General features: G+C 39.4%; 1 protein-coding gene across 4 annotated transcripts; it reads left to right on the top strand.

Annotated features, from left to right (window-relative positions):
• Positions 1-26,815: 26,815 nt before the first annotated feature.
• Positions 26,816-102,342, top strand: PPP2R5E (protein phosphatase 2 regulatory subunit B'epsilon). Of its 4 annotated transcripts, none has more exons than XM_082485443.1 (14): positions 26,816-26,940; positions 29,837-30,000; positions 71,174-71,370; positions 83,292-83,393; positions 85,526-85,618; positions 90,666-90,796; positions 90,881-90,940; positions 91,575-91,683; positions 92,558-92,611; positions 92,712-92,762; positions 93,594-93,713; positions 94,842-94,969; positions 97,402-97,488; positions 100,159-102,342. In XM_082485443.1, exons 2-14 carry the CDS (start codon positions 29,844-29,846, stop codon positions 100,256-100,258), a joined length of 1,389 nt encoding a protein of 462 aa, XP_082341569.1. In that variant the 5' UTR covers positions 26,816-26,940; positions 29,837-29,843; the 3' UTR covers positions 100,259-102,342. The 4 variants fall into 4 exon arrangements, with proteins under 4 accessions (XP_082341569.1, XP_082341570.1, XP_082341568.1 ...); XM_082485444.1 differs by having other exon boundaries at positions 97,402-97,496; XM_082485442.1 differs by having other exon boundaries at positions 97,402-97,503.
• Positions 102,343-124,338: the final 21,996 nt, after the last annotated feature.

Genomic DNA, 124,338 nt, shown 5'->3' with positions numbered 1-124,338 from the left:
CAAGAAGTATCAGATTTCCACGATATGTTTACAAACTGTCAATGTCCTTCAGCCACAACTGTTGTGCATCCCTAGTTGTTTTGGGTCTTCCTGTTGCTGATAATTAAGATGATTCACTTGCTTTTGTTGCTGCTGGTTATTTAAAAGTTCAATTTAAATTTCAGCTTCAATTTAAAAATGACATTTTTCTATTTTTTTTTTTATTACTCGTGTTAAATTCAAGTTACGCCCAAGACCCTCATCTGTTGCTTTTCAAATTACTTTGTGCTATTTTGAGACGACTTGGGCAGCGAGTGTCAGGGCTATGACGCACCTGGATCATGTGCCCTTTCCAAATTTATTCTCCCAGGTCACTAGTTATTGCCTGTTTCTGTGGAATTCACAGTTTTGTAATTGAGTTGACCAAAAGCTTCAGACCCCTCTGAATTCATTGTAATACCCTCATGGGCCTGACTTGGTTCAGCATCCATAGTTGGGGTTGGGGAACTAGAGGATTATTTTGAGACCTATTTCATTGCGAGTACAATATATAACTTGCTTTTTAAGTGTTTATCCACTCTTTTCCTGGTATCTTGACACACTCAATGGAGTAAGGTCAGCGGGCCTGTATGGTGCTTGATTTCTTGAAGACGGTTTTGTGTCCTACATACAGAAATGCTGTGAGGGAGCTTTTGGTTGCCTCTGGTTGCTTTCAAGTGTCTGTTGAGTGAGATTCTGATACGTTCTGCCAACTTTCTCTGAATTAAAGCAGCAGAGATGGGAGTTCAGGAGCTGAAGTGTTTGAAGTATGCAACCTGTATCTGTTATCTGGTTTCTGAATTAGATTGATACATAACAAATCAATATCTATCACAATTCAAGCCATGCTTTTCCCTGAGAAGTTGATTTCTCCCTTATACATACATAATTTAAATAGCAATGGAAGGGGAAAAATGTATATATGTATCTTAAAATTCTGCAAAAGCACAGCAGCTGTCAGGAGACAGGCTTGTGTTGCCTCTGAAAATACTTGATTATTTTCTTTTTCTTTTGTGTTTACTTTATTTCAGATTAATATCCATAAAATAAACATAGATGGAAACCACATGTTAACAAGTAATTAGCATTGCTTTCTTTTGTAAACTGCAAACACTATTTCATAGACCACAGAGCACAGGCAGAATACATATGTAATCATATAAATAATAGCAGACTTGAAATTAAGCAAGTTAACTTGTCTGACTGTATTTAATCTCTTAAGTTAGTTTTGATGTCTGTAAGTTGGCTTCAGCATTGTTAAGAAACATATTTGACCTTTATAAAACTTAAGTAATTGAAACTATGTGCAAGTCGCAGGCATTCAGAAATCGTCACTGTGTGAATTGTTTAACCCCAGGGGAAGCTTTAATTCTGGGTATGGTATCAGATTTTTTCCAGTAAATGTAAAGCAAAATCCAGACAGACTACCTAAGTGCAGAAAACAGTGTCTATCTTTATTCAGAGGTGATACTAAACCTGATGTAGAATATTTCTGAGCAGCAGGAAATTATCCTTCTGTGAACACATGAAAATATACTTACTTGCATTTGGCACGTTCCTAAATTTTGTCTTTGTTTCTTTTTCTTTTCTCTTTAAGTAAAATCCAACACTTGTACGCTTGCCATCATTGTGTTTAAGGTGTGCTCTCATTGAATACGAGCTTGCTGCCTCTTCTTGGAGTACTGCTTTACTATTTCATTTTGTTCAATTAAGAGATGTATCAGGATTACATCCTGTAGTCAGTGGGCAATTTCAGCAATTGTTGCAGTAGAGTGTAGGATTTTACCCGCACTTTGGGATTGTAGTGGAAATTATTTGGCAAATCTAAATAAAGGTGAGAATTAATTTCTAGATGGAATTTATGTAGTCAGTTGTCAGTCATAAGCTATTCTAGGGCTAAATTGTATATGGCATATGTCCTATGGATTCAAATGGACATAACTGCATATTTCTATGTTAAAATCTTAATTAGCAAAGATGCTGATACAGTAAAACATTGTAAAGACATAAAGTGCAGGCTTTATATGTTGTGTTTGAATGACGGCTTTCTCTTGGCCAGCGATCTTATGTAGCCCTGTAGGTCATACTATTATAGGAAGCAATATATTTTGTCATGTGAAGTGCTGACTGGGAAATAGGCTTTTAAAGGCATTAGAAGACGGGCACCTACACGCTTATGTAGCTGCCTCTTGTGTTTTGTGGTAAGGCACCCTGCCTGTTGGGATGGAGCCCAGCCCGAGTGTTACGGGAGTTCGGTATGGACAGAGTTAATTGCAGTGTCAGTTTTTCAGTAAAGCTTTTGTACTCCTGAAAGAATTGATGCTTTTAGCCCACCTCATAAAGTTTGTCTGTGTTTGCCATTGTTATTTTGGCATTTCTTCCCTCCATCCCTTCAAAATGGTCTTCTGTTATTTGATTTCTTAGTCTTTTTTGGGGATAGTCATGAGTTGTGTCTTTATATCTGCTTTTCTGGAGGGGAATGAGTCCTGTCCCTTTCTCCTATGAGCTTTCCTGCCCTGTGTGTGGGCTGCTGGACTCTGCCCTTCTTATTAAGCCAAACCGGTGTTTTTAAAGTACTTTTAAGTATCAACGCTTATAAATACTTAAAGGGAGGGCGCCAGGGGGATGGGAACAGTCTTTTTTCAGTGGAGCCCAGTGATAGGACAAGAGGTAACGGGCACAAACTTGAGCATAGGAAGTTCCATCTAAACATGAGGAGGAACTTCTTTACTTTGAAGGTGGCAGAGCACTGGCTGCCCAGAGAGGTTCTGGAGTCTCCCACTCTGGAGACATTCAAAACCCGCCTGGATGCCGTCCTGTGCAACCTGCTGTAGGTGACCCTGCTCTGGCGGGGAGGTTGGACTAGATGATCTCCAGAGGTCCCTTCCAACCCTGACCATTCTGTGATTCTGTGGGTGGTGGGAAGCAGAGAGAGGGAGGAAAAAAGGGAGGTTGGCCCCTGCCAACCTTCTGACAGCAGGGTCTGTTCAGGGAAGCTCCCTGACTAAGGAGCTGGACCCTCTGCCTTTGGTATAAGTGTGACGGCTTATTCTTGAGCTTGATGGCAACAGGATAGGACCTTAACTAAATTATGCAAGACATAAACACCCTTCAATCATAAAAGCCAGTTCCTGTTTGTCTGTGAGATGAACAATTTGGCAGCGAAGCGTGCAAGAGAGGCAGAAGGTGTTTGCTCACAGGGGCTGCATTTTCTTAACTTTTGCTGGTAGTGAGGAGAGCCACTGGTCAAGCCAGTACCGCTACCTCTACCCTGCAGAAACCAGTGGATTTGGAGGTTTCATTTGCCGTGGAAAAAAAAGGAAGGGAAAAGTGAGAGTGGGGATGACAGCTAAAGGTAGCAATTGAGTCTGTGAACTTACAGCTACCTGTTAGTCCTCCGTTCCTTGGTTCCGTATCAGAATTATTTGCAGATAACTGAACAGCCAATTGTGAGGATCTTTGGTAACTTCTTGGGTTTTGTTTCCTTTTTCTATACTGGTTTGTAAACTGGCACGGGGTACGTTGGCTGATGGGAGCGGAGTGGGGTTTACTTCAGTTACTGCTGCTGACCACTTGGCCTCAGCTTGCTGTCATGGTGTTCTGTCCTACTGGGATTTCAACACATGGATTTCTTCAAGTCTTGTGTCCTCATGCCTTTAGATACTTTGAAATCTGTATTCTGTAAGTGTACCTACTTTTCTGGAAAGTGAATGACAAAATACTACTCTATATACTCTTGCTGCAATCTTGGCACCAATATTTTTATGGGAACATATTACATTTTCCATTCAATATCAATTTTGGTCTTATTCTCTCATGTTCCGAATAAAGATTCGATGCTGCTAAAATCCCATAAAGGTGGTACTTGAGCAGCCTGTTGCCACAGGAACTCAGAGCTGGCAATGAGAAATGCTGGGAGGAGTTCAACAGAGTTCTCTGTGCTGATTTAAAATGATCGTTTGGGGAACTCTAATAAAAAAAAAGAAGATCTGGGGAACTCACAACACACAGTAGATCACCAAAGGACTGTGCACCCCAGGTAGCACACTTGATATTATTAATACTGGGAAGTATATTAGACTAAAGCTGAAGCATAAATGCAGACCCACAGTTCACTTTTCTGGATATTTTTAATACAGGAATTTTTAATTACTAATGGAGTTGAATACCTGTGAGTACAATGTATGCCAACACACACTACTGCAGATCCAGATTAAAAAATACTGAATGCCCACCTAGCAGGTAAAATCGCTGGAAGTGCGTAACTTAACTCTTACTGGGACTGCTGGAGGGTGCTGGAGAGCTATGCCTATAAATCAAGTACAGTGGTTCTGATTTCTTTCTTTGATTTCAGTATTGCAGATATACGAAGAATGAAGGCAGAAAGGTAAACCAATAATGTGTTTGTAACACTGCCTTAAACTGAAATTACTCCTGCCAAAAAATTATTCCATGCTCGTGGATGTAAAGTTTGCATTCACAGTTTCCTGTCTCTTGTCATATCAGAAGCGAGGGAGGAAGAAGTACGGACCCTGGACTGGAAATTCTGGTTCTGTTGATGCTCTGCCGGCGACTGCCCAGCTGCACCTGCCTCTGAAATATGTTCCTGTGTGTGAAATATGTTCCTGGTAACAATTTAAGATGTTTCTTGGGTATCTCTCAGCACTTCACTGTAACAACAACTTTGCTGAATTGTCTCAATTTAGGACTGATAAATACGGGATCAGGAGAAATCGGGAGTTGTTCCTTGCTGAGGTACAGTATTTTTTCAAAAGTTTGTGTAGCTGTAGATTTGCAGTAGGAACACATTATAGAAATAGACTTGCATTTGCTGTGCTACGCTTCAAAAAAATGTATACTCTGTATACTTGAGCATGTAAATTTATGCTACCAAATGAGCACTTAGCTGCCCAGCAGTTGTACGTTTCAATGCTAGGTCTTTTTGACAAAACTAAGTGGGGAACAATCCTACTTGTCATTATGCCAGCAGGGCAGAGACAATACCCACAAAGACAACAGTATCCTGGGTCAACTAGGATGGTGTTTGTGCCATCAACATCTAGCTGAGGCCAGTACTAGACAACCTCATCATTATTAGAAATAAATGAGCTTTTTATAAAACAATCTTGTTGTGCTAAACGAAGACATATAATGATGCATGGGTCAGAGGGAATACTCTAGATACTGAACCATTAACAAGGTACTCGTAAAGGTCTTGGGTAGTCATCTATGTGTTTATGGTATTAGAGTGACAAGAAGATTAAATGATTGTTGGAATTAATTCTTATAGTTGGGTTGAGTTTATTGAGCCCTGACTGTTGCAAACAGTAGAAAGTATGAAGGCAATTAAGGAACGTAATCAGAGCACACAGGCATCCCAGCACAGGCCAAGGAATGAATGGTGGCATTTTGTTAAAACATCTTGGCTAAAATAAGCCCAAATCCTTATTTATTTTTATTGCTGTTATTATTTAAACATTTCTGTTGTGGTTTATTGCCAGGATGCCTAGACAGTGAGTGAACCGTAACTCTCGGTTGTTTCAAACTAGCTCGGTGGCATGTGCAGCTTCTCTTCCCTTTATGCATTCACCTGTGCCATCCAGGACACTCGTGTTTCCCAGGTTTCACCTTACGTTTGTTCCAGATGTTCTAAGCCTACGTGTTTATTGTATTTCATTTAAGAATTTGCTCCAATTTGTTTTCTAAACTGTTAGAATGCCCCAAGACTGCGTTAAAATGAGACATAACTGAAGTATTTGTGGTTTCTTACAGGGATGTGTCATGTATTAGACACATTTGCTGATTGCTAGATTTATTAACGTGGTAAAGTTAGCACATGGAGAATTACCTATTCATGCATTAATATAGGAGTTTTAACTGTCCTGTCAATACTCCTTAAAGACACCCAAAAAAAGTCCAGAGACTTGATTAGTTGACGAAGCGTGGGTGTTTTTAAAGAGTTCGGTTTATGAAACAATTCCGAAAAGCTCCATAGTATCTTGTAAATGAAAAGACACTGTTTTCCAGATGGCTCTATAAATAAATTTGGTAGATACAGAAATAAGTAAAGGTATTTCAAGAGCTCCAGGCGTGTTTTTGCACATAATGCTATGGTGAGCTAACAGAGGAAATGAACTTCCTTTTGTTTGCAAAATATAAAAACCCTCAAGTTCTTAACGTTTTTTCCACACTGCTGGGCGAGTTAAGCTACTATGCAGGTTTTTCTTGTCGACTGCAGGTTTCCATGCGTACCGCATTCATGAACCCTCCTACAAAACCTCAAAGAAAAAAGGCCACAGTTAGCTCAAGACAGCTCATGCAGATGCAAACCCGAGCATTCTGCTGGGTCAAAATAGAAAGTATAGGAGAATAAAGTGTTACTCGTGTAGCTGGCCCATAGCAGAAAACAGGAGGAACAGTTACTGCTGTGTTGGTGTCATCGTTCCATTCTTTTTCCTATTTTTTTTTTTTAAAGTTGTTTTAACTTACTATGCAATCCAGGGTCATCTTACTACAAAAGAGAAAGAGTTACTGAAGTTCTAAGAACCCCCTGTATTTGTTCCCTGCCCTGCTCTTCTTGATCTCAGACTATTTCTGTTCTTTAGGCAAAGGTGAACGTGACAGCTACCCGGATGGTTTCCAACCGTCCGGCTCACCAGCGTAAGCTCAGGGACAGCACCAAAGAAACAGGAAACATAGCTATTTAAAAATAAGTGCTTTTAATCCCCAAACTGCAGGAATGTTTCTGAGGGAGTGCTCCAAAATCACTGTTTTCCTTGCTGGTCTTCATGTGGCATATTGGAAAAAAAGAGCAGAAAGTGCCAAATGTTGCACCCGCCTGTCTTGTTACCGGTCTGAATGTGCAACGGGATCTCGTGTGTACACACACCTGCTGAAACGGTGGTCTGAGAGGTACTTTGGGTGACAGAACATGTGGAGGAGCTTGGAATCGCTTACAAATGTGATCGGCTATCGGATAGATTTTAATATGGTTGATATTAAAGCAGCTGTGTAAGTGGAATAGGCTAAATATATACTTGGAATAATAAACTATTGCTAATCTTGTGGAAGAAAATGGTGCTCTGTCATTCAAAGATTATTTTTCCCAGGTTTTAGACAGGATTTGAGGTGGGTTTTTTTTTCTATTATCTCCAGCGTAACTAAAATAAACCAGCTCATTTTTAAAGGTATATTAGATACTTATTCTCCAGGAGCAAAGTTAAAACTCCTGAAGTTTAGAACCCAAGCAGAATTTAGGTTTCTAAAAGTGCAGCTTTTTTAGCTATGCATTCTGTTCCATCAAGATGGTTTCGTTATTATACATTCCACGAGCAGAATGCTCTTGAAAACCATTAGGTGTTATATATCAGCTTTTAGAGAATGATACAAAATAGCATATATCTTTAGCTTCCTTAAGAAACTCTTCTCTGAGTGCCGGTAACTTCACTTCTAACCTGTGTTCCTACCTGCTCATTTTGTTAGTCGTGGCTGGAGGCACCTCTACAGAGAGAGAGAGCTGTGTACATGCTGTACGTGGTGCTGTATGGATAAACTGTGGATTGTCCTGCTGGAGATCTTATCGTTTAAGCATGTCAAACAGTGGATGTTGTATTTTTCATTTTACAGACAGGGAAAATGAGGCAAAAAGCGCCCCAGTTGCACATAAGGAATCTGCGCCAGAACTGGATTGGAGCCAAGAGCTCCTGCTTCTCTCCTGTCCCTCTGCACCACAAGGCTGCTGCTGCCATGGCCTCTTCTGGAGTTTGTAGTGTTACCAGCAGAGGTAATTTATTTTGGTAATTTAAAGCTTTGAAGCCTCTGTTGAGGTCTAGAACCCCAGAGGACAGAGAGACAAGGAGCACGTAGCCAACGTAGCAGAGGGAATAAACCACATGGGTAAAGAGATGAGAACAGCAGCTAGCCAAGTCACAGTCGTAAAACCAGAAAACCCTAACCTTTCCCTGGCCCCTTACCAATTTTTGTCAAGCTTTTGCGGACGTCGGTCGGTGGCAGGGAGGGGAATGTGCACAAGATTTTAAAGAATTCTTGAAAGAGAACAGAATCACAGTTTTGTGGTTGCTTCCCAAGAGCCCCTGGGGAGAGCGAGGGGAGGCAGCAGGGGAGAAAGCAGGAAAATGTTCATTTGGAAGTCAGACAAAGAGGTGACTCCCAGTAGATGTGTATCGGTGAGGCAGGAGTAAGACGGGTGTAACCCGTGTGGCCAGTCATGTGCTCCATCAAGGCTAAATTGGAAACTCGAGGGCTTCTGTAGGGATGACAAGGGGACAGTAAAGTCCCAGAGTCCTGTTTTCCTAAAGCAGAAAGCCTCATGGCTCCAAAACGTGCTGGAGATGTCGTGATGCCTCTGGTGGCTGTGAGACTGCACTACCATGCTGCAAGCGAGTGATGGATAACCACGAGCCTTCAAAGGACCCATTGGGGAATGCTCTGGAGGGTGAAGAAAAGTCAAGATAATCGTGAACAAGACGTGCAAGAGGAGCAGCAGCATGGTGGCAGGCGGTGTCGAAGGCAGCAGGACCGAGGAGGAGGAAGCGGTGTTGTTTGGGAATCGGCTAAGATGTCACCCGCGGTATTTTACGATGATGCCCTGCAATGTGATCTCTGTTTACATTTTAATAGATCCATTTAGCGAAGGCAGCGGTGGGATCCCTGCCAGCTCTGTTCGACCAACTTTGTTTTCCTTGCTAATGAGCGCGAGGGGAAGGCAAGCACAGACAGGCAACTGCCGGTGCCAGTCGGACAGGCAGCCGTGCCCGGGTAATGGGGGAAGTGGGGCTCAAGTTTGTGCTTAGCTCAACTTCTCTCCCTGGGTACGGCTTCTTGCCAAGCTCTGCCCTCAGACCTCTTCACGCTTTGCACTTGCATGCACGTGTCATGTTACTGGAGTTACAAGCTGTCCCAGGGGAACGCCGCAGAGCTCGGTCCCGCTTTCCCTCCCGCTGCCCGGCCGCACACCGCCGAGCCCGCGTCGCAAACGGCACGAGTCGCCCATTTTGCACAGTTCAGCCACTTACAGGTGGGGAACCCCAACGTGGAATCTGCTGGATTTAAACTCAAGGCAGCTTGGCAGACACAGTGGTGCCTGTGTGACTGCTACACAGCTTCATTAGCTGGCAAAAAAAATTCCTAATTGCAGAGCGTGGCCCAACGGCAAGTGGTTCAGGTTGAGCGCAAGAGGCAGAAACCTGTTCAGAAAGAGTCTTGAGCGTCGGTAGAGAGAAGAATCCAGGCTGTGATCCTACGTAGCCCTGACATAAAGTTGCATGGAGGTTCTTTACCGTGGGTGAAGCTAAGGCAGTCCTGTTGGGGTTTTATTTGTGTGCTTTTGTCCTTAAAGAGCCGCGGGGGACTGCATTAACAGCAAGTCTGAGGCTTGGATATGAAGGAGATGGCATGAACTGAGACCACGGGGCACGGAGAGGATGTCGTCCTCTGACCTCTGTTTGCTTTCTGTGTTCCCGTGTGGATTTTAGAAGCAGCGGTAGCTCTTATTGCCACAGACACTCGGGATAACAGCATGAGGTGTGTGCAGGAGCCAGGGCTGTGCTTCATTGCCATTGTACGTTATGGAAGAAGAGATGGTAAAACAAGTTCGTGTCATTTCACTAGAGAAACCCACGGAGCTCTCCTGTGGGTCTGTTTGGTTACTAACGGTTAAGCATTGTATTTAATGCACTAAAGGCAATGACAATCCCTTTAAAATCATTCTTCTTAGAAAACAGGGCATGTCTCAAATGGCTGTGATCATTCATGGCCTCCATCACAGGGAGGCTGAAGATGTTTTTTTAGTATACGTTTAGGCTTTTGGAAGCAAAATTGCATATTGCATCTGTCTCCCTGTATACTTAAATAACATATGGGAGAAAACCTCCTCCCACAGCTGCAGATGTCACCTCTTGAGATGCTCTCAGGTGGAGCGAGGGCAGCTGTTGCCCTTTCAGAAAATTGTACAAATCCCCTGGTGTAACGCTGCCTCTGAATGCTTTGTAATATTTATACTATATTTATATATTATAATGCTTTGTAATAAAATTATACTCTGGGGTGTTTGGGGTATACTGGTGGACAAAAGGCTGCCAGTGCAATTCCAAGGGCTTCGGTCACCATCACTAGTGCCAGTATTGCACGGGGTCCCTTGCCGAGGTGACTGGCAGGAGACTCACCTGTAAAAGGTGGTGATGGTGTTACTGTACCACTTGCATCATGAACCTGCTTCAGACTGTACTTACTGAAATGGATTCCCTCAGTCCTGGGATGTTGGAAATGAAAAAATGAGTTTTTCCAGAAATAAAATGGGGTCGGTCAAGCCGGCAGCTCTCACAGTGAGACATAAATGTGTTTGACTCAAAAAAAAAAAAAAAAAAAAAAAAAAAAAAAAAAGCCCCAAACCCAACACTAGCTTATTGTGAAAATTATACTCTCCTTTCAAGGGCATACTACTATGCTTTTGGTGTTTTGTAAGTGGGGTAGTGGTACCAGTGGGTGGATTTTACACTTAAAGACTAACTATGTAAAAGAAACTTACCTAATGTGTTTTTCATCTGTGACTAAGAATTTCCCAATTTCTTCCTGTCCTTAGTTAACTTAGCCTGACCTGGATCTAGACTTAGCTCCTTGAGACAACTTTTTCATGAATTTCAACATTGTCTAAATGTTGGGAGTAAAAATTTGTATTTCACCGTCTTCCCTGATGTTTGTTTTACCCTTGTTTCATTCTTACTGAAGTTTCTGCATTTGTTGCTTTCTCCGTAAGGAAACAAAGAGTAAGTGCCAATATTGTTACATACCTGCAAGCTGTAAATCCTTAGTTGGCTTGAAACGCGCTCATAGCAACACAGCCTGCATCAGTAACACAGCAACATACACAACAGCCTGGACTCTACAACTGACTTATGGTGCTGGAACTCAAGTACGGTATATAATACAGCTTGTGGACCACTGAAATCTACTTGCAGATGAAAAACTTCCAGCGTTAGATGTATAAAACTCGGACTTTGGGGATGTTTAAAATTTCTTTTGGAAGAGGCTTCTGTCAATACGTTAGAATTAGTGGTAAACTTAACAGCCAAGAATATAAGTATCTAATCTTACAACATATCTATGAGAACTGCAGAATCCAGGTTTGGTGGGATGACTGCACTGAGTAGGAGTCTTAAACTCATCAATATTTCCCTTGCAGAGGTCATAATGTAGAGAAAAAAAACAAGCGATGCGCCCCTTCCTCTGCAGCGGGTTGCGGTTTGCATGTGTCTATTATAGAATTGAACCCTTATGGTGGTGTTTTCCATGTAACATTGAAACGACAGGAAGCTCACAGTCTCTCTGCAGCGCGTGTGAGTGTGGGCCCTCTAAAGATAGGGTGTCTGCACGGCACTGAGGGGTATGTGCCGCTTTGGGACCTGAGGTTTAAATATGATCCCTTAGCGAGTACAAGGCGGGCTCCACAGCCCTTCCTCCACAAGGCCCTGTAGTCCTTCGCCTCTCCCGTGTGCTGGAGAAGACCACAGGAAAGAAGACAGAAGGTTGTAAAGAGGGTGCTTATCCCTACTTGAACAGCCTGCCAGCGCTCCAGACTCTGCTCTTCAGTGAATGACCGCATATGGGAATAAAATTTGGTAATAACAGGTTTTTATTACAATAATCAGTGTATGACAGGATGAATGCCTGCGAGCTGAAACTGGACATCGTTCAAATTAGAAATAAGGTACGTTATAATGGTGTAGGCCAAAATTAACCATTCCAGCAACTTGCCTACACCCATGCAAGACCATGGCACTGGAAATACTACAATTAAGTTTGGATTTTCTGTATAAAAAATGACAACTACTCATTTACTACATCATGATGTTTAAACACTGATAAATATTTTCTTTTTTTTTCCTCAAATTCGTTTCACTCAAAGAGTGCGGAACAGATATTTTAACTCTTTAGCAAGGAGTGCTGACTTCCATTGGATTCTACTCCCTTCTCTTCCCTCCAGGTAAGAAGCTGTCACTCTTGTTAATTCAGTTTAATAATTCTCTTAAAGGCATCATGCCTTCTACACTCCCATAAATTCTCAGCTTTCCTTAATTTGAAACATTAAATGTTAGAACTTCAAATTCAAACACTTAAAAAGATGAAACCATCTCCCTTAAAGCGCCTGTGCTCGCCTGACCTTTCTAAATGTGGCTCTGTAGTGACACTTGAGCCCTCGGCAACACTGGATTGTTTCAGGACTGCGTGGATATGGTCCATGCTGCAGGTGCAGCTCTGTGAGTGAAGAGAGTTGCGCTCGTTTAGTGTCTTTGTTTTAATTCTTGAGTACTTTTCATAATGAAACTAGAGACAAGAGCTCCTCTGCACAAAGGAAGGAGCCAAAGGAGCAAGTAGGTTTTGCAACCGCTTCCCCGTTCGCTTGGTTGCCTTGATAGCAGCATGTCATGAAAGCATTAAAAGCTCTGAATGGATGTTGGAGGGATTTGATGAGTACTAAACGAGCAGCTTGTGTAAAGAGGTAGTGCTGAGGAAGATGCCGTAACTGTTAGTAAAGAATCTCCACGTGTATGACAGTGTGACCCTAAGCAAGAAACCTCCCGGTTTCACCTTCCACAGCAGAACCAGCTGCTCCACCTGGAGAAAGAGGAAGATACGTCGTCACTTAAGCAACTACTCCAGAGACAACATTACTGCCTCCTGACGTTACATTGCCATGCTAGGGAAGTGTCAGCACTCACTGTGTTTGATAAGGAACTGAAGGAGAGGCAACAGCTCAAATTCAGCTTTATGAAGATGTCCATCTCTGCTCTTGGTGTATTTTCCATTTGTTTAGCTCAGGTGTATCATTTTATCAATTTTCAGGAAAAACCTGCAAAGCTGCAGTGACTTTGTGCATCCTGGGACATGGGAATGACCAGAAGCTAGTAAAGGATGGTGTAGGGGACTGTGCTTTCCTCCTTAGAATGATGCATGAATTCACTGAAGGCTTTTAACTTGCATTGGTAACACAGATGAGAGCAGCAGGAACAAAGATATATTTAAATACATACTTATGTATTTCCTAACTATATTTAAAAGGTGCTAAAGAACAACAAAGTTATGGGGAAAAATGAGTCTGAGAAAGAAAGAGAAAAGAAATAAGCAATTCACAGGAAGAGGAGAATGATGAGATGAGAGAAACTTGCCTGCTAAATTAGGTATCGCACAGTGAGGCACTGAGCGGTGTGTTTTTACAGTCTAATATATGTATGTTTGACCATGGTATTTTTGCCTCCGTTTCCTCATAAGTTAAGAGCCGCAAAGAAAATAGTTCTGGTCAAGCTAAAAAGAACGGAGAAACGGGTGGTATTTCTAGAGGAGAGGTATTTTGCACTTACTGGGAAGGTTTGACGAGTCTGCTCGCAACACTGTTGGCCCTTCTTCCTCTCTCTTGTTTATATTTTGAATTTTCAAGTCACATACTGAATTATGCCAAGTGACAGAAGGGAAAATGTCTGCGTGGAGCAGAGTCATGCTCCCACAGGGAATTGGCTTCCTTGGCATATCAGTGTTTTCAGGCACTAGTGACCCTCTGAGTGAGAAATGGAAAGAAGAATGATGAGCCAGATTTTCAGACAGGCACGCACAATTAAGCATATTTGAATGTGCCTTATTTACGCTCGTAAGGAGTTATTTGTACTTCTCTTCCGAACAGTTCGAGCCTACTGTAACCTTTTTTAATCGCCACACAGGTTGCTGCCCTCTTCGAGGGCTTGATTAGCTTGACTTTGCTTTCATCCTTTCTAGCAGCCATGCAGCCCCTGACTGGGTAGAATAGATTTTTGCCAGCTCTGAGGCATGCACAGTAGTTACAAGTTAATGGGGAAAAACATGAGTTATATGTAGGATACACACATAATGCAGGCTCTACGTATGCGTATGGAGCAAGAAGGCGAAAAGCTGAGTGTGTTTACTAAAGGCTTCTGGTAGCATGCGCTTTAGGCTGTGATTAGCATTTTCAGATTAAACTTCTCTCCCACTTAAAATTTGCAAGGCTGTACACATGGCCCAATGCTGCTTAATGTAGCAAACATCAGTAGAAATCATACGTAATCTCATAACTTGGCTTACACTTGAATCCAGTACTCTGGGTGAGGAACAACTGATTTTGATGCTTCATGTGACCACTGATATCATCCATGGCATTTTTACTCAAGCACGCTTGAGCCACAACCATTATTTTTTCTACAGGTAGAAAAGTTAGTCTGCTTTTGTAGTACATAGATTTATAGTATCGTCCAGCTTCCCAGACGAGAAGGGAAGTCTACAGGCATAAACATGTATCTTACTAGAGTAGGGTAAATGTTTCAAGGATGCTCTTGTTGAGTTCAAAAAATTCAGTGGAAAAGCTGGAGAGGCACAGCTGTGGTACAAAAATGCAAAAGAAAAGGCAAGAAGTAGATACAATTCTGTGGTTCATAGTTTATTTGAAAACACCTGCAAGGGGGGCAGTACAAGCAGCCCTAAAATCTTTCTTCTGGATTAAAGAACCAAACCAAGAACTGGACTATTGCAATTAGCAAAATATATTAAATTATTGTCACAGTTCAACGAATGCAGGTAGCCCACCTGATTTCGATGCCCATCTTTCTGCGGCCAGGACACATGGTAAGATAAAGCAAATGGAAACTCCTCTCTGTATAATGGAAAATGTTGATAGGTTGTTTTTTTTCTGTCATATTGATTTTTCTGAGCACAACCTTTTGTAAAAACCCCATCATCTCAAGAAAGTCTTTGGCTGCGTACAGCAGTCAATGACACTTAGTCCCATTAGTGGGAAAATGGACATAACCATCGAGGGAGTCTTTCTTCAAGGAAACAAGAAGCTGTTGGGAGACAGGCTGAACGCAGTCTCATCTCTTACTCAAACTAGTTAGGGAATTTGAACAACAGTGTATTCTGTTTAACCACAGAAAAACTACTCCAAGGGAATGTTCCTATTATGGGTAGTTATGAAAGAAAAAAATGAATTATCATTGTGACCAGAATGCTGATGAGAGACCTGTAAAATCTCTGGTTTCACAGTTCTTGCCTCCTGGGTCACTCTGAAATGACCAAATAGTGAATTTAAGGCAAGAGGGCTAATGATAAAGTGATAGAGTGCAATGGGCAGAGTACAAAGTATCTTAAAATACAATAAAATTGAGCTTAACAATAGTTTGTTTAAAAATCAATTAATTGTAAAGCAAATTGGAAATGTAAGTAACTTTGATTTAGGAAATAATGAAGACTTTGGAGCATGACCAGTCTACCGGATCCTTAATGGAAACATGCGTTCTAGAGTCACTGGGAGCTTTCTACATTGGTACGGTGGAGGAAAATATCCCATGACGCATGCTTGTTGTGTATTAGGTTTTCATGGATCAGAGAGGTTCTGGCTGACAAAGGTACACAAGGATAGCGAATGCTAGAGTAGCTTGAACTCAGCTATTTTGGTAAATAGTGTATTTGGAGGAGAAACGTCAGAAATTTCTGAATTCCTCAGAATTACTTCCCAAACAAATAGCATAATTTGTAGAGCCTCTGAACACAACAGATGTGTAGCCCACTGAGGATCATCCACGCAAAAGAAGTCAGTATACAAGTTCTAGAAGAATGCAAGGTGGTCTTTCAAAAGCTTTTTCCTTTGATGCTTAATACTATAACACGCAATGGGAAGTGGGCACAAGTAGCTGAGAGGAAAGCCTGTTACGCAGTGGAGAAAAGTTTTAAACAAGAAAAGCTGAAGCCCACCCCAAATTGTCTTTCCCTCAGGACAAAAGAGCCTCAACATTGGTTTTAAGACTTAACGGAGACTACTTGTCAGGACTTGCGGCCAAAGAAGCGTCCTTGTTGCTTCTTTTTAGGAAATGGGTCCCTGAACACACACACACACACACACACACACACACACACACAAGGTAGAGAAAATGTTCACCATCTCCTGCACATTCTGACAGCATCCTGGGCAGGGGCATCCTCTGAGCATTAAGGCGAAATCCAGTCATTCTAGGAAATACCATCTATCTCCAGAAAAATACTTATTCTCAGGAAAAAAAAACAAAAACCAAAAACGCACAAAGACTCTGTCAAACAGAAGTATCGCACAAAGGACCTTTAGGCTTGCTGATCAAGGAGCCGCACATGGAAGCTGTTACCAGTCCTCCTGCAACTTCAGATGGATCAGCGATATAAGGTACGTCCCACTATCCATCCAGTCCAAAAAGCAATAGGATCTGAGCTACAAAGAGTCGCCATATAGGACTGATTTGGGCTAAACTGCTTTGTGGCTGGATCCATGTTCCCACCTGCAAGAAGTATACTGGGTTTGGATTCCAGAAATAAGTCTGTTGCATGGGAAATGTGAGCCGTCTTATTCAGCACAGTTTGTAAAAGTAGCAGCCATCTGTTGGGGTTTATAGAAGGCTGAGAAACACAGGATGTTTACTTTTGATCAGATGTGCAGTGGATGTGCCTTGTATGAGCAGACTTGTTACAATACTAATAAAACAACTGGGACATTAGGCTCAAGAGAAAAGCTTGTTTTATGTAGTACAATTGAACTTAAGCAAGACAAAGCATTACAAATATACATGCACACGCACATATACATAATCATTTAAGTAAAGGTCAGCAGAAAACAGGCCAGACAGAAATTTGGAACAAATACGGCGCTAACGTTGAGACTAAATTGACTGCTTTCCGCAGTGCTTTATGGAAACTACTCCCAAAAGAAATAAACTACAAAAGGTAAGATAAGGAAGGGTCCAGTTTCAAAATAAACCTACACGGCAAAATTAGGAGCTGAAATTAATTTAGATAAACTCTCCAAAAGGGGATTTGGCACTACTGACAAAACTGAAATGTGGGTGGGTACAGCGTCAAACCCAGACCTCTAAAGATGAGACGGAGGCATTCCCTTACCATTGACAGTGATCACCAAGACCACGTTAGACACTTGAGAGGGAACTGGGCTCAGGTGTCTTCAACTACAGGAAAACGTCATCCACAGCGTGAATAACTTCATGCTGCTGCGCATGTTAACCACCAAAGGGGAAAAATTCCCATGAGAGTGGAGAGGATGCAAGCAGAATTCTGCAAATGCTAAGAGAATGAATCCAAGAAGTAACCAAAGATGCAGATGGATACGCTGGCAAACAGCATTAGCAGCAGCTAAGGTTGTTTTTGCCAACAAAGGAAAGTTAAGTATAGTAAATCAAATAAAATTAAACATGTAGCAGCAATAGATGCCCTACTTTTTTCTGCAAATGTCTTTTACTGTTTTTTTTTTTTTTTTCCCAAGAGGTAATGAGTACTTTTGTAAATCTCAGTTGAAAGCAGACTACTTTATCTGTATTTCTGTTTAACGGCTTAAATAAGCAGATAACATTTCAGATGGCAAATATTTTTGCAACAAAAATAAAATAGGTAAAAGAATTCTGCACACAAGGCATTCTGGTTGCAAAATCCTGTAGATGATCACCAGCAGCATCAACGCTAGATGGTCATTTTCTTGAAGAAACTATTTGAATGGGCTGATAGGCAACGGTATTGTATGAAAGCTTTGGCATATGTATTTGTTATAATTCTGTCAATTTGTTAAAAGCAAAGTAGTGAGCTGTAGTGGGGAACAGGAGGCAAGTTAAATTGCTTACATATATGTATCAAAACAGTTTACTAAGTGCAACCATACCAGGAATTATCTCTAAAGCATATTCACTGTTGCGTATTAGAATGGTAGTGTGCAACTTCCTGTAACATCCCAAAGAAAAATAGCTGGATCACAATGGGAAAAAGCTGGAGGTGGGCTTCAGTGGAATTACATTTTATTGGATCAGAACAGTTTGAATGTCAAGGAATGAAACTCTGGATCAAAATTAGTGTACTTTGGAAGAAGTTCAGTAACTCAGAAAGGATGGTTTATGTAGAAGATGGAGAGAATTTATTTTTTATTTTCCAGGACGTGGCTTAAGTAATATCTTAAGGTCCTAAATGAAGCTGCAGTGAGTTTTCAAGAAAGGAACCTAAGATCATAATATGAATTTGACCTAGGTATAAATCAGTGAAAAGAAAAAAATCACATTTTAAAATTGTACTCAGGCAGGCATTGACCAGCATTGCCCAGGAGTATCTCACACTCAAGCTACAAGACAGTGATAAAATTTCAATAACTAAGCTCTACAAAGACTACAGGACTAAAAAAAAGGTCTCAACATTATTAATTTTATTATTAATAATTATTATTAGTATTCATTTTAATGATTGTCCCCATCATTAAAAGCCAGTAACTGCAAGACGTAAGAATTACTGTAAAACAAAACTTGCAGGGAAGAGCTTGTTTGAAGGGCTCTTGTCAGCCATTTGTGTACTAAAAGCACTCAATATTAGAATTTCATTATCATCTAGTATATTTTTGATGGACTTTAACACATGAAGTACAAATGCACACCTACAGAATTGCAGTTAGAGATGAATCTGCTTCGAGGTAAGAGCTCACCTAGAAAGACACATACCAGAACTAAACATGACTCAGAAGTGCACAATTCTGTTAAATATTTATTTATTCAGGACGAGTGAACAGTCTATGTGATCTGATTATTTTTTATCTCTATTTGAGCTAAAATGGCTCAAGTGGGAGCCACAATTTCTTTGAATGTACTAAATATAGCTTAAGATGAATTTTCCAGAGGTGTCTGCTGGTGCTGCTTGGTGCCTTAGCAAATCATGTTTTTAACTCCTGCATCCTCTTGAAAAGGAAAATCTCAACTCTATTTCTGATCTTGTCTCATTCAAGTCTTGGCTATTGATTCTTGCTATAAATTCTTCCAGGACCCACCTGACACAGGATAATTTTGAAAATTCTCTAAGTGTGGGGACTGGATAGCATGTCAAAGAAGCCACTCAATAACGATAATATGCCAAATCTTATCATAAGACACCACAGATTTGATATTGGCTCAAATTCTTTTATATTTACTGAGTTATCTTACCCTAAATCTGGTGTCTAGACTTCTCTATAGAACAGATTTTTAAAGTTGATAGTGGTGCATTTTTATTTACTGGCAAATAAGCTTCTAAACTCATTAATGTGTTGCAAATGTAATGTACGTTGCAATTATGGTAAGCTGTTAAAGTGCAAGTACAATTCAATCTCCTTGGTGTCCTTGGGCATCTGTTTTTTAAAATTTTGTTTTATTTGAACCTGTTCATACCTTTGGCCTCTATAATATTCTTTTAATATTCCATCTTGGCAGATAACACAAGAACAAATAATACAAAGCCGTTTTGAAAGGTAAGTCACTCATTCACCCATCTCCATTCCATTGAAGATCTTGACAGACCTCTTCTCAAATTCAGCCTGAAGTTTTTTCTTCCAAGTGCAAGATTCCCGGTGTATTAATCCTCTCCTTGTGTAGGAATGGTACCAAACCATCCTATGTCTTGCCTTTCTCTATATTCTCTTTTCTAAACACAGTCTATACCAAATGACAGAGTTAAAGACAAGGAAGGATGCATGATGGATTTGTACAATGGTATAATGGCGTTTCCTGGTTTATTGGCCATTCCTTTCCTAACCTCAGCATTCTAGTCCTTGTCATCATGTACTAGGGAGGCATTAATGCCATTCCTTCTCAGTGTTTCCTAAAAATTAGTTCTATCGATGTGCTCCTTTAAAGCAGGACATTTTCATCTCTTCAAATAAGTTTTTAAACTTCCAGCACTTGCACAGAAGAACCATTTTTCTTCTTGTTCCAGCTATCTATTTTTGTGTGGTCTGTTTATTCAGGAAGCTGTTTAGGCAGTTCTTTGCTATTTTCTGTCTAAATCTAATAAATTTCTGTCTTTTTCTAAAATTCATAGCTCGTGGATTTCAACTCCAGTTCCCCTCATGCAAAGTCTTTTCTTACTAGTCATTTATAGGTTACCGTAATTCCCGGAGAGAGTTATGAAAGAACTACAAACCTCCTTAGTCACATAATTTTCTCAGTGGCAAAATTATCCTATTTGTTTAACCCTGACAGTGGATCCGGGAAGATTTTAGACAATGCTCTTATTACCTTTCTTTTCCTGTCCTTCCTATTTCAGCAGTATTCATAGATTCCTCTCCAGTGCTTCCCTACAGTAACATCTCTACTGGTGTACCCGCCAGCCAGGGAACAGACAGCAGCGCTGCCTGGCTTGCACCCACTCTGCTTATGGCTAACCCCAGCTTAGGGTGGACTACAGGGAGGGCACTCCTGCTCATGCAGCAGACTCATGTGAGGATTTGCGTTTAGACCTGTGACTAACACTCAGCCACTTCTTTCCAAGCAGCTTTGCTCCCCACATCTCTTAACAAGTTGTTCAAAAGCTCTGTGGAAGTGCCCTTGGCACCTGTACAGCCCTTCCTCTACCCAGCCTCCTACTGCAAGCTTTGGAACCCATTAGGACTTATATTTTAAACCTATTTAAGTGCTGTAAGACCCCCTCTGAAGTTAAGCATTCCCTACAATGCTGAGCTGAGCTACGGACTACAGAACACCACTTTCATTTGCCATAATTTGAAAACTTTAAAATTAAAAGTATCTAATAGGTTAAAGCTGTACCATGACGTAACAAAGGTAAAGCAAGTTAAAAAAAAAATACAACATGAATATTTGCTTGTTCTCTTTTATAACAAAGAGAACAAGATATCTGTAGCTCAGCCTACTCCGTCCTCAGGGTCTCTGTACTTGGGGAAAATCTCAAGCGTTTTATAAACTATAACCGTGAGAGATGCACCAAGCTTGGCAGGGAGCGGGTAAGTACTTCACTGGAGATGTGGGAAGTGCTATGAGAGCAGCAGTTCATACACTTAAAGCACTGCTGGACACCTGAGCCACCCACTGGTATTTCACCCATTTCATTTGATCGCTTTGGGGTGTGATGGTGTAGGAAGCTGGACCACAGCAGAGGGTGCTCATCTGAAGAGGATGGCTTCATACTGGGAGATTGTAACAGCGCATACACTGGCTTATAACACATTAAATGCAGAGATAACTGAAACGAGGAGACACGATCACAAAGCAAAGAAACGGAAACAGACCTCATTTCACTTGGGATTCAGACATACCCCAGTGGCACTGGGGACAACACACGGGCAGGAGCTCTGTTTCCAGGCGTAGTTTCAGGTGGGAGACAGGGGTGGGGAGCACTGGAATGTTCAGAGGCAGTTGGGGAGTGACAGTTGGGAGAGGAGGTTGGCTGCGGAAGACACCAGAAGAAGGCAGAGGCAAACAGGCAGCACAGGAAAGTTAACAAAATATTCAGCAAACTACGCTTAAAGGAGTGCCCGGGGCCTGAAGGCAAGTTAAGACGCTGGGGGAGGGGAACAAAAACAAAAACGTGAATTGGGGAGTAAGTGAAAGCAGTGTTGTGCTAGGAGGCAGCTAGCCAGCTGCAGAGGCGAGCAAGCTCCTACTTATCTTCTTGCCATGTTGACTACAGAAAAAACTTCAAATGACACAGTGCCTATAAACAGAGAGGAAGAATTAGTTCCCATTTGGGTAGTTGTGTTTATGACCCTAAAATCCTTACCCCACACGTGCATCAGGAATTCAGCTCCTGAGGGCACTGACAGTGTTATCGGATAGCTGATACAAGGAGGAGCTGTAAGTGAAAAGTCCATGTAATAAGCGCTTTCTTACTGTTACAGAAACTCAGGATGGCAATTACAAATGTTGCTCAAAAGTTGGATGTACCATTCCCCTCCTAAAATGTAAAACATATGAATCAGAAGTCAACGGCAGGGTAAACAGACTAAATAGACTGTTTTTCATTACACATGAATCTGATTCAAAAGTAAACAAAAAATCTCAGATTGTGTGATTTCAATCAAATTGATGGACCAGGACAGTTACTTTGATGCAGTATTCCACTGTGTTAATTTTTGTTTAAAGATGTATCAGAAAAGCCTTGTTCGCATGCTGATTTGCCTCTTCAAACAGCACTGCTGCTTCCTCCATAACACTTTCTCTTTCTGGTCTTTTTCCTGCTGGTCTGAATAATTAGTTCTCTGGGGAGATCAAGTCTTTTCTTGCTTACTAGTATTGGAACAGGGAATATCTGAACTAATCCCATGGTACCCCTGATAATGCTCCTTTTGACATACAGAAGATCCTTTATGGAGCATTATGTGACCCTTACTGTAGACAAATACATGTCAGATGTGCTAGGTGAAACATTTACAAGCTCCAGCTAGATCCATTTACGTTTATCACTCAATGGAGCAGGACTTCCACAGTGGTATCTATGTAGCAATCCTGTTTGATAAGCTGCTATGTAAAGAGCAGAATGCCAATGTGGATGCGAGCTCTGTACTCCTGCCTGGGTGGCCATAACAGATGGTCTATAGTGGAACTTCAGTCACACACAAAAAAAAAATGCGAAGCGGCACACATCTGAGTCACTGGTACAAAATCTCTGTTTGGATGACTCTTGACCGCTGTTCTGACTGCTCAGGTGCTAAAAAGGACAGTGCCTAAGTGGTGAGGAGCTGGCCCTGAAAATTCTTTTCTAAGCTATTTTTTAAAAATCCCTTTTGTAGGACAGTAAGGCAGTGTAACTTTTAAAAAGGATAGGCTTGTCTTGTGCCTTAGATAGCAGTGGAGAAACACTGATCAAAACAACTTATTATTGTTTGTAGATCTTCAGGAAGGGCTGCAGGTGTTGAATTCGTGCATATTTTTATATATTTGACTACACACTTGTATGCAAGATGTTGGTCATGTGAACTTTATCTGATGACAGTTAATTTTTATTCTTGCAAATTGATATTATGTATATTTATACAAACATATATAAATACATACAGATACACATCTATGTAAAATACCTGTAGCACTTATTTCTTGTCCATCTCTGCCTGGGATTCATGTAATCATTTTTAAAGTAGCAATTTTTACAAAATACAGACTAAACAGAGAACAGGATAAGGACAAGTAACAGTACCCCTTTGAAATAGTGGCAGTTTTACATTCATATCTTGTCTTGTGGTCTTAATTCTCCTCACAGATTGAGACTTTACACACCAAAATGGAAAACAGAAAGCAACCTGGAAATAAAAGGGAAGCCAACCCTGTAAACTCTGCTGGCCAAGTGATAAAGAAAAGGTAAGGTTTCTGTTTATTCATTGATAAGGCCTGTATTTTTCTTGAATTGTTACCATAAAAGCATCACCTGATATAAAACATGTCATAAAAACGCTTAACACAATCAAAATGGACAAAATATACCACATGATGCATTTTTCATGCAAGAAATAAACTAGCTGAATGCATTATTTACCAGCTTGTTCAGCTATACAGAAGAAATAATTCTATAGATATTATACAAAGACAGAACGAAAAGTAAAAAACTCTGCGTGCAGGATAGTGGACTTGGACAGCAGTCTTGATTTTTATCCCTTCTGTGACATTTATTTTAATAAATACCCGCATCACATGCTTCAGTTTTAGATTTTTTTAGTGTTTTGCAAAGATGGATTTCATTTCATTCTGGGAAGATTAAAGTACAACCATGTAAAATGACATGCTTGACTTCACCTAAAGAGCCAGTCTAGCCATCAGACTGTGCTAGAACTTCCCTTTTGCAGAGTATGCTATCAGTAACTTTAGGAGCTGCTTGATGCACTGTTCAGCCCAGACCAAAAGCAGCACACTGAATGAATCTAAAAGTTATATTACACCACTGACAAACACAACTAACAGAATTAAGTACATATAACACAGCAAAACGTGCATCTGCAGGTTCTGTCCCTCATTGATGGGGGCAACAGGAAGTTACGCTGTTTTTGCGAAATTTTACCTTATATTGGTATAAAAACTCCCAACCTACATTCTTTGTTATCAACTCGTGCTTGCATTCAGATTATTTTAGCTGGTTTGGTTTAAGTGAATTTAAAGTTTTAAATATTTACAAATATGTACAAATCTCTCCTAAATTTAGAGTTACACAACCATTCTGTAACTGTGGCACAGTTCAATTTCAGTTGTTTTGGTTTTAAATACAGTTCTTCTGAGAAATGCAATCAATTTACAAAGGATGACAAATTCTACAGTTTTCTGACTTAAAATCATGTGGAATTTTACTTTAAAAGATATCTTGACTGCTTGATTGTCCATCTGTCCAGCAATAAAAATGAAGGGACAGCATTAGGGCTGTTGCAGTAAAACATTTCTCAAGTGGCATTACTGTCTACTTGAGGGAGAAATAACTCGCTTGGTAGGTCAGCAGAAATGGATGCGGGGGTAAAACAGGTCAGCAAAATTGTGAGTAGATCATACTGACTCAAAAGTATTTGTATTGGCACACAAACAGGAATGTAGTCTGTGACAGGCATGACAGCAGATGCTGGTATTGTTGAGGCCTTAATTGTAGTACTGTGTCCAGTCTTGGCTGCTGCATTTCAAGAAAAGACATGAATGGTTTTGAGACAACACAGGGAGAAGAAATAAGCATCTTGAGAGGTTTAAAACTGTGACACGCAAGGAAGGACTGAAATGAAATGGAGTTGCTTAGTCTATAGGTAGAAAAATTTAGGGGAGACATATTTCTTAAGATATGCAAGAGGCATATAGAGAGACAAGAGCTACAACTGTTCACGCCCATTACAGCTACACTTCAGTAGCAGTGAGCTTTTATTTTAACTAGTGTTCCAGGTTCCTCAGTGTGAACTGGACCAGGGAACTCACCTGGCTGAAAATTAGCAATTTTGAAAGTAGTTTCACAACAGCTTAAATCACTCTAAATCGAGTCTGCCACAGTCCCACATCCTCCGTTATGCCAACATTGGTACTCACATACCTGGAGGGCAGCTGAGTAGGACAAAAACTAGGTATCTTTTGTAGGATAAGTAATGTCCAGAGGACTCAGGCACTCACTACCTGCACAGACAGGGAGGACGTGACTGACCCATCAAAACAACCAGCTCTCAAATTGCCCTTGAGCTCGTTTCCTAAAAAAAAAACCCATAAATGACTGTACCTCAGAGGGTTTTGGTCATATCAACACAGGAGGACTGCTGCTCATGAGAGCCTTTTTTTTTTTTTCTGCCAGAAATATAGGGGAAACAGTGGATGGTATTTTCAAGCATAATAGCCATATTAACACCATTAGTTGTATTTTGGGAAAAAAGAACCAAAAATAAACCCCCAACCACCAAACCATCAGGTAAATAAATTCAAACAAAATTTATGATATATGGCAATATCATATGATATATGGCAATATCATATGATATATGGCAATATCATATGATATATGGCAATATCATATGATATATGGCAATATCATATGATATATGGCAATATCATATGATATATGGCAATATCATATGATATATGGCAATATCATATGATATATGGCAATATCATATGATATATGGCAATATCATATGATATATGGCAATATCATATGATATATGGCAATATCATATGATATATGGCAATATCATATGATATATGGCAATATCATATGATATATGGCAATATCATATGATATATGGCAATATCATATGATATATGGCAATATCTACAAGCACTCGTTGTGCTGGCCGCTATGCATATAAATACACTTAAAATAAAAAAAAAAAAAAAAAGAGAAGGTTCAAAGTGATTCAGACAGCAGTCGTACACTGGCTAAAGAAACCCACGGGTGCAGGGCTGCAGAAACCCTGCCGCACAGAAGTAAGCCACTGCTTCCCGGCTCTCATTACGGGGCAAAATTAGGGAACTGCGGCCCTGCCTGAAGCGGCTCGGTCCCTCCGGCGGCCCCGCGGCCCCTCGCACAGCCATGCCGGCCCCGGGGCACCACGGCGGGCTGGAGAGAGGCCCCTCCCGCCCGCAGTCCTCCCCGGGAAAGGAGCTCTGGGCCCCGCTAAGAGCGCCCGGTGCGGCGGGACGGGACCTTTACCTCAGCGTTAGCAGGGTTTTACCTCAGCACTGCCGGGTTTTTTACCTCAGTCGACGGGCCTCGCTCTGGCGGCGGCCAGCGCTCGTCCGCCTCCCGCCCCCCTCCCGGCCCGCAGAGGGACGAGAAGAGCGATGGCGACGGCGCTGACGAGCCGCTCGCCGCTGCGCGCCGCCCCGACCAGCACCGCCTCCTCCCCCGGCAACGCTCCCCGCTCCCCTTTCCCGGCTGTCCCGGCGGCGGCGGCGGGCGCCAATGAGGCGGCGCGTCCCGGCGGCAGGCTCCAGTGGGCGGGCGCGGGGGGCGGGCCGCGGGCCGGGGGGCGGTGGCAGCAGGCTCGGTTGTGAGTGAGTGAGTGTGTGTGAGTGAGTGCCATGGCCGGAGCCCGCTGAGAGTGACAATAGGAGCGAGCCGGAGCGCGACCCCGACGCCCACCGGGACCCCCCCCTCTCACCTGAGCCTGCCGCCGGCGGAAGAGGCCTTTCCTCCCCTCGCAGCACAGCCGCGCCGCCCGCCCGGCCTGCCCCCCCCGCCCCCCCCGGCCGCCCGCCCGCACCGCGCCCGCCGCTCCCCCTCGGCTCGGCCCGCACTCGGCTCCCCCCCCGCGCCCCCCCCTCCCTCCCCGGACCCCCCCCGCCTCCTCAGGGCCCCTCCGCAGGGCTCCGCCGGGAATGTGAGTGAGGCAGCAGCCATCGCAGGCAGGGGGCCGCGCCGAGTGTATGGGACTGAGCGGAGCCCGAGCAGCCGCCCGCTCCTGAACCCGCCGCCAACGCCGCCCTGCGCTGGGGAGGCCGCCAACGCCGCCGAGGCCTACAGGCTCCTGCGCCGCCGCCGCCGCCGCCGCCGCGGCAGGGACCGAGCCCGGCGCGTATCACACTCGGGCCGCCGCCGCCAGGCATCGGCCGCGCTCCGCCAAGCCCGGCTACACGCCGCCGCCGCCTCCCTCCCGTCTCCGGCTTCTCTACCAGGAGGGTCAAGGTAACTCCATCCCTCCGCGCCGGCCCGCGGGGGAGCGGCGAGGCGGCGGCGGCGGTGCGGGGAGGAGGCGCGGGCGGGCCGAGGTTGGTTGGGGGGGTGCCGGGCGGCGGTGAGGAGGCGCGGGGGGCTGCGGGGAGGACATGTTCCAGCTGCGGTGCTCCGCGGCTGCCTTCTGGAAATGACAGCCGATAGCAGCGGGCGGGAGGCAGCTAATTACAACCTCCGCTTCCCCGGGCGCTGAGCGAGCCTCTGGCTGCCTTCCCCGGTGATATCCGTCGGTATTTTCACGTCCACTCGCCTCTCCGTGCATTACACCCCCCCACCCCCCCTCCCCCCCGGGGACCAGCAGATCTGATGTGCGTGGCTTCGTATTTACCAAATGACTTCGGGAATAAAAATCAGACCCGCTGCTGAAAGAAGCAAGGAGCAGTGGCAGGGGTTGCAGCTTTTCCCCTCGCACACAATAAATAATCTCCTCGTCGTCCCCGTCCCCCCGTCCCCCCCCCCCGGCTCGTTGAAACAGTGTGTTTCACTGTGATAGTGTATTCAGGGGAGGGAATGTTCATTTGGAGAGATGAAAAAAAGATCAGTGTTTACTGTAAGGTTGTTAGGCTGGATGTAGTCTTGTTGAATTAGAATGAGATTTTAATAATTTATAAAGCAGGTTAGGGAAACTGTTACTAAATTTACAGCAGAGAAGTGTCAGTAAAGCTTCTTGATGACACAATGATCCTGCAGTTTAAGTGATCTACTTTAGTCCCTGTCCATTATTATTATTATTTTTTGGCAATTTAATTTTGAGAGAGCGTGCAGACGTTTCTGCAGAAATGGTTACACTTTGATGATACACGTGATGAGGCGGTGAATCTTTTTGACGAGATGAAATAGGGCCAAGCAGTTCAGGTTTTAAGAATATATTTTTGCTGATATTTCCAGAATTCGGTTTATGTAACAGGTAACTTTGTGTTTGTATGTTTTTTGGCGGACTGTTGAAATCTTAGAAGTGGGTTGCTAAAGTACAGGCCATTCTATTTCAGTTTATCTGACTTTTTTATTTATTAATCTTGGCTGGGGCCTGAATGCCCTGGTGATGGTGGCATTCCCGCTCCCCACCCCCCCCCAGACAATAAACAAGACCAGTTTAAGGCACAGGTTCATGTTGTTGATAGTAGATTATATTTAGAAAGCACAAGTTGGTAGTGAAAGAATACCTCAGGAGAAATAAAAAAGATGGAGTAAGGTTTTTTTATTATTGTAATGCCAGCTGCACAGTTCAGCTCCTGGGTGCTGCACATGCTTCCTCGAAGAAGCTATGGAGTTTATACTTCCATTTTTTTGATAGATTTAGTGTACTATATGTAATTTTGCATTAAATAGTTCTTATCTTTTGGAACTTGTTTACACTGCTGCAATAAGTCATGCTTCCTAAAGCTTTTCTTACAAAAGACAAATCCAAATAATGTCTGTTTCAATGGATTTAATAAATTATGAAGCATATGAGTAACCAATTATTTTCATAAAATAAGTACTCGAAAGTGTTCTCTATATTGTGGATTCAACTTCTTTTAGCATACGAGTCACTTTGGTAATTGAAGTCAACAGACATTGAGGATGAGTAATGCTTTCCAAGGACGTGCTCTAAGACCCTGATCCTGCAAATGCTTATGCCGATGCTTAACTTTGCACGAGTGTGTAGCCTTACTGAAATCAACAGAGCTGCTCTTGTTAATGATCCTGTTATTAATGCAGATAGTTCTGTTGATTTCGGTAGAGGTGCGCATGCTGGTGAAGTTAACTGTCCACAGAGCTGCTTGAAATATATAGGCCTAAATTCCTCCTATCTTGTTTCCCTTAAGTATTACTCATATATTTCACCGAGATGTGGTGGGCCTTTTAAACAGAGAGAACAAGACTGGTAAATACAATAGCTGGCTGGATTAATTCGCTGTTTAAATGTCTCTTTTTGGTATTTCTTAGAAGTATGGAATCAGCTACAGGAGTACTGCCAAGGCAAGTTTTATAGGAAGAAGCAATGCTTATTTCTTAGACCAGCTGATAGAGTTGGGAAACAAACAAACTTTTGCTTGCAGAAATCTTTTTTGGCTCTCTGACTCTCCCTCAAACCTTGTGTGGCTTATGCCCTTAGAACAGTTATGGCTACCACATTGCTATTCTTACAGAAATGTCAGAACGTGGAATATCTATGTATGAAGAGACTCACAAGTCTGAGACTTTCAGATTGAGTATTTCTAAAATGGTGAATAAAGAAGTAATATGTAAAATTTGTCAGTGTCAGTGAAATTGTGAAGAATAGCAATATTTTTTATATTTCTGTATAATTCTATATAGAAATTCTATATATTTCTTATACTTTCTTATATTCCTATGAAATCTTGTACGTAGGTGTGGCAAATAAACTGAATTTTTCTTCTGTCCTATTTTTTTGGTCCTATGCATATTGATAACTTTAATGCCAAAAAACCATTTGTACCATTTTGGGTACCTTTTCTTTAGCATGCATGGTGCCTTGCAAAATGAGCTGAAATTACTTCATCCTAAAGAACATATAGTTTAAGGCCTATGTCAAGTTTGCAGGTGTTTGAAGTTGTATTGATGTAATGATGTCAGCATTACGTCTGAATTTTTCCTGTTGCAGGATTTTTGGTAAATGGGAGACACAGATTAAAAAAGTGAGTGAGAAGAATTGCCACACTGTTCCATTAAGTTAATTCCATACAATTTGTACATATGTATGGGTTAGCTCTCTTAACAGTCATTCTGGGTGACTTGTCAGCAGGAGAGTGGTGCAGAAAGAGAAAGATTTTTGGAACATTTAGGTTAATCTTTACCCATTTCATCCATTTGGAATATGTTTGTAACATTTGTTTTCCTTCAGTAGGGATATGTCCTCAGCACCAACTACTCCTCCATCAGTGGATAAAGTAGACGGATTTTCTCGGAAGTCCGTCAGAAAAGCCAGACAGAAGAGGTCACAAAGCTCCTCCCAGTTTAGGTCTCAGGGCAAGCCTATCGAGTTAACTCCCCTGCCTCTGCTAAAAGGTAAGATCAAGAATGATTTTTAATAAATAAAACAATTTTACTCTACAATTCTACTCTGCTTCTAAACTCAACTGCCAGAAATTGCAGGGAGATTTTGCCAGCAATAAGAAATGTTTCATGCCAGATATGTATGTATTTAAGGTCTACAAAATATTTTATCTGTGACTTGAGGGTGTGGTAATTGTTTGCAATACTTTTGAAAGCTTTAAATGCTAATGTTAACTCGTACCATGACTTGAATTTTCAAGGCACGGGGCTACGTGTGAGTATTTTAGTTTGTGAACCCTCAACAGTTGACCTAAATAAACAATAATTCTGGTAAGGGTAAATTGACTTGGGAGCAGAGGAAAAGTGGTTTTTAGGATCTTACTTAAAACGTGTGGGTGTGCAACCTGCAACACTGGTGCCAAATGCAGCCCACAGGCATATTTTGAATGCCCTGCAGCAAGGCGTTAGTGGGGAGATGGGACCCCTTCTCATAGCATTTGTGAATAGGTAACTCCCAGCTCCTGGCTTCTGCTCGGTTTTGAAATCGAAAGGTCCCATGAGCTGCAGCCTCTCAAGAGGAAAGATGCTGCCAATCAGGTCTTGGGCAAGACACTGCTGTTTTGAGAGCCTGTGTATCCCAGCTCCTGTTGAGCTTCTGCTGGCAGATTTAACCTCTAATTTGGGAAAGAAAATTATGATCCAGCATACTATTTTTGAAAGGATGCCAATATCTCTGTAATATCTTGAATGCTTCCCCTAAATCCCAGTTGTCACTGAATTTCAGTACAAATCCAGGGGCCAGCAGCACCTGAGAATTATGTTTGTCTGGTAAGGAAGGAGGAATTGCCTTCCAGAAGTGTTTCTTTTACTCTGAATTCTCCGATGGTTTATTTAGTTTCATTATTTTTTTTTTCATTGCTATTCTTCTTTTCCGTCACAAGTAGTGATAATAAGCATGGTTCGTGCTCATCATTCTGGAAAATAGCAAGGTTTAATGTTATGTCTGTCCCATTTTTGCTTTGTGAACAAGTATATTTCCCACATTCCCTCTTCTACCTGTTTGACAAATTTGGTAATCAGACTGTTGAAATGTGTAATAAGTGTGTATAATTGCACTTTGGTTTAGTTCTTAACCCCCCTTCTTCATAAGAAGTTGCAAAAAACCAAAAGCCAAACCAATGCCCCCCCCCCCCCCCAACTCACACCTTAATATGTGTCGTTTAATTTAATTAAAAGTAGGATTCTAGGATTAGTTCTAGTGAAGTTGTCATTAAAATATTTGAGACTTCTTTCTGGGGGACACCTGTAAGAATGCACAAATGGCCATATGGGGGCCATCCAGCCCCATGGCATTGTGCCTGACAGTGACTGACTTGGAAGTGTAGAGGAGAACAGAGAAGCAGGGGAGGCCTGGAGCGATGCTGTACCGGAATGCTCCCCCCTTCAGCATTTCTCGGTTTAGGGTCTGTTGGTGTCATTGGATTTGGCTTTGTCGTCTGCAATGAGTATTATTTTATGAATTTTTCTTGTTTTGTGACGGTATGGTAAAGAAGCAAATGCCTCTTTAAAATAATTTTAAAGTTCAGTTTTATACTTCTGCAGGTCATTTTTGATGTGCAGGTTATTTCCTTTGAAAACACTAGTTGCTACACTTCAGAAGGTGAATGGACTTTATCCTTTGTCTTAAATGTCTAGATTACTGGAAAAGACTGAGATTTGTGTGTGTATAAATGAAAAAATTGATGTTACAATTATTTCATTCTATTGTATAGTCCCATTCAGGGAATAAACTAGGCATGTGCACAAGCATCAGAAAAACGTTGCCTTTATCTGAGGGCCTGGTCTTGCAGAAACGTAGGCTTAATTTGACTACTGTAGCTAGTCCCGTGGATTGAGATATAAAACTATAATAAGATAAAACAAACAGATGGGGAGCAGAGAGTGTTGGTGAGACATTTATGATTAGTGTCATGATGAGTTACAGTGGTCCAGCTTCAAATTAAGAATTTGATCCTGTGAGTTAGTTTTCCCTCTTTGACTTAATGCGGATTCCCAGAGGCACAGGGATCTACCTGTGGCAGATTAATTTGCAGGATTTGGGCCTAACAGTCTATCAGCTGAAACAGCAGCGGTATTGGTCCCTGCTGAAGGGACGCTGGCAGTTAAAAATCGTGCTACTGTTTGGAAATGTTCTTGACCTGCATTAATATTTGTAACATTCAGGATTATTAAACGTGAAAGAAGTGAGGAAATAATTTCCTCCTGCATTTTTCATACTTTCCTTGGGCAGTAGCCTGAATGTCCTAATTTTTTAAACTTTTAGGTTTACACTTGTCTTCAAGTGACTAGTCCTTTTACTTCAGTCCAGTAATTGTATGATTTCCAATTTCACCCTTACTGTTTGGGTCTTTGAAACCAAAATGGAGAAGAGATTTCAGCAAAATAGCTTTTTAAAGTCTCAGAAAAATGAAATCAGTTTGGAGATCTGCAGTTGCTAAGTTTTATTTAAACTTATTGTTTCGGTAAATTTCAAGTTTAATTAAACCTCTTCAGAAATATTTCAGTACAGGAAATTTTTAGAGGACAGACCTCAAATTCAGCCTTAGACATATTTCATATTCGTGATGGAGGGGCTTTGCTGACAAAAACATACATGCTATACTCTCTTCTTTTTTTTAATTACTATATTGCATATTGACATTTGCAGGCTGCCTTCTCGCAGACAGCACTTTTATGTACTTCAGTATCTTCTTTGATTGCAAGAATCATGTATGCAGAAACTAGATAAATGCTTAGTCCATTCTTTGCAAGGTTTTATACTATGCCTGTCACCATAATGATTTGAGCACCTTCCAGTAGTGTATTAAGTGACGTGACTACACATCTGTCACATCTTATCTGCTCTCATTCCTTTCCCTAGGGGCAGAGTCATATATAGTGAAATGGCTTGTTTTGGTAGTGTTTTAATGCAGTCTGTTGCTTTCTGTGAACATATATGCCTGTATTGCAAAAACAGATAAGTCAGCGTTGTTGTTGTTCATTTGGTAATAAAAATGTTTCAGGAAAGAAAAATAGAAAAGACAGTATGTTTTACTGCTGTGTACAAGTCTGAAGGATAACCTGCTATTTAGGAAATGTAATAAAAAAACCTGGAATTTTCAGTATTGCTTATTCCAGGAAAAAAAGCCCCAGAGAAATTAAGTTGTTACTCTTTGTTGGTGGTGGTGTTTTTTTTTTTCTTTTTTTAATTAACAGAAGTGTGTGTATTGTATCTTTTTGTAAACAAACATTTAATGTATTTAGAAAGTAAGATGTGCTTTCTGAGGCTGTTGAGCTGAGTTTAGGCTTTCAAAAGCTACAAGCTGAAAAGCTGCTATGTTTACCTGCAGTAAAGACTAAACTGTTCTGATTAATTTAATTATATTTTTATTCGTTGCATTGCGACTAAATATAATTTGGTGTTATCTTTTTTAATATGACTAATGTCCAATATAACACTTTAAAACCAGCCTTGGTCTGTTCCTCTACACTTGAAACAAAGAAGAGAAGTGCATATGGGAGTTGTGATATGATTGCCCTGCATCTGCAGTACGTGTACTCATGTATGTTTCAATATCATGCATTTTTAAAAGTTTGCATGATCTTGCGTGCTGTATCTTGCAGTACTTTATGGCTTTTGATTTTGTCTTTATGTTTAAAGAGGCTAGGGAGGTTCATCAAGGTTGGGAGGTCACCGAGATAACTGGTCTGTGGCAGAGCCGTCCTGGTGAAGGGCCCTTTTCTGGCTCTAAGTACTTCCACCTCTGTGCCTTAGTCAAACCCAGCCCAAGTTTGTTAACCAAGTTTGTGTCGTGTGTCAAATCATGCTTGTTCTGTAGAGGAAGATAGTATTGTGGGTGCATCGGATAGGTGTGTTATTTATCAGAGGGTTATTTTACTTTCATTTTGTATACTCTTTTTACTTAAAAGTCTCTAGAGGTGGATCGGTAGGAGTGCAATGTTAGAAAGCAAATGGTTTGGAAAAAAGTATGTTGTAGTACTGGACACGTGAAAACAGCAATTTCAGTATTACCTGTAAAAAGGGGAAGGGGGAGTTCATTTGTGTTTCTGCCAGTGTTTGTAATGGTAGGGGAATGTCCAGAGCATGAAGACATACATATAGATGGCTAAAAAGATCATATGCCTTATGAATGCATGTTTAGCATCTTAAGAAATTGGACAGAAAATTTGCATGTAATTCACGATACTCTTCCCATCCCCCTCGTCCTCATTAAAAATACATAACTTAGATAAAGCAAACCATCCAAAAGTAAGACTGTTAAATTTTAAGCCAATGTATCCCATTTTTGTAATTTCAAGGTTTGCCTGTTTTTTCCTATCATTCTACCCCATTTTCCAGTGATCTAATATAATTAATGTAGTTTACTTTCAGGTTTGCTAAAACTATTGTATATTTTTGTTGAAAACAGCTCAAAGTATGATTTTTATTTTTAGATGTGTTTTCTTCCTTAAAATAGCCACTCAGAACAGAAGTTCTCTGTCAACAATACCAATTGCTTTGCTACCTCAATATTATGAAATTTATTGAGCTGCTAATACATTTATCAGATAGTTTCCATGACATTAAAGAATTTCTGTAGTGGCAACAAAAGAGCATTGCATAGTCAGAAAGGGAAAAATCTCTTTTTACTTGCTGTTTGCTTTTGATCATTATATTATTTCCCTATAGTTGAGGTTTTATTATAAGCTTTTCTTAGGAATCCTATCTATAGGTCAAATGGTTCCTAAATAATAAAAAAATCTTACCAACTTCAAAAGACTTTTACCTAAGTGAGTATTGCAAGATGTGCACCTTCTTTTTCAAATACAGTTACTTTTTGATTTTTTTAGATCTTCTTTATCATAAAACAGTCTGTTTTTTTCAGACTTACATATACCGCCTTCAGAACTGTACATATGGGAAATAGTTATGATTTGAACTGTAGAAGAAGAAAGATACAGCTTCTATTTTTTGTTGACTTCCTTGGGAGTTGGCTGCTTGTCTTTGCTGTGCTACTTACCTTTGTGAAATTTGGAATGCTTTATGGATATTGATAAACTGTTAATAATATATCTAAGCTAAATAATTTCTCCTAATTTATAAACAGCAATTTAGGGTCACAGTGGTTATGACTTTTCAAAATAAAATTCTGCTGTATTTCCATCACTGGAAATAGATCCCAGGACTCCTAATTCATTATGTGGAAGAAACCCTGGAACTTGGTTTGTGCTGTATGTAGTCAATGGCAAATCAAGCATCAATCCTGGAAGTACTTGTGGAATTTTGTGCCCATTCTGGTTGAAATAAATCTGGACATAATGGACAATCTCTGTGTAAGGTTTGGGAGTAGGGCCACAATCCCAACAGGAATAAGGACTTAGCCTATTTATTATTTTTTTCTTAAGATGTATGGAGTTCTTGTCGTAAATAATTAATATCTTCACTTTTCTCTTGTGCTCTTGGCAGTTGTTTCTTGAATATATACTTAACTTTATTTGTAATTTTTTTGACTTCTGGTGGTAGTAGAATAATTCTTTCCAATAATATTAAAGATTTCTGGTTGTTTCTAAAAAGTGTTTGTTTGATGGTGTTTAGAAAGGGCCACATACTAACTTTTGAATTTTTCTCTGCTTCTTATTGTCTGTCATATTTGAAATGTAGTTTTGTAGAGCTGTATTTGTAGAGAATGGGCACGTGTAGAAATGCTGACTTGGAAGTTAAGATCATAGTAAAAGAAAACCTCCTTATCTTAACAGTGTATTAGTGAAACTGCAGTTGGTGAGAAATTCTGTCAGCTTAGCCCTGATCTTCTAATGTTTCTGTTCTGTTGTCTGTCTTTATTTCTAAGTCTCTTTAGGTCTGGTGATTTTCCTGTGGCGGCAGTGGTGGTTTTTTGTTTATTGGGTTTTTTTGTTTGTTTGTTTTGTTTTTTAACCTGAAACATTCAGTGTAATTGTTTTACTTCCTGAATTTCTCAATTTACCTTCTGGAAATGTTAAGTGATGATCATACCCACCTTTTCCTCCTCTTTTTTTCTTTTATTTTTGTTTATTTTAGAAGTGAAATAACTTGTAATCACTGTGTAAAATGTATTTCTGTGCTCTTCACAAGATTGAGTCTAAAGTCTTGATAATTTTCTGCAGGAATGTTTAGACTTTACCATCGTCAGAAACTTCTGTTTTCAGTCTGTATTTGTTCACTATGTCTCTATAATATGTTGCCCAGTATTATTTATTTCTCTAGTAATATTAGTTTTCTGTGTCCAAGTGTAACCTTATGGGTCTGTAATAGAACCTTCTGTTTCTGTAATAAGCACCTCCTTTGTATTTCTTTCCCAAAGTGCCTTTGACAAATACAAGTTCTGGTTTAGCCATGCAATTATTTCTGTATAGTATACATGATTGCTGAAATATAGTGCTGCCTTTATAATTGATTATGATATGGAGCTTTACTGTTGTGAAAGGTACATTTTTCCATATCTCTGGAATTATAGGTGTATTTATAAAATCCATGTTTGTGTATATTAAATGTGTACAATATATATTTGTGTATATAAATAAGTTGTGTATAAATATTTAATGTCATATATAAAGTTTAGGTTTTAAGCTTATTTAGTTTTCATTTTTGTTCTTAAATTTCAACACTGAAAATGGAATACTACTACTGTTCATTGGTAAAGCTTTATAGTAAGGAAGCAGTCCCTTCACGTTCATCCATTGTAAGCTGCTGCCTCCCAGAGAGAAGAGCACTTCCATTTATGCTTTCTGGAGAGTGGGAGGAGGACAGAAAACTATTTTTAGATTCAGGGTAACTTCCTTTCACCTACGTTTTTTTCATTCAAGTTATTACTGTTTCTTTGGCTTAATCAGGCAGAAATCCTTAGAAGTAACAGACGAGAGGACTCACTGAGTTTTGGTGGGGTTGGGGATTTGTGGATTAGTGGTGGGACCGTGTAATCTTGGTAACTCTAATTCACAAATACCAGCAAATGGGCACGCATTAATTCATAAAAGGTTAAGGAAATTCTGTTAGTAAAATACTAGAGTCTTTTTTCAGAAGGATATGGCAGGGCTTATCTTAGTTTGAAACCTCACTGGTTATAAATGTCAGTCTTTGTTGCAGGTGCAGTTACATCAGGGTTTTTTTCTGGTGGCAAAGCTTCTTCGAGTTCCCAGGCATACACCACAGTGCACTGCCTCTCATCTGTGCTGAGACAAGTGTCTGTGGGGCCATAAAGTAAACCAGATTGTTAAAAACATTTCTCTGCCTCCTAATTTTAGGTATGTGCTTGGTCCTGTGTCCTCTCAAACATTTAATTCAGCACAACTGAAATGGTGGTGGACTTTTACGTAGGGTTGGTAGCTTCTGTACATGTGGTTTTCTGCTTAAAAAAATTAATGCTGCAGTCTGAGCATCTTTGTCAAGTGTTTTCAAAAGATAAGGCAGCTGTCCAAAGAAGCGGTGTAAAAAACTTTTGTGCCATTAGTTGTTGCACTTGGTTGAAAAAATTGCCTGTTTTGAACGAAGTCTTGAAGTCGCGCTACAGGGGAATCAATTTTGATCAGGATTAATAAGGATTTACAATACTAGCAGATTTTTCACCAGTAGGTTTTTCTGATCAATAGTGACGTGTGTATAATCTTTAAAATGTACATATTTTTAGATTTCTTTAATATAGCAATGTATTTTTCAGTCTCCTGTAGTAAGTTTATTTTTCAAGTCACAGTGTGTCTGGTATTAACTCTGTTATTAAGTTGTATTGCTTGAAAACAAAGTAGGTAATATAATAATTTTATTTTAAAACACTTTAACTTTATGATTTTTAACACTTTATGATGTTTTTATTAAAACATTTTTATAGAAGAGGACCATTGTTTTGCACTTATGCCTTTTATTAATTTTTATCACTATTTTTTCCTTTCCTATCTGTATGACAGGTTCTTAACTGTGATATTTTCCTTGCATGTAAAGTGTTTGTCCTTCCGCTAGCATCTGCTAGAGTCTGGGGCAGAGAAGGAACACCATATAACAGAGTTGATGTACCTGGTTAAATGGGTAGAAAGTGAGAAAGTGAAAGGGATCCTTTCTGGGTAGCTTCCTAAAAGAAAAAATAGAACAGCAGATTGCTGTAAAATCTGTTGAACATCATTGGGCATATTGCTAGCTCATCTGTAACAGTAGCTTCTTGTGTTCCATGATCTGAAGAGCTTGTTCTAATAACTTAATGTTGGACTTCAGAACTGACCAAGTTGTAAGAGAGGCGGAGGTAAGCAGTTTGTTATTTTGATTATAAAAAATTATGCATAATTAGGCATTTTTTTAAGATTTGTATGAATTTAAAATTAAAAACAAACAAACAAACAAAAAAAATTGCAAAAATCACAAAACGTCAGTTGCGGACTTAGCCTTCCTTATTTGATGGGTATTTTGCAGAAGCTACAGTGTATCTCAGGTGTGATGAATAAATGCAGATAACCGTGTACCTACTGGTAAAAGTATTAATTTTAGGACTTGACCCCCCAACTGGAGATAATGGTTAAGTACTCAGATACCATAATTTTTATTCAGAAAAATCAGATGCTTTCATGAAGAATAAGGTTAAGATTAAATTTTATGTTGTCTGGAGCAGTACTTTACTGTCAGATTTTGATTAAAACAATTAAATAAATGTAGCTTGCATAGTTATCCCTTTTATGCTTTTCATTGTGAATAGTGGCTCTGTATATATGTAGTTTATGTAATGGGAGAGAAGAGTCTCTTTAGATATTCTTTTATCATAAGGTTAAGAAGATCTGTTATTAGAATTGTTATTTTTAATGGGTTTCTAACTCTTTGAGGAGCATCAGAAAAATATTTAGTGTCATTAAGGAGAAATAACTGTGGTTTGTGTTGGATGTGGTCTGTAGTTTTCTGTGGGATTGCTGGAAGATTTTCAGGAACTTTTAGGGATACATTGTTTGAGATCTCTTATTTTTTCACTGTGCTTGTGATATCTACCTGATGTGAGCTGGCCTTTTGTCTTTTGGGGTTTCTGTGCCTCTTTGCAGTGTCATGAGTTTAATTTAATACTATCGTGACTTTCTTGGCTTCTTTTCTGTGTGTGCTTGTACCAAACTTGGATTTTCAAGTTCTAAAATGCAGGTGGCAGTGAATTTGTTTGTTGCTTTCAAGGGTTTGAATACATTGTCACGGAAGACTATTGCAAGTTAAATTTCTCATATTACAAATTGATACTGGGAATAGTCAAAAACTGAGGAAAGGATGATTCCAGATTTTAGAGGACTTAAATATTCTTATTTTTCTTTTATGTTACCCAGTAGGATGTAATGCGAATGCATAAATTTCTGTAGGTTTTCTTTGCAAGTTTGCGTGCTCTCCACTTTCACATTCCAACAGCAGGGCATAGATGTTACGTGCAGATTGTTTTTAAATAAGAAGGTGTCTAGTAAGTGTTTTCTGACGTCAGTTTTGAACAGTAAATCTTGTGTGTTTATTGAGAATAGTGCAAAAGATGGTGATTACAGCTGAGACAGTACTTGAATCCCTGTAGAGAACATAATTGTTGACTATTGTCAGTGTTGCAAAGGGAGAATAAATTTGGTATCATGTTATCTTTGTGTTTTCAAATAACATTTTTGGGATAGCTTTTTGAAGAAGTTGAGGTGGTACTGTTTTATTTGTTACCTTTGTTCTCCTTCACTGTCCCTTTATTCCATGCAGTCCATACTTCTCCTATCTTCTTCTTTGCTTGTTCTTTATCACTGCCTGCCTTACTCCCACTTTCTACTTCTTCCTGTAACCTATGACGGATACAGTTCACATATTTTTCCACAAGAGGGTGATAAAACTCACTCATACGTGTGAAAACAAGGAATCCAGGTGAAGTGGGTTGCAGAGGTTACTGAAAAATCTCAATATAATAAAATTAGCTATATTTATAAAGAAAAAAAGTTGTCTGTTCATCTTCTTAAGCTTCATCAGTGTGTTACAGTGGTTGTTTGTCTGCTCTTCTGGAGACAAGACTAGACCTGTCAGGATGGAGATCCACCCTGTGAAGAGCTTGCCAGCTCCATCCTGCCTCTGTTGCAGTAATCAGACCTTATGGCAAGACAGTCTGCCCGTTCTGTTATCCATGCAATATTTTTTCTTGTCCTTTCTCCTCCATGCACTCTATTGGTTTTTTGTTTGTTTCTTTTTTTTTCTTTTTCCCCTCTCCTGCTTATTATTAGAAGAAAGGGAAGCTGCCTCCCCACCAATGCTAAGAAACTGCAGTGGTTGAAATTTCTACTGATCTTCAAAAAGGGTGAAAAGGCAAGGCAAAGAGAGAGAGAAAATAGCCACCACGGTGATTTGCCTCTAATAGAGGATCTTAGTAAAAATCTGTATTGGCTTTTGGCAAAACCTAGGCTTAACAGGTATTTTACTCAAGATTAAAAGCCACTTTAGTTTCTCTTTTTAGGACTAGAAAGGATGATGTAGAGAAGAGGTTATCAGTCCTTCTGAGGAGAGTAGCTTCAGAATTGTCTGTCTTAAGCGATGGAGATTGTGGCTGAAGTTCTGGCGCCTGGATTTGGCTCTTGGAAAAGCAGTTGATGCAGTTGTCTCAGTGTATGTTGGATGGCAAAGGTATGTGAGCAGGCTTATTAGGTATGTGGAGGAGGGGTTGGGATGCAGGGCTTTTTAGATACACTTTGAGGAAGAGACAGCATATCAAGGTGGTTGTTAGCCTATATTTTGGATGCCATAAACTCAAAAAAAGTGTCTGTTGCTGTAAACTGCTTTAGAATATCATCTGAGCTGCCAGATTAAATCTCGTTAGCCACAAATAAAAAGAACTGCAGCGAGTCCCTTAGTATTAGAGAAATGAGCAAATGGGATCTATACTGTGGGTTAGGCATAAGCTAAGCAGTGAAAAGGCTCCTGGAAAAATTCTAGACACTTCATTGCGATGAGTCAAAAGGAGTACTGGCAAAGAAGGAGAAAGGAACAAAATGCTTGAGGTTATGTTTACCCCATCCTCCCATTAACTGTGAAATTTCAGGTCACGGAGTGAAATTTCTCACTCTTCCTTAATTTCAGGAAAAACAAATAGGTGTCCCAAATGATACATGAAAAAGATGCAGCCTTTTAAGAAAAAGACAACCACGGAGTCAGTGATCTCAATATTTTTGTCTCCTCCTAATAGTAGGAAATTTCAAAGGCAGGAGAAATGTGTTGAATTTCCCAGGACAAGTATGTTCCTCTTCCTGTTCTTTTAGTCTGTTGTCCTTAAACTATCACATCCATAATGTGCACAATCAAGTTCAGCAAACAGCATTTTGAGCACCTTGCTTCTTGGGCAAGAGGGGGACATGCCCATCTCAAAGCAGCCCTTCCACAAAAGAAAAAATAAACCCCACAAAACCCAAATAATTCTTAGAATTTCTGTATATGCTTCTGAGCTGGTTCTGCGAGTGTAAGGGAATTGGAGAGATTCTAATTTATATTAGCAATCTAAAAGTATTTTTCTTCAGTTTACAGGATATTCTCCTAATGAAGGAATGCCTTAATATCTAGAAACAAAAGTAAGTGGCTAGAAGCAGGTTTTGAAGTATCTCTAGGCAAGTTTCTTTTATTTCCTGTTTGGTGAGGAACAGTCATTCCTGTTGCAGAAACCTTCTTAATCAAGGATTTTGCAGAGAGGAGGATTGATGTGCCCTTCAGAATAGATTCTGAGGTGACCTCATTTGACATGAGTGCATTTTTGGTCTCCCCCTGTTTTGCACAGTTGATCCTAGCATGGACAGGCATTGCACTGCAGCAAAAATTCATTTGAGAGCCAACATCTTCAAAGTTATTTCACTTGTGGTGAAATATGCCAAAACTTCATGGTCAATAAAAAGCCAATGGTTTGGAAATGAGTATATTTTCATGTTTATTTGGTTTTGGATAAGTATTACACTTCTGGATTAAAAACCCATGATATTTCAGGAAAAGCTCTACAACAATGCATAATATACAATAATAAAGTACAGACTGTTTTTTTTTTTCCATTACAGTTGGGCTTTTTAGGTAAAGCATTCAGTACTTGGTAATATTTTTGCCCATGTAGTTTTAAATGTCTCGAGTAACAGAACCTGTTTTGTGTCCGGAGCTGCAGCAAAGGTAGTTGAATAGTTCCCATCTGCATGTGCTTCATTTTGGGAGAGGAGCGAAAGGGAAGTAATTGAGCCTTCCCCCCCTATTCCTAGATTAAGTGGCTAGATAGACAGTGCCTCCCCCTCTTTTGAGCTCATGCTGCTTTTGTGGTTAAAGCAGTTTTTCTGCATTGTCGTTTCCCAGGTTTCTTGTCCGTATTGAATATCTATATTTGGGATTATTTTTCCCAGATGTATTAGTTGGTGTTTTTCCAAACTGAATTTCACTTTATTTTCTGGCCATGTAAGGAATTTGCTTAGGTTCCTTTGTATTAATTCTGACTTTACTGCTACTCAAAGTTCCCTATTTAATATCCTCAGAAGATGTTATCTATATGCTATTTTAATCATATAGATCATTAAGGAAGTTATTAATGTCTGGACTAAATTGATTCTTATATCTCACTGGCATTTCTTTCCAGTTGGATACTTTAAGATTTTTATCCTTTTATTTCTAGACTTTTCGGCAGTACTGTGTTTCTCAGCTTCTCCTATCCAAAAAAACTGGGATCAGTTTTAAACGTAGGACTTCTGGGGAAAACAGAAGCGCGATTCATGCTGGAATAGAGTAAACTTTGTAAATCCAATCACAATCAAAATTGAAGCTGTATTGTAATCATTGAGTATATATCTTCACATTGATTTCAATATCCTGTCTTTGTACTTTAATTTGTACAGTAGTAGTTCTTAAATGATAAATTATTAAGTAAATATTTTCCTAGCGGAATGTGCTTTCTATTTTTGTATATCATCTTGAGAACAGAATGTGATTCCTTTCTGTAGGGTCAGCTGTTTGAAATACTTGCCTGTGTTTGTTCTAACTGCATAATCTATAATCCTCAATATGTCTTTAATCCACTTTATCTCTTGCAGAACTACGTCTTTGGAATAGGGAAGAATATAGTGTGATAGATAGAATTTAAGTGTATAAAGTTTGGCAAGATTATTGATAGATTTTGGCAAATACCAAATAGAAAAAAATGACTAGTTAAGGAAATAAAATACTACTTACTCGTGTTTTCATTCCTGTGGAATGAACAAATAATAAGTAACAAAGAAGTTTTACAGTATTTCATATCTGGAAATATGATAAAATTAAAGATGGAATTTACCACCTGGCTAATCTTAAACATCTCCTACAGTGTTAAGGGAAAGGAATTGATTTAATTTCATTTTATTCTTTGTGGTTATCGTGTGAAGTTGAATTGAAATTAAAAATGTTTACCTTTCTATGCATGGCTAAGGTAGAAACCAGGGTGCGCGTTTCTTAGCACTGACCACTTGATGTTGAGTGGATGCATTAACCTGGAGCCAATATAGCTGTGCGTTCAAGGAGGGAGGTGTGTGTGCATGCACACGTGTCTTCAGAAGTCTGTCTTTAGGAGAATGAGTGTCTTCTGGTTTTGGGTAGTAGTGTTTTTGACAATTTGGCGTGCTGCTTTTGTTAAGGATTTCACAGAGAGCTTCTGTTCTGTTGTGATTGCATCACTAGAATAATGGAGGGGAAAAACTTGAAAAATTGCCTGTAGCCTACACGTATTAATAGGCAAAACGTGACCTTTCAACAAAACTATTGGCGCTCTTGGGGCGGGATCTATTTTGGTGGCTTGATATACTATACATTTTTCAAGTAGGAGAATAAGGGAGGACCAGTAATAAACAATCAGCTATCAAAACTTCAGAAGATTTTTTTTAAATTAACCCAAATAAATATTCAAAACCACTATTTTTGTGTGTAAATTTCAGGTAGAGTATCTTATTAGGTGAGTATGGAAGTGTTAGATGCAAATAGAGTTGATTTTCTCTCTCCAAATGCTGCTATTGCTTTTGTATGTTTTGGTAACGGACAGCAATTGAAAATCATTAAATAAAACAAGTTGTCAAGGGTCAGGTTTCTGTGTTTGTCTAGTATTAAGGTATTAGGTACCATTTCTCAGGGGACGATGGATTTTTCATTTCGCCTAGTGACAAATAGTCTGATTTTACAAGGTCTTTGGGTTTGGAAGGTGGGGTGGGAATAGCGATGGTGTTAAATGACAAACTTGTGCAGCACAGCTTTATTGTTAATGAAGTCACACTACCTAGCAGGCCTGGGTTCAACCACCACCACTACGTCTGTTTATTATTTTTTTTTAAGTAGTTGGTGTTGAACACAAATATTCCCGGTTTTGTATTTTAGAAGAAGATGAGTATCAGCACTGTTAAGTATACCTGGCACATGAGTCCTAATGTTTGTTGTTCTTACAAATGGCTAGGAACATGCATAACACTGAAAACCCCACATTCGTATAATGCTAAACAGAAGGAAAAAGTTAGTGTGGAATTTCAGCGTTCTACATTTGTAGAGCTTCGGAGAATCCTTTGAGGAGATGTAAATTGCAGGGAAGCTTATTTACATGAGTAGAGATTTCCTTTGTAGAAAAAAACGGTACCATGTAAAGCAGCATGGTCCTTGTGTGTTAACTTGCCCTTAAAAATGATTCCACCTAATCCATTTCCTGGAGGGATGGGAACTGGCTAACTGGGCAGCAAGTGAATCTGAACACAAAAATGCCTGTTACTGTACCTGCACGTCCCATTGCAATAGCATCCATGTGGCTGTAGGGAGGGAGGGCCTGCGTTTTATTTTTTCCAGTGAGGAAATAAGTCGGAATTTGCACCTTTTCCTTTTAGACAACAAGAAGTTTTCTACCAGCTTCACTGCTTAAATTCATATTGTGCTTTCTGTGCTGCTGTACCATTTTCAGTAAAAGAGCAGTTGCATGGAGACAAAGAGGCTGCTGATTTAAGTCTCAATAGAGAAGTCTGTTAGGCTTCAACTGTGGGAGGATACTAAATGTAGCTAAGAGGTTGGCAGATGCTACCTGGACTAAAACTACTTGAAAATATTAAGCAGCTGTTTAGTAGGTTTGCCTAAAAACCATTTAACGACTGGAAGTATTGCTGGGAAAAATATGACAGAGGAGTTTTGATTTAAAAATGTACTTACTGTCTGCATCTGATTTGCTCTTTTGTGTTGAATACAAAAAAAAGTGGAGTTCAGCTACAAATATTTTGCTAGTGTTGATGACGGGGGGGGGGGAACCCCAACCCCAAGCGTGGCTTTCTCTTCCCACCTGTCTTACAATTTTTTGGTAAATTATGTCAGTTTATGCAACATTTTGGCTTTCATTTTCAAAGGGAGTAATCCTGTTTCTGATTATGTAAGTTAAGCTGAAAGCTGTGGAGTGTTGTCTTCTGAAATTTTCAGAAAGCTCAGTGTATCTGCTCGTATTAATGTTTTTCTAAGCTGTAACAATCTGAAAACGTACCTAAAGGGTTTGTTTTGTGCTGCAACCTATGAGAGCACCATAAGGAGGCCAGAGGAGAGGTGGTGGGACTGGGCCTGAATTTCCACTGGCTGCACGCAGAGCTCCATGTATGGCCCAAGAGGGGAAGCCATCTTCATCTGCACCTTCCTCATCCCTGCGCTGGCCTCCTCTGCAGGTCGGATAGTCCTGGGAGCTGCCCTGGTTTCTCGTCTTGTTGACGAGCCAGAGTGTAAACGCTCTTTAGCCATATCATTTCTGACCTGTGAGATGCTGTGTGGGGTACATGAAATGAGATACCCCAGCATTTTTTGTTTTTTCCTTTCGGAGGGTGGAGAGGGGAGATAAAGAAGTTGCGTGAAGCTGTTGTGCAGCGTGACTAAACATAGAGAAAAGGCTTAAGGAAGCCGTTGCTCAGGACCAGGGTAGTTAATTTAAGCAGGGAGTATGAACTTCTAATTCATTTCTAAGTGCGATTCCCTTTATGACCTGTTCCATGGGGAGAGTTGATTACAGGATTTCTGTGCTGGGTCATTAAATAGTTAACATCAATGGAGATATTTATGCTTCAGAAGCTGAGATTTGCACACGTGTGGGTATAAGCATTTCCAGTAGAACACATTTGATACTTAACCTGGAAAAAAGTCAAAAGAGGTGATTAATGTTTTGTACCTTTGGAATAGGTTTAATTTTGTGTGCCTGAAACTTCTAGCAGGTGCTGTAGAAACCAGGGGGGGCGAGTCTTTTCAACATGTCCCACCCATACTTCACATAGAGCCACAAAATAATGTTCAGATGAACAAGAATCTCTTGATTGAATGGAAATGCAGTTTTCCATGGCCTCATTATTCCAGAAATCATCATTTCATTGTAGGCAAATTTAACTAAAACCTAGGACATTTCTGCACAATTATCTGAAAGAAAAAATACTTTTCTCATTTAAAGTGAGGCAAAGAAAAAACTTTTTCACAGAGTTGGTGTTGATCTATCTTGGCTACTAGTTCTGCTTCTGATAGAAAGGGGTTTTAAATTTTCATAAATATGTTTTGTCATTTTTTTACTATTTTGTTTGTTACTACACTAATACAGTAACGTGGCTAAAATTTCTGTACACACAGTTTCATAAACTTTCAGTTTTTCTTGTAGAATTTCTAAAAAATTATTTCTGTAAGAATGCACTTCTGCCCATGTGAAATGGTTTCTTTAGAACTTCTCTACCGGTCCCTTGCTGTTTGTCAGGGGTGGGTTTTGTGCCCTGAATCAGCCTTTTGCTTTGTCCATGAATACCAGCCCAAATTTGGCAGAGTTCTGAGACGGAGGAAGATTATCTTGTGTGGAACAGCTAGATGGGATTATCATAATTAAGAATGATCAGGCATTTTAGCATCTGTTATTAACCAGAGTGTACGTGTGTCATCCTCACAGAGCAAATGAGGATGATTTGTTTCCTCTTAGGTGTGACAGAGGCATCAGTGTTATGTCTCTCTGTGGCACTGGTAAGATCAATACTAGGATACATCATGGGGTCTGGGATTTGGCATACTTGAAGAAGCTATAGGAGAACGAGAGAGATATAGACCCATTAAATGATCGAAGACCCAGAGAAAATGCCTTATGCAATACAATTTAAAAAAAAAAAAAAAAGCTGTTTGAATAGTTTATCAAAAAAGCTTGAGAGCAGATGTGATCATAGTGTCTTCTGGGGAGAAAATACTGGTCAAATACAAGAAGAACTTTAGCTGTCAGCTAAAGCCAGAAATTAGGCATGAGTTTTTAATAATGAGGAAAAATATGTGCTGGCAGGAACTACTTAAAGTGGTGTTAGATTCTCTGTTTGTGTGCTTCCAAATCAAGAGTCACTACTTTTAGAAAAGTTATGTTTTATTTGAACACAAGTTACCAGACTTAATTCACGGAGGGTTGCTGCATTATGAAATCTCAGGGAGCGTTTCATTCAAGTTAGACTATCTGCTCTGGCAGCCCCTTCCAGCTTGCATTTTTCTAAATCTGCAGCCCTAAGACCCCAGCCATTTCAGAAGCTACGAAGGAAAGGCAGCAAGGGATTTGGGGAGAAAAGCAAGACTTTTGTAGTTGGATGTTTACTTGGAGGAATTAGACTTTGTTGTTTCCTCTGCTCTGTCTATCTTGGGTGATACTCTGCTAGTTGTTCAGAACTGCTTGCTCTTTTTGCTGCTCAGCCTGAGACACTGGGTCGTGATTTTCAGAATGGATGATGACTCAAAATGCAAGTGAGCTTGGTGGGAACTAGTCTGGAATACTACACAGTGCCAGGTAAAGAGTCAGAAAAATCAGGAAGTCTCCAATTGGGCATTGAAAATTAATGCCTGCTTTTAACCTGAATCTTTTTGTTTATCAATGTTGTTTTAATTTAATATCCTGTGAGTAATACAGCATAAAAATGACAGTCTTTAAAAATTATTCCTGTTTGGTTTGAGAAAAACAGGCAATAAAAATTAAACATGACATTATACAAAATCTTTAAGATTCTCTGGTATTATTATAGCTAAATAACTGAAAGATTGCTCTCATCTTATTTTAATAGAACCAAATCTGATTGGATTATATTTGTTTTTCTTTTCAAAAATCACAGACTGTCACAAACATTTTTAAAAGTCTTGATTAAAGGTAATGGTGGAGCCTAGTGAAATTTCGTGTATGATCCAGACTGGAGCATGGTTGCTTCATCGGTTCATTTTGAGGGTGAAGTCCCTTCTTTCTCAATCAGTTTGTTGGTTTTTTTTCAAGGTAATAAAACTTTAAAATTAATTATTCTGTTTTTTTAATTCATTACAATAATTCAATATTTCATTATACAAAAATATTTTTTCTTCCTAAGAGTGCTGTGTTGTGTTTTGTTTTTTTTTTTTTTAAATGAAATCCATAGTTCATTTTGTTGCTTCACCAGATCTGTTTCTTCTCATTAATGCATTTTAGCAAGCCTCACCAGGTTAAAGTAGGGCTGTAGATTTAAAATAATATTACAGTGCAATCCTGCTGAAGCTCTTCTATTTTCTCACTTCCTTCTGCTTGCTCTGAGCACAACAATCTCTGAATGCCTTTTCTCCCCTCTTTCTTTACTGCTGTGGAGAACGCTGATACCATGTGCAATTGTGATTTTAATTGTCAAGTGAAAACAATTCAGTAGCAAATGCCTTGTATGTTTGCTTGGTATTCCCTTCTTTGGGTCAAAATCTTAGGGAATATTGAACAACTTCTCCCAGTACTGTGAAGTGATATTTTACAGCACCAAAAAGTTCATCTGTGTGGACTTGCAGTATGTTTATTCTGCTAATTTTGTGGTGTAACATGCAGTAATTTATTGTAATGTGTTACATGTTCTTACATTAACTTTTGCCCTTCTTAGATGTTTCCCTTCCCAGTTCCAAACAAATATCTTAAAAATAGTCAAGCAGCTCATTGAAGGTAGAAGGGAATGGCTGCCCTTACAGAAATAAGCAGAACCTCAGAGATGCTGATGATGTGATTTTTTTATTTTTTTTTTTAAAAAAAGGAGGTTTCATGGCTGTTTTCTACAAACTCCTTAAAACTCGCTTTTTGATTTTTTTTTTTTTTTTTAAATGAATGTGAGGAAATGAAACACAATATGCTGATGAATCCAAAATTTGTGGAGATTTGATATATTCTTAAATACAGGCAGTAAATTGCTGAAATGAAAGCTGTTCAGTATATCTTGTGGAAAAATGATTATGCTCTCATTCTCTAAAAATAAAGGATTGTAATTCGAGCCTGCCTTTTTAAAAGAAGAGTTTCCTTCAATGTTGTTTCAAGGTAGAGTTTGAAAAAGGAAGTAATTTGTAAAATGTTGAAATGCAGTTCAGTGTCAAAGCAACCGAAGAACAAAATTACTCAAAATAAATAGTTGCTCTTATTTTGAAAGCATGTCAAAGTGGAGGAGCTTTCTTTATGCATAGTTGCTATTGGCTGCACAAACCTCTCGTTTCTGCAGCTAATGATAGATAGGAATATTAATAATATAATTCATGCCTTGTCATATTTTGCTGCTTAATCATCTTGTTTGGCACACCCCCCTCGTGTTCCGTGTGGCCATAATTCAGGAATGAAAGCTCACTTGGGCACTGGTATTACAGTCCAGTAATCAAAGAGGCTGGGATTATGCAGATAATGAAAGGACTGGCCAGCGTGTGTTTACCCACAAAAACTGGAGTGAAGTTAGGGACAGTAAACAGCCCGGGAGCTGTCTTCCGTGCCGGACGATGGCCGTCGCTCCTACGTCACGGCTGCTTTAAAGATCCAGGGTGGGTAAGCAGAAACCGAGAGCGCTCTCGGGTTCAGGAATATGTGTCAGCAGTATTACTTGAAGTTTCTGCCATCAAAAACTTAATCTCTTACAAGTCTTTAATAACGTTGGTTTTTTGTATGCTGTTGCTGCTGCCAAAAGTAACATTTCGAGGAGGTTGCTAACATTTTGTTAGAAAATACATGATTTATAAGCAAACAGTTTCCCGGACGTTAATGTAGATTAGAAAGATAAAGAGGGGCTATAGCATGAACCTGAATGCAAATAGAATAGAAAAACAGGATATATTTTTTGTTTTCCTTAACTTTTTTTTGTTGACAGCTGCAATTTTAAAATCTAAACCTAACATTTTCTCAGAGGCTAGCACTGAACCTTGTGAATCGCTTGTGATTCAAAGCGTTGCTCTGTTTGTCTGGATAACTTTTTTTTTTTTTTTTAAGTTTTGGAGCAGGAAGCAATCTCTTGGCTCAATACTGAAGTTAGTTGTAGTCGGGGGGGCATTTTAATGGGTAAAATTATAAGAGGATAAAAGAAAGTATCTAAAACAAATGAAAGGGGAAAATAGGTTAGGTTTTGTTTGGTTATTTGTGGTGGTTTTGTTTGTTGTTTTGTTGGGGTTTGGTTTGTTGTTGTTGTTTGGGTTTTTTGGTTGTTTTTTTTTTTTTCTACCTCAAGAAGCCCTTTCCCTCTCTTGGCTTTTAAATGGTGTTTCATCTTTAAGTCGTGTAGATCTTTCCAAGACAACCATGATTTTTTGTGAAGTGGTTTCCATGCTCTTGTCAATGCATGAATAACAAATAATAGAATGGGTGGGGAGGAAGTTGATTGTAATTTGACTTAAAAGCATGAATGTTTTGACCTCAGCGATTGGCAGTTTGAAAAGAATGATTTGCTGTGCTGTTTGTGTGAGTGTTGGGTTGTTCAGTGTTAATCACCATCCAGTTATGGACATAATTCACTTGTTAGACAAGTGAATTACACTATAGGCTAGTGTTGGACTTCTAAACATACCTTCAGTAAGCACTCGGGTTAAAAGCAGGGATGTTCATTAGAGTGCTGTCTTGATGGAAAGAAGCAATGCTTACCTTGTGGATGTAATGAAGGTAAAGTTCTTCAAGTTGGAGAGGTTTGAAAAAAAAATAAGAAATTTTTATTTTTTATTATAGTTTCTTCTGTACTTAAAGATGGATTTCCTGACATACTGAGTGACTGCTCATTGTGAAATTTTCATGCATAATCAAAGGATGAGGTTTTGGTGGGTTTTTTGGTGTTTTGTTGTTGTTTGGTTTTTTTGTCTTTCTAATTGTGTTTTAGGTTCTAAATTTTGAGTAGGATGAGTTTTGGTTTGGTTTATAGTGAGATGGCTTTCTTTAGCAGTGGTAAACTTTCAGTGATGGGTATCATTTAAAAATATTCTATCTATGCATGCTGTAGGAAAGCTGATCCTTATTTTTTTATAAATGATACTTTTATTTGGCTTGTATTTACAGATGTATAATGAGCTTTATGAGACAGTCAGTGTAAATTAGATCAATTTATACTCTGATCCTATAGGTAGAATTCTAGTCTCGAGAGCCCTAAAATCTGAGGAAGCGTAGGATCAGCCTCCACGTTGTAACAGTTTTTCCTGCATTTCAGAATTAAGACCGTATTTTGTGTTGTTCAGAAACAAGTCTAATTTGATTATATTAGCACTTTGCCTGATTAAGAATTGCTGAATCAGGTTCACTATTTGAAAGGTAGGCATGTAGAGGGAAACGTGTGCTAATGTCTGTGTTACTCTGGCTAGTGTGTTATGTGGTGACGATGACAAGGCAAGAGCTGATCTCTGTGTTGAAGGATGTTAAGAGGGACTGTATTTGTATTTTAATTCAAAACAAAGTTTGCAGTGTGTTTTATTTTTTGCACATCTTTTTGCTAAGTTAAGACAAGTTTTGAAGTTGTCTTTGAATGTGCTAGGGTCTGAGTTGGTTTTCCACCGGTTGAAGGTAGAGAATTATATGCAGAATAAATGTAAAAAAGACTTTTAAAGACAAGTTAGAATTCAAGTTTTCCAAGTTTTTATGTGAAAGAACAAACAAACAAACAAAAAACCCAGAAGCCTTTGTACCAGTCATGTGTTCTTAAATATTTCCATAGGGGAAAAAAATATGTTTCTGTTTGGTTTAAGAAAGGAGGCTGACACTGTTTATTAGGCATAATAAAAAAGAAGCTTAATTTCAAAATACCAGTCCAGCAGGAATTTTATGCACCTCCTGTTAGCCTGTGTATTCTACCCCTTGGACATTCAGAAAACGTTAGGAGTTTCAATTATTATAATTAAGATATTCCTGTCATCAGTTTTTGGTTGTTTCTTTTTTTTTTTGTTTTGTTTTGTTTTGTTTTTTAAGTGAAGCATTTTCAAATAATTTTACAATTCTTCTTGCTACAGATTTCGATGAGTTTATTACTTATATTAAGGAAAAAGCTTCCTTTTTGTTTGTTGTTGTAGTTGGTTTTTTAAGGTGCAGGAAGCCCAGAAACATAAAATGACCTACGATTTTAGACCTACCCAAAAGTAAAGGGTTAATGGCAGCTTGCGAAGTAGTGACAAGAAAAGGTAGAATGATCAGGGAAGGGGGAAAACCAGGGGAAGTTGTTGCTCCGTCACAGAATCAGGAAGCAGAGAGGAACTGGACAGACCTGTTGTATAAGAGGAGCTGCGCCGTATCAGGTGCAGTGCAGTGGAGGGGAATTAGACCTCCCGAATACCGGAACAGGGTGAGTACAGAGGACCGGAGAGAGCTCTGCTTGAGCTCATCTATTCTGCAAGTGAGAGAGGAGGCAAGTGCTACTGCAGGCAAACTGGTTGCGGTATCTGAGCTTGCTCTAGTATCTAAAACACTCTTCCCTCAACTTTTATAACTGAGCGCTTCATAACACTGGAAAAAGAAGAAGAAAATTCAAGGATTGCTTAGTATGCTGTTACTTGGAGATAGTGAGGATGTGGAGAAATGATAATAAAATCTTACTCCTGAACAGGTGAAGTCCATTATTGTACAATAATACAATTTTCTTTGCCTTACAAGTACTTTAGTAAAAATTACTGATGCATAAACTTGAATCTGTCTACAACCTGGTTGAATTTTGGAGTAATTTGATTTTTTTTTCAGGTGATCTGAGCTATTAAAGGGAGGGCTGAAGGTAAATACTTGCACAATGAGTGCCCTAAGGTGGTGCCAATGCCTCAAGGAAGGATTATCTCATAGTGGGAAGAGTAGTGCCCAAAGCAGAAGAACCTGCCATTTTCCTCTTCATTGCACAAGCAGCCTTTTTTCATTTCCTCTGCCTTGCTGTACCCTGATCGAAACCTCACATTAGGCCAAGGAAACTTGTGTGTCTGGGTAAGGCTGTGTGCAGTGAGAGAGGACAAACTGGGCTGCTCTTTGCACCTTATCTGAGTGAGGACAGACAACTCAGGAGAACTCATCCATCTCTGGTAGGCCTAGTTTAGTGCAGAAGGTGATACTGGAATGGCGGAAGAGCCCCATGGGCAGCAGGAACCTGTGAGTCCAAGCCGGGAGGGGAAGTGTGCTGTCTGGATGCGTGCCATGGAAAGTCAGTGGTGTCCTCTCAGGTGTCAGCCCAGGACACTTAGACTGTTTGGAGCTGAGTACCACCAGAGATCCCTTGAGTCTCTAGGCTCGTCACAGATTATCGTAGCTCTGAGGCTAACTCCCCTGCCTGCCACATCTGCCTCAGAGACTGGAGGAGAGGGCCCTCTTGTAAAATGATCAACAACCATCAGGCCTTGGTCTGCGCAAAAACTACTTTGGCTGTGCCTGAGCATCCCATGGAGAATGTGTGTATGTAACTGGGAATTACTGTGTCCTCTCCCATCACAGTTGTGTCCACAGCTAGAAGCTCCCCTATATTTTTCCAACATTTTGGCTCAACAGGCACGATGTTTAGGAGTTGGAGAAAGAGTGAGAGGGATGCTCTTGAGCTGAGTCCTAGGGCCTAGGTTGCCTAGTGCTCCTGTGATGGGCTCTGCTTGTCGTGCCGGGGTTTGGTCTCCCTCTGCTCACTCCTCACTCCCTCCTGGCACTTAATGTCCCTCATGGTGCTGTCATGGGATGCAAGGATTCCTCATTGGTTTTGAGGCACCATACATTTGAACCCAAATATATATATAAATATAAATAGATGTGCCTGCCTTTTCTATAATACAGTTGACTGTGAGTTCTTTCTATATTACTTGTATCGTCAGTCTGGACCAAATGTGTACACAACTGTACAGAACTGTTTGTTTAAAAACGAAAGTAACCCAAACCAAACTAATGTGAGAGCGGGAAGTAGGGATGTGCAGAGCTAATGGTGGTGGCGGTTTGCAGGGCAAGGATTTTGCAGTCTGCTGTACGTGTTCATTCTTTCTGGCAGAATCACATTTAAAGCTGATCCTTTTTGCCTTCATTTCAAGTGAAAAGAAGTTCCTTTCTCAGCAAAACAAGCCATCATAGAAGCATTCAGTTTCTCATTTGCAGAATAAATGATTTCAAGTTCTCTTGGGTCCACATGGAAAAAGTACTCCACCGTTTTACCGGATGCTGTGTTCTCCAAAACATCCCATTTTTTTAAATGGCTGTTTCTTAATTATCCACAGCTGAAGGCCCTTCCCTTTACTCTTGGCAGCCTATGCAGTCTTTATGGGGTGGAACAGGATCTTTCTTTCGTCCTAGGAAATAGTATTAATCCTGCCAGTATTTAACTGGATCCAGGATTACTAATATGTCAAAAAGCTCTGCTTCTGGTTTTTACAGATGATGTTCAGGACATCTGATAGTTGCGTTCATGTTGTCAAAAAAAGCGTGCTGTGTTTGTGGTGACCTCAGAATTTCTAGAAGGGATTTATTATGTTAGTATGAGATGATTGCGGTCTTCATTAGTAAAAATGAGTCAAGTTCTCTTAATAAAATGGTAATTTTCTCATTTACGTTCTATATTTCTGAAGTAATGATTTTTAAATACTCAGCATTTAAATTTGCCTTTCTAGTGGAATAATAAAGTATTACAATGACTGTAAAGTAATTTAGAATGAATTTAGATCATTTAGTTATTTACTTTTCCCAGTGTTTTCCTGTCTAACCAGTCTGTCTGTCTTATGATCTGTTATTCCTGTTTGTACCAATTTGGTTGATAAATATGCAAAAGTAGAATTGTTGGGAGGAAATGCCGAGATTCTTCAACTTGACTTTTCGTTAGTAAAGTGATTAAGAAGCAAGCAGGGCTCCCTGAGTTGGCTGAAACATCATTTTGTAGCTGTGAAGCCAGCTGTTTTATGTCACGTATACAAGAAAGAAGTCTGTGTGGAAAAACACCTGTTTCAGACTGGGTTGCTTATATGCGTGTATTGTCATCACTTGTTTCACTCTTAAAAAATCCAACTTTACATGGGTTTTCTGTCATTTCTTCTTTAGTAGATCGTTGCAAGTTTACAGATTGGTCTAGGTAATACATTAAAAAAAAGAACAGTGAATAGGTAGAGTACAGTTGATCTTTAGTGCTACAGTTATCACCTATTTTATGTGGTGCTTCCTTACAGGATTTAGAACTTTAAATACCTAAAACTCTCATGCAGTACAGTCGTTACTTTTTAAAAAAAAAAAAAGTGTGAGTGAAGTTGCTATGGAATCTTAGAGGCTAAAATCTGGTTAATTGGTATTGAACTCTGGGCTTCATCTTCCATGGGAACAAATTTACTGGAAGCTTCCTCATTTGAATTAATGCAAGCATGAGGCATAGAGATTCCTTAGTGCAGCAGCTCAGAAAGAGTTACTCAACTAGGTTACTTTTCCAGTTGTGACTAAGGGGCCAATTAGCAGCATCCGGAATGAGACGGCAGCGCCTAGGTAAAAATAGATGGCATTTGGAGAAGCTGGGGGCTGTTTTGGAGAAGGTCTTCAGCTGCAGACTGAGCGAAGCAAGACAAAGAGGCAAGCTTCAGAAAGGAGTAGTACAGACATGATTGTGAGAAACTCCATGAAAAGACAAAGGTAGGAGTAGCCCAGGGAAATGGCAAGAAGCAACACCGAATTGGACCCTCAAACTGAAGGGCCTCTGCTGCCAAAGGAATGCTTGAGCTGGGTTCCTCTCTCCCTTCTGACAAGAGAGAGAATGCTAGCATTGATATTAAAATGAAACAGCCTCTAACATCCTGTGAAAATGACAGGAACCAGAGGAGTGGGTGTAAAGCTCGCTAGATTGTTAGGTCTTACGTTAAGGATTGATACTTTAATGCCTCTGTCAGAGGAAGGGGTAAGGCACACAGAAGTGCTGCTTCAGTAGGTTTGCTTGAAGGTGATTAGTTGACTACTGCTGGAGTCTCTGAGTCCAAATAATTAAGTAATATGCTAGGTACAGGGAGGAGAACTTGATGGCATGGGGTTGTACTTTGCTTTCTAGCCTTTACAGTTACAACTTCGTCCTTTGACCGCAACAGTTTTCGACAGTTCTTCTCTGTCATTTCTGTAGGGTACTGAAGCTACTGGGTCAGTGTAGTTTAAAAATCTTTTGTTCTTCGCTGACCTACTTTGGCTGCACATTAGCTATTGGATTGGGAAAGAGTGATCTGTATATGTGCCTGCTCATTCAGCCTGAATGTAAAGTAAATATAATGTAGAAAGCTGTCTGCCTTCTCTTGACAAACTTCAGTCCAGGGGAGGTAATCACTTAACATACTAATTTTTATTGTAGATCACTTGGTCTACTTGTCATTTAATAATGTATTAGTGAATTTGATATTTCATGAAAAATAAAGAAGGTGGGAAAGGATGCAGCTGAAGTCCTGTGTTTAAATACACGAAGGATGTGTGTAAGTTAAGAGTTCTTGCAAGTGGTCTAGTAGTGAGCCTGCTACTCCCTAAAAAGTATGGGCAAGCTAGAGATTGTATGATGTGTGCATTCATACGGTCAGATACAAAGCCTGTTTGCTGTACTATACGTGTTTTCTTGATCACTGATCTGTACCTGCAAAGACTCTGTAAAAATACCTTGTAAAAGTTATGCTAATTCACCAATCGTGTATTTGGATCACCTCACTTACAAAGAGGAGCTTTCAGACTTACCTACATATATATAAACCTGCAAAATACACACTTTTCCTGCTGAATTTTTTGTGGAATACATAACTGATGAGATTGCTCTTCCTTTTCTTGATTAGTAAGCAATGAGCTTTCTGCCAATTAGAGCAAAGGTGTGATCACAATTCTAATGAACCAGGGTAACATGCCTGTTGACTTCAATTTGGCCTGGATGCTAACTGAGGACGAAGCCTGCGACCACAGTATAGCTGAGGATAAATACTGTTGGTAATCTAATTTCAGCTTACCATCTTCAGTAGAGAAGCACCTTAACTAATGAGTAGTTTGGAAGATGTAGAGAGGGTAGCAGTTGATGATGAAGAGTATTGTTTGGTAACCACGGTGGAAATATTTTAATTATATTTAATGCCTAAACTGTTATGTCTGGTTAAAATTTCTAACGGTCTAAACTAATAAAGTTTTGCAAAGTGACTTGATGCGCAGCACAGCGATACCTTTGGTTACATTAGTTGTATGATACAACCTTGTCTGTGTAGTTTTAAGTTTTCTCAAACTTGTTTATGAATCTTAAGAATCATAGAATCATTTAGGTTGGAAAAGACCTTTAAGATCATAAGAGTCCAACCGCTAACTTAGCACTGCTGAGTCCACCACTACACCATGTCCCTAAGTGGCACATCTACACATCTTTTAAATACCTCCAGGGATGGCGACTCAACCACTTTCCTGAGCAGCCAGTTTCAATGTTTGATAACCCTTTCTGTGAAGAACTTTTTCCTACTATCCAATCTAAACCTCTCCTGGTGCAACTTGAGGCCATTTCCCCTTGTCTTATTGCTTGTTACTTGGGAGGAAAGACTGACCCCCACCTCTCCACAACCTCCTTTCAGGTAGTTCTGGAGAGTGATAAGGTCTCCCCTCAGCCTTCTTTTCTCCAGACTAAACAACCCCAGTTCCTGTAGCTGCTGCTCATAAGACTTTTGCTTGAGACCCCTCACCAGCTTCGTTTTCCTCTGTGGAGATGCTCCAGCATCTCAATGTCTGTCTTGCAGTGAGGGGACCAAAACTGAACACAGTACTAGAGCTGGGGCCTCACCAGTGCCGAGAACAGGAGACGATCGCTTCCCTAGTCCTGCTGTCCACACTGTTCCTGATACAGGCCAGGATGCTGTTGGCCTTCTTGGCCACCTGAGCACACTGCTGGCTTATATTCAGCCAGCTGTCTACCAATACCACCAGGTCCTTTTCCACTGGGCAGCTTTCCAGCCACTCTTCCCCAAGCCTATGGGGTTGTTGTGACCCAGGTGCAGGACCCTTGTTGAACGTCATACAACTGGCCTCAGCCCATTGATCCAGCCTGTCCAGATCCCTCTGTAGAGCCTTCCTACCCTCAAGCAGACCAACACTCCCGCCCAACTTGGTGTCATCTGCAAACTTACTGAGGATGCACTTGATCCCCTCATCCAGGTCATTGTTAAAGATATTACACAGAACTGGCCCGAGCCAGTTGAGCCTTGGGGAACATGACTTGTGACTGACTGCCAACTGAATTTAGCTCCATTCACCACAATTCTTTGGGCTCGGCCATCTAGCCACCTTAACTACCCAGTGAAGAGTATGCCCTTCTAAGCCCTGAGCAGCCCGTTTTTGCAGGAGAGTGCTGTGGGAAAAGGTGTCAAAGGCTTTAGTAAAGTCTAGGTAGACAACATCCACAGCCTTTCCCTCGTCCACTAAGCGGGTCACCTTGTCATAGAGGAGATCAGGTTAGTCAAGCAGGACCTGGCTTTCATAAACCCATGCTGACTGGGCCTGATTGTCTGGTTGTCCTGTACGTGCCCTGTGAAGGCACCTCAAGATGATCTGTTCCATAACCTTCTGTGGCACTAAGGTCAGACTGACAGGCCTGTAGTTCCCCGGATCCTCCTTCTGGCCCTTCTTATAGAAGGGTGTCACATTTGTTAGCTTCCAGTCAACTGGGACTTTCCTGGTTAGCCAGGACTGCTGATAAATGATGAGAAGTGGCTTGGTGAGCACTTCCACCAGCTCCCTCAGTACCCTTGGGTGGATCCCATCCAGTCCCGTAGACTTGTGCGTGTCTACGTGGTATAGCAGGTTGCTAGCCATTTCCCCTTGAACTACAGGGGCTTCATTCTGCTCCCTATCTCTTTCTTCCCAGGCTGGAAACCCAGAGAAGAACTTAATTTTTGTATTAAGTTCATTTGTAATGGGTCAAATATTTATTTTTAAGGTAGACTGATAGTCATATTGCAGAGGGGCTAAGTAATCTGTAGAGAAATTCACTTCAGGTGCCAAGGCCCAGTGATGATCAGATAGATTTTTCTGTCCAATAGCGGATGGCATTTCTGAGGGACAGGAAAACCGATGATCGATATGCGTGCATGCAGATAAATATATTCTGCCAAAAGAAAACTGCATTTTTTTATTCAGTGTTTTCGGAAGAGGTCAGAGGTAAATGGTGTTCTGAAAAAACGTCCACACACATTATGGTAATGCAAGGCTACAATAAGGATTGCTCTTTAGGCAACTGCAAATATTCAGAAAGGAGGTCTTTGCTCTCTAGAACCTTGTATTGGGGAGATAAAATGTCTATCCCATTTAAGATTCAAGCAGCAACAAAACCCATTGCTGTTTAAAAGATAGAAAGGTGGCTTAATACTCTGCATCATTCAAATTCCTAAGTTTTAGCAAAAACACTCAGTTTAGGTATGAGCAGTGGACTCTAAAGGTGAATGATAATTACTAGTAAATGAGTCTCTCATTTACATTGTTTTAAATCTAAACTGTGATGGAGAAGATCTTATTTTTAAAGGAATAGCTGGTATTTTTACATAGACATATGTAATGATAATACAGATAACATAAAATATCCAGCATAACACAGACTTGACAGGTTATAGGGGTGTCATGTTTTTCCCCTCTGTTGATGAATTGTTCCTGATCCTAAATAATTTGAAGATCCAGAGGTTGCTGTAGAAATGGTCTAGAACAGGGATGTGTTTCTGTGCACCAGGGAATGTGGGAGAGCTCTACAGTAATTGCAAAAGCAAAATAAACTAAAGTGGATTTATTTATTTATTTTCTGTCATTTAGACAGATCTACTGGGATTGGCAATATGAGAAAGGGCGTTCCCTTAACTAACAGCTTGACTAATTTGAGTTATTGTCATAAGGTATTGAATAACATAGTCTGAGCCTTACAGATGACCGTATCTCAGGGCAGCTGGCTGAGCCTAAGCACTGGAAGGCCTTATGCAAGGAACGTATCTTGAAGGAGGGGATGATGTGGTAACCTCTTTTCTTGACAAATAAACCACATGGATTGCTTGCACAAAGTCCTCACGTAGCGTCTTTGAGTAATGCTTTCTAATTTCTCAGTTGGCAAGGAGATACCATCCCAGTGCGTAGATCAGGATGTACCTTCAGGTTTTCCTGTGTTTGCTCATGGTTCAAACGGAATGTAGCAGGGGTTATGTTCTCGGGCTCAGGAAACGCAGATGAGCAGTGAGTGCTGTGGCTGGTGTTCCTGAGGGATGTGCCTCTGCAGACACATCTCCCCCTGCAACCCCAACGCCTTTTTGGCATAACATTGAATCCAGCTTGGGGTGTTGATTCTGATCTCTCTGGGCTGAAACTAGTTTTTAGAAGATTAAACGAATAATGAAGGCCAAACGCAATAATTTTGTTCTTCTGTCGTGCTGGAGGCTTCCGCAGTAAAGAGGAAACGTGTAAAGAGTTGGACTTTTTGGGGAGGTCCTTCTGGGGACTGTAGAATGAACTCCCAGTTTGTTTCTGCATCTTCCATCATAACTTCGGGGTATGTTTGTTAAATCTTGTCTTTTTCTTGCACAGACCTAGCATCTTGCTTGTGTGCAGTTCTGTAAAATTCTTACTCCATTACACAGATTGGTTCCTCTACAGAGAGAATGAGAGAGCAAACACATGATGGACAGTCGTATGGCATAGTGCATTACTGGAAAATACTGGGAGACTATTGTGGTAAATTAGCATAGAGTAGAATATGTTCTTGACTAAATTTACACTACCAAATGAGAAGGGAATGGAAGTTATGTTTTCAGGGTTCAATTAAACTCTTCTAAATGTATAAATAGGATTATAGAATCTGTATTTTATATCTATGTATATTATTTAAGTTAATAAATGTAAATATTTTTAAATGTAAGCCTGAGGTCTTAGACAGTGGGTTGCATATGTAAAACAGTTCTTCCTTAATTACTTCTTTCACAGAAGAATGAAGTACTCCTGTGACTTCTGGGTTAAATTAGTGGGTCAGTATCAAGCAGAGTAACAATCCTGGCACTTGTTCTGAGCCCGTTTGGATGAAAGTTATGTTTTGGGTTTCCTATGCTCTTGGTTCAGTTTTTTTTCTGTCTAAGTGTCACTGAATAAAATTCATAGAGCAACTCTGTAGTTTGAGCAAAATGAATATTGCCTATTTTTATTTGGACAGATGGCAGTTTCAGAGCACTTACTAAGCAAGGTATAATTTTTGCACTCTTACAGGAAGCATGTGCAACTCTATAATTTTATCGTGATTTCATTATGTAGTTAATGCACCAAACAGATTCCAATGCAAATCCTGAACTGCCTTGTGACCCCAGTTAGAATGGAAGGTAGCCGTAAGATTGCTGTGACATGTTTGTGTTCTTATGTTTAATGAGCGTTACAGAGCAAAAGCTTCTCATGTCATGCAGAAAACATTGTGATCTGATAAGAATATTATAAAAAGGAAGACAATAATCCTCTTAAGGATTCTTCTGTCTTAGGTCAGCAAGCCATTGTGGGGTTTTTGCAAAGGTGTTTCTTAGTAGCCTGGAACTTAGAAAAATGTTTACAAGTTTTAGATTTTTTGCCATCAAAGGAACCTGGAAAACATGAGATGTTCATTATGAATTACTAGTCTTGCCATTTTCTGATATTTGCCATTAATTTACAACACACACGCAAAAAATTGCACATGATGTAGCAAGATAAAGTTGAAGCTGCAGTATAATCCATCATTCTCTCTAAAATTAACAGAAGCAAAGGACAAGATAAAAGTGATATGAGCATAGCATGACAAAGTTGAAATAATGAGCCAAGACTTGTGTCTCTATTGGTGTTTGGGATTCCAGTGCTCTACTAAGAACTTAGGAATGGATGGAGGATGGCAGGGTCCTAGAGACTAGCTAGGCAATTAAGAATACACTGAAAAAGCAGCCTGATGACCTGTTAGTGATTTTAAAGGAAAGGAAGGCAGCAGTAGGGTGACCTAGTGAAGCACTAAGTTACTATTGTGTAGCTTTGCTCTACGTCTGTAATTTGAGAAATCACTTGGAAATGGGATGTCTTTGTTTACATGGTCTTCCTGTCTCTGGTCTTTGTGATGTGTTTTAGGGTAGAGGAGCTGAGCAAGTAGGCAAGTACATCTTATTTTGGATTTGCATTTGCTCTACCTGTAGCTTTTGCTATTCAAATACCTACGGAAAGCCTGACTTCCATTCTGATGTACAGCTCCTCCTGGTCACAGCTGAAAGGAACCAATGGATGATTCAGCACTAGAGGCATTACCAGCTAGAACTGAGCAAAGGTGTAAGGAGTAATACTTCCTAATCTTGGAATCTCAAAAAACCCAACAGCAAAGATTTTTTTTTTGTAAAGTCAATCTTGTATTTGTAATGGAGCATGATGTTAAAATTCAGAAATCATTAAATTTGTGGGTATTTTGATTGTTACACTAAGGATGTTATAACACAGCTCCGGGAGCTCCAAAGTGTGAGCTGATTGTACTGGCTTTTCGTGTTGTCTCCCAGCATAGTATTGGTCTGGTTTTTTACACACCTAGCTAAATTAACAGGTCAGTGCTTAAGAAAAACCAAAACAAAACAGGAACCAACAAACAAACAAAAAACACCAAACCAACCACAAATCCTGTAAGTGGACATATGCTTATGTTTATACAAATGTAGAAAGTAGAAGATGAACAGTTTCTGGAGTTTCCTCCCCTCTTTTTTTTTTTTTAAGGATATTTAAAATAAATCTCTTATTTATTTTTTTTTTTTTCCTCCCTTCTCCTTCGAGAAGACTTTGAAAAGTAACAATTATGTCTTTCATATCTAGCATTGGAAGGTTAGGCAGAAGTTGTGTGGTGAAGGTATCCTGATAATTTCTTCGCTACCTCAGGTTCTCAAGTGGCAGGACAAACATGGGCAGAAGCTCTCTCTGGTGACTGTTAGGCAAACCTAGTGACTGTGACTCTTCTGAGTGAAGGCTGGCTTGTACTTTGAAAGTGCAATTGAGTAATAACCTACTTAAAACAAGTAGCATAACATTTCTGAGCCAGTATAAAAGAAACTTGAGTCAGTCCAGGAAAATTGGCCACAATAACTCTCAGTGTTTCAGCAAAATGTTTCTGTCTTATTTTGGGGTTTTATGCCACGTATTCAATTTAGGAAATTGAAATAACATTTCCGTGTGTTTTTGCTACCCTTTTTGTTTCCCTTAGAAAAAAAGAATGGCTAATTATTGTTTTTGAAATATTAGTAAAAATTCAGGGGGAGGGAGAGAAAGCAGCCTACAAAACCTGTGATCAGCTTGGGGCTAAAAAAAAGTGTTAATTTGATGTCTAGTCAAACTTAACATGAATAATGTAGTGGGATATATTAAAGATGTCATAGAGTGTTGGGAATCTCCAGATATGTAGGTGCTTAGTCAAATCTAGCCCCTAATCACTAACTCATTCATTCTTGTTTTGCTTAAACACTTTGAGCTCCTATTTTTTCCTTTTAAAATATTCTGGTACTTTTATTGTGTTACCTATTCCCCAAAGAATTTCTTCCTCTCTGTCTTTTCCAAGTCTCCTGCTCATGCTCTACCTCATTCTCTTTCTCTTTTCTTTTAATACTTTTTTATGTTGTTGCTCTGCCTTCTTTAGCCTCTCACTCTGTCTCCTTCTCATAATATTCACAGCTGTTTTGTTATTCTCCATCTCTCCTGAAATTTTTTGGTACACTAATCCACTTGCTTTTCCCCCATCATTTTTTCTCTAAAATTTGTGTCATTTGAGTCTTTTTCCATTTCTTCTCTGGTACCTTCTTTGACCTGGATCATTTTTGGCTTGAATGTACTTGTAGGCAAATAGGTAGACTTTGACTGTCTTGGATTACTCCATTAGTCTAAACTTTTCCCATTCATTGAAGAACTAATGAGCAGGGGTTGAAAAGTGTTGTCAGCTTACCTAAGGAAGAAGGCATCACTGCTTGATTATGAAAAGACATTTACTGCTACTGGTGATTATTAGTACTAGAGTGAGGGACACTATATACTACGAAATAGCTTGTGAGTCTGTTTTTGTGGGACCTAGAACAGCAATTGGTATACCTAAATACCACGGTGGTCTTGTCTTCCATTAGTTGCTCATGAATTCACAGTATCCACTATGTATTTCCTTGATTCCTTATTTTTATCTGAGCTGTTTGATGTAACTCTGTTTCGTAACTTCTGTTAGTGATGAGTAAGAGTACCCAAACTTGTAAAACCTAGGGCACCCTGGAAGCTCTCTACTCACTTGAGAGTGACACATCAGTGGTGCTAATTTGCAGTAATACAGTCCTTTTGCAAGAGGTATGGATGTAATAGTATTTTGCTATGGCTCATCAGTAGCTTTGACAACCAAGCTTGCAGTCTTGATCCACTTCCAAGCTGAAAGATGTTCACAGCACAGACGCTATTCATTGGTGTAGTCAGTGGTGGGATGAACAAGTGTTGGTCACAGATTGACAAAGCGTAGCCTAAAGGAATCTTTTCATTGAAACTTTGACTGCTGTGGCTCTAGATTGAGCTGTATGGGTGAAACTGAGGAGGCTTAAACTGTTGCCTGCACCATGCCTGCTGTGGAAGTAGGCAAAAAGTTTAAGTGAAGTTTCATAGACTTTAAAGTATGTTTTTGAAAAATATGCTTTATTGAAATTCTTTTTATTGTCAGTTTGTTTTTAATTCTTGCTCTGAAGGAAATGGCAGCCCTTCATCTGTGTGTTCTATTAAGGGGCTGAAGCTCATAAGATTCTGCATGCATGAGTAAAGGCAGAATTTTGATTAATATATTTAAAAGTATATCTACGCTACAAAATTTTGTCAGTGTATATGACTAAGAGCACATCTGTTGCTTGTAATGCTACTCCACATGCACTCCAGGCACTCAACCCCAAATCTAGATCTACCCTGATTTCAGACTACTCATCCCAGTTAATGATGATTGTTGAAAACCTCTGTGAACTGATCGGGGAGTATTGCCAAGCAGTAGAGGGATTCATAGTGTCCAGGATCCCTGCAAAACTACTCAGGAGACTCCCACTCAGTGAGAACTTGTTCAGGTTGACAAGGGAGGAATTTATGGTCAGGGAAATAATTCTCAATTTTGTGATTGATTATCTGAAGAGACGCTGATTGTCAGGAAAAGTGATGGAGTATATCCTGTGTTACACTTCTAATCCTGCGTTTTGAATGTGCTGGAAACAGTGTGTGAATGTTGTACTTTTCTTTTTGTGCGTGTTCACTCATGAAAGTCAGCTTGAGTTTGTCCCACTGTATTTATTGCTGTGTGCATAATGTTGGTACTGGTTCGACTTTATATATTTGGAACACAGTGCCTAACTGCTGCCCTGCCTGTATAATTATTAAGTATAGAGAATGGGTTGGGAAAACAGCTTTGAAAAAAGCAGCTATTATAAACAAATGATTACTGACTTCATAAAGCATTCATAATATTGACAGCCAGTCAGGAAAATTAAATGAATGCAATCAGGATAGTGATTACTTTTCTCAAGAAGTGTGTGTAAGAAAGAGAGGGCAAGCATTTGTACTTCTTGGCATATTAAGACTGTGAAAAGTGGCTTATAGAATTGTGGCTTAAACCACGACGGTTAGGTACTCGGGTATATGTATGACAGGCCCTCGAGTTAGTCAAAGCTTTGAGCTGGGTGTCGCTAGACCTTCTCTTGAAGTGAACTTCTCAAAGAAGACCAAAAGGCTTTCAAATTCAAATTTACAAGTGTTATTTGAATAAAAACTAGAAAGTTGGCTTCTTATAAAATACAGTCTTTTTAGTGGCCAGTGGGGAGTAGATGTAGACATAAAGAGATTTATGTACAACTGCCTACTTTGTGCAGGTAGGTCCTTGCTTCAGTAGTTGGTTATGTTTAACTTGGTGGCTTTGTGAGTGGCAGCAAAGCAGGAGTGGTTTGTTTGGGTTTTTAGAGCTTTTTTGTCACAGGGAGATTTTACTTAAATAGAAAAATAGTTAGGTTTATTAAATGACTGGTAGATATGGAAACTGAAGAAAAACTGGGGAATTATTTTGCTGTTAAGTTGATAGGGAAGGTGTGTAGGAAACAATCTCAGTGGGCAGAGGCGAGTGAATAGAGTTCTTAGGTGCTGGGAAATTAAAAGGAAGTTCTTAAAATTAATGTGAATAAGAAAGTTACTCTTGATCTCTCTGCCCCCCATTCCGGACATACTTTGGTTTTAGTACATGTTTTTATTTTTCATGCTTAATGTGGTGTTTGCTGTTACTATCATACAAGAAGATGATGGTTGTTCTTTAGGCGAATGTCATCATCAAGCTATTTAATAACAGTAATATATATACTGGAAGCTATAGTTCTTCTGAGGGCATTTTGATGTTAATTATTAATAAATGTTCTGATAGTACGTATGTGGGTGCAGGGTAGCATGTGTCAGCATATCCTAATTTTGCTTAATAATTTATATGTAATGTGCATCACTTGTCTACTTTTATTCTAGTTCTAGGCCCTATACTGTCTTGCATCTGCAATCCCGTGACTTTTCCTTACAGTTGCGGTGCTGGCTTAAGCAGCTCAGTCTTCACTTCTTCACTTCCCAGCATTATACCCTTCATTGCAAAGCCACAGGCTGAAGTGGGTCAGGGAACTGATGCGGGTGTTCAATATCTCCCCCTTCTTGGCTTTTCACTACCACTGAGAGGAAAAACGTAGCTCAGTTCTCTGGATGCAGTTTTGCTGGTCTGATGCACAGTTTTAGTTTTCTGTGATCCAAAATCAGTTACGTGTAAATAGCTTTAATCAACATATGAAGGTAGTATAAACACGAGTATTTTTTTATATATGATAGAGACTTGCAGTAAAAGTATGTTATCAGATTTTTACGTCTTTATTTAATAAAAGGATGCAGAAGGCAGAGACTGCAGAAGTGACTGATGAGAAGGGATGGGCTGGTTGGATTAGGGTTCTTTTGGAAAAAAAACATTAAGGGAGAAACTGAATTGCTCTGGCCATTTTAAAATTGGTATTTCAGCCCTTGTAACAATTGTTGGTCCATGTCTAAAAAAAATTACTTTCAATTTTTCTGGTAACTTTATAAAACACTTGATTTTGTTAAAGGTTCTGATTCTGTCTTGATTATAATTGTTCAAATGTACTAGTACTTGCTTTCACTAAGTCAGTTTCCTTTGACTCTGTGAATACTTGGTGTATTTCAAAAGCTTTGTACAGTTTTAAATGGCTGAAAACTGACGAGCCTGAAAGGTAACTCCTAGGAGAGACCTTCTGAAAATGAGGCGAGTTCTCACAGTCATCTAGACAGAACTTCATCTTCCTTTAAATTTTGATTTTAATAAATGTATACTCTCCTGTGCATTGGATATAAATTACACGTGCCACTTAGTAGTGTCATTTTGATTTTATTTTATAGATTATTAAAGTATTACAGGTATTTACACAGTTTTATTAGAGCAGTTGCTCAATTTTCAGTTCTTTCAACTGAAAGTAGATATAATGGTAATATTGCAGGTTATTAAATTTTGGGGCCTGGATGTTTGGCTGTGCGTTAGCAGAAGAGAAAAATGTTGCAGAATTCATTGAAAGCTCTGAGTGTCTGTCTGCTGCGAAAAAAATGATTTGAGTTTTTTCATCAACTAAATGTGAACATCTGTAAGGAACTGTGTGTTTCATTTCAAGTCATTGTGTTAAGGAGTTCAGCTCTGCTGTGAAGCTCAATACGTCTGTATCCCAAGTACCAGTGTGCTCCCAGCTCCGAATAGTGGCATGAGGGTGGCTGGGGAAGTCCATTCTTAGTGATCTTTCAGAAAGGTTTGTACAGCTGTGAAAGAGACGTTAGAGAATTAAGGAAAACACCAAAGAGCCCCCAAAAGAAAACTGAAACGAAAAAAAACCCAAACGAACTTATGACATGGTCTCTGTGGAAAGGTTGGGACCATGGAATACTGATTTTACCAATTTCTGGTGCCCTTTTCTTGTGCTATGCATATTAGGCCCCCATAAAATTTACTCTCGTGTACTTTCCCTGTTTCCAAGATGGAAAAAAATAACTAGGCATTAAGTGTTACCCTGTTCCCAAGGCACCCCAAATTCCCAAGAACAATGAGAAATATTATTGTGTGAAACTTCTTGCAATTTTATTTTGTAGTGTGAATGGAAACTTGCTTAATAAAGAAAAGCAGATATGACCAGAACAATTGGTTTGTGGGCTTTTATTTTGTGGAGCTTTGGTTTTTATTTGTTTGTTTGTGGGTTTTTTGGTTGGGTTTTGGTTTTTTTGTTTGCTGCTATAGTTCGCATGGCTCATTGACGTAGTAAGGTTGGCATGAATTTCATGTAGTATTGCAGAATGGTTTTTCTTGAGAACTTAATTATATTTTTCATTTTGTTCCCACACCTTAAAGGAAGGAAAAAAGAAAACAAAGTTTTAGTAGATATTTTAATGCTTTCGTCATTTTAAAATTTTTATTTAATACCGACCCTACCTTAAAATGAGTGTAATATTTAGTCATATGAGTCTGGTTATAACTTACACTGAATTGTACCTTAGTGGATTCCCATTTGATTTCAACCTGTGTTTTTCTTTGACTATGATATTCTTGTTGGTCAAAGGAAGTGTGTGCAAGCCATGTAGAACAATGCAGCTGAAACCCCATTATATTCATGTAACATCGTAGTTTTACATGTTGTCAAGTTCTGTGGTGGATTATAGATAGCATAAGAAAGAGCTGAAGTTGTAATTAAAAATAATACTCTCAAAAAGTAACCAATTACACTTCTTTCTTTTTTTTCCAGCCTGTATTTACAGTCTGACTTTTGGAAGAAATTGTTACCCAATTAATTATTGGCTGCTTGCTAATAACAGTGAATTATGAAGTCTGTTTTCATTTATTTATTATTTGAAGGCAGAGAGTCGAGAAGGCAGTCACAAGTACTTTGCTTCCTCAGGCCCTTTATCTCCTGTAAGGCTGTAACCTTAGAAAGGGTGCTAATAGAAGTGGTCTTTTTTGTAATGGGTGAAGGCTAATGAGCTAATGACTCCTTGGCTTCTCTTAGGTTTCAGCACTGCCCGCTGTGGGGTGTTTGAATGTGTTCGAGTGACTTGGGCAGTGGAATGGCTTTAGGGTGACCTGGTTTTAGGACTGTCAGTTTTCCAGAGGTGTTTGGGGTGGTGGTGGTGGATTCTTCTCCCGTGTAGCTCTTACTGTTGCGGTTCTACAGGACCACATTTCTTTCATCTTCTGTGCCACAGATGAATATAGCCTTTGGGAACATGGGGTGAACAATTCCAATGATAGGAAGTGTGGTGTCATAACTATACTACTTCTCCCCTCCCCCCCTTAATTTCCTTCAGACAAAGCTGTTGTAGAGCTTACCCAAGCCGAATTAATATGAGATTGGTGTGTGCTGCCTGATATCAACAATTAAACTTTACAAATATCTTGGTCGTTCTTTGTGGAATGCAGTTTGCTAACCCATTGAATCCTGTCACTACCACAGTGCTGTAAGCAGAAAAAGGTTGAATAAACTGTTGGACTTTACCATGTCAGGTCAGAAAGCAGGTAGCATCTTTATTTGTACAGCAATCCATATTTATTCTTTTCGGTGTTGGAGCAATGTAGAGAATTGATGTGAAGTGCCTTGGGGTCATTGCATCACTTTTGGTACTTTTTAAAACTATGCAGCTTTATACTATGACCTTGTAATATTTCATAGGTCTTTTGAACTTGAAACTACTAACTATTGTGTACATGGTTTTAATTAAAACAGATTCATGGTACTTCGTCCTTAAAACTACTATACAATTACTAACAGCTTCAAGTGTTTACCAAGTATTCGTTAACTTGACATATTCTTGTGTCAACAATAAGAAGTTTCATCTTAGGTTGGCTTTTACTTGTATGTCCAAGTTTTAAGACATAAACATCAATTCTTTACTATTAAAATTTTTCTAGTTGAAATCAGCAAAATTTTCCATTTACATGCATTGTGCTTGGAAGGTCATTCGCTGGATGCTGGTGCTGACAGATGTGCTAAAAAAAAAGTAGAACAAAGGAAATGAAGTGCCTTCTAGTCTGAGGGCATACTTTCAGACTGAAAATGCATATTTAATTTCTGCAACTTTCTGCTATTGTTAGCCTCTTGTGTACCTGAACATCGGATAAACTAAGCTTTCTGTGTACTCTTCTGATGCACTTGGTAAACTAACAAACCACTAAGAAGTTGTCATTCCTTTTATTATTTTATTAAGTCTTTTATTTGCTGACAATTATGAAAACAGAGCAAAAGTAGGAAATAGTACATTCTGCTTACTTTATTGGTCAAGCATATACTATATGTGAAAATGTTCCTATTGATCCATGTTGTGTGTTCATACTACAGCAAAAAAATCCTCACTGTGTTTCAGTAAAATTGATTTTGATATGGGAAGTGTCAGCATGGGGGTAATGATGGAATTTGAAACTTGTCTGCAGAATTATAGTCTTGCTGTGTATTCATATACACATTCATGTATATTCATACAGAGTTATAAATGACGCAGTGTTTTTTAAAATATAAATTAATCAAGCTTGATCTGTTTGACAGTTATTTCTTCCTTCTTTGGAGTGTCAGTTAATGATGGTGAATGTCAGCCTCCAGTGAAAGCAGTGGTATATCGTAGAATCAAGTCTTGAATGCTGTTGTGTTTGCATTCTCCACTTCAGCCTGTGTTTTTTGGTGAACTTTATTTTCTTAATAGCAGGTGATGATTAAATTACTTCTACAATATGTTGTTCAAGATCTCAAACACACAATAGTAACACAGTTCCTATAAGATTTGTTAATCTGAGCTCTGTTTTACCAAAATTGTATGAATGCTGCTTTCCTTTGAAATTGATCTTCAAAAAGAAATCCTGTTTTGTGTAATAAGATGCCAGACTCACAAAGATTTCCTTTCTTGTTTCATAGACGTTCCATCTTCAGAGCAGCCTGAACTGTTCCTAAAGAAACTTCAACAGTGCTGTGTCATTTTTGACTTCATGGACACGCTTTCAGACCTTAAAATGAAAGAATACAAGCGCTCCACTCTTAATGAACTGGTGGACTACATTACAATAAGCAGAGGCTGTTTGACAGAGCAGACTTACCCTGAAGTAGTTAGAATGGTGAGTTCCTTCTTTCTCATGGTCTCTTTAAATCCACTTGCAATTCCAGTTACGCATTGTGGGCGAAATTGAACCCTGGAGTAGGTGGATTAAATGAGGCCTTTGGTTTGTATTTTCTACTAGACATCACTTGGGGATAAATCTCCAAAGACAAAAATATTAATTTTTATATGTGCTTAATTAAAGTCAAGTAGATGATGGTGGTGGTTATAGTGTCAAAAAGGTATGCAAGGAAACCTGGATTGTTTCCTGATGGAGAAAGCCAGCAGCCGTAAAATCAGAGTCCCTCACATTTCCCCCTACCCACTCTCCCCCCCAGTATAAATAATGGAATAATTTTTGCAAGTTTCTTATCTATCTTTGTACTTTATCCAGCGTCTTGAGTGTGTACTTTAGGCGGAGATAGCTTGAAGTATGCACAGATAATGATTTTTAAATAATAAATGCTAAAAATGTTGTATAGGATCAGTGTGAAAATTTTCTGGTTGTATTATGTGGATTTATAGCAGCTGTGGTTAAGAGCGAGCAAGATTGCTCAACAATAAAGCCATACCTTGTATATAAATTGTATATAAATTGTCAAATATAGTGTTTTCAGTGTAAAAATGGAAACAGTACCAGATAGTATATGGTGAACTATGTTTATTGCAATTGGCAAAATCAATGAATGCTTTAAAATGTTTATCGTGTACCAGCATACGGAACCCTTATAACCTGTTATCTAAAAGAGAAGGCAATTAGTTAAATATAGATTTGGTGATGTTGGTTTCCTAATGGTACTGTGTGATCATGGAATCCACTGGCTATGTGCTGCAAGAAGAAAAACATGAATATATTTTACATTGCATTATATATGCTCCTTATTTCTTTTCTGACACACAGATAAATGCTGTGTTGCTTGTCTGTAATATTTAAAAATAGCTGTAAATTGTGACAGAATCATCAAGCAGTTAATAGCGAAGAAAAAAAAAAACAGAATTAAGGGTGTATGGAAAAATCTTAATATGTCTTCTTTGTGTGCATGCATTGTCAGAAAGCCTATAATTGAGTGATCAGATTCTTCCCCTTCTCCCCCACCCTCCCTTTCTCCCCCGTGTACTGGACCCATCTCTGAATGAACTGCTTTTCAGTCTGCTGTGTTGTTTGTTCAGGATGTGGTCTAATGCCCCATTCAAATACCAGTCTGAATACAGAATTACTAGTTCTTTGCTGAATTCTTTTGCTGGTGCTGCACTGTAGTATCTAAATGGTTTGCAAATGTTAGTTTAATCTTCCTTGTACCCCTTGAGATGAGCAAATTATATCATACTCTTTGTATAGGCAGGACACTGATGCACAGGTAACTTCAGTAAAATTGGTTGCTTTTCCTGTGTGTAGAAGACGCCTCCAAACTCACCTCCTGGGAGAATTTGGTTGTTTTAGCTTTGGGTTGGTTTTTTTTTTTTTTTTTTTTCAGTGTTTCTGTTATTGAGGTTGTGGTCTCACACTGACTTTGGTTATAGTTTTTTACTTTAGCAGCATTTGTAGAATAAAGATTCTGCAAGTTAGTGTTGTCTTAGGTTGGGCCCCAAGAAACAAGAATTTAATCTGTAACTGCTCGTGAAGTTCACTTTGAATCGTAGATCATATCCTGTGAAGCAACGTGAACTTAAACTGTAGAAGAGACACAAAACCCCTTTGCTAGCATGTCCTACTGTCCCTGCAATCACTTGTGTTGATTCACAAAATTGTTTTTATCTTAAGAGACTGATGCATTGCCTAAATAGTTTGAAAAGTGTGGTTTTAAGTACTTAAATATAGTCTTTAACTATGATATGGAGGAGTCACTGGAAGTAAAGATATGGAGTGAATTTTTCCAGAGTATTTCACAGATATTTGGTACTGGAGCTTCAGGAATTCCAGTTTCAGCTTAGCTCATTTTTGATAGAAAACTGTTCTATCTTCTTTTCTCCAGTATTCCCCTGATCCTTTCATTGCATCATGCCCTTCTTCATCTTACTTTGTTCTGCCTTGCATTTGGGCTCTGGTACTGATCTCAAGCTACATTTTCTCTTCAGTGCCAAGGTACCTAAGCAGGGAAGGACTGAGAATATTCTCAAGTCCTATATCTGGCTACTCAGTGGCCTCTGACTGCCCAAACCTGGATTTTTGCAAATAAAAAGTTGCATAAGAATTAGGGAAGTGGATGTATTTTTTCCTGAAGATTTTCCCGAGAAAGTTCTAGTTTTTAAATTCTGTAAGAAACTAGCCTGCAACAGACACCTGTGCTGCAATGAAGGCCTAAGCTATTGGAAAGAAGGTTTCAAAATTGGAAAGCTGATGTACCCTAATTGTGCCTCTTGCAACCGGCAGTGGTCTTGGTGTGTGTGCTCTTGGGAAAACACTTTGGTGGTAGAATTCCACGTGAGCAGGATGCTGTGCTCTGCGATTGAATTTATGTGAGTGAATCCATGGCAAATGCATGAAGGGTTTTTGTTGATCATCCCAACGAACGCTAATGCAGTGTTTCTACAAAACCCCATCATCAGGGCTTTTGTGCGTTGCAGGTATTTTGTATTTTACAGATAGGCTGTGTGACAAAAGTGCTATTTTTCCTCCTGCTCTTTGCCTATAAAAGCAAGACATCTCCATCACTTCGAGTGCAGTTATACAGGCCCTAGAGGGAAAGGTAGGACTCCTAATATTATATAAAATAAGTTTTCAGCACATACTGCTTGGTGGGTGAATAGATGGCATTAGTCACTTTGTGCTGAAGCATCATGTTTGGTGTAACATTTTCTTGCAATAAGTATATGTTCATGTTTCATGCAGAATTGTGCTCCTAATCTCATACTGAGACAGACTTAACTGTACACAAGTTGGCTTCATGAGTGCAGCTGCCACCTTTATCTACTTTTGAGGGTTTTCATGTAGGTCTCCAACTGTGTTCACAAAGGAGCTGTCAAGTTCACAATCTCTGACCTGTCATGATAGTGAAGAAAACAGCAGTATCTGTGTCCTGACCAAATGAGCGTCCTCGTTGACTGCCTGCCACAATTGTCACGGGAGCGTTTTGATTGAAAGACTGATATCTTAAAACTGATCAAAATGGTGCAGAAGTGTTCTATGTCCCATTGGAAGGTCTCTTCCCTGTTATGTTTAGTGTTTATGGATCCAGGATTTAATATGTCTTGCTTGGCCCTTGGGCTACTGTGATTTGGAGGTGAAGGGAAGTATTATAAACAGGGGAAAAAGAAAGAAGCCGTTTTGTGAGTTTTGGCATCGTTTAAGAGCCAAAAAAAGGCACACCAGTCTGAAGCTGATATTTAAAAAGTTACTAATATTTATAAAGAAGGATTAATGGCTAAAATGCTTTCTTAATTATTGAATGTCCAAAAAAGTGATAGCTGTGGAAAGGCCCTTTTTTTTTTTTGTTTTAAAGTTTTATAAGGTACGTGTATATTAGTGTTCTCTGTTCATGACCCAGAAGGAGTTTGGCTTTATAGATACTAGGATAGAAAAAGGTTGCCTGTAAAATTCTTCAGAAACTCTGATATTTTTAATTACTTCTAAAATGTGGTGGTGTTATGATACAAGGGTTTGTAAAACAATCATTTGTGGTAGCCAGCGCAGCAGCTCCTGGATATTTTTACTGCCAGTCGTCCTAGATTTGTGCCATTAAAACCTTAATCCCTAATCGTAATATCACATCTTTTCATCTTGTTCTCTTGAGCATATGATATGATGTTGTATATAGCTAAATGTGAAATCACTTGGCTATTTGTCAACCTGTGTGCAGGTACACTTCTTTAAACCACGCTCTTTAGCTTGATATATATGGAAGCATTCGGTATGTTATTATTTTTTTTTTAAAAAAATAAAATTGAATTTACTAATGGCCACCAAAACAAGCTTGCAGTGGTCTCATCGCTGTCATCAGTATCAGTTGATGGGAAGAGCGGTTGGGATTTGTGTTAATGGCCACGAGCTGGACAGATTTATTCAGGAGGGTATTGCTCAGTGCGCTTCCCCTGCCGTGTGATGTGTTGTTCAGAAGGGCACATGACATTCTTTCGAATTAGGCTAGTCTTAGCAAAAAAGGCCCTTGCCAATTAAACCACACTCTGCTAAGAAGGAAATGCCAGTAATATGACTTTATGAGCCAATAATTGGACACTTAATCTAAAATTTGTTCCTGTCTGAGCAAAATTGTGGAGGCTTAAACTAATGATGCTGATTTTGCTGGTAGATTAAGCAGCGGTAGTTGAATGAAATGAATGTTTGTTATTATCTGTGGTATCCTAAAGGGTGTATGTTATAGAACTTTTTGTGTTTTCTGGCTATTAAGACATAGATTGAGGAAACTGATTTCTTTGACTTGAAAAATTGGATGGGAAAAATTGACAAGCTGTTAAACTGAGAAATCTGGATGAATCTCTTTGCTGGTGAGCAACATTTCAGCTCTCCTACTTGCTGCTTCGAAAATTTTAAACACAACCCCTGATGTTTACCGTGATGTTTATGCAACATCCATGGATGGCTGCCAGCCCGTAAGAGATGCCTAATGAAACTTTTTTGAGATACACCTTTTAGAATGAAATAATATTTGTTCTCTCTTTTAATTGCAGAAATGCCTTTGGCTTCCTATTGTTGTCTTTATCTTTTCTGTAATGACGAATCAAGTAAAATAAAACTAATCTTTATAGCCAAAATGAAACATATTAAGTGTCTTGTGGCTGAAAAGCTGTGTTGAGCAACACACTGAAAGAAACTTGGTTAAATGAGTACCCAAATAAATACCAAAAATTGCATTTGAAAGGTCAGATTCTGATTTTTTTTTCTTCTTTTTTTTTTTTTTTTCTACTTTCTACTGACATAAATCTAGAGGGATTGCATTCCTTTTTCTGCAGGTTTATCTCAATAGGTGTGAGGGCAGAGTCTGATCAGGACTGATGCTGATGTTTGTTACAGACCTTTTAAATATAAAGAGTATCTTGTTAAGCCATTAATTTTTTACCATGTTAATGAACCTATTTTTAGGACATTTGCTAGCTGTTAGACTTTATAGGCATTATGAATTTCTTTATTTTCTATAGCTTTAACTATAGCTTATGACTAAGTATGCCACCCTGCTTGGTAAATGTTCATCCTGTTTAGGGTTTTCTGTGTTAAAATGTTCTCGGATAGAGATTTTTATGCAAGTGTACCTATATTCAGTCTTACCTTTTTTATTTAGCAAAAACCCTGTGCATATATTCCTTTTGGTTCTTATATTAGATTTAAACATATAATACTGAATGTCATTTTGAGTTTGAGGGAAACAAATGAAATCATATACTCTTACAACAATTGTCAAATAATGTCTCTTTTCTATTATGATTTTTTTTAACTTCAGGAATTCTGTAAAATACTAGGAATTAAACTTGAATCAGATTATTTTGAAACTATCTGAAATGCTGAAAGGAAGATGCGGTGTCCTTTCACCCCCGCAAATGTTTTTTGATTAAAAATTGTCATGTACATGCAGCCATGATGGAACAGACATGCTATCGAAGGTTTTAAAAAAAAGATAAAAATCACATCGTATTTTAAATTCTGTTCTTGTTTCTTTAGTGTGAGGGTTATCAATTCTGTAGAATCGAGAAAAGAATCTAACTTTGGTTTCTTATATGCATTATTTCCAAATTCCTGTGTTAGATGCTTTTTATTATTCACATTCTTTATACACCTAGTTTGTGCAAAACCCACAATGCTTATTAAAAGAAGAGGCTCCAATGTTCTGTACTCCTCTCAAAAATCAGTTGGAGGCAGCTTCTCTTGCAGTAGTTGTCCCTAATAATTTTTCCCGACAGTATGTAATTACATTTACCCGTATCCATTATTCCTCCTGTTGGTTACATAGGCCTTTCATTTGTCAGACTTTATCTGCATAATAGTACAGTGACTAGGTCTGAAGCAAAGAAATAAACTACAAAAACATTTTTGTTCCAAGAAATATTTGTATCTACTGCAGCTTTTTTTTTTTTTTTTTTTTTTTTTCTTTAAGGAACGTACACCCCTAGCCCCCATTTTGGCTGTGTGATCTTCTTACATATCTTTTGAGCATTATGTCTGTAGATAAGCATAATGTGAATCTTCTGGGGGACTCTTTTCTTGGGTTTTGCATTTTTTGTTTTGTTCTTCAGTTTGGAGTCCAAGACAGTATGAGTTTTGTAATGCTATCTAGAGTTCAAGTTCATGTATTGGCAGTCTTTCGCTTGATCTGATGCCTGCTGTAGAGATGAGGGGCTCTTTCTGCTGGTACTCTGCATCATCTCAAAACATAGTTACACTGCGATAGCAATGAACAGGGTTGTTACTAGTAGGGTACCCTATTGTGGTTCAGGTCTGGGTGACCTAGAGTGGAATTTCAAAGCTCCAGTTTCCAGCAGTGAGAAGGTGTACCCAGGGGTGCTGCCTGGGGATGGATGGGTCTGTGCTAGCACTTCTAACTCAAATGGTGCGTGTGGTCTTGAAGTAGATCGCCCATTTGTTCTCACTCCACTTTGATGCTTGTGATAGAGAAGTCTTAGGGTTTGTAAATTCAGTTCCTTTTTGGACAAAATGTCTACTCCAGGAGTGTTTCCAACTCTCTAATGGGCTTTAATGCAAGAGATCACTAGAAGGAAACTCCTCCCTCCAAACATACTTGGTGTGGACATTACAGCTGAACACCAGCTCTTTTGTTCAACAAACTTGCTCCTATTGGACTTCTCTGCCAACAGGACCTCAATTTTGCTGGTTGCTCATATGTATGGATGGAAGCTGCTACCACCGCTGAAGTGGGTGATGGTAAGCTAACAAGTTTAGGAGCCTTGATCCAGAGCTAAATTCTTGCAGATTATTGATTGAATTTTTAGAAGACTTAAAGGTCATGAAAAGATGAGAAAGACTGTTTTACGTCTGCCCTGTGATGTAGATTGTTGACTGTGTTCGCGGTCCAACATAGTTCATTTTAATGCAGCCAAGTCAAATGTAATGCTGCTGGGGAAAAAGAAGGCATATAATATTAAGCCTTGAAAGACTGTATTCGTGCAAGCACTGATGCAGAAAAGGACCTGAGCATTGTATCTTGACTGTCGTAATATGAGTTTCTGATACAGTTCACTGTTCAAATAAATAAGTGAATGTTGATAAATTCAAAAGGCAACATGCAAAAAAAAAAGAGGGAGATGGTCTTGCTTTTTAAACATACCCCAATACACTTGTGCACAGGTGGGAGCTCAAAGGAAGAAAGCAAAAATAATCACAGGATTAAAAACAAACAAAGAAACCAACGACTGCCTGTGTTCAGAAGCTCTGTCTTTCCGTTTAGCAGCACAGAGGTTGAGAGGTGTCATGTCTATATAAAAATGCCTGTATATACATACGTACTGCATATGCAAATATATATACAGATGTAGAAGAGATCTGATGGTTTGATGAGAACTAACAGGGAATCAGGCAGATTCAACCTTGAAATCAGAAGCAGTGCTGTAGTTAAATTAGTAGTAAAACTTTAGAAGAGAGCTGGTGGAATCATTTATAATCTTTTCAGGTAAAATTAGATATTTCTTTTCGTAACATGTACTTTAGTAAAACTTCTGGCAACAATTCAATGAGTTCTATAGAGAAATTATGTCTGAGTGACTTCAGTAGTCACATCATGCTCTGAAATATGTAAATCCATAAACAATATTAAAAAAACCACATATGCAGATATATGTCAGAAGGACAAGTGCAGTGTCTATTCCAGGGGCCATTATTGTCTCCCAGTTTGCATGGTTTCATGTTATGGCTTAATTGCATTTTTATTATTACTGTATGTTGTTCATATGCACAGTAGTTTAAGGATTAGGTATGCCTTGATATTCGGTTTCAATTTCATATATACTTGGGGTGTATTTGGATGGTTCCTCATACCGGTAATAGAAGAACAGGTGTTGCGTGTAAGCTAATTGGGTATTCACTTATCCTGTTTTTATATAGCTAATGTATTAAGCACCCTGTGTGTATGTTTGTTTTCATTTCAGGCTCCATTTAGGAAAACTATTAGTGATAAAAATCTTTGTTTCAAACAGCACAGAGTAGGAGTGCTGAGCTGAAATTGAATTTGTGAATGTTTCTGTTACATTGTTGTCATTTTTATAGCTGCTTCAGTGAGGGACAAAGAGAGGATGTCTCAAAACATTTATTCCTGACTTCAGACTTAAGCCTCTTAGTACTTTCTTTTATAAAGAGTTATTTCAAACATAAATGTGATGATAAAATCAGAGCTTTCTTGAAGATTGTTACTTTCAACTGTATATTCATAGTTTCGTAGTTGGGGATTGCCAGGTACCGGTCGTCAGATCTGTTCAGAACTTGCAGCTCATTCTTTGTGGGGTGTATCAGAGCAGCCTTCCCTGTCCCTTTTTTTTAATGAATTTTCAGTGACTTTTAATTGGTTGGAAAAGTTTTTTTGGTCTTGCTTCTAGTTGGACATGTGCCTGACTGACACACTGACATGGAGCTTCGAGGAGTCTGGGCATCTCCAATTTAAAAATCTATCATTTTGGCATTTCCAGCTTGATCTTGGAAATTTTAGATTTAATGCTAATGGGTAGATTTTACTGATTTGTTAAATTGGTTTCTGGCACTTGGGTGTTCAAATTCTGCATAGTGGGGGAGCAGTGATGTGCTTTTCTACTCCCAGTTTGGTGTGTGCTTCTGAAATGGACAGTCACAGAGGACAGCGTGCAGATACCTTTGAGGACATAATAGGGGAGATCTGTCATGATACCACTTCCTATAATATTGGAGTTCTGGAGTGCTTTACAAAAATACCATCTGGGCTTGGAGGCGTTCCTAATCAGTGGAAGACCGAAGTCAGTATTGATCAATAGTCATTTGTGTTGGCTATGGGAGAGGAATTGTCAGGGACTGTATACGCAGGCTGGCAGGGATGTCCTTTGGCTTGATGATCCAACAGAGGTCGGAAGAGAAATGATTCAGCTATCTAGCCCAAGGAATTTTGGCATGCTGCTTGGGCCCAGGGATAAATAGTAAGTAGCTACCTTATGCCTATCTGAGAAAAAATATTCTTTCCAGATTTGATGTAGCATATTCCCGTCTTTGCGTGGTGGCTGTCAAAATCTCTAACGTACAGCTGGGCAGTTCATGCATGGAAGAACTTGTTGCCTTCAGTTCTCCCTTAGAGGCTTATAAACATTAGCCACCCAGAGGCTACTGATTTAGATAAGCATGCTATAAATTGACACTGCATGTAAATGAGCTATCATGCTGTGTTGTGGTGATTAATGTAACTGTAATGATACACATTATCTTTTAAAATTATGATAACCTGGGGAAATCACTTAAAGATAACCTGTTCTGTCTGTTCTTCTCAGAAGAATATCTGCATTTTGGCTCCACATAGCTTATCTTTACTCCTAATGCAAAAAAAGAAAATTAGAGAGCAAACTGTATACTAGGACCATATTCTAACTTGCAATGCATTTACTCCTGCAAGTTAATTTTCTTATGCAAAAAACCTGCTTTTGAGTTGCCTTGAGACTGGCCTTTTTTTAATAGGCACTCTCCGGAAATCATACTGATTTTGTTACAAGCTCAAGATTCAGGTGTCAGTGCTGGCACTTAAGTAATTGTTGCTGAATGCTTCATACTTCTGTCATGCTGTTAAGGCCCTGGCACTAACTGCTTGAGGCTTGGTTTGACTTAATTTAAATCTTGCAGGAATTTGTCTTAGTTTAGCTTTTCATTCTGAAAGTATGTACTTTTCCTTGCAGGTTTTGCTTGTGCCATAATTCAATATTTGTTCCTGTTTCTAAACACAACAGCTGATGAATACTTACGTTTTCTCTGATCTGTTGGTACAAGTTTCATTAATTCATGTATGGTTAAATTTGCAGAAAAAAATTCTTTCTTGTTTCAAATTGAGTTTAAAGCAGAAAAAAAAATAGTTGTGGAATGCCTTTGGTTTTGCTAGTTCCCTATTTTGGTCCAAATCCTGAGAAAGCTGGGATTTTTGAATGTGAAGCATTAACCAAAAATGCTTCAGTACGTATTGCAGAATCCCAGATGTTTGAATCCAAGGCACCAATAGATGTGTTTCCCCCTTTTACTTGGGAATCTTTTGGGCTGTCTACCCTCTTTTTGCCCTGTGCTCTAACACAGAAACAACTCTGTCCTGCTAATTCTGATCACTTTCCTCCTGTCCCTACTTTTTCATATCGGGGATACTAGAAGGAGGACTCAGGAATCCTTGAGGAAAGACAAACTATAACGTGTGTATTCCTGGAATAGTTACTTGACTTCTTGTGAGACTAGAAAAGTGTTTGCATGGAGGGGGTCTTGAGAGAAGTGAATGAGTCAGGGGAAGAGGATGGAGAAGGGAGAAAAATAGTATCTGCTAATAAATGCTAGTAATCACTTGGCAGGCAAGCATACAGGGCAAGCGGAGTTCAGTATGTATCAGCACAGGCTATAATAAGTGCTGTATCTGTTAAGGTTGAAAGCCATGCGACTTGAAAACATGAGATTTACATATACAGTGAAGGCTTCTGTAAAAGCCTGTTTTACTGTAACTGTAGTGAAATACACCCTCTTGTGGCAAGAAGGAAAAAGTCCAAGCAGAAACCCATGTGACCTCTTTTTTTTTCCTATGCTCACTGGTTTGCCTTACTACTTCTTCTTCTGTCTTTCCCTTGCATACGAGTGAAGAATATTCACTGAACACACCACGTGTGCTTTCCTGCAGTTTTCTTTTGTTTTGTCTTTCTGTTTGTGCACTATCTGAATCTGTTCTATTTGTCTTGCAAATTCTAAAACTTCACTCTGTCTATTTCAATTTGGTTTTATCAGTGTTTGGATTGTATTTAAACTCTTGGCTTTAAAGTACCCTTTCTTACTAAGTTGCCAAGATACTGAAAATACGCCTTACAGACTAACTTTAAAACCTTTACAGTAGTAAAAGGCTGGAAAAATAAATAAGGATGTTGAAGAACATACTAGTTTTGTTTCTTAAATAGCTTAGTTTGTCTGAACTACTATGAAGGATTAGGAGATAACATGCTGCTTTTCCCAGCTGTTTGATTAACCAGCTTAGCGATGGGTCAAACGAAGTAGCAGAGTGCAAAGAAGGCACATCACCTTCAAAGTGCAGAAAAGGCCCTACATCATGTTTGCAGTTTATCAGATTTGCTGCATAATAAGCTCTACACTCCATTCAGCACTATAATTAACCCAGGAAAGCACTCCGGTTCAGTCTTTGCTGATAGCACGAACCTCACAAAGCCAAGCAGTCTCAGCAAAATACCTCTAAATAAGATTAAGCAAAGTGAACCAACCGTGAAATAAAATGTAGGCTAAGTGTCAAGCAAATACTATTTGTTGCTTGCATTTAGTACCAAGTTCTGTACTTGGCACGAGGTGTCCAGGCATATAATGTGTGAATAGCACTGGCGACTGAGAGATGACACCTTAAACAGATATTATTAATGTTTTCCCTGTGCAAAGGAAAATTACCAAGTGTTGTATGAAAACACTTGTAAATGCATGTTGATGGCACTTCCTGCAACTCCTAAACAGTCGTGGCTCTCAGCCCGTTGATGCCCAGCAGGACTGGGAGTTACATGCTCATCTGGAATGTGGTGGACAGAAATGGTGGCAGACTGGGTAATGCTTGGATATCAGTGGAAAGAAGAAACTAAAAGACTTGGAGAAGGAAAAGCCAAGACTGTTGGTAGGTTTGTAAAGTGACAGGTTCCTTAGACCTGTGTTATTGCTAAAGAACTTTGTCAGACTGTAAGCAAAAGAAATACTGCTTATGTGATGGAGGATTGATTAGGTATAGACATATAGAGTCCAGAAATCTAGTACCTATTTGAAAAACAGATCTCATTATTCTTTGTTTCACTTTTCAGGTATCTTGCAATATCTTCAGAACTCTCCCACCTAGTGACAGCAATGAATTTGATCCAGAAGAAGATGAGCCCACCTTGGAGGCATCATGGCCACATTTACAGGTTTTTGATCATTTATCTCAGAAGAAATGCTTATCATTGCTTAATGTATCTAATACTTTTCACAGCTTTTTTTTTTTTTAGCCTGTGAATCAGAACTAGTCTCTGAGACACTAACATTTATTGATCTTGTTCGTGGCTATAATATAGTACCTACAAACACAAGAGTGTACTTTGTGAAATTTGCAAAATGTTACAGCTTTCTTTCCAAATTGTGTTGATGCTGCCCCTCATATTCCTGTTTTCCTTCATAGATTTAAAAAATATTTTACTTTCCAAACTGCTCTGATGCACAAGTGTTTTTCAGCAGTTTCAGCAAGAGTGTTGTGGGGATGATACTGTGGGGATGATACTGGGTCCGGTTTTGCTTTACTGAGGGTAGTTAGTTTTCATACAAAAATACACAGGTGTTGGCAGCTGATCAGAAAAGTAAATGAGAAGCCACATCCCTCTCTAAGTCTTCTTTCTCTCGAGGTTTGCTTTCAGGTGTTTGTAGCAGGATGCACGCTTACTGCTGTGTATCACCTCTTTCTTTGTACCTCGTGTGTCAACACAAGGTATTTTGAACAAAAAAAATAAACTAATTTTGGAGAAAGCATCATTGATGCTAATGCAGTGAATTCCTTTATAGAAAATATAGATGCAGATCCTGACTGTGTTAGTCAGGACAATGACTTACACCACTAGTAAATTTAGAAGAAGTTTGCCTGAGTAACAGTTTGTGGAGTCTGGGAATTTCAGTGAGCAAAGGAGCCCAATTGATCTCAGCTTGAAATGAGGATTTTATTTGACAGTTGCATGCACACTCCTTGCCTGTGAGCAGTTTGTTTCACTCTTTTGTGCTTTCAAATGTAGAATCTTTTGAAATGTAGGTTTCATCTCTCATTTATATTTAAATTTCACAAAAAATAAGAATCTTAAAAGCTTCAAGGCAGCTCTGAACAGCTCTGCCTGCCTGGAAACAGCAGAGCCACGCATGTCTCTTATCTTCTGTTCATTGACGCTAGTGCTGTAGGTTTAAAAGTCATTACTTAACCTGGAAAAGATGGAATTTCTTAGCCAGTCGATGATTTACCATTGTCAGGAAGAAATGCACCAAAGTATTTGTCAGGAGTTGATGGAATTGATTTCCTGATGATTTAATATTAGTTATGTAAGCTGTCGCTTTTTCCATGTCATATTTCTAAACCTCTCTCCCCCGTTTTGATTTCCTATTGCTTCCTTTTAGAAGTCAGAGAACAGTGACGTAAAGCAGCAGCAGCATATTGGTGTTTGCATGGAAAAGTTTAAAATTATTTTAAAAGGCAATTTTTAGCTTCCTTTCTCCTTTCAGTATTAATATTCATACTCAGTGAAGTCAGAAAGGAAGAAGTTTTCAATGGCTGTTCTTCTTGAAAAGGTTCAGCAAAGAGAATTGCTAGCTGGTAGCTCATCTGATCAGTGACAGGTCAGAGTTGCTGTCTTAGAAGGCCACAGCAGTCCCTGTTTAACTTCACTTGCTTTTTGCCTGGTTTTTATACTCTTCTTCTTCTCCACAAAATGAAAAGTCTGTTGCTGTCCCACTGAATAGTTTAGGCAGAGATGGAATTGCATGAAAGTAAGCAGGTTTTCTCCAGCCCTGAGGCTAACCTTTACAGTTAAGTTCGGAATTTCTTTATAAATTCTGGTTTGTATTATTCTTCTGTGTTTCAAATTGTAGTAGAACGCTACTCTAAGCAGTTTCTAATTTAATTTAAATATTTCCAACTGTTTCTCCAACCCTTTCAGAAATGTAATGTTTGTATTTGAGGTGACCTCAGCAGTTCAGAGGGCAGTTTAAATGTGCTTTCCAATTACTGTAGGAAGCTTTACAAGATGATAACAAGCATTACAAGATGGCAATGCCTATTCTTGGTGATGAAATGTCTGACTGGAGTTAAATGAGCAAAACTAACTTAAAAAGCTTATGTAATTAGTACTTACTCTGAGGTAGCAATTTGATAAAGGAGAAAAATATTTTTCTTTTATTTTAACATTTTGCTCTGTGGAAATGTGTGGGTATTTTATTTTCTAGCAAAAGCATTTAGGGAAATACTTAAAAATATAAAGAGTAGTCAAGTCATAAACTAAACCATGGATATTTTTTTTCTTTTCAGCTTGTATATGAGTTTTTCATACGATTTTTGGAAAGCCAAGAATTTCAGCCCAGTATTGCCAAAAAGTACATAGATCAGAAATTTGTATTGCAGGTAAGTTGATTGGTTTTCTTTAAGGCTTTGTTTTGCTTTTGAAAAAAAAGTCTTTAAAAAGATTTTGTTTAGAATTTGAAAGAGTAACTTTATTTGCAACAGAAAAAGGCTAAACAAGCATATACAATGAAAGTTTTCAATCTACGGAGGTAGGGGAAATATGTTTATATGTCAGTCTCTGTTGCTATAGATATATTAAATAGTTGGTTTGGCTCCAGTTTTGATACCTTAATCAAAATATTTGGCTTACTGGTTATGAGAGGGAGCTGAAACAGTAACCATTGAAAAATGAAAGGTTTACTATCAAGTAGTCTAAAAATGCTGCTATCAATAGAGACTACTTAAATGCCAGTTTTAATGTGTCTTAATATTGTTAAAATATTTCTGTTGGAAGGGCAGAATATTTCTCCCTTCTATCTCTGCTGGAGAACTGGCAACAGGGGCAGATGTTCATTAACAAATGTATTCCCAGCACAGTACTGAAAACAGTGATGCTATAGTGGTCAGAGAAGAAGTAAATCAAAAGGCCATATAAAGTTCAAGCTCTATTAAAAGCATGGAAGAAGAAGTAGCATCAATAATCACAGAATCACAGAATGGTCAGGGTTGGAAGGGACTTCTGGAGATCATCTAGTCCAACCCCCCCGCCAGAGCAGGGTCACCTACAGCAGGTCGCGCAGGACAGCGTCCAGGCGGGTTTAGAATGTCTCCAGTGTGGGAGACTCCACAACCTCTGTGGGCAGCCTGTGCCAGTGCTCTGCCACCCTCAAAGTAAAGAAGTCCCTCCTCATGTTAAGGTGGAACTTCCTATGCTCAAGTTTGTGCCCGTTACCTCTTGTCCTGTCACTGGGCACCAATGAAAAAAGACTGTTCTCATCTACCTGGCACCCTCCCTTTAAGTATTTATAAGCATTGATAAGATCCCCCCTCAGTCGTCTTTTCTCTAGACTAAAAAGACCCAAGTCCCTCAGCCTCTCCTCATAAGAGAGATGCTCCAATCCCCTAATCGTCTTTGTAGCCCTTTGCTGCACCATGTCGAGCAGTTCCCTGTCCTTCTTGAACCGGGGAGCCCAGAACTGGACACAATACTCCAGATGTGGCCTCACCAGGGCAGAGTAGAGCGGGAGGATGACCTCTCTCAACCTGCTGGCCACACTCTTCTTGATGCACCCCAGGATGCCATTCGCCTTCTTGGCCACAAAAGCACATTGCTGTCTCATGGTCATCCTGTTGTCCACCAGGACTCCCAGGTCCCTTTCCACGGAGCTGCTCTCCAGCAGGTCAGCCCCCAACCATAATAAACAGCATTGGCAAAGACTGGGTAGCTTTATTTCTGTAGGTTGCTTGCCATCGTTATGGCTAAAAGGAAGAGGTGGCCTCTGTCCGTCGGTCAGCTGGTAGCCAGGTGTTACACACATTTTTCGTCTTTTTCCTCCTTGTGTACAAGCTAGACTTCTTCTGTGCTTTGTTACATCACTTGAAACTACAGTAGTTGGTGTTCTCTACTGAGGAATTTTCATCCGGGCCTTGACAGATGCTGGAACAGAGATGGCTGAAGGAAGATGTTTTCTGAAATAAACCAGGAAACTCCACAGATAGGACTTTTGTCTTCTGCTTTTGGGAATAGGCCTGACTTGTGTTTTCTGTTCCCATCGCGAATTTTTGTATAACCGCAAAGCCAGAAAGAACTTTGTGTTTAATGCTGTCTATAGCTTGCTTTTGAAATCAGGGAAATTTAGAAAGATTCCTACTTATTTAGAAGAGGGGGTTTCCTTATGGGCTGAGACTTGAATAAAAGCCAAACTAGCAGTGGCAGGAGATGCTCAGCATTTCTGAAGACCTTTCTCTCACCCTTTTGTCATGGACCTTTTACTTTTCCCTGTAACACTCGGGCAATAAATGTCGTGCTTTTACTGTCCTTGTATGTTATTCATATGAAGAATACCTGAGAAACATAGCTCAGAGAGCAATTTATATCCTTAAATTCAAAGATTGAAAGAAGGGACTTTAATTTCCTTCTTAATAGCGCAAGACCCTCTTCACCCTACAAAAGCAATGGGATATACTTACGTTTTTATTTTATCCATCATCTAAATAAAAGAGCGTTTTTCATCTGGATCAAACCTATCTGGCGTAGTTTCCTTTTTGTTCATCTATATATTGATTGGAACAAGGGAGTGCACCAAGCTGATCATCCGGTACCTGATGGAGATCTAAGAATATGCATAGGGGGTAATCGTTCTTGACAGCATTTTCAGACTGATTTTCTTTTCTTTAGATATAGCAGCATTGCTTTAGAAGGAATGCTTGTGTTCTACTTCAAAATCTAGAGAGAACAGTTCCTAGATCCTCCTGTTATGTGCTGCTGAACTTGGTTGTGACTGGTGGTATCCCACTAACGCCCTTTCAAGGCATTCAAACCTGTTACAGTTTGGCACAGCAGAATGGCTCTAAAACAAGGATTATTTTTTTTTATTAATCCTGTGAGTCTTTAATAAACCTACTAAATGAAAAAATGGTTATCTACTGAAAGAGGGAAATATGAGATTTAGAAACCTACATATCTGAAAATGTATGATACAACAATTAAGAGTTCGAAACAATTCTAAGAATCCATAAGTTCCTGCTGCATGGTTAGGAACGGGTGTTTTTATATATTGCTATGCACAGTGTGTCAGTTTAAAATTCACATTTTTCCCTAAAAAGTTCTGTTGAGCCTTGTATATACATGCAGGTAGATATATTTCCATGTGTATGGGTGTTTGTGTTTAGCCTGTAGGAACTGGGGTGTCCTTCCACTTCTTATTGTATTTATTGTGTTTCTAGAGTAACGCCTAAGAATCTGTGGCTACAGATCACTTACATGGGAAACCAATTTGATACTTAAGAACATTAGGCATGTTTGGTGTTTCATGACACTGATAACACAAGTGTGACAGTCTCTGAAATCAGCTTTCTCTCTAAATTAATTTGTTTTTTGGTTTGTTTGTTGTTTTTTTTTTTTTTTTAATTTGAGGAACTTTAATGAAGTGTTTCTTGGCAGTAAGAATGCCTATGTGAAAAAATGATGCAGTTTTTTTAATGGGCATTTTTCAAGCTTTTTATTATTTGCTTGCTTTTTGCTTTTGTTTTTTGAATATAGATGTGTTTCTGGCTTCCAGCTTTATGTTTTGGTAAAATGCTGTACTTAACAGTGTAACTGTTCATTTCTAAAGCCTGCTTATATACAGTCTGAAATGGTTGGCAGTGGTTGCTAAGAGACATACTATTCAAATATATCCACAAGTGTCTGTGTTATGTAGGTTGCTATTTTGGAAAATTTATTTCCCTTTTCTATGTATGTTTAGTGTCAGAATAGCCATGTACATTATGAAAGTCTTGCAGCTTATCCATAAAAAGAAGACTTTATTGTTGAAACCTGGTAACAAATTGGACATATCAAAAGAATTGCCTTTTTTTCTTACCAAAAAAAAAAAAAAAAAAGAGACTGCGTCTTAGTTCAGCAATGTTTCCACAGAGGATCTGTATAAGAGAACTGGAAATACAAATATTTTGCTCCTAAAATCAATCCAATAAGCAAATTAAAAACATAAGTGTTTCCAGCTGTTTGCTGTCTTTGGGTGAAATTTGCTGTTTGAGGAAGGATGAGGTGACTATTTATTTATTTAACTGTAGAACTAATTGAACAAAGCAATGTGTTTATAACCTCTGGAGGGCAGCTGACAAACCTTATCCTTTCCTCATGAAATTCCCACCACAGTTTCTTACTACAAGGAAAAGGTAGTGGGATGCCATTACAGGCTACAGACACATCCAAAACAATGAAGAATAAATACGTACACAGTCATAAACTTGGATGTTAGAAAGCAAAATCCCAGACAGCTTAACAACTTTTAATATCTTTTTCTGTCTTTTTTTCTTTTTTACCTTCTCAAAATCATGTAGCAGTTTAACAGAGATCACTTAGTATACACCCACTGACATATCTACTTATAATAGGTATTTATATTTATTTGTGAGTCCAAGATAATTTTGGCTGCTACCATTCCTGTAATAATTTTTTGACAGCATCTTACACATTTGTAAGACCTCTTTGGCTTCGTTTCTCTCGCAAGACGAGTACTGTTTGACAGTTCCTTTATTTTTCATGCAAGAGAGATGCTGGTTGCTTATGATTACTACCTTAAACTTCACTCCTTTCTGTGCGTTTGGGGGAAGGGGGTGGGGTCTTTCGGGTTTTGGATTTTTTTTTTTTTTTTGGCTGGTTTGTTTTGCTTTTAAATAAAGTTTACCTTTTAACTTATTCCAAATGTCTGCCAGAATAGACAATGTTGTGGTGTCAAAAAAGATGAAGAAGGGGTAGGGGGAAGCTCATACTTTTGTGGTAGAGGATTCAAAGTGAATAGAACAAAGATCTGCAGGTGATTGTCCTGCTACTCATTTCATGCCTTAATTCTTAGAGGGAACTTCAAGTGTCAGTGTTTTGGGATATATTTTGTACAATACAAGACACTGGATGGTATGCTCTTTTGACTGAGTACCATATAATCATTTCACTGGTTTAAAGTCTTAAATAGGAGTTACTTAGTGTAAAGGTGGGTTTTCTGTTGTTGGGATTAAAAATGTGATGTTGACACAATGTTGTGGGAACAAAATATTAGAGCAAAAGATGATCTTTTAGTTATCCAGAGTGAAGGAATGGTGGATGATAAGGGGCAAACTGTCTTACTCTGTAGAGATGACAGCGTCTAAGATTTTATTTTAGTTGTAGGCAGCATTTTGGAGCCAGTCGATCAAAAGCTTATTAGCTGTTTGAAGATTTCCAAAGTTTTGTTATGTCAGAAGTGGAAATTAATAAACTGAATTTCATTATGTTGTACCAGGGTTACAACAGATTTTTTTAATACTGTATTTCTACACCTTGGGTAACACGGATATCACATTGTTACATGCATGTGCTTTGATGAATTTAATTATTATATAGAAGTTTGTGTGTCATACTTGTCAAATGTCTACTATTTCAGTTCTCTTTTTCCTTTAAACACAGTTGTTGGAGCTGTTTGACAGCGAAGACCCTCGAGAACGAGACTACCTAAAAACAGTCTTGCACAGAATTTATGGCAAGTTTCTGGGTCTTAGAGCATTTATCCGAAAACAGATTAATAATATTTTTCTACGGTAAGTTGTGGGAGAAGGTACTTTTTGCTTACGAACATTTTAGGGAACTGATATATTACTTAAATTTTACTTTTCTTTTTTTAGATTTGTTTATGAAACTGAACACTTCAATGGCGTAGCTGAACTGTTGGAAATTTTAGGAAGGTAAATTTATTATCTGTCTCAAAGTTCCCTTCTGAATACGTCAGAATAGTGTCAGATTCAGAAAAGGTATTACTATAAGCCCTGATTCTGAAAACAGATGTGCGTGCACATACTCATCTTTAAGCCCATGTGCAAATCTCTATCACATCTTTGCCAAGAGTATATAACTGGATGCAAGTTACAGCCAAAAGTGTTGGATTGATTTTGTGTGTGTGTATGTGCGCATGTGAAATTTTGTGCACTTCATCCTTACGTGCTACAGAAATTTTTTCAAGCACACTAGGAGTGTCAATATTTTGAGTAAATCTAATTCTGGTAAGTTAATTATTCAAGAGCGCCTTGCATACATGAATTTACAGACCACATAGACAAGGGCTTATCTGCTTGGCAACAGGTTTGTGCAGCTGTTTATATGATTATTTCTAAGTTGGATCTGAATTGCTACCTAGATACATACTGCAGTGCTCATATAAAGCAGGACAAAAGTCGGCACCTGTTCATGAATGGCATGAGCCTGCTATTTGTAAACAGGTGCTGACTGCTAAATTATTTTAATCTAGAAAGTGCTTATTGAGACCTCAAGAATGTTTCTTGTGATGATAACACTAACAAATATTTCTCTTCTAATTTCTAGTATTATCAATGGTTTTGCTTTACCTCTTAAGGCAGAGCATAAACAGTTTCTGGTGAAGGTGCTGATTCCTTTACATACTGTCAGGAGTTTATCACTCTTCCATGCACAGGTAGAAATTATACAAATATTTTCTGCTCGGTTAGAATACTGTATTTATTTTCTGAAGGTTGCTTTGGAAATTTAATTGTGTAGCACATAAAAGGAAGGGGGAAGTTTTGAAATGTGGAAAAAATGGAGTAGATTTTTTTGAAATTCATTTAATGTGCTTTGTATGGTAAATGTCTTGCTTCTGTTCTGATTAGATAATTAAAAGTGTAACATACATCTGTAATATTTTGGGGATTTTGTTTGGTAGTTAAACTCTCTTTAGCTTTTCCTCTCTGCTATTTTCTCATTCTCAAGTTTGCCCTTCCCACTCCCTTTCCCAGGGGGTTTCCTTAGTTTTGTGTTGTCAAGGCTTTTCTTCACCCTGGCAACTTTCTGAATACTAATAGCCACATTTTTGCATAACCTTTAACATTATTTCTCACAGATTTCTTAATACTGCATTTATGCTCTCATATATCTTTTTATACATTCAACCTGTTATTCCAGGTTTTAGCTGTGTTGGCTCATCTTGCAAGAGTTTTCATGGTTTTGCCGATGTATAACATGTCTAAAAAGATGCAGTTTGAGAGAGTAACAGAAGCTTCAAAACATTGATTGTATGACTGTATTTAGAATTCCGGGTTGCTCTGATTTTTATGGTATAAGCTACTTTGTCACCCTATTTTTTTTGTAATGTGTTCTGTTGTTTCTTATGAACTGAAGTTTGAGTGGATTTGCACAGTGCAAACGATGCATCTCAGTTTAAAATTGGATGCAGTTTGAGACAGCTGTATAGCATCTTGCCTTAAGTCTCTCTTTTGTGAAAAATTGTTTCTCTGTGGTTTCTTTATAGAAATGTTCTAACTTCATTTTCTTAAATCTCTACCTCTTCACAGCTGGCGTATTGCATAGTACAGTTTCTGGAGAAAGACCCCTCACTCACAGAACCAGTAAGTAATTCTTTCATACTTTTTTTTTTTGCATCATAAATGGCTTACCCTGTTGAGAGAAAAGTAAAAAAAATAACTCTTTTTTTTCCTTCTAATTTAGGTCATTAGAGGTTTAATGAAATTCTGGCCAAAAACCTGCAGTCAGAAAGAGGTAAGTGATATGCTAGTATTAACAAAACATAGCAGTTGTGTTGTTCTACAATATAATAGGCAGGGCATCTTTAAGGATTTCCAGGTAGATAGCACATCCTGCAGTGGACCTTGGTATTAATTCTTATTGGTGATTTTCCATACTTGTGGACAGTTTTGACTATGAAGAGAAAAGTTTGATAACCATGGTTTCTGTTCACAAAATAAGCACTGTTTTTTCTGCGGAGAATTTCTTTTTGTTTTCAAAAGAAGAAAATAAACATAGTTGAGGGTAGACTGAAAAACTCTGTTAAGTTTAGAATTATTTATATGTGAGGATAATATTTTCCCAGGGAGGATAAAAGATGGCATTTACCTACTCAGCATGTAAAAGATGCAGTTAGACCTTTGCATTTTTATTTCAAATTCTTGATGCAAATCTGAATTTCCCTAAAGAGATTTTGTGACACAGGAAAACCGTTATTTTGACTATTACTTCCAAAAATGAGATAAAATTAAAAGACTGTCCTTAGTTAACAAAGTTTAAGCCTTGGCCTAAACCTTGTCTGTGTGAGGCTAGGTTTTCAGCATGCTTATTCTGGTGCAATTCTGAATTTTGTTGTAAAGGACTACTTTAAATAAAGCATTTGCACACACTCATCCTCCTTCTTTTAAGAGACTGAATCCAGAAGCTGCTAAAGGTAGAACTGATAACGTTTTTTGAGAGAGGGTCTTGCTGAGTTAGTGAGGCTTCCATTTCTCCCTGAAGTGATAGGATTTGAGCATTATCAGCATTTTGCTGATCAAGATGATTCAGAGGTTTTATATTCAATGCTTCCTTCCTTGTCTTCAGGTCATGTTCCTAGGAGAGCTGGAGGAAATCTTGGATGTAATCGAACCATCACAATTTGTCAAAATCCAGGAACCCTTGTTTAAACAAATTGCCAAGTGTGTCTCTAGCCCTCACTTCCAGGTCAGTGGTAGAGGTTATTCTTCGTATAGGAATGTACAGTCTCAATTTCAAACATAGCACCCCTCAAATGTAAATATTATTTTATGTTATGTGGTTTTGAATACTTGTCTTTTGGATTTCTATGGAGGAGGGTATCTATTGCAGTGGAAGTTTAGTTCTGAGCTCCATGAATAACTTGTTAGAGGTGTCTGGGGTTACAGCATAGAACTTGCCGTTCTGAGCCACATAAGGCTTTAAACTGTATCCAAGCAGACTTTGACCCCTTCTGACTGTTAGTGATGGGTACTCACCACATGGCCTTCAGACTGATAGACCACATAGGATTTATTTACTCCCTTTTTTTTAGCACAGTATTGTGCAGCATCCTTGTTTTCTTACTTACTTCCTTCTGCAAGGAGATGTCTGGTTAGCGGTGATAGAACCTATAGCCTGTTTTCTTCACATTGCGTAAAGGGAAGAAGGGGAATGAATAGGATTTAAGTTGAATAATATGTGAAGAGGAGGTATGATTTATGGCCTGTAGTGTCTCCATATTAAGCTAGGTGACCTGTTCTGCCACAAAGGCAGATGTGACTGTTTTAGGCTCTTCCTTGGACTATATTTGATTTTTAGCGTAATTAAATCACTGTTTCCCCTCCTACCTCCCCGTCTCCTCCCCAAGGTGATTATCATCATTAGGAACTTCCCCACACTTAAGATCTCTTCCCCCTTATTCAGCTCAGCTACTGGCCCTTTCCCTGTCTCCTTCCTCCGGTATCCCAGCACCGCTCTCTTCCTTCCAACTGCAGTCACAGGATTAAGGGAGAGGGGCGATGGGAAGTCTGTCTGCTCTCCCTTCCCCTCCACAGCTGCAGCATTAATGCAGTGTCTGCACCTGGTCTTCAGTGAGTAACGACATATCGCTCAGGGGAAAAAGAGAGTGGATGCTGTGGGATCTGAATTATAGGATAAAAACTTAATTCTGTTAATGCATGTTATGCTACTGATTAAAGTAGAGTTGTAATTCCAAATTTAATGATTCCTATTAATTTATCTTTGTGAAATTTCTGTGATTTGTTTTTCCTTCAGAAAATTACAAAATTGTAAGTATCCGAATTCCTGTTAATATTTTATTCCTTTGACTCAAAGGTGGCCGAAAGAGCACTGTATTATTGGAATAACGAATACATCATGAGTTTGATAGAGGAGAATTCAAATGTTATACTTCCCATCATGTTTTCCAGCCTTTATAGGATTTCTAAAGAACACTGGAATCCGTAAGTTTTTGCCATTATTCTTTATCTTACTATTTGACATACCACTGATAAACTCAGGGAATGTCTGCTTAAGAACATCTGAACGGGAGAGATCCAAATTCAAAGCTGGCATGAGCAGGTGCAACTTTGTTAATGCCAATATAAATTAGTCTATACTTGAGCTTGTCTCAGAATGTTTTTAATTATCTGGTATGTGTACAAAATCAGTACCTTATGGGATAAAAATAGACCTTCTCACAAGTTGGAAAAAAGAGAAATTAGATGTTACATTGTTACTGGAGAAAGTGTTGCTCATCAAGCATTTCTCCTACACAGCTTTTTATAAAATGGTTAATGTCTTAAACCTGATTGTAAATTATCTAGAAGAATATCACTTGGCATTAGTAAAACTTTGTGGCTGTGTCATGGATGATCCTAATACTTCTGGTGGACCTCTGGTACTAGCATTTTTCTAAACATCTGTGAAGCATATAGACATCTGTGTATTCTTAGGTTGGGTTGTTTTTTCTAAATTTATTTAAATACAGCTGTTCTATTACGCACAGTAATAGAATAGTTACTTCATATTGATATCCTGTTAATTTGGAATTCTTATTTTAAAGTGAATGACCTAATAGAAAGTGTTTTAATGGAAAATACTATTACAGTTACATGCCATGTATTCTACACTTTAGTTGAAAAGTTTTTCTAAGTCAAGGTGCTTACCAGTTAGTAAACCCAGTATTTTTAATGATCTGTGCTACGTTCAGGTCCCAGTTGCTTTAAGAGCTTACTGTAAAGTATTTGTAAAATATTTCATCTTTTAAAACATCAGTCTTTTTGTTCTGAATCTAGCCAAACCTCAAGTTTCTGTGTTTTCATGAGAAATCTAATGCTACTGGGAAGCTTCTCTAACTAACCCTCATCACAAAAAGACACTTTTCACGGCATAGTAAAGAATTACCAGGCTCCAACCTGCCTCTGCTCCCGCCCACCCTTCTATAATATGTACTGGGATGCTTCTGGTAATGAGAGTATTCCAGTGTCCCAGTTCTCAGACTTTTCATACCCACAGGAACGTTGCACATTTGACACACAAGCCAGGTTAAGATATAGGTAAAATAAAGAAGGTATTTAAAAAAATTTTATGTTTATAAGAACATTTTTAAATGCAGGCAACAAAAATGAAAGTTTATTGAAAGAGGTGAATTGTGGACAGAAACAGGGAGTGTGGGAAATGGCACATAGTTTGCTATATAGGTTTGCTCCAAAGGTTCCTGGCACCTGTAAAGTTGATTCATTGCCTCCTGGCTGAAGAGCTGTTTCTTAAGCAGCCCCATGTCTGTATGTGACAACCATAGCAGTGGATCAGAGACTGGGATCTCTTGATTGATAATATATTCCGAATTCTTTGAAAGATTTTTAGATTTGTTTCTTTCCCTTCTCCCTTTTCTGTTGCTATGTTGTTTCTTTATCTTCAAGTCTGCCAGAAAGGAATTTTGACCTCTAGATAATCAGACTCTTGGCAGACCTATCTTACTTTGGAAATTCTAGTATATTTTAGGTTAGTTATCCAGTCAGATGGTATAAAAGAGTAAACTGATTCTACCTTTTTTGAACCTTTGTGGGACAGAATGCCTTTGAAGCCTTTTTGAAATTATTATTATTGTACATAATTTCTTCCTGTGTGAACAGATCATGCCTGTCATGTTTTATGCAATTAAGCAACTTGAATTCAAATAAGCAGTGGTGTATTGGCTCCTGGGTACAGTCAGGAGCAGCAACAAGCAAAATAGGCAGAGGTTATAGAGAGATATCTAGATACTATATATATTTTTTTATATATAAAATATATAGTATTTTTTAAATTTATATATACACACACACAGTTTTACACAGGTACTGCAGCACTCATCTGAAGGATTCGTGGGTTTTTTAAGAGTTTTTTGCTGTAACAAAGGGAAAATGAATATGAAATGAATGAGTACAAGGAATTCACTCTTGAAATATGACCCTGTATTTTGCATAGATGCACTGAATATTCAACTTCATAGGAAAGTCATAAGGAAATACGAATCACTCCCATTTTGTGTTTTAAATTCTATTCCTTCTGCTTGCACTGATGATGTGAATCCCTGGAGTTGCATTCAGAATTGTTCTACTGCATGAGGGAAGAGTCTGTAGTTAAATGTAATAGCTTTCTGTTGTTACCTTTTACCCTAGAGTTTTGGTTTGCTCCATTTAAGTAGTCAGTAGAGACATGAAAGCTGATTCTCACCTTTAAATATGTTAATCAAAAGTAGTTTCACTGAAATCAAAGAATTTACATTATCATACTTGCAAGAGCAGAATTGGTCGCAGAAATGCTGGTAAGAGAAGACACTTTTATTTCATGTTTGATTTCACCTGAAACTAATAGACTCCTTTCTTTTTTCTTTTTTAATGTTTCACAGGGCTATTGTGGCTTTAGTCTACAATGTGTTGAAGGCATTTATGGAAATGAACAGCACCATGTTTGACGAGCTGACAGCCACTTACAAGTCAGATCGTCAGCGGTAACTTTTTAAAGCTTTTTTTGTCAGCTGTGCATAAAGCCTGCTGTTTAGGTTTTCCCTTACACTCAGATGCAGTTGCATAATGTCACACATAATAGACGCAATGCCTCGTTTTTCCCCTCTGCGTGCTCTTTAGCCTTCTCTTTGCAAGATGTAAGATAATACCATGTACAGGTTGTTCTTCACCCCTCATGAAATACAGTATCCATTGCGTTGCTTGGGAATCTGCATTCCTCATGGAATTCCTTTTGACACCGCATTCCAAAAGACTTACATGTACCAAGGCCTTCAGTAACAAAAGAAAAAAAAGGGTTTAAAGACAACAGTTTGCTCAAAGACTTCAAAAAAGTCTCACTGAGGTTTGGAAAGAGGCATGAGGGAAAACCCTAAGATTTGATTTTTCAAACTATAGTTCTTAGGCTAGATGTGGTCTTAAAGCAGAGAGGCATCTCTCAGTTCTTTCATTTCTTATTAGGAGGTCTTGCTGTATCTGAGTCTTTCAGTACGCAGGATCCATTAGATACACCATTCATATGATCGTTAGTTCCACCCTAGTAAAATGCTTTTTGTCTTTTCTCCTATTTTCCTTAATCTTTGTTTTCCAATGATAGTGCAGCATCTTTTCTCAAAAGTTTCAGCTTATCCAAGTGAAGCGCCAAGTGAAAAAAAATGAGGAAACTTTAGGAACTCTAAACAGTTTGTAGCTTCATTAAAGTCATTCCTTTTCCGTGACTCCGGGTTTCCCCAAGCAAAGCAAAGGGTACTGTATGTCATCAGACCTCGTTTGGTTAGTGTAGTCTCTTGGAGGCCATGTTTTTTGAATTGTGTGACTGGAGTCCTTTTGTTCTGCTTTCTTGTTGTAAAATGCAAAGTTTTATGCAGAAAGAATCTACGCTTAACAGGTTAGTTCGTTAATACAGTATTTCAATTTTAGAGACTTGGGTATATATTTGAGCTAAGATGCCAGATGAATTCCAGATAGGTCTTGATAAATACGCCTCAATCTGCTAGTGCAGTTGAGACAAGGCTGCGCGGTTTTCTAGCAGAAAAGGCAGAGAAACGTAGGACTGGTCATCTAATCCAGCCATGTCCATGTACTGAGGGACATCAGTGACTTAAATCAGTTTGCGATTGCACTTTCCCCCTTAAGATGAGGCACTCTGCTTTTACTGGGACCAGACACTGTAGTAGTACGCGCCACGTCTGGGTAATGGGTGAGGTTTATTGACTGAACTGTACAAGGAATTTTTCTTGCACCTACTGACATATCTCCTGTCAAGGCTGGTGCTAACCATTTCACTATTTTTATTTGCTATTTATAATTTAAAAACATAATTACCTGGCTGTGTGAAGTGGGATATTTACCTTAATATTTACAGAAAATCTTTAGCATCTTAATAAAACCGCATTTCAAAAGGGTAGCTTTGAAGCCACTTAAAGCTTGAGGAGAACTATGTTCAATATTAATGACTATGATAAGTCAGATGGTTAAGTTGGATGAGGTGATCATCTTCTAACAGTCTTTTAGGTAAGCAGGCTTGTATTTCATAATGATTAGAAGATAAATATCGGTAAGTAGCCTGAAAATGTCAGGCTATTTCACTTGTCCTTGTATTTGATTTTAAATACTTCTAGTGACAGTGGGCTCTTTTTTTTTCTTTACTGTTTTTCAGGGATTTATCTGAAAGTTGTTTGTATTTTTTAATATGTTTACAATACTTTTGGGAAATTAAAATTTCAAATGAATGAGCCAGGTGTTGGCATTTTGACTGAATCAAGATGTGTAGGGATCTTTCTAATTTGCTGAAATATTTTTCAAGAATTCTCTAGTGGGACTGGCAGAGAATCTGTATCTCTGTAATTCTTAGATTTCCATTTCATCTGAACCTACAAGGTGATGTAATAGGAATTGAAAGCATTTTGTACCTTGCAGCATCAAGGAGATTTATTCAAAGTAGACTATGGCAGAGACAGGAAATTTAGAAAGCAAATAATGCAGGTAAAGCAAATGTTAGGTTAGCTGTATAATTTTATCAGCCATTAAAGTCTGTTGTTAAAGGAAATGCTACATAGCTCTTCTTGTAGGAATTTGGCAAGGAAAAAAAAGTAAATCACTGAACAAAGGACACATCTTGTAACTTGAACTTTCCTTGGCTGGTACCTAAGCTATATGAAAACCCCCAGTCAATGTCAGTAAGAATAGTGATTCTAAAAGGATAAGGGAATGTTTGTTTTAGTAAGTGACTGTTATTTATAAGATTAAAAAATACTTTGCTTAAATAAATAAACTTGACAATAATTAAATGTAAGTTAGTCCTGAAACGTTAATTTTTAAAATCATGATATATTTGTTCCATAGTAAAAGTCCATGGCATTTTTTTCTTTTGTGTTCCAAATTAGTGTCTATGAACACTGTCACTTTGCTCAGCTTGCATTTTATGTTCTTTTCCTACTGCTTTGTTTAGTGATATTTATGTAGGTAGTGAAAAGCAAAAAAAAAAGAAAAATATTTGCAAAAATTAAATGTATGTTAGTAAAATGGCAGTTGTGTTCAACAAAATTAGCCCTGCTAATTAATGTCAACTGTATATTTTTTAACATAAATATTCTACAGTTTTCTCTCCTGCTAACTCTTTGTTTTATTTCATCTGTCAGTGAGAAGAAGAAAGAGAAAGAGCGTGAAGAACTGTGGAAAAAACTGGAGGATTTGGAATTAAAGAGAGGTCTTAGACGTGATGGAATAATTCCAACTTAACAAAAAAACAAAACAGCATTATTAACCTGTGGAGTCACACATTTATGTAGTAGAAGATGGAGCAAGTTTTCTGTATTGTGCAACTTTACAGTAGATTTCACATTTGTTTCATTATTACAACAGCACTGTATATACCTGTCTCTAAGTAAAGGAAAAAAATAAGGACTTTAATCCAAAGTTTGGACAGCAGATGGACTTCTCAGAACTTTGCAAACATAATCATTGTTTTAACCCTTCTTTAAAACCAGTCTTCAAAGATCTGTTGATGAAAATTGCGATGTCAAATTCCATTGTCAGGACCTGTTCCTTATTTATCGTTAGCAGAGAGTATACTACAACTTTCAAATGTGAACAATCTTAAAATTTAGCTTGTCTTTCTGCTAAACTGTTAAGTGTATTTATAGTAAAAGAGAAAAAAGACTGTCATTTCCTTATGAGTTTGTGTAACATCCTCCTTCTCTGGATAACTTTACTGTAATTTGACTTTTTTTCCTTTTGCACATCTTCATAAGTTGAATGTCCATTCAGATCAGGGCCGTGAAAGACATAGGTCCTGAATAAAAGTTTTGTTTACTGGTGTGAGCATTTTTTTAGTACCAGGCTGTCTCTGGTGCTTCCTTAATTTGAACATTAGGAGTTAAAAAACAAGTAGGTGATAAACATAGTAGGAAATGGAGCTTTGGATTCATGCATCTATTTATTGCAAATCCAAATTAATGTCCACAATCCTTTAAGAATGGGCAGTGGTAACACCCTGGACTTCAGTACCTAACCAGTATTAGTGATACGGCATTGGACACACATACTGGAGTTGTTTTAGAAATACTAATTGCTAAATTATTACAGTATGTTTTTATTGGACCGTTTTGAAAGAATAAAGACAAACGCTAAACAGTGCAAGCATGAAATTGATCTCCAGGGGTCATGGGTCTAATTGGAAATTGAGTTGAGATAGCAGTTTGGACTGTTTGGAGTTGTTGCCTTACTTTTTAATATGTATTTATAAAGTGTTCCAGCAAAAGAGGATGTAGCCTCTAAGAAACATACTATAGTGTTTTTGTGGTTCTAGTACTATTACTCATCACAGTACCAGCCCTGTGGTCTTAGCTGGAAAGGATTCTGGATAATTTACTTCTGCATTCTCATCTGGATGCTCATTCCTAACTACTGTATTTGTTACCAAAAGTGGTTCTACAAATGCTACTGAAAAAAATTCTGGAAATCCTAATGTTCTGAGTATTAATAATAAAGTTTAAAATGCTTTTATATCAAAGGTGCATTGTGACCAAATTGTTTAAAACAAAAGAAAAAAAAAAAAAAACGAAACAAAAAGAAGAGGGCTGTATTATAAGTATACATTATTGGCTATCTGCTTTGTATTTGAAAGTGGAATCTTACATCTTTGGTAGGTAAAATGCTGATAAGACTTATGTACAGTATATATTTAGCTAATGCAGTTGCATTATTATATACCGAAAGGTATGTGTTTCAGGATTTTTCTCCAGGATGCTTTTGAACTGTTACAGACATATGACAGCAGTGAATTGATAATCCTAAACCATCAATCCAGCAGTATTTACAGTATAAAAATGAATTGGTGTTCATGAGTCTTTGTGATAGTTGCAAACATGAATTTATGACCTGTTGCCATTGATAGAAATACAGTATAAATACAAGCTTGTATATTTTTCTTCCTACCATTTAAATATGCAGTAGGATTTGAAGTTTTCTTGTTTTCAGGCATGGAAAAGAGGTAAAAAAGAATTCCCTCCTAGACTACTGACTGTTTCAGGATTATCAGGTCACAGTTTGTACTCCTGGGTCTGCGCACACCAATGTTGTAAACTCAATGATTTTGTAAAAACTTGACACTGTTAATTCTGGGAAAAAAAGTGGAACTAGTCATATGCAACACCAAACACGACATGGTTTAATGGGATTAATATGAGCTTCTTTTAAGAACACTGACTGGGACGCAATGTAAATTAGGCAGTTACTGTCATAGTTGAAACATTTTATTTTAAAGTGCTGAAGCAAAGGTACAAGCTGAAATACTGAAGATTAAATAAATTTATAACAAATCATGTCCCTTAGCCCATTGATTTTGACAGTCTTTTATTTCTGTTACCAAAAAAATATTTGCTAGTGTGATTTCTTTGTGAAATGATCATGTTTTACAAGAGGGTGAACTTAAACACATGCTTAAAGACTATGTTCAATTGTGAAAAACTGAGATAGAATGGAGGAAAAAAGATTAATGTTTTCCACCTGGTGGAGTAAAACACAACAATGTGAAATTAGAAAAAGCACCTTGTCCTGTACTTAGAGTTTAGGTGAGTGTTGTTTGTTCATATAACTATTTTTGGTTTTGACATGACATTCTGGTATTGATCATACAAAACTGATGAGAACCTGATGGGTTGCAATATTTTGTTACCTCGGATGTTACCTCTGATGTGGGGATAGTGGGGAGTATCTAAAGTTTATAGATGATTTATCACTTCCGAGAAGGAATGTTTCTTTAAAGTGAATGAGACGATGTGATATTAGTCACTTGACTCTAAAAGGCTGATACGACACTAGGTTGCACTGTGCGATGCACGTGAAGAAGCACTTGCCACAATGATACGACCGTACCCCCGGGATCCACTGTTTGCCACAATCCAAATGCGATGTCCTGCCACTCTGCAGAGCTCCCATTGGTATCAATTGGAGTTGCAGGCAAAGAAGGCGGCAGCGTATGGGCCCAAGTGTGATCAGTGCGTCTGTTTAATTATGCTTTCGTTTCCTTCTTGAGTTCCAGAAACTACCTTTGTTTGTGTAAATGTTTTTATTAACTGCTCGTACAGCAGTTGTTGGGTGGTCACTCGTGTCCTGTACCATATTGGTTTCAGGAGAAAGGATTGAATGCTCTCTGGTAAAAGGAACGAGCTGCATTTTCAATACTAGGGCATTGCATCAGGTCATGGGGATATGACAACTGCAAAAGTAAAGTTCCTCTCGTATACTTTAAATTGAGCACACATTGCTTTCTTCATCTTGCAAGTCTCCCCTATTGTTTTCCTTTCATTGCTTTTGAGTGGTTTTTGTCTCTCTTCCAAAGGTTGGAATGCTTTAAATAAAAGTATTCTAATGCCATTGGAGCATTCACTAGCAGGGTTACAGTAAATTTAATCTTGGTTTTGTTAGCATAAATAAACAGATTTCACTTTTTTTTTTTTTTTGTCTCCTCCTGTATATGGAAAAGTCGAGTGTGTTAGAGCCAAGAATTGCTTGAGTAAGAAATGCAGCAGCTGTACTTACGTTATACATGCCTAAGTACAGCCTTAGGCTCTCTCACTATGGAAAGGAAAATACATTAGGAGCTTTAAAAACCTTTTTATTCTTTAGTGAGGAGGGGGAAACACTAGATTCTTCTCCCCCCAGATAAAACCCAAATAATTTGCTTTTAGTTCTGTATTGGAAAACAAAGATGGCCTTTTCTCTTAATTGCGTATCAATATTATCCCAAAGCAGTTGCCCTGAAACAAGACAAAGGTGACAATGTGCAAGATTGAAGAATGTTCTTACTTACATGTGGCTTTTTTTTATTTTGGCTCACCTGTTTTCCCTCAGCAGCTCTGTAGTGAGCCACCAGTTAGTTTTTCTAGTTGGTATGTGCAGCAGATTTTGTATAGCCCAGTTTTTCATTTTGAAGTCTATGAAACATTATCTTGAAACAGAACGGAACTAATTCTGATTGAAAACTTTTATCCAAGTGTTGCTTCCCGTCCGCAGAAGCACACACTTTCTATCATGACCTCTCTGAATACAAGGGTTCTGTTATTTGGATCACTTCCTGTAAATATGTTGTATTCATAACCTCATGTAACGATGAGGAGTTTTCAAATATAAATAGTACTGATACATTTCTTGTTGTTGTCCTATTTTTGATTGTAGTATAGCGAATGACCTGTCATGCTTTTTGTTTCAAGGTTAGCATTAGATTCATAGATCTTAATATTTTAGCATTTCATTGTTTAAGCAGGAGAGGGCAGCAAAAGTTCATTTTTCCCCATAGGAATGCTCTGGTCCATGACTGTTTTTAAACTTAGATGCATTTAACTATCTGTGGGTAGGGGGGAAAAATGAAACATTTTTTATATATATTAAAAGGTGCATATGAAAATATATAGACTGGTCCAACCAGACTGTGAAAATGTCTTCTACTCTACATCGAAGTAATAAAAAAAGAAAAATACCTTCCACCTCTGGATAAAGTACAAGCAGGTCTTAAGCTCTTGGATTCAAATGTCATTCTTTGGAAATAGTTTACTTTCTTAAAAATGGTATCAGAGAAACTCGAACTCAATGGTGCTCCCAGTTATAAATGTGTAATCCTCCTCTTGTGCACATGCTCAAGAGGCTCTGTACTGTGGGTGCATCTAAATAAAGAAGCAATGAAGTGTTTTCCAGGTGCTTGGCTTTTTTTTCCACCTCCTCCCGTCTAAACTTCATGTACCTTTCCACCAGTGAATTTCCAGCGCTTAGAAACCCATTTGCATGTATTAAATGTAAGGATACTTGACTAAGAAAAAAACACCCAAATAATGAGGTGGTAATGAAAGTTTCTGCCAGAATTACTGTAGTAAACGCTTAGTTTTCATTAAGTTCATTTTTTTAAAGGTCCTCTCGTGATGGTGAGCGTCCTCGTACTGCACACAGCCGCGCCTCTGAGAGAGGTAAAGAGCAGTGGCTACAGAAAAGAGGCATTAGATCCACACAATGTTCTTTATAAACCGCTTGAGCCTTCCACTTTCCAGCTGGTGAAGGAACTTGTTCTTTTATAGCATCATTCTACTGTTCCAGTCCTCGTGCTGCTCTGCCTTGCGGTTTCGAAGCGAGGACAAAGGCTCAGGATGGTGACGTACGTGGCCAACACCCTCTGGAGAGAAGCATGGATAGATCCTGGTAAGGGGTAGCGCTGGTGAACGGCTTCAGCAGAAGCACAGTAGATGCGGATGCTGCAGTAAAACTGGAGATGAGATGTATTAACCATCTACTTCCGATTTTAAAATTATGCTTTCCTATGTGAATTATTCTGGTCACCTAATTCTTAAAAATTCTTTCCGTTTTGATTTTTTCCAAATCAAATTTTCTGCAGTTGGATCTTGCGTGCCTATGTTAGAAGAGCTCGTTATCACAAATCTCTTTAAAATACTTGTAAGACAATATTCAGATCACTTAACAACCTCATGTCTACTTACTTTCTTATCGCAAGGCAACTATTTTCCAAAGAAGTTAAAAAAAGATAAATTGAAACACGCAGTAAGTTGGCCTTCGGGGTAGGATTTGTCTTCAGTACTTGCAAGTTAGAAAACAACATTTAAAGGATTGGAATTAAAAAATTAAATTAGTTACCTACTTTTTGCAATGATAATTGCTTTGCTAATTTTTCATCTTTTGTCTTTCCTTCTCAGGAATGCTTTGGTTTCTCATGTAATAGCAGAGCACCTAGTTTATTTTACGTTAAGTTTGGTCCCCAGATCACAAGTCTGTGCCCTACAAAAGCAGTTTGCTGTGCAGGTAAAGGCTGTTCCCAAGTCTGTATTCAATTATCGCTTTAATGTACAGTAAAGCAATAGCTTGGGTATTGAACTCGAAGCTGATACAAGGTCTTGCATTATAAGTTCAGAACTATCTATCGTTTTAAAGATTAAATGCTGAGGCCAAAGGGAATATCCTGAATTTGTTAGTAAATACCTTGAAAGGAATTGTACTAACGCACTGTGAGTAGTGACTGCAAGCTTTTCTGGAAGTCTCCATCACGTGAAAATGTTACACTGAAATTTTATCTTTGACTATTTTTCTTGTTGGTTGGTTGTTTCCTCTCTGCCCCCCCCACCCCCACCACCCCCCCCGCATTCATTTTGTCTATTGAGTGCTCCCCCTCTCCTCCCCCCAAATCACCGAAGGTGTGAGAAGTTAGGGATCACTCAGGAAGGATGGAAAGCTTGTGATGCATCTAAAAAACATATTTTGCATTGCTAGACAGAGGCTCATACCTTTGGTACACACTTGAAAAATGTCTGGGAACTTGTATTATCCCTGAATCTGGGAAGGTCTTCCAAAAAGAGAATGAGAAAGGGAATACAGTTACGCTATTCTATACTGCTTCTGAATCTCATTTTCAAAATTCTGACTATTTCACCAGCTGGGACAAGTTTTTGATTGCGTACAAAGCCTCTGAACTTCACGGAGAGAGAAAGCAGCAATGCAAGAGGGGGTATTTGTAGAGCATCTGGCTGGCGGAGTGGTGGGCTGAGGATGCACGTGCCAACCTGCCAGCCCAGGCAGAAGGAAGCTCGAGTATAATTGCCCGGACAGCAAGGAAGGAAAGACGTCGCCTTTGTACATGGGTTCGTGCAGACTTCCATCGACAAAAGGCAGAGGTTACCTGGAAACCTTTCTTGAACCGAGCAGGCTTGGGTCAATCTTGAATCTTCACCTTCTGATGAAGCAGACGTGATTTAGCTGTGTAAGCAAACTGATCAAACAATCCAGCTCAGTTTTGGGTATCTTCTAATATTAATTCTGTGAAATATACGGAGTAGGACTACAGCTTATGCTCATCTGCCGTCCCTATGACTATGTGATGACTCCCATGCTTTTCTAGAGATTACTTTGACTATGCAGATAACGTGTGTGAGTAGAAAATCACTCTACACTTAACTATCTTAAACCAAGATGGGTGTCTGCATTATACAGTCTTCGTTTCAGGCATCTTGGAAGCAGTTGGCTAAAGTCTGTCGTTGACAGATCTCAGAGTAAACTGAAACTTGGCAAAACACACTCTTGATTTCTAGAGCAAGGAAATGTGGAATTCGGACACTGGTAATTAGTTTATTAGTCTACAGCCTCTTTCACAAACACAAAGGGATATTATCGCTATTTGCTGTCCATGACTCATCAGACAGCGATTGTCATGGTTAGTGATTATGCACTAGATTTCAAACGTCAATTCTGGGCAGACAAAAATTGCTCTCAGGGATACAAAGGGAAGAATATTCCCTACTGTGCGCGGTGCCCCACGTCACCCCCTTACTCCTCGCGCTGCTGAGCGATGCCAGCCTCCGGCAACACGGCCCCGCAGGCACAGGTGTGAAGGCTTGCGATGGACTGAATTTAAGCAAAATCTGTTGTTCTATTCAAAATTCTGATCAGGGGGACAGGATAGGTGGTGAGGGACCAGTGGGTATTTTAGCCTTATCCAAGCAAACGCCTCTGTGTGTGGTTAGCTAAAGAACTGGGATTTTTTTGAGGGGTCTTGTGTAGCTCTGTTCTTATGGGACCTCACAGTGTAACTCAGCTTTAACAGAAACCGTGTTGAAGCTATTTTCAGCTGCAATTCTATGTCCATAATGACCTTCAATCTATTAAATCCCCATAGAATTTCCAACGTGAATCCGCTGCTTCAAATCCCATTGCTATCTATTTGGTTATTCAGGGTTTGTTGGTAAAGTACTTTGAAAATGTTGAAATCTATAAATTTGCTCCAATATTTAGAAATGCTTCTGCAATAAATGCAACCGAACAGCTAAAGATATAGGAGATAGGGCTTTGATTTGACACCCTAATGTAAGATCACCCAAGGAACGGGTTTTTTTCTTCCCCTTTTTCTTCTCCCACAACCTATTTCTGTTTTCTCTTGCTCTAGAGCTAATTCTGCTGATGGTAAATTTGAATATGTGCCACACAGAACCAAATGAGAGAAAAAAAGGAGCTGCTTTCAAGAGCTCTGCTTCCAGAGAAGGTCCATGTAAGTCCCCCTTACAGCACTCCCTCACGCCCTCCTCCGTGCATGGAAATCAGCACCCAGTTATCCCCCCGAGCTCCTAGAGATGTATTTACCTTAATTTATGGCTATCTGTGATCAGTATCTACAAAGATCAGATTCCCCCAGGCTGCGTAAGCCTTCTTGATTCTTCTGCTACTACTGCGTATACAGGTCAAGCGTGTGCAAGTATTCTTGCTGGCTTGCAGGTTTTTGTCAGAATTTGGGAGACCAGAGGTGGCTGCTTGTCCAATGGCATTTTAGTCCATCAACTTTCAACTTTTTCCATTTCTTCTTTCTCTGAATTTTCATCGCTTTTTGCCTCGGTGAGTGTGTGTTAGTACCTGTCTATGCGGTCCAAATGCACTTTACTACCAAGGATCGAGCAGTTCCAGGAGCAGCACAACTACTGACGCTTGGGTTCCTGCGTCTCTCCTCTACGGCTTCGTAGGTGGCGGCTTGCGGGAGCCAAGTCTGAGGCACTGACTCTGCTGGCACGTGGTTGAACTTAACTGGGACAGAAGCTGTGGAGAGGAGAACTGCCGGCAGTCAGGTACACATGGCGTGATAACAGGGAATTTATTTCCTTAGGAAACTTTTCTGTAGAGGGATAGTAGTTTCCTTGCCCGGATTATGAGAAGCGCTGTTCCAACAGCAGCCCCCGGGGCTGTGTTGGGTGCTTCAGACTTGCCCAAACCAAGAAGGGGCCCTGGCATTCGCGGGCAGGAGTTGCAGCAGGTAACAGGTATGTTGAGAGTCTACCCTTTAGTTTATTAATGTAGTGCCTAGGAAAAGAGATTAACTAAATTAATTAGACAGTTAAGACGCCCTCCCTCCCCCTTTTTTTTCCTCCCCTTTTAATCAAGCATAATTTATATCGCTGCTGAACGCACCGTCATTAAACTGCTTGCTCTTTTCCTATTCTAAATTACCAAACCAGTTTCAAATCGTTGGCAATGAAATGGATGCAGCGTATAACTTAATGGAAGAACACCCAGACTATTATTGGGATTTGAAATCTAATAATTACATGTAAATGCTTGGATTCATTGTCTAGGAAAACAGATCCTATAAATAAGCCATTTAATGTCATACTGGTATTTTCTTTTGATTTGGCTTCAATTAGTCACCGAAGTAGAATATCCTGTTATGGTTGTATTGTTATTGCAGCGGGGAGCGTGAACATGAAATCCAGATCCTATAATAATAAATAACAACTCAATTTCCAATTCTTAAGTTGTCATTTCTGCATAAGCTTTATTTCATGGGGTGACTGTTTGATTGGCCTTCATTCATTATGGAAGGACAGTTACAAGGCAGAACGGGGAAAAGTATTATATCTCAGTGCTTTATTGAACAGAACAACAACAGAAAGGGGGTGATGAAAGGGGAGCATTTCCTTTACAGCAGTACCCAGGATGTGCAAAATAGAGGTAAGGCTTAGGAGCAGTGATTTCAAGCTTGCTATGGAAATACTCGGTCAGTTAAAACTGCGTGACCTTACTTCCATGCTGGCTCTTCTCCGTCTGCGCTGCCTGACTTGGCAGTGGTTGAAGTCCCCCAAAACGCAGCTTTAAAATGTATTTTCCTTTACCGTAACCTTGAATTGTTTTCCGTGTGTTCACATTCTGTCATCCCCATCCATTATCCTCATCAGTTTATTCATGCTAATATGTTTTCCAAGCAAAGCCTTACTGTCTGCAGATGTCTCTGTGCAGAGTTGGGGTGGTTATCTTTTTGCCTACAAAATGAGGACTGGGCAGGTGGAGAGGAGGTGGGGAGGAGGAAGGCTTCTGGCATCCCCGTGCTGGTGTGAGCGATGCAGGGGGGACATAGCTGCTCTGTACGGGTATGGTACAGGGCCCCGGGCCCTGGGGAGAGAGGGCTGTGGGGTAACCCTCACCCGCTCCCCCTGGGCTCCCTTGTCCTTAGGTTTTCTATCCTGCAACACTTCCCTGAGCACCTCAGTGACTGTACACCTCCTGCCCCAACCTGGCACGTGCCCTCTCTCATTCACAGTTTTCCTTTTCTTCCTCTTATCAGAGACCATCTTTCATCCCATCCTAAAGTCTTCCCTCCCCACCCCCTCAAGAGGCAGCTCTTACTCATTGCCAAATCCACTGCAGTCCCAAACTATGTGCCTCTGACCTGGGGCTCATGTAGGCTCCAGTTGTTTTCTCTGAGCCTGCTCCTCATGCCCTCCAGTGCTCACACCCTCATGAGCCACCCTTCAGTGGGATCCCCTGGAAGGTCAAGTCGTGCCTCTCACCTGGCTCCTCTAGAAGACAGACATCCTCTCCTCTGCTAACATGAGGTTGGGGAAGACCTGGACACAGCAAGTCAGTAATGACCCCAAATCAATCAGATGCTTAGAGGGGAGGATACGTATAAAAATGTGTGTGTTAGTCCAGGGCAGAATTTATCCCTGTGCAGAAGAGGATTCTGTTTTAATCTCAACAATATAAAACATGGTTTTCTTATCCATGGCTAAGTTTTTTAAAAAATAAATTATTTATAGTTTGGGCTTATTCATACTTGCTTGGATGATGGAGATCTTCCCTCTTCTAAGTACAGAAACATGAAGAGACAGATTAAGTACAGCTCTTCTGTAAACTGCAGGTCTTAATTCTCTTCCTGCTAGAATCAATGATGGAAGTCCTCTTGCTGTCACCAAAAGTAAAATAAAGACGTGTGAGGAGATTGGACAAATCTGCTGTGTCTATATGGGAAACTGGTCAGTACTAACAGGAGTGATGTGGACTCATTTCCTCTTCCTGCAGTAAATTTACCCTATTAATAACATCTACGATTGTGTGGGTATTAGCTGGATGACCTCTAGCAAGCTTTTATGGTTATATGTTTCAGAGAGAATGTGCGATCCCGGTTTGCTTCCTGCCTGTCTTACAATGATGCGCCCATCAGCTCTACAGGAAAATGTAATACATTTATGCTGCGTTATTTGTGAACAGTACGTGAGCATACAGTTAAACACTTAAGAACGTACAATAAAACCCAACCCCTTGATGTTAAGTAGAGACGTTTTTTCTTAGGCTGTCTAGACACAATGTCTGCACACAAAAGGATTTGGTTACGAACAGGGAACCATTGTTCACGAGATGATATTCTGCTACTGGGGAAACTTTTTTGCTTCCAAGGGCAGGAAACTATCCTTTCATGGTGCAGTTGTCATTTCATGACCAGTGTTACTAAGATACTGTTTTTTTTTCCTCTGAGTCTATCCATTATCATCACTTACCTAAAAAATGCTCTCTTGAGAAAAAACTGCTTACCTAGTCTCTGATGTGAGAGAAAAATTAAATTAAGCAGTGACTGACATTTTGTGGACCATGGAAGAAGGTAGCTTACGTGAAGCACACTGCTCTGATCCACACCTGCAGAGGAGAAGGAACACTGGGGGAAAACGTGGGTTTGGAATGAAGTTTTGTAGTTGGGAGTGCTACAATAAGGTGAAAAGGAAGACCAGGCAAAATTCATGCCAACATTTATCTTTCTTCAGGGATGATCAGGTGTTTAAGACATTAGGGAAATGAGTCATTTTTGAACATGTCAAATCTGTCTACATCCAGGAAAAAGCTTTACTCCAATTGTCCCGGTGTATCAGGGTAGGGTTGTCATAGCCACGTAGTGAAAGGCTGAGTCTGGATCTCTTGCCCTGACTGCCTGTGCTATTTTGGTGGTTGGACACTGTAGTTTTGTCTCGCAGGCTAGCAATTTCTTGGGTGTGAACGAGCACTTCGCTGATGCAAGGTTCGTGCATCTGACAATGCCCCAGCAGTAGCCCTAATGCAACGTCATGCCATACGATAGGAATTTGGAGGGTAGAGCACCCCGAGAAGTTACCCGTCCTTCCCCGAGCTCTATAGGTGTGTGACTCTTTTAAGTTCAGCTCTGTGTGGGGGTTAGAAAAGTTGGGGTCCTTCTCTTCAGTGCTGAAGACAGGGCAACAGAAGGAATGGGGAGTTGTATTTAGTGTCTCCAGTCATTTCCTACTTCCATGTGCCAAACAGGTTTGGCAAAGGAGAGATTCTGAACAAAACCATCTCTGGCTGAAGTGCCATGAACCTTCTGTAGGCCCGTATGAAGGTTCAGTGCCCAATGGATTCAGTGATAAAAACCCCTTGATGATGATGATAACAAGACCAAACCCCAAAACAGGGTTCCTTGGACCGTGGTTTGAAGTTCCTGCATTCCTGTTGATGTGAAGAATCCTTCTCATTCCAAAGTTGCCCTTGGGTCAGGTAGGGAGACTGAGTGGGCAAAATCTTCGCTGCTCAGCCTAGAGTTTGAGAGGGGGAAATGTTTTGGGAGGGGTTTGGGAAACCACAACGTTTGCCTCAAACAGGAACCCTGCATGGACACAGTCCTGCACATACAATCAACCAGCCAAAATGGGGGAAAAGAACTGATTAGCCAGTTTTAAGCGATCTGTCAACATTATGGCTCCTTGGATTAAAAAAATAAGAGGTGGTTTCTCAGGACTGTGAAACTGTGATGTACAGAAGCTGTCATTGTTGCTGAGACACATTGCTAGGTAGTTCCACCACAGTTCTCTGCTGTGCAGAGAGTATCACCCAAAGCAGGAAATTGATAACCGTTGGACAGTGGCCCCTGGGATGGTACCAGTACCTGTGCCTTTTTGGCACGCTGGGGCTCAATCTCTGTGGGGTGGGTTTTCTAAAAGGAGTACAGGCCAGCAGAGTTTTCGCCTTTCAGTGTCAGGGGTGGTTTGATCATTGCTGAACTTTTGAAAATTTAACCTCCAGTGTGTGTTGCTGTTGAGGGATGTTAAAGAGCCATGGGTTCAGAAACTCCGTTCCATACAACTGGAGCTTGCAGGGTGTCTGATCCCCTCATACAGTCCTCACTTAAAGAGGCAAACCTTTACCTGAATATTCTAGCCTTATGTTTGGGGTCAAACCAAATGTTTTATTATCTTTCCAGCTCAATCTGTGAATCGTTTGTAATGCATTTTCCTTATAAAGCAACATCTGTATGTATTCTTTACCTATCAAAGGGGTTCAGAGTATTTTAGTATTTCAAGTTGAGTAGGAACCCCTGGGGTACAGTCTGGCACGCTACTGTGAAAACAAACCTTTTAGTCATTTCACTGCTGGGTTTCAACTTAAATGGCTGCTCGAGGATTTAAACAGCTGGATTTCAGCGTCTGTTTGCCACATGCCAGCTGCCAGCAAAGCAAGAAATTATTATACTGGGCCGTGATTTACATATTTGACCTTTGAGCATAAGAGGATATAGCAGACATTGTCAGAATCAAATACAGTATAAAGCCCTGTACAGTATGAAACTTGTCTTGTTTGGCTCTCAGATCTTTACAAATTAATCTCTGGTTCGAAAGTGTCTTTAAATGACAAAAGCATTTTGTTTTTAGCAGGATTTATCTGTCTAATCTAATTAAAGTAGACATAGCTTACAAAGACCACTGAATATAAAGCACACGTGAAGAAAAGCAGAGGTGTGTGGCTATAGCACCATGAAATTGAATTTGTGGGACTCTTTCAGTTAATCTGTATTGATTAATCCATATGCAGAAGAATACAGGCTCTGACCTGAACTTTCCACTCAAGTATGAAATCGTTACTACTGTGATATTGGAATTTGTAAATAAGTTATAAATTATAATGAGTGATGTGTTCCTAATGGCAAAGTGCTGTTCCCCTCTGGGGCAAGGCTGTGTTTCAGAGCCCAGTAGGTATCAACGTACTTCCATGGACAGGGAATTTGTTCGTTCTCTGCCGGAGTTGGCATTTCACATGTCATGGCATGTGTGACAGCATGAATGATTTGCTATGCAACAGTGCGCCTGCTGTTTGCTTGGTTTACAAGAGTGGTTTTAAGAGGGATTGAGAGTGAGAGATGATATTCAGGATTGTTTTATGACAGTAGTAAAAAGGGGTGCTATACGCGCTCTCAGCATGGCCCCCAAGCTCTTCTTTTACAAAGAAGATGCTTGGCTCTCTCTGGCTGTGTTCCAGCAGAGTTAAAACGGAGACCCCTGCAGAAAGGACATGGGTATGATTGCAATGAGACAGTTACAGAGTGATGTGGCCGTGGAAGTGGTGCTCATAGGTGAAAGGAGGAGCTTCGTCAACTCTTGGTCTTCTTGTCTTCCTCCCCTGGTAATTCTTCAGTTGCTGAGAGGTTGGTGACCCAAGGTAGAAAACAGCAAACTGGCAACCCTGTGGTCACCTAAGCTGTCTCTCTATGGTTGTAGCGTTTGTTTCTCAGAAGCTTGCTCGAACCTATTTTTCTTTATGACCTTGTGTCTCTGTGAGCCCTGCTGGTCCCGTGACATGGGATGGCTCTGCACCCACAAGGATCTTATTAAAATCAGTAGGAACAGGATGATGAACTTACAGTATCACAGTATCACAGTATGCTAGGGATTGGAAGGGACCTCAAAAGATCATCTAGTCCAATCCCCCTGTCGGAGCAGGAACACCTAGATGAGGTTGCACAGGAAGGCGTCCAGGCGAGTTTTGAATGTCTCCAGAGAAGGAGACTCCACAACCTCCCTGGGCAGCCTGTTCCAGTGCTCTGTCACCCTCACTGAGAAGAAGTTTCTTCTCAAATTTAAGTGGAACCTCTTGTGTTCCAGCTTGAATCCATTACCCCTTGTCCTATCATTGGTTGCTACTGAGAAGAGCCTGGCTCCATCCTCATGACATTCCCCCTTTATATATTTATAAACGCTAATAAGATCACCCCTCAGTCTCCTCTTCTCCAAACTAAAGAGACCCAGCTCCCTCAGTCTTTCCTCATAAGGGAGGAAACTTAATCTGGAAATAGTCTAAGGATTCAAAGTGTTGACTGAGATCCACATTTCCCCAAAGGGTAAAAATTGTTCAGGCTGGAAGATTTGGTTCTGTCTGCTGCTGAAACTTCTTGCCTGTTACTGTCTGGGTCTATGCTGTGCCGAGGTTTGGTTTGGCCAAGTGTCTCTCTGGGGTTTGGGACTCTTCGTCGTATTTGTTTTCCTGGCTGGATTTTGATTAGCTCAATGGTTCTATGAGTTTATTCTAACGGGATTCACAGGAAGAGTCAGTAGCTTTGTTTCAGGAGAATTCATTTCCAGCCTTGTCTAATTTGTAAACTTCACTCATCACCAAGGCAATGTTGGAAATGGAGCATTAGCACTGGTGGTGATGCATGTTGAAATGAGGTGTCGTTTTTCCAGTGCACTGGATATGAAAAATAGGGAAATTAATGAATTAAGATAATGAATCTTTGAACTTCTCTACTTTTGTTTAAGAAGGTTCATCTTCCAGTTCTGAGCCCAGAGGGGAGGATTATTGGAGTGATGTCATTGCCCACTAGTCTGCCATAAAAGCCTAAAATGTCCTTTCAAAAGACCATTAGAAGAAAGCTGTGGAATGCAGAAGTGATTTGGGTTAAATTGGCTATTGTCAGTCACATATAGTTTACACAGCACCTATATGTATCGGAGAATCTTTTTCACATCGCAACAATCTCAGAGCAGATCTCCAGGCAATTACCTGGTGTGCAATTAGAGACCCCAGTTCTCACCTGCATCAATGTTTAGCCAACTCCATGCGATTTGAATTCTTGAATTGCACTGGGCTGAATGTGGTCAGCATCATCACCGTAAGTGGACAGTTTAACAGGAGAGAAAACGTGGCCACAGTTGAGGACAGTGTGAAGGTATACACACTTTCAAAAGCGGCTGTGAAAACTGAGAAACACATTGCCAGGGCTGTGCAATATACACAGTCAGTTATTTAGTACAGGTTTGATAAAGGCAAAAAGAAAGTGCAAGGGTAAAGTGCTGCAGTGTTTAAAGCTTACATTCCAGATCCTTAAAAATGTAAAGTGAAACACAGTGCTATCATCTCAGAGTAAGTATCATCTCTTCTGCTGCTCATAGCACTTCTGTCCAGGTTGTCTAAAAAAAAATTACATTGCATATCAGTCTTTCAGTCTATTCACTGTAACTCTTTTTATTTCTGTCAACCCCCTTGGCTGCTTATAGCAAATCTGGCAGAACGATAGTGCTTAGTATTTTCCAGGTATTACGAGTATCGTGGATACATGTCCGTGTTACTGCCCACCTGAGCAAAACCCGCAGTACTGTTGCAACCCCTACCAGTCACCAGGGAACCCGCGTGTCAGTTTTGATACGCACGTCTACAGGAGCACAGAGGTCATGTCTCGGTGATCATAGAGTAACCCCTTTTTCTGAAAAATCATTTAATGTCAGTTAATGTTATTTCCCCCTGCATTGTAACAACATATCAATGGTTGTTTATATCAACGGTTGCTTTGCCCATTTGGGTGTCTTCCCTTGGCGCTGGTTCTGCAGGTGTTGCTCAGGCAGTTTTCCCAGTTGAGTTTCTCCTGAGACAGGGTGAAGTGTTAAACAGAGAGGAATGCTAATCTTGGAAGCTGTCACATAGAAGGTGACATTTATTTTCGCACTCAACCACGTATTGCCTTGCCTTGTACATGTCAGAAGGGCTCAAAACTTGGCAGGAACCAGGGAGTTACTCAAGGACTTCATGCCAAGCAAAAGCCTGTGTTGTCTTGGAAAGTTTGCACATCTCTGTTTTGAGGATGAGTGTGGCATTAATTAGACTCTTTTTTATATTATTTCAGGGCGTGCTAGTCAACCGTGGCCAACTGTAAGTTTAGGTAGTGTCTGTTGTTTTCAGGCCCCAGTTTTGCCCTTTTTTTTTCTTTTGGTCTTAAATTGACACTTCTTCCCCCCCAATATTTTTTTCCAAGCTCTGATCATACAATGTATTCAGCATTGGCAAAACAAGGAAAGCAATCCACTTTTTCCCTAATTAGTGGTGTTTTATTCCTTATTACTAGGAGCTATGCTTGGCAAATACACCTTTCCAGAGCAAAGATATGGTAGCCTTAAGAAAGGAGTCACCTTACTTTCCTAAGGACCATGACTAAGAAGTTCCACAGCCTGGGGTTGTGCCTTTGCTCTCCTCCTCTTCCTCTCCAGATACGTGCTTTTCTTTTTTCCTGACATCACTGTGTATATGACAACTCCTAAATCTGTAGGGAAGTCCCCAAGAATGTTCCTGTTGCCAGTAAATTCTTCCTGGCAGTTTTTGAGAAATGTGTCTTAAGCAGTTCTTAATTTTTGCAAGATGCAACTTACTGGCACAGTAGAGTATGACTCCTGAATCAATATTTACACTATTTAGACTGGGACAGATATCAGGCAAACTGGTCTGCTCTAGCCTTTTTTTTTTTTTTTTTTAAATTGTGGCTCTACTTGCGCCATTGGGGCAGGACGTATTTTGTTGAAAGCTGTCCTTTTCTTGACCATGGGTATTCTTCCCTTCCTATTTTCCTTTACCTTTTTATTCCAAAACGTTTTGCTCAGAATTTAAGGGTTGAGAAATTAATTTTTCTGAGGTACCATATATATAATAAACACATAAACCAGGAATTTTAGTAAATGTGTCCAAACTATAATACAGACTGTTTGCCCATATTGTATAAAATCAGGTCATGATCAAGAAGCTGAACTGAACCTTCAGTTCTGCTATGGATTTATTTTTATTGGAATTGCCTTAGTTTGAGTCCAATACCTTTATGTTAGAGATGCTTACTACCAATTTTTAGAAGCTCCAGCTCTTCTAGTGGCTGTAGGGCCTTCAGTACACCTCTCCTGGATTGAACCCATCATAGCTACAGGCCTTTTTCAGCTGAATAGTGTTATCTCACCAGGTTAGATGTGCCTCAAGCAAACTGTGGATTAGCACTTTTTCTTACTGTTAAGCCTCACCCTCGGACTTCATTTTCCAGGTCTGGATGGAACAGGAGGAGATTAATAGTATTTGAGAGTTTCCTTGCAACAGCAGTGCTTGTAAGGCAGTGTCTGTGCTGGGGCAGCTGATATTGCTGCAGTCAGTGCAGTGCTATTTCACAGCAATTCAGATCTCCTGGGCCAGATTTTGCAGTTCTGCTCGTTGGCCCATTGTGCCATTCATAATGCAGATACCCCATCTTTTTTGTAAGATGGGTCATTCCTCTGAGTACTAAGTGTGGCATTGTAGAGAACCAATACCAGATGCAATTTTGTCTTGACATTGCCGCCATGACGCCATCTTCCAGAAGGACCATCTTCTTCACGGTTTTGGAAGTGGATGACTCCTGCACAGGGACTAAAGGTGTGAAAAGAGCAGGAAGAGGCTTGTAAGGGACCAGCGCTTCTGGTCGATACCAAGCCATATATAAGGCTTTTGGTGGGCTTCTTTGCTGTCTTTGTTCTCCTCGCCTCCCTGCTGCGCGCATCCCCAGACCCCAGACTCAGCTGAAAACCATTGGACTCAGGGTGGCAGTAGCGAACTTTCTCTCTCTTTCTTTGTCTCCTTCCTTACCCCCCTTTCCTTTCCCCTTTGACTTCCCTCCCCTTCCCTTTTTACCATTCTTTCTCAGTTTTTGTTATGAGAATTAAGTAAAAGGTTGTATGACATTTGACCGACTTCAGTGTCTTAATCTCATCCTTGGGATTATAACGAAACCTACCCGACACTGGATTGGGACAGGTGTGATTGACTTCCATAGCAGCCTCGGCAAATCCTCTTTCCTGACTTCATTCTTCTCATCCCAGTGCTCATTCAGCTGGTGCCAGTGTGTGTTGTGTTAAGCTCAAGAAGTGAAATGAAAGTCTTTTGAAGCTGGAGGAGTGGCTTTGCGTGCCTGAGACCTTCAGCCAGGAGTGGTGTCCCACTGTTAGTAGGGAGAGTCCACATTTATCTAATTACCGTCTGAGAATGCATCTCCTGATGGCTGCTGCATTGTACTTTCTGTACTTACAGTTGGCAGTATCTCTGTCATAGCGTTTCTGTGAGCTTCACTCGCTTCCTTTGATTTTAATTTACAGATCAGTCATGCCCTCTCAAGGTTAAACCTCCTTTGTCTGTCCCTTTGCAAATCAATTCTTCACATTCTTTAGAAATTTAGCAAATGACAGAAAGTCCCATTCCAAGACAAATATACAGCAGCTGTGGGGACAGATTAAAGAATCTTAAAGTACCGGTTTGTAATGCTGTTTTCAGGATGTATCTTTCTTTCAGAACTACCAGCAAAGAGTAAACAACCTATTGAGACAAAGTCTAATGTTAGCTTCCGTAGGGAAAGGTGATTCTGGTGCTATTTTTTCAGTGAGTTCATCAAATTACAACGAGCATACATAGCTTCACCTCCTACCCAATCGTTGTATAACTCATTCTGTTCTAACCTGAATCTTAATCTCTCTTGGATGCCTACTTTCATGAACTCTGTCAGCAATCCCAGACCACCTTGTTTCCTCATCCATTTTGCCTTCTCTGTTACTTTTGAAACCACAGCCACCCTCCTGACCTCTCCTGTGTGCAGTGCATTAAATATTTCCTGTCCAGTCACTGTCTTGACTTGCCTGAGCAGCTGCCGGTTTCTTCTTGGCCTGCTGGATGCCTACATGGTTCTCTGCAGTACTTACTAATCAACCTCCAGCTACTCAACTTTATTATTTCCCTTGGTCTGTCTCATTAGATAGCACATCTCAGCTCCTTTCTCATGACCAATCCAATTCAAACTTCTAAGGCATTCAATCCCCATCCCTTACTGTACCTCCTTGCCTACTTCTACAGTCTTCCTCCTCCAACCTCTGTTTGCACAGTAATGTTACCTCAGCTGTCCAAGGTCGTCTCCCTTCCACATTCTCTTCTGTTTCTTGCAGGGCATCTCAAGAGTCTTTGTAAGATGTCCACAAACTCTGTTTTTCAGTTCCTCCTCCAAACCCAACAATATCGATGTCCACAAGAAGCAAGTGAACTGAGTTGACATGAAAACATTTTTTACGTTTTATTCATCCCGCCTCAAAATCTGGTGAGAAATCTTACTTCTGCTAGAAAGACCTTACTTCTGCTAGAAAGACCTAGAATTCTGGAGTAAAACCTAGAGGGTTTTGTAATGCTAGGTTGAAAAACATATCCATGTTTTCAATCTGAAACAAGAAGTTTGGAACCTAATATGAAAAGCAATAATTTTTCCTTGGAAAACCTGATCTTTGTTTGGGTTGTGTTTTTTTTTTTTTTGTGTTTTTTTTTTTGTTTGTTTGTTTTGTTTTTTTTTTTTGTTTTTAATAGTGCTGATTTTTTTTAACCTACTCCAAATGCTACACAAAATACTGACATAGTCATTGTCAATACTGCTTTGCTTGTGTATGAGCTCTTGCCTTCTCCCCCCTCCTTATTTGTTTCTCTCTCTTTTTGACTTGTGAATTAATCAAGATACAGACAGATTGCTCATAGTACCTGGAATATCTTGAGACCTATAGAAATATAAATAGTCCTCACAGATGGTTAACACTAGGAAAAATGCATTAGGGCATGTTTGAAGTTGAGAGGCTTGTCATTGAAGGACAGGGATGGAAATAAAAATGCCCTGCATGGCTGAGAACTTGGGTGTTCATGTTAATAATCTGTTTGCATAACTTTTTAATTTGGGAGTTTTATGTGGTGTTGAAGTGAACAACACCTGCTCTGTTTTCCAAGCGTAGGAGAGGAGATAGGGAATGACAGCATGAAGCAGCATCCAGAACGCAGTCAAAGGCCTGTGCATGTCCAAGGTCTCTTGCAGCTATGGAGTCCCCCATGGCTTAGGCTGAGAGCCCAGAGGTCTTTTGAACAAGAGAAGTTGTTTTTTGGAAAGCCGCTTGGTGTGCTCAGGTTTTATGTTGGTACCTCTGTCAAGGACATGTCAGTAAGGGGCCTGTTCAGGAGCAAAGCATCCTCCCTGGTGGCAAAACTTCCCAAGAATGCACCTGGGAATGGTTCTATCCTGCCAAGAGCAACTGGAGTCACTGGGAGGCCAAGGTGAGCTCTCAGGATGTGCTGAGAAGTCCAAAGACCTCTGAGGATTTGCTGGGAATTAGCTGGATTAAACCCACGAGTACTTTATGACCACGGATGTTACATACGGTGGAGGGCTGCAGCAGGCTCCTGCGGCAGCTCTGGTGTCTGTGAGATTCACTTGAGCTTGCCTGAGGAGCACACAAGGCCATAAGTTACCAGTGCTCATCACCCTGACACCTTGAACGTTACACTTGACGTCTGTGTTCTGCCTGTCCAGAATTCAGAGGAAAAGCCACACAAGCCTGAATGGATGAGTGGACGCACAATCCTCATGAGCTGTGCTCCCCGGGTCAATCTGTTTCCATCTCCTTCTGTGTGGTTCAGAAAGGGAACAGGCAGGTAAATGGTGGACATATTCATCTTTAGAAGTTTTATCTGTATGCCACCTTTTATTTCAAATAAATTTAAAAGATCCAGGGAAAGAAAACATACACAGCTTTTACATTTCTGATGTAAACTGAAGGCCAAGTGTATGTGTAAGTGGTATATCTATTAATTAACTTAAATAAATAAATGAATAAAACCAAAAAATAAGCCAACAAAACTCTGCCTGGGAAAAAGCCAACACTCATGCTTTTCATGAGACATGACGAAAATCCTTCAGAAATGAGCTTCAGTCCCATGAATAGACAGGATTTTCAAAAGAGAAAATAAGCAAGAGGGGTCGGTTTTGCAATTTGTCTTTCCCTTTACTTTATGAGGTTATTCAGTACAAATGGAGACAAGAGAACAGAATCTCAGTTAGCTGAAGTCAGTGAATCCAAACTGAATTACACAAACCGAAAGTTCAGCACCTGTTTTTCTAATCCAGAGAAGAATAGGGATCTGTCAAAGCTGGTTGATCTGCCATCTGGCATCTATTTCCTGTACCTGTCTCTAATCTTGGGCTGATTTTTGCTGGCACATTTCCAGAATCAAATACAGGGAACTTATGACCAATATTTTCACTTTTATCTGCTTTCTCTGCAAGTCAGGAACTTTTAAATGGCACATTTTTAAAAAGCCTTTAAAGGTTTATTTTATAGCTTTTTTTTTCGTCAGTGAGAATCACAACAAAAAACTTTTAGTGGGTTTTTGTTTGTTTGGTTGGTTGGGGTTTTGTTTGTTTGTTTTGTTTTCATGGAAAGTTGCTGATATTTTTAGATCAGTGACAAGACTTCCGTAGTTCCTCTTGACCTCCCTGTGATCTGATTTGGCTTTGAATCTCCTGTTTTTCCCTCTTGGTTTCAATGAGAGAAATAAGTGTCCAGGACATGTCTGGTGATCACATCTATGGAGACAATTACAATACCTCCATTCAATATTCCTCCTCATCGTCCTACCTGATGGGTCTTGAAGCTGGAGTCTGCTTTACTGCTAGCAAGACTGTGAATAATAATGAGCAAGAATACTGGGAATGATCTTAAACATCCCCTCCCTCCCAACTTGAGGACAGTTTTAAATTTTTAGTAAAAATTCTGTTCCTTTCTTCTTTGTTCTTCCCTTCCTCTTGGGGAAAAAAAAAAAGCAGCTCCTTTTTTTTTTTTTTTTTGAGGTTTTGGTTTGGTTTTCTGTTAAGTGAATTAATTTTCTGAAGCAGTTGTTTCCCATATGGCAATATGGCAATAGCACCCAGTGCCTGCTGCTTTTCTGTGTTTCAGGAAGAGTTTGCAAAGGGCTGGAACCTGAGGTTGGAAGAAGGGACTTGGCTCCCTGCTGGAGACTCGTGGCTGGAGAACTCCCGGCACTTGGGTGCCTCCCTATCTTGATGTGCAAAGCTCAGCCCTGCTCACTGCAGCCTCTGGGGTGGAGTATTCCTCTGGCTGATAAAGCCTAAGTCCCGATAGGGACCTCCTCTGCTGCTGCGTTAGAAGTACATGGTTAAGAGGAGTAACTCTGGGGAGAGAAAAGGTGAAAGGAGGAGAAAAGTTAGGATGGTTGCATTGGTTCAGACACCAGCACTTCCAGTAAGTGTAGGTAAAGCTCTGCTGCCGTGTGTCATCTCTAAAGAGGGGACAGAGGCTGTCGGTTATGCAAAATGTTCCGAGGTGTCGGTGCAGGTCTTGCTTGACCGTGGACAAAAGAATTGCTTCCCTCTTTCACTTCTTCCAATCACCATTTCCTAATTTATACAGAAAAGGCGAGTCTTGAGGGTGAATAACCAGGCTTTTACATGACAGCTTGTGAGCTTGTAACCGGTGTAAATTCCTGAGCGGGGAAATAGCATGGCCACACAGCAGCAAGAAAAAAGCCGAGCAGTGGCTGCTCCGAGCTAAAAAGAAAAGTACAGCAAGTGCTCTGCGGGTTCCCAGGAGGTGCGAGCATGAATATGAGTCCTGCTGCTGCTCCAAATGTATGCTGTTGACCTAGGAAGCGAAACAAGGACCCCAAGCCATGGGTTATTCACCCTGAAAAAGGGAGACGACCTGTGTAATATACCTCTTTTGGTCTTGAATGCTGCAGTACCACATCTCCTCACCGTCTATTTGCTGGTTTCTGTAGGTCATGCTACAGAAGGCCTAAATTCAACCCAACAGAAGTATACATTTGATATTTGTAAGGTAAATTATAAAGGTGCTGTAATTACTTTTTCATATTTGAGGAGAGATGCATTTTCGGGACATCAACAGATGCTTTTTTTGTTTGTTTTTCTCTAAAACATTGTAGGATGGGATTTATTTAAATCAAGGTTTTCTCTGGCATTTTCTGTTCTCAGGGTTGGGTTGTATTGCTGCAGCCACCTTTAACAGCAGCACCCCGAGAGGTCCGCCATCACCAACACTTACTGTGCCTTTTCTGGATGTGCCTGGGTATTGGAGCAGTCAGCGCTGGGAAATCACTGTCCAGCCACGAGCCGGTGGCAGGGAAGGGAAGTGACTTCCCTGAGGTCACTGCATGAGCTTATGTCTGGACTTCTCTTACCTGCTCGTCTTTCATGAACTCAGTGACCAGCAAGTTGTTCATTGTACCAAGGTTCCTCGGCTTCTTTCTGTCCTACGAACAGCTGAATACAGTGTTTGCGTGGCGAAGGCAATGGACACGATTTCCAAATTTCTTTTGCACAGTAGTGCTTACCTGTGTGACAGCTTGCCTGGCTTGTCAGGAGAACATTTGCTTGACTTGCACACTCACACCTCCTCCCCCCATCCCTTGCCATTACTTGTACAGTTACGCAGTTGACAAAAACTGAGAGGTTTGTTCTCACAAATATTTGAAAAGCCTCCCTTCGGGGTGTTTACTCAGGGCTTGTTAATTAGGGAGGTAATGATGATTTCAGAGCCAGTCTCCAATCTCCTCAAAAAGGTGTTGCAATTCCACTACGAAAAGAAGACCCATTTTGCCCCAGTGTATGCTCATTATTTCACTCA

This window comes from Vanellus vanellus, assembly GCF_965231255.1.
Source record: "Vanellus vanellus genome assembly, chromosome: 6".
Taxonomy (NCBI): Eukaryota; Metazoa; Chordata; class Aves; order Charadriiformes; family Charadriidae; genus Vanellus; species Vanellus vanellus.
The sequence above is the reverse complement of the archived record's forward strand: the minus strand, read 5'-3'. Positions and strand labels throughout refer to the sequence as shown.

Bases quoted from the DNA above. Each gene is read 5' to 3' on its own strand.
- PPP2R5E (XM_082485442.1), top strand. From the start codon at position 29,844: ATGTCCTCAGCACCAACTACTCCTCCATCAGTGGATAAAGTAGACGGA. The intron at 30,001-71,173 runs GTAAGATCAAGA...CTTGTTTCATAG, and splicing joins TCCCCTGCCTCTGCTAAAAG to ACGTTCCATCTTCAGAGCAG. The intron at 92,763-93,593 runs GTAAGTGATATG...CCTTGTCTTCAG, and splicing joins AAACCTGCAGTCAGAAAGAG to GTCATGTTCCTAGGAGAGCT.